This window comes from Paramisgurnus dabryanus, chromosome 7 (assembly GCF_030506205.2).
Source record: "Paramisgurnus dabryanus chromosome 7, PD_genome_1.1, whole genome shotgun sequence".
In the NCBI taxonomy this organism is placed as follows: Eukaryota; Metazoa; Chordata; class Actinopteri; order Cypriniformes; family Cobitidae; genus Paramisgurnus; species Paramisgurnus dabryanus.
Window position 1 is genome coordinate 41,409,781 of NC_133343.1, and position 144,179 is coordinate 41,553,959.

General features: G+C 39.9%; 1 long non-coding RNA gene across 1 annotated transcript; it reads left to right on the top strand.

The window, feature by feature from the left end:
* The first annotated feature begins 48,141 nt into the window (after nt 1-48,141).
* LOC135734366 (uncharacterized) lies at nt 48,142-50,731 on the top strand. The gene is made up of 5 exons (XR_010527303.2): nt 48,142-48,585; nt 48,786-48,870; nt 49,272-49,547; nt 49,975-50,032; nt 50,154-50,731. It is a non-coding gene; the product is annotated as an uncharacterized lncRNA (long non-coding RNA).
* The last annotated feature ends 93,448 nt before the right edge of the window (nt 50,732-144,179 follow it).

The window sequence follows — 144,179 nt, forward strand, 5'->3', positions numbered from 1 at the left end:
GATACTTCATTCCTGTCCCCAGTTATAGCCAATAATGTTCTAGTGCCTGCCCACAATTCAGACGTGTGGGCGTGGCATGTTGACCGTGAGTCGAAAGTTCAACTTTTTTTTGATAATTATTGATATTCAAACTCCAAGGAACATTTTAGCACTGGAATGATTCCGATCGGGCGAAAAACCTAGGACTAGTTCGTTTTTATTTTTTTCGACAAAATCGAAAATAGCGGAAAATTTTTCATGACGGAAATGAAAACGGAGATATACATTTTTTAAGTTTGGAGCCAGGGATTACAATGATATCAAACACTTGAGTGTATGATGGCCGGTTTAGGAGTTATGAGCCCAAACGCGTCGGGCATTGCTATAGCGCCACCTATGGGCCGATTTGGCTGGTTCACTGTATCTGAGTAGCCTGCTAATATACAACCAGTTGACCAAGTGGCAAGTTTCTACGACTTACGGTTTGTGCTGGGCGACGCGTTTTATGGCGGAAAAATAATAATAATAATAATAATAATAATAATAATAATAATAAAACAGACAAATACAATAGGTTTTCAGCACTTCGTGCTCGAAACCCTAAATATAGCTGCAAGCAGCAATTGCCGGGTTTCGAGCTTTAAGGCAACGTCAAAAACCTCACACTTCGCTTACCAGGCTGAGCAGTTAAACCCGAACACAGCCACAATGAATGTTAGACCACCTCGCTTCAGAAAATGAAAGAGATGGTCAAAAAAGGATCATACAGACTATGTATGCTTACACACAGGTGCACCTATAAGACAAACATGTAATGTCCTTAATGTGACGTTATGAGGATAATTTGTTAAGGAGAATTAGTTTTTCAGATTTATAACGTAACATACAATTCAGAAATGGCCGTGTTTAGTTGAACTACAAAGCCATTGAGTCGTGGTATGGTGCAATGGTGCAAACAGACTGCACAAGTGTACATAAGAAACAAACACAGCAGCGCAGCAGACCGCAAGGACCTACAGTGAACATCAAACACAGCTGGAAAGATAATGCTTGACTTATTTAATGTCCTCCTGAATTGTGTTATGATAACCCCAGGCAGGGCTGCCTTAACCTAATGTGAGGCCCCGGGGCTAAGAGGTTTTGTAGGCCCCCCTTCCCCTCGATTTATAGTCTAATTTTTTTTTAAGTGTAATATCTAGGTACATCACAAAATGCATTAGTTTCTTTCGAGACATACAACAGTGAGTTTTCCCTCTTTGAGCCAGAAAACACCATAATATTGTTATTAACATATCACTGAGCCCACTTGAGCATAAACACAAGACACTTTATTTAACAACCACACACAGCAACATGTGGTGATAATAAAACCAAAATGTGTGAAAGTATATATGTTTATAAGCTTTATATTTATATAGTTTTTGGAAAATACAAATTTGCAGAAAATTGCCACTCACAACTAAATGCTCACCACAGTTTTAAAAATATAATAAGTTAAAGTTAGTTTTAAAGTGAAAATGCATTAATGATAACAAAAGATAAGTCTTTATAGACAGAATCTTGTTAAATGCATTAATGATAACAAAAGATAAGTCTTTAGACAGAATCTTGTTTTTTAATCAGTTATTTATTTTGTAGGCTATTGAAGATATAGTATGCATTGTATTTAGTATTTATGCATACATAAGCATGTAAAACGACCAAGTATGAATATGCACAAGACAGACAGGGAACATACCTGTATATAAGATCTTAAGATAATGAGATTATAATGGTGCTATCAGGGGATGATCATTTGAGATGGTCTAGTCGCTCTTTACTTTCTTAGACTTGCACCTTTACCGTTGCGTCTCTTTCTCGTCTTTCTAAACCAACAGATGTGTGTACTGTGAGCTAACGTCGCGTCAAACATCGCTCCAGCTGCGCACGCGTCACTGATATAAACGCGAGTAAACTTAAACTTTATAACAATTAACAGCATTATGTGCGGGAACTCCTTTCTTAATTTAGCGGCACAGTTTCTTGTGCACGTTTGGAGAGACTTCTGCATGCCAGAGACTCAGACAGCTGCACGAGCACAGAGAGAGCAAACGAGCGAGCGTGCGCGCGAAAGAGAGAGAGACCTGCACCTCAGTGCTTATTATGAAATTTCAGAAATTACTCTTACATTTGTTGGTGGATTATTTCCCGTTTCTCTGTCACACTCAGTCTAACATGCAGGAATGTCAAGTTGACAACGCGCACTTAATTACATCACGCGGAATAAAAAATATGTTACGTCTAACATTTTATTTCACGTTAAGTTACAACGGACCAATCAGCAGCCATGTAACGTGCAATTAGAGTGATTGACAGAAAACCTGACAAGTTACAAAACAATATGACCTTTTCAGCTCATCATGAACGCAAACTTGGGAGGCCCTTGAACTTGGGAGGCCCCTGGGCTTCAGCCCAGGTAAGCCCGTGCATTAAGGCGGCCTTGACCCCAGGACTAAGCACAAGGCAAAACCGGGCATGTTTGGTATCGTTGGACTCTGCAACAATTCAGGACTCCTGTGAAAAAAGTCCCATGAAAATACGGTGACTGCAGCCAAAGTTGTAGGCATATAAAATATGCGTCCGAAACTGCAGGCTCCTTCAGGTCCTGACAGCCATCAGAATTACCGAGTACCATGTCATTACGCATACGTTTGGTGAAGATACAACCTTAAATACATTAGTTATCAGCAAGAAAACGGCTCTCATTCAGTGAAATCTCTCCGCTCTCTACTCACTTCTAAGTGAAAATAACAAATAACCACAGGGTGGCGCTACGACAAAATTGTGCATGCAACGTCAGGTCATACCTTTGTTACATCTAGCTAGTATCATGGCTAAACACTTCAGTTTAGTGAAAAAACTGTTGTAAGACCATTGGGCTCGCTCAATGTCAAAGGTTTTGTTCAATTATGAGGCCAACTAGTGGTGCAGGCATATTATTTTTTGGGTATTGCCTCAGACTCTGCTCAGACATCAGTGTATCAAATCTGGTGAAAAAATGTCATTTCGTTGCAGAGGTATAACCATTTATGTGTAAAAACGACAAATTTTGGGGTAATTTTTCGTTTTTTGTAATTTTCTGCCATTTCTGATGAAAATTTTAACATAACGCCAATAGACTTTTTTGTTCAGAAGGTAATGCAATGTTCTTCCTATGGTCGTTTCGAGTCGATCGGAATAACCCTCGCGGAGTTATTCACGCGTGTTTTTTAAGCGCTATTTTCCTGTGCAGAACTAACTGTAAGGCGAAACCTGGCATGCTTGGTATCGTAGGACTCGGAAACAATTCAGGATGCTAAAAAAAACAACTCCCATGAAAATCTCTTGACCACAGATAAAGTTATAGGCGTGAAAGTTGGAACCATTGCATAATCACAGTATTTAGTGCCATTTTCCCCGTTATAGCGCCATCTAGTGTCCGATCGGAGAGATTTTTATATCACGACCTTAGACCGATGGCCTACACATATGATTCAAGCCCTATGATGATATCTCAAACGCCTCTCGAGTTATGGCCGTTTAAATGTTTTAAGCTCCACCCAGTTCGGTTTTTGGCCACTCCTTGCATGTTTGAATACAAATTTCAACTTTTTTTCGATAATTATTTATATTCACACTCCACAGAATCAATCAGCCTTGGTTAGGTTCGGATCGGGCAAAAAACCTAGGACTAGTTCGCAAAAGTATATTTGAATGTTATCGTCAATAACTAACGAACCGTTTGATTGACAGCAATGCTTCAAGCGGCAAAGTTTTTCGTCATGAGCCGATCTATCATATGATGTCATGTTTGTGTGTGTATGTCAAACGTCACGTGATACAGGCACCGAAATACGGTATTACGCCCCCTAGTGGCCAAATTACACCACAAATCTTACAGGCCTTCAGGAGCAGTACACGAAGAAGCACAGTGCATTTCTTTCCGATCGACCTCCGTTAACCCTGTCAAATCAGTCCTCAACATTCATTGGCTGATGACGGCCATGTTTTTGGAGAAACACCAATGTCCTTCTAGACCCTCATGGTACATTGCACAAAGACACACCATACAAAATATTAAGTGTATCGGGCTAACGGTTGTGTAGTAATAGCCATTCCCGAGCTCAAGCCTGTTATAGCGCCACCTAGTGGCCAAAATCTGCATCTTTTTTACTGTGACCCCGGACTGAGCTAGTACACATGTGTACCAAACCTCGTTAAGATATCTCAAACCGTTCACCAGTTATAGCCATTTCATTGATGGTAGGCTACTTCCTGTATGGAGTTTTGGCGCCCCTTAGTGACCCTAAAGCGTAATTTCAAATTCTGTTCGATAATTATTTACCTACTCACTCCACAGATTTCTCCTGCATTGGAACGGTTCCGATCGGGCGAAAAACCTAGGACTAGTTCATTTTGGCTTGAAATGTATATTATGCAAATTAGCGGAAAAATTTGCATACCGGAAATGAAATCGGAGATATACATTTTTTAAGTTTGGAGCCAGGGATTACAATGAGACCAAACACTTGAGTGTATGATGTCCGGTTTAGGAGTTATGAGCCCCAACACGTCGAGCATTGCTATAGCGCCACCTATGGGCCGATTTGGCTGATTCACTGTATCTGAGTAGCCTGCTAATATACAACCAGTTGACCAAGTGGCAAGTTTCTACGACTTACGGTTTGGCCTGGGCAACGCGTTTTACGGTGGAAAAATAATAAATAATAATAATAATAAAACAGACAAATACAATAGGTTTTTAAGCACTTCGTGCTCAAAACCCTAATTAAAGCTGCAAGCAGCATTTACCGGGTTTCGAGCATTAAGGCACGTCAAAGACGTCACACGTCGTCGATTAGGCTGATCCAGCATCACACAAAAACGAAAGAGATGGTCAGAAACGGTTCATACAGACTATGTATGCTTAAACACACGTGCACCTATAGGACTATTTTGGTTTTTCACAATTTTCGGCCATTTCTGATGGAAATTTTAATATAACGCCAATATACTTTTTTGTTCAGAAGCTATTGCATTGTTCTTCCTATGGTGTTTTCGAATCGATAGGAGTTACGGTTACGAAGCTTTTAGTGATTGTTTTTATGTGGGAAAACGTAGTTCTGATCGAACCGTAATTCGAAACCTGACATGCTTGGTATCGTAGGATTCGAAAACAGTTCAGGATCATACAAAAGCAACTCCCATGGAAATTCGTTGATCACAGATAGAGTTATAGGCTTATAAAGTGTAACCGTTGGATAATCACAGTATTTAATGCAATCTTTCCCGGTATAGCGCCACCTATTGTCCGATCAGCAAGCTTTTTATATCACGACCTTAGACCGATGGCCTACACATATGATTCAAGCCCCATGATGATATCTCAAACGCTTCTCGAGTTATGGCCGTTTAAATGTTTTAAGCTCCGCCCAGTTCGGTTTTTGGCCACTCCTTGTGTGTTTGAATACAAATTTCAACTTTTTTTCGATAATTATTCATATTCCCACTCCACAGAATCAATCAGCTTTCGTTAGGTTCAAATCGGATGAAAAACCTAGGACTAGTTCGCAAAAGTAGGTTTGAACGTTATCGCCAATAACTAACGAACCGTTTGATTGACAGCAACGCTTCAAGAGGCAAAGTTTTTCGTCATGAACCGATCTATCATATGATGTCATGTTTGTGTATGTATGTCAAACGTCACGTGATACAGGCACCGAAATACGGTATTACGCCCCCTAGTGGCCAAATGACACCATAATTCTTACAGACCATATGGAGCAGTACACGAACAAGCACAGTGAGTGTCGTTCCGATCGACCTTCGTTAACCCTGTCAAATCAGCCCTTACACTTCATTGGCCGATGACGGCCATGTTTTTGCAGATACGCCAATGTCCTTCTAGACCCTCATGGTACATTGCACAAAGACACACCATACCAAATATGACGTGTATCGGGCTTACGGTTGTGTAGTGATAGCCATTTTCGACCCTCAAGCTTATTATAGCGCCACCTACTGGCCAAAATCCGCGTATTATTTCCTGTGACCCCGGAGTGAGCTGATACACATGTGTACCAAACCGCGTTAAGATATCTCTAACCGTTCACGAGTTATAGCCATTTACCTGGAGATAGTCTACTTCCGGTATTGAATTTTGGCGCCCCTTAGTGACACTGAAGCGAAATTACACATTCTGTTCGATAATTATTTACCTACTCACTCCACAGATTTCTCCTGCATTGGAACGATTCCGATCGGGCGAAAAACCTAGGACTAGTTCAGTTTGGCCTGAAATGCATATTATGCAAATTAGCGAAAAAATTTGCATACCGGAAATGAAATCGGAGATATACATTTTTTAAGTTTGGAGCCAGGGATTACAATGATACCAAACACTTGAGTGTAGGATGTCCGGTTTAGGAGTTATGAGCCCCAACGCGTGGGGCATTGCTATAGCGCCACCTATGGGCCGATTTGGCTGATTCACTGTATCTGAGTAGCCTGCTAATATACAACCAGTTGACCAAGTGGCAAGTTTCTACGACTTACGGTTTGTGCTGGGCGACGCGTTTTATGGCGGAAAAATAATAATAATAATAATAATAATAATAATAATAATAAAACAGACAAATACAATAGGTTTTCAGCACTTCGTGCTCGAAACCCTAATTAAAGCTGCAAGCAGCATTTACCGGGTTTCGAGCATTAAAGCACGTCAGAGACGTCAGACGTCGTCGACCAGGCTGATACACAACATCGCATGCAGAAAAACGAAAGAGATGGTCAGAAACGGTTCATACAGACTATGTATGCTTACACACAGGTGCACATATAGGACAAATATGTCACGTCCTTAATGTTAAGTCATTCAGATAATTTGTTAACGAGAATTAGTTTTTCAAATTTATACCGTAACATACAATTCAGAAATGGCCGTGTTTAGTTGAACTACAAGGCCATTGAGTCGTGGTATGGTGCAATGGTGTAAACAGACTGCAGACGTGCACATAAGGCACACACACAGCAGCGCAGCAAACCGCAAGGACCTACAGTGGACAGCAAACACAGCTGGAAAGATAATGCTTGACTTATTTAATGTCCTCCTTAATTGTGTTCTGATAACTCCAGGACTAAGCATAAGCCAAAACCTGGCATGTTTGGTATCGTTGGACTCTGCAACAATTCAGGACTCCTGTGAAAAAAGTCCGATGAAAATACGGTGACTGCAGCCAAAGATTTAGGTTTCTAAAATATGCTTCCGACCACTAGGTGTTGGTGCAACAAAACTGCAGGCTCCCTCAGGTCCTGACTGCCATCAGAATTACCAAGTACTGTGTCATTACGCATACGTTTGGCGAAGATACAACCTTAAATACATTAGCTATCAGCAAAAAAACAGCTCTCATTCAGTGAAATTTCTCTGCTCTCTACTCACTTTTAAGTGAAAATAACAAATAACCACAGGGTGGCGCTACGACAAAATTGTGCATGCAACGTCAGGTCATGACTTTGTTACATCTAGCTAGTATCATGGCTGAACACTTTAGTTTAGTGAAAAAAACAGTTGTAAGACCATTCGGCTCGCTCAATGTCAAAGGTTTTGTTCAATTATGAGGCCAACGAGTGGTGCAGGCATATTATTTTTTGGGTATTGCCTCAGACTCTGCTCAGCCATCAGCGTATCAAATCTGGTGAAAAAATGTCATTTCGTTGCGGAGGTATAACCATTTATGTGTAAAAAACACAAAATTTTGAGGTAATTTTTCGTTTTTTGCAATTTTCTGCCATTTCTGATAGAAATTTTAACATAACGCCAATAGACTTTTTTGTTCAGAAGGTAATGCAATGTTCTTCCTATGGTCGTTTAAAGTCGATCGGAATAATCCTCGCAGAGTTATTCGCGCATGTTTTGTAAGTGCTATTTTTGCTGTGCAGAACTAACCGTAAGGCGAAACCTGGCATGCTTGGTATCGTAGGACTCGGAAACAATTCAGGATGCTAAAAAAATAACTCCCATGAAAATCTCTTGACCACAGATAAAGTTATAGGCGTGAAAGTTGCAACCATTGCATAATCACAGTATTTAGTGCTATTTTCCCCGTTATAGCGCCATCTAGTGTCCAATCGGCGAGCTTTTTATATCACGACCTTAGACCGATGGCCTACACATATGATTCAAGCCCCATGATGATATCTCAAACGCCTCTCGAGTTATGGCCGTTTAAATGTTTTAAGCTCCGCCCAGATCGGTTTTTGGCCACTCCTTGCGTGTTTGAATACAAATTTCAACTTTTTTTCGATAATTATTCATATTCCCACTCCACAGAATCAATCAGCTTTCGTTAGGTTCAGATCGGATGAAAAACCTAGGACTAGTTCGCAAAAGTAGGTTTGAACGTTATCGCCAATAACTAACGAACCGTTTGATTGATAGCAACGCTTCAAGAGGCAAAGTTTTTCGTCATGAACCGATCTATCATATGATGTCATGTTTGTGTGTGTATGTCAAATGTCACGTGATACAGGCACCGAAATACGGTATTACGCCCCCTAGTGGCGAAATGACACCATACTTCTTACAGACCTTCTGGAGCAGTACACGAACAAGCACAGTGAGTGTCGTTCCGATCGACCTTCGTTAACCCTGTCAAATCAGCCCTCACACTTCATTGGCCGATGACGGCCATGTTTTTGCAGATACGCCAATGTCCTTCTAGACCCTCATGGTACATTGCACAAAGACACACCATACCAAATATGAAGTGTATCGGGCTTACGGTTGTGTAGTGATAGCCATTTTCGACCCTCAAGCTTATTATAGCGCCACCTAGTGGCCAAAATCCGCGTATTTTTTCCTGTGACCCCGGAGTGAGCTGATACACATGTGTACCAAACCGCGTTAAGATATCTCTAACCGTTCACGAGTTATAGCCATTTTCCTGGAGATAGTCTACTTCCGGTATTGAATTTTGGCGCCCCTTAGTGACACTGAAGCGAAATTACACATTCTGTTCGATAATTACTTACCTACTCACTCCACAGATTTCTCCTGCGTTGGAACGATTCCGATCGGGCGAAAAACCTAGGACTAGTTCAGTTTGGCTTGAAATGCATATTATGCAAATTAGCGAAAAAATTTGCATACAGGAAATGAAATCGGAGATATACATTTTTTAAGTTTGGAGCCAGGGATTACGATGATACCAAACACTTGAGTGTAGGATGTCCGGTTTAGGAGTTATGAGCCCCAACGCGTCGGGCATTGCTATAGCGCCACCTATGGGCCGATTTGGCTGATTCACCGTATCTGAGTAGCCTGCTAATATACAACCAGTTGACCAAGTGGCAAGTTTCTACGACTTACGGTTTGTGCTGGGCGACGCGTTTTATGGCGGAAAAATAATAATAATAATAATAATAATAATAATAATAAAACAGACAAATACAATAGGTTTTCAGCACTTCGTGCTCGAAACCCTAATAATAATAATAATAATAATAATAAAACAGACAAATACAATAGGTTTTCAGCACTTCGTGCTCGAAACCCTAATAATAAATATAGCTGCAAGCAGCAATTGCCGGGTTTCGAGCTTTAAGGCAACGTCAAAAACCTCACACGTCGCTTACCAGGCGGAGCAGTTACACCCGAACACAGCCAAAATGAATGATAGACCACCTCGCTCCAGAAAAATGAAAGAGATGGTCAAAAAAAGATCATACAGACTATGTACGCTTACACACAGGTGCACCTACAAGACAAACATGTGATGTCCTTAATGTGACGTTATGAGGATTATTTGTTAACTAGAATTAGTTTTTCAGATTTATAATGTAACATACAATTCAGAAATGGCCGTGTTTAGTTGAACTACAAGGCCATTGAGTCGTGGTATGTTGCAATGGTGCAAACAGACTGCAAACGTGTACATAAGACACAAACACAGCAGCGCAGCAGACCGCAAGGACCTACAGTGAACAGTAACCCCAGGACTAAGCATAAGGCAAAACTGGGCATGTTTGGTATCGTTGGACTCTACAACAATTCAGGACTCCTGTGAAAAAAGTCCCATGAAAATACGGTGACTGCAGCCAAAGTTGTAGGCGTGTAAAATATGCTTCCGAAACTGAAGGCTCCCTCAGGTCCTGACTGCCATCAGAATTACCACGTACCATGTCATTATGCATACGTTTGGTGAAGATACAACCTTAAATACATTAGTTATCAGCAAAAAACGGCTCTCATTCAGTGAAATCTCTCCATATAACCATTTATGTGTAAAAAACGACAAATTTTGAGGTAATTTTTCGTTTTTTGCAATTTTCGGCCATTTCTGATGGAAATTTTAACATAACGCCAATAGACTTTTTTGTTCAGAAGGTAATGCAATGTTCTTCCTATGGTCGTTTCGAGTCGATCGGAATAACTCTCGCGGAGTTATTCGCGCGTGTTTTTTAAGCGCTATTTTCCTGTGCAGAACTAACTGTAAGGCGAAATCTGGCATGCTTGGTATCGTAGGACTCGGAAACAATTCAGGATGCTAAAAAACTAACTCCCATGAAAATCTCTTGACCACAGATAAAGTTATAGGCGTGAAAGTTGCAACCATTGCATAATCACAGTATTTAGTGCTATTTTCCCCGTTATAGCGCCATCTAGTGTCCAATCGGCGAGCTTTTTATATCACGACCTTAGACCGATGGCCTACACATATGATTCAAGCCCCATGATGATATCTCAAACGCCTCTAGAGTTATGGCCGTTTAAATGTTTTAAGCTCCGCCCAGTTCGTTTTTTGGCCACTCCTTGCGTGTTTGAATACAAATTTCAACTTTTTTTCGATAATTATTCATATTCCCACTCCACAGAATCAATCAGCTTTCGTTAGGTTCAGATCGGATGAAAAACCTAGGACTAGTTCGCAAAAGTAGGTTTGAACGTTATCGCCAATAACTAACGAACCGTTTGATTGACAGCAACGCTTCAAGAGGCAAAGTTTTTCGTCATGAACCGATCTATCATATGATGTCATGTTTGTGTGTGTATGTCAAACGTCATGTGATACAGGCACCGAAATACGTTATTACGCCCCCTAGTGGCGAAATGACACCATAATTCTTACAGACCTTCTGGAGCAGTACACGAACAAGCGCAGTGAATGTCGTTCCGATCGACCTTCGTTAACCCTGTCAAATCAGCCCTCACACTTCATTGGCCGATGACGGCCATGTTTTTGCAGATACGCCAATGTCCTTCTAGACCCTCATGGTACATTGCACAAAGACACACCATACCAAATATGAAGTGTATCGGGCTTACGGTTGTGTAGTGATAGCCATTTTCGACCTCAAGCTTATTATAGCGCCACCTAGTGGCCAAAATCCGCGTATTTTTTCCTGTGACCCGGGAGTGAGCTGATACACATGTGTACCAAACCGCGTTAAGATATCTCTAACCGTTCACGAGTTATAGCCATTTTCCTGGAGATAGTCTACTTCCGGTATTGAATTTTGGCGCCCCTTAGTGACACTGAAGCGAAATTACACATTCTGTTCGATAATTATTTACCTACTCACTCCACAGATTTCTCCTGCGTTGGAACGATTCCGATCGGGCGAAAAACCTAGGACTAGTTCATTTTGGCTTGAAATGCATATTATGCAAATTAGCAAAAAAAATTGCATACCGGAAATGAAATCGGAGATATACATTTTTTAAGTTTGGAGCCAGGGATTACAATGATACCAAACACTTGAGTGTAGGATGTCCGGTTTAGGAGTTATTAGCCCCAACGCGTCGGGCATTGCTATAGCGCCACCTATGGGCCGATTTGGCTGATTCACTGTATCTGAGTAGCCTGCTAATATACAACCAGTTGACCAAGTGGCAAGTTTCTACGACTTACGGTTTGTGCTGGGCGACGCGTTTTATGGCGGAAAAATAATAATAATAATAATAATAATAATAAAACAGACAAATACAATAGGTTTTCAGCACTTCGTGCTCGAAACCCTAATAATAATAAAACAGACAAATACAATAGGTTTTCAGCACTTCGTGCTCGAAACCCTAATAATAATAATAATAATAATAATAATAAAACAGACAAATACAATAGGTTTTCAGCACTTCGTGCTCGAAACCCTAATAATAATAATAATAATAATAAAACAGACAAATACAATAGGTTTTCAGCACTTCGTGCTCGAAACCCTAATAATTAAAGCTGCAAGCAGCGTTTACCGGGTTTCGAGCATTAAAGCACATACAACATGTCAGATGTCGTCGACCAGGCTGATACACCACATCGCATCCAGAAAAACGTAAGAGATGGTCAGAAACGGTTCAGACAGACTATGTAGCTTACACACAGGTGCACCTATAGGACAAACATGTCACATCCTTAATGTTAAGTCATTCTGATAATTTGTTAACGAGAATTAGTTTTTCAGATTTATACCGTAAAATACAATTCAGAAATGGCCGTGTTTAGTTGAATTACAAGGCCATTGAGTCGGGTTCAAGCGATTTGGGACCTTAAGACCTTTAAGGGCATGCCTGTGTAGTTTTGCTGAATTGTACAAAATAAATTATAAAAAATAAGCTACCTCACACACCTGTTCAAAGTCATCAGCAAAAAAGGTGCTATCATTCAGTGAAATGTCTCCCTCTCTTCTCACGAAGCATTGACAAATAGAACACTGAAGGAAATGTTTGTGGTGCTTACAGTGGCAAAACTTGGGTCACAAAATGTTAAAATAGTGTAAAAAAGTCAAACGAGCCGAAACTCATATCTCTACGATGTTCTGATACAAAGATACAGCTCTTGCTAAATGGTTGCTAGGGTATTCTGATTGGTTGCTAGGGAGTGAATTGCAATCCACCAATGATTATACTCAAAGCCATGAAAGGCATAATCCACGATGACTCATGATTTTAGATATAAGGTTGCAGTATTTTTAAGTCAAAATAACAAATAACCACTAGGTGGCGCTATGAAAAACTTGTGCATGCAACGTCATGAATGTGTTACATCTAGCTAGTATCATGGCTATACACTTAAGTTTAGTGAAAAAAACTGTTGTATGACCATTGTGCTAGCTCAACGTCAAAGGTTTTGTTCAATTATGAGGCCAACTAGTGGTGCAGGCATACCATTTTTTTTTGTATTGCCTCAGACTCTGCTCAGACATCAGCGTATCAAATCTGGTAAAAAAATATCATTTCGTTGCGGAGTTATAACCATTTATGTGTAAAAAACACAAAATTTGGAGTAAATTTTTCGTTTTTTGCAATTTTCGGCCATTTCTGATGGAAATTTTAACATAATGCCAATAGAACTTTTTGTTCAGAAGGTAATACAATATTCTTCCTATGGTTGTTTCGAGTCGATCGGATGAACCCTCGCGGAGTTATTCGCGCATGTTTTTTAAGTGCTATTTTCCTGTGCAGAACCAACCGTAAAGCAAAACCTGGCATGCTTGGTATCATTGGACTCGGCAACAATTCAGGAGTCCAAGGAAAAACGTCGCATGAAAATACGTTAAACTCAGCCTAAGTTATAAGCATTATTCGATTCGTATGACCACTAGGTGGCGCTGTGACGAAACGATGCATGAAACCTCAGGCCATGACTCTCATCACAAGTACCAAGTGTCGTGTTGATACTTCATTCCTGTCCCCAGTTATAGCCAATAATGTTCTAGTGCCTGCCCACAATTCAGACGTGTGGGCGTGGCATGTTGACCGTGAGTCGAAAGTTCAACTTTTTTTTGATAATTATTGATATTCAAACTCCAAGGAACATTTTAGCACTGGAATGATTCCGATCGGGCGAAAAACCTAGGACTAGTTCGTTTTTATTTTTTTCGACAAAATCGAAAATAGCGGAAAATTTTTCATGACGGAAATAAAATCGGAGATATACATTTTTTAAGTTTGGAGCCAGGGATTACAATGATACCAAACACTTGAGTGTAGGATGTCCGGTTTAGGAGTTATGAGCCCCAACGCGTCGGGCATTGCTATAGCGCCACCTATGGGCCGATTTGGCTGATTCACTGTATCTGAGTAGCCTGCTAATATACAACCTGTTGACCAAGTGGCAAGTTTCTACGACTTACGGTTTGTGCTGGGCGACGCGTTTTATGGCGGAAAAATAATAATAATAAATATAGCTGCAAGCAGCAATTGCCGGGTTTCGAGCTTTAAGGCAACGTCAAAAACCTCAAACGTCGCTTACCAGGCGGAGCAGTTACACCCAAACACAGCCACAATGAATGATAGACCACCTCGCTCCAGAAAAATCAAAGAGATGGTCAAAAAAAGATCATACAGACTATGTATGCTTACACACAGGTGCACCTACAAGACAAACATGTGATGTCCTTAATGTGACGTTATGAGGATAATTTGTTAACTAGAATTAGATTTTCAGATTTATAACGTAACATACAATTCAGAAATGGCCGTGTTTAGTTGAACTACAAGGCCATTGAGTCGTGGTATGGTGCAATGGTGCAAACAGACTGCACACGTGTACATAAGACACAAACACAGCAGCGCAGCAGACCGCAAGGACCTACAGTGAACAGCAAACACAGCCGGAAAGATAATGCTTGTCTTATTTAATGTCTTCCTGAATTGTTATGATAACCCCAGGACTAAGCATAAGGCAAAACTGAGCATGTTTGGTATCGTTGGACTCTACAACAATTCAGGACTCCTGTGAAAAAAGTCCCATGAAAATACGGTGACTGCAGCCAAAGTTGTAGGCGTGTAAAATATGCTTCCGAAACTGCAGGCTCCCTCAGGTCCTGACTGCCATCAGAATTACCAAGTACCATGTCATTACGCATAAGTTTGGTAAAGATACAACCTTAAATACATTAGTTATCAGCAAAAAACGGCTCTCATTCAGTGAAATCTCTCCGTATAACCATTTATGTGTAAAAAACGACAAATTTTGAGGTCATTTTTCGTTTTTTGTAATTTTCGGCCATTTCTGATGGAAATTTTAACATAACGCCAATAGACTTTTTTGTTCAGAAAGTAATGCAATGTTCTTCCTATGGTCGTTTCGAGTCGATCGGAATAACCCTCGCGGAGTTATTCGCGCATGTTTTTAAGCGCTATATTCCTGTGCAGAACTAACTGTAAGGCGAAATCTGGCATGCTTGGTATCGTAGGACTCGGAAACAATTCAGGATGCTAAAAAAAGCAACTCCCATGAAAATCTCTTGACCACAGATAAAGTTATAGGCGTGAAAGTTGTAACCATTGCATAATCACAGTATTTAGTGCCATTTTCCCCGTTATAGCGCCATCTAGTGTCCGATCGGCGAGCTTTTTATATCACGACCTTAGACCGATGGCCTACACATATTATTCAAGCCCCATGATGATATCACAAACCCCTCTTGAGTTATGGCCGTTTAAATGTTCTAAGCTCCGCCCAGTTCGGTTTTTGGCCACTCCTCGCGTGTATGAATACAAATTTCAACTTTTTTTCGATAATTATTAATATTCCCACTCCACAGAATCAATCAGCTTTCGTTAGGTTCAGATCGGATGAAAAACCTAGGACTAGTTTGCAAAAGTAGGTTTGAACGTTATCGCCAATAACTAACGAACCGTTTGATTGACAGCAATGCTTCAAGAGGCAAAGTTTTTCGTCATGAACCGATCTATCATATGATGTCATGTTTGTGTGTGTATGTCAAACGTCACGTGATACAGGCACCGAAATACGGTATTACGCCCCCTAGTGGCCAAATGACACCATAATTCTTACAGACCTTCTGGAGCAGTACACGAACAAGCACAGTGAGTGTCGTTCCGATCGACCTTCGTTAACCCTGTCAAATCAGCCCTCACACTTCATTGGCCGATGACGGCCATGTTTTTGGAGATACGCCAATGTCCTTCTAGACCCTCATGGTACATTGCACAAAGACACACCATACCAAATATGAAGTGTATCGGGCTTACGGTTGTGTAGTGATAGCCATTTTCGACCTCAAGCTTATTATAGCGCCACCTAGTGGCCAAAATCCGCGTATTTTTTCCTGTGACCCCGGAGTGAGCTGATACACATGTGTACCAAACCGCGTTAAGATATCTCTAACCGTTCACGAGTTATAGCCATTTTCCTGGAGATAGTCTACTTCCGGTATTGAATTTTGGCGCCCCTTAGTGACACTGAAGCGAAATTACACATTCTGTTCGATAATTATTTACCTACTCACTCCACAGATTTCTCCTGCGTTGGAACGATTCCGATCGGGCGAAAAACCTAGGACTAGTTCATTTTGGCTTGAAATGCATATTATGCAAATTAGCGAAAAAATTTGCATACCGGAAATGAAATCGGAGATATACATTTTTTAAGTTTGGAGCCAGGGATTACAATGATACCAAACACTTGAGTGTAGGATGTCCGGTTTAGCATTTATGAGCCCCGACGCGTCGGGCATTGCTATAGCGCCACCTATGGGCCGATTTGGCTGATTCACTGTATCTGAGTAGCCTGCTAATATACAACCAGTTGACCAAGTGGCAAGTTTCTACGACTTACGGTTTGTGCTGGGCGACGCGTTTTATGGCGGAAAAATAATAATAATAATAATAATAATAATAATAATAATAAAACAGACAAATACAATAGGTTTTCAGCACTTCGTGCTCGAAACCCTAATAATAAATATAGCTGCTGGCAGCGATTATCGGGGTTCAAGCCATTTAGATCACAAGACGTTTAAAGACATGGCCATATAGATATTCTGCATTGTATATTGTACACACACACGTTTACCTGAGAAAGGAGAAACAAGACTGTTAAAGAACAAGACTTAATATTGACATGGTTATACACTCATTTGGTATGTAGTTTTTTTTTATAAAAAACAAAAAATATATAATTCTTACTGCAAATGTCGTGTAAGTGCCTCCAAAATTTTGTTCACGTTTCACAGCTATCATAAAATGACATGAGTGTTAAAACTGATAACTCAGAACAATTGAAGTGGTAGTCTTTCACTAAATGTGATTTTAATATTATAACAGTAAAATCATGAAGTTAAAGGTGCAGTGTGTACATTTTAGCGGCACCTAGTGGTGAGGTCACGAATTGCAACCAATGGCTTAGTCCACTGCTCACCCCTTGCTTTTGAAACACATAGAGAAGCTACAGTAGCCGCCACCAGACAAACATGTCATCGTCGGAAACAACTTAGTAAAAAAATTTGTCCGTTAAGGGCTTCTGTAGAAAAATGGCGGCACAAAATGGTGACTTCTATGTAAGGGGACCCTCAGTGTATGTAGATAAAAAGGTCTCGTTCTAAGGTAATAAACACATACCGGTTCATTATGAAAGGTCTTTATACACCCCTGATAATATAATTTTGTATATAATTTTGCATTTTCGTCAAGAGATCCTTCTAAAAATTACACACTGCACCTTTAAATGTGTACAGAGTTCTATTAATAGTAGACTTAGTTAAAGAGTAATCATCTTCTGGGTTTTCTGTGAGTGCAAATGTCAGCCAGTGATTGATCCTCTACAGCCATCTAGTGGTCATAACGGAAAATTGCACCTAAAAACCACAATAAGGAATTTGAGTATATTGCCTGATCTCAATAATACTTGTATGCTTTGTCATAAGCTTTAGGGGCCGTTCGTCAGGGCCGTTTTCAAAATGACTGTGTGATAGCTATACTTCTGCAAAGTTGTTTTTGTATTTGTATTATACAGTGTAGAGAAAATTGTACTGCACTGGCTTTACTGTTGTTGAGTGTAAGAACTGAAACAATTTAATAAAACAAAACCAGATACGTTATCTGAATGGTGGATGGTGTTATTAAATCGTGTCAATAACAAATATCATTTCATTTAGCAGATTCATGTTCATGTCCTTTAATCGAGTACCATGAAGGCTTTCTGTTTTCATTAGGTAAATAAAGTGAGGTATGCAAGTTATTAAACCGAATATATCTTTATGGACAAAAGGAACATATACACAAACATGCTCTGCACATTTTGTATGTTTCTCTCATCTGAAACAGTCATTTTAATTCATAGAGATCTAGGTCTTACTAAATGGTTGCTTGTTTAAATCTTTTAGACTATTTTTTTAAACAAAAGTAATTGTTCTTATAGAACATATATATTCTTTGACATAGATATGATGTGCAAACATACAAGTTTTTCAGATGACAGCCTCTGTCATATTATAGTAGGCCTAAAAATAGTACTAAAGCTGTACATTTTTTATATTTAACAACTGGCTATGTCCATACATAACTGATCCAGATGTGTTGTTTATATCAAATGGAGTTAATAACAAATATGATGTCATTAAGCAAATGTCAGTCAGATTTGCTATTAAGCACTTATTTGTAAATAGAAAATAGATTAGAATACTAACTTTTAAATCTAGATTAAAAACACATCTGTTTAACTCTGCATTTACTGAATGAGCACTGTGCTGCTTTACACTGACTGCACCTTTAACTCAAGCCACTATTACTCCTGTTTTATTCTGTTTAACATTTTAAACTGTTTTTATTAAAATCACATTCATTTTCTTTAATTGTTATTCAAAATTCTCATGTATCTTTTTTTATTGTGATTTTATTGTGTATCTATTATTTTTAAATTTTCTTTTTTCTCTTTTATATATTGTTTTCTCATTTCTATGTAAAGCACTTTGAATGACCTCTGTGTATGAAATGTGCTATACAAATAAACTTGCCTTGCCTTGCCTTGCCTTGTGTTCACACACGTGCTGTGCTAGAGTGAGTTTTCAGTAAACATTTATATTTAAAATAACCAAGTGTATCATAACATTACAATTTCATTGCAATAATTCTATAAACAATTATTGAAAACTTTATAAGACACAGCATGACGTGTTTATGTTATGGAAAATAGATTAGAATACTAAAGCTACTGATAACCAAATATTTATTCTCTTTATGTGTGATTATTAGTTATTATTTCTAATGTTGGCCTATTATTGTTCTTTAAGGATCCACATATTTACAGCAATCTTTTTCATACCTTTAAGGCCAGTTCACACTGGTCAGACAACTGCCAACTCCAACAGACACCAACAGACAACCACATTCTAAAGTCTCATTTACTTTGATCCAACAACTTCCAACAGGGGTTTCACACTGGTCAGACAGACTCCAACAGACGCGTCTGTTGGAGTCTGTCTGACCAGTGTGAAGTGACCTTTAGGATTTGAAGAATTCTAAGACAACATTTGAAGCTTTATAACTTCATAGGGTTGTTTCCCACAGGTTTAAATTGATGCATGACTAGCCATTAGTTATGTAAAAACATTTAGGTACTTTTTACAAACAAACCTTATAAAAAACATTACTGGTGTACATCTTAAGACAAAACTATGGCCCAGATATATTTAAAGGTAGGCCAGTGTAAGCTATTTTCAAGTAAGATAACTAAAACTTAAGCCTTAATTTTAGTCTGTAACTACACTTAAACCAATGGTCAGTAACATGAATCTCTAAGACTAGTATTCAAAGTTAGTCATACATTTTTGTCTTCATGATTAAACATAACTGCTTTAAGTATCATATGAAAAAAATATTTAAATTATTTAAATTATATTTAAATCCAAATAGTAAGACTGATTAGCCCTAACTAACTACTAGTTCTTCAGACTAGTCCTTAAAACACAGTCTTTACTTAATGGCTACTGTATGTTTATTCAACCAGCCCTAGTCTTGGAAAGACATATATTGTCTGATCTTAATAAAACTGTTAATATTTTGTCATAAGCTTCACATTACTAGTTAATTAGTTAGATATACTTAGTCTGGCCCATTTTGAAAATGTCACATTTCAAAATGCTTGAATTGATTACCTCAAGTCTTTTAGTTTTAATGAGGTAAATGACTGCAAATCATTAAATCTTATAATAATTTTCATGCAGATGCAAACCCATGGACAAAAGGAACATAACAGCAGCTACAAATGAAATAAAGAATACAGGTTACAAATGGTGCCCACCTCACTATGTGACATCACATCAAATCCAGTAATACAACGACAAAATTTTATTTTATGTTTCATATTGATATTTGCCCAGATAGTACAGCAAATTCATAAAATTGTTTTTCATATAAACATAAACATCTAGAGCAGTACTTTCAACTCAGTGAACCGCATTGGTTTCTCAAGACCCAATGCTCGGAACATTTTGTATGTTTCTCTCATCTGACACAATCAGTTCAGTTCATACAAATCTCTACTGATGATTAAAGTAGATTTGTTTAAAATAGAAGACTTTCGTATATGTGCAGAGCAGTGGGCCTCCAGGAATAATTTTGAGAACCATTGATCTAGGGCACAGTTAACGTAACTCCCGTTGTTCTAGATGCAAATATTTCCGGAATGATGAGCCAAAAATCATCAAAGACACTTGAGAACATAAGACAAACAGGCCCATCAGTTTAGTTGTAATGGCACACCATTACGCTGGACTCGTACATGGTTAATGCTGGCTGGCTGTTGGTCGGCATGTTTTCTAAGATATGTAATTATCCTAAAAGACCCTTATAAGAATCTGAAAGCAGATGTTATGTGCAAAATAAAAAGTAGGTCAGACAAATATTTATGTGTTGTATACATATGCTATAGTTATCGTTATTTTTTCTTAGGTTATAGCGCCACCTAGTGGACAATCTCTGCAATTTTTTGCGTGTGACCTTGGCCTGGGTCTATACATATGTGTACCAAGTTTCGTGTTGATATCTCATTCCTATCATAAATGATAGCCATTGTAGTATTTGTGGCACCGCCTCTTCGTACTTTTGACCGTGGTGTTGCGACAATGAGTGCAAAGTTCAACTTTTTTTTGATAGTTATTGATAATCAGTGTCTAAGGACTATTCCAGCACTGGATCGGTTCAGATCGGTAAAAAAACCTAGGACTAGTTCGCAAAAGTAGGTTTCAAAGAAAATGATGAATATCTAACAAACGATTCGACTGAGACAAGTGCTGCTTGAGGAAAAGTTGTTCATTTTAAGTACCTCTATTAAATGATATGAGGATCTTGTTGATATCTGAAACACTGCATAATACACAATCACTTAAACACTGAAAAAACGTGATAGCCCCCTCCGGAGTCCGAATTTTTTCTTACTCTGCACAGACCTTCATGGCCAAGAGACAAACAGGCCCACCGCGTTTCATTTCGATCGGGCTCCGTTAACCCTGTCTAATAGCTGCTTTTTCTTGATTGGCCGATGGCGACCATGTTTTTTGAGTTACGCAAAATTCCTTTTAAACATAGATAGTACCCCAGACCAGGAGCACACCTGTCAAATGTCAAGTTGATCGGTCCCATATTTCCGTAGTTACAGCCCTTCAAAGTTGAGGTGGTGTTATAGTGACAACTAGTGGTCAAGCGGCGCAATTTTTTGCACCTGACCTCAGAATAGTCCCCTGTATATGTGTACCAAATTTGGTGTCGATACCTCCTTCCCTTCCTAAGTTATAGCCGTTTAAGATCAAGAGGCTCCGCTCATTGGGGGCGTTTGGGCGTGGCTTGACGACGGCGAGTCGAAAGTTCAACTTTTTTTTGATAACTTTTGATATTCACACTCCAAGGAATATTACGGCACTGGAACGGTTCCGATCGGACGAAAAACCTAGGACGAGTTCGTTTTTATTTATTTTTACAAAATCGAAAATAGCGAAAAAATTTTCATGACGGAAATGAAATCGGAGATATACGTTTTGTTCGCCTTGACGCAAGGAATCCAGGGATATAAGACACTTGACATTTGGATAAGATTTGTGGAAGTTATGACCATCAACGCGTTTGTTATCGCTATAGCGCCACCTATGGGCCAATCGGGTTGATACTCTATCAACCTCTCCCCAAATTGGGTCCTACCATTTGGCCAAGTTTCAAGTCTCTAGGCCTTACGGTTTGGTCTGCACGTTCCGTTTTACGGCAGAATAATAATAACTAATAATAATAATAATAAAAACCTTGGCAATTACAATAGGGTTTCAGCACTTCGTGCTTGAACCCCTAATAATAATAATAATAATTAAAGCTGCAAGCAGCATTTACCGGGTTTCGAGCATTAAAGCACATCAGAGACGTCAGACGTCGTCGACCAGGCTGATACACCACATCGCATCCAGAAAAACGAAAGAGATGGTCAGAAACGGTTCATACAGACTATGTATGCTTACACACAGGTGCACCTATAGGACAAATAGGTCACATCCTTAATGTTAAGTCATTCCGATAATTTGTTAACGAGAAAAAGTTTTTCAGATTTATACCGTAACATACAATTCAGAAATGGCCGTGTTTAGTTGAACTACAAGGCCATTGAGTCGTGGTATGGTGCAATGGTGTAAACAGACTGCAGACGTGCACATAAGGCACACACACAGCAATGCAACAAACCGCAAGGACCTACAGTGGACAGCAAACACAGCTGGAAAGATAATGCTTGACTTATTTAATGTCCTCCTTGAATGTGTTCTGATAACTCCAGGACTAAGCATAAGGCAAAACCTGGCATGTTTGGTATCGTTGGACTCTGCAACAATTCAGGACTCCTGTGAAAAAAGTCCCATGAAAATACGGTAACTGCAGCCAAAGTTCTAGGCGTGTAAAATATGCGTCCGACCACTAGGTGGCGGTGCAACGAAACTGCAGGCTCCCTCAGGCCCTGACTGCCATCAGAATTACCAAGTACCGTGTCATTACGCATACGTTTGGCGAAGATACAACCTTAAATACATTAGTTATCAGCAAGAAAACGGCTCTCATTCAGTGAAATCTCTCCGCTCTCTACTCACTTTTAAGTGAAAATAACAAATAACCACAGGATGGCGCTATGACAAAATTGTGCATGCAACGTCAGGTCATGACTTTGTTACATCTAGCTAGTATCATGGCTGCACACTTTAGTTTAGTAAAAAACAGTTGTAAGACCATTGGGCTCGATCAACGTCAAAGGTTTTGTTCAATTATGAGGCCAACTAGTGGTGCAGGCATACCATTTTTTTTGTATTGCCCCAGACTCTTCTCAAACATCAGCGTATCAAATCTGGTGAAAAAAGTCATTTCGTTGCGGAGGTATAACCATTTATGTGTAAAAAACGACACATTTTGAGGTAATTTTTCGTTTTTTGTAATTTTCGGCCATTTCTGATGGAAATTTTAACATAATGCCAATAGACTTTTTTGTTCAGAAGGTAATGCAATGTTCTTCCTATGGTCGTTTCGAGTTGATCAGAATAACCCTCGCGGAGTTATTCGCGCGTGTTTTTTAAGCGCTATTTTCCTGTGCAGAACTAACTGTAAGGCGAAACCTGGCATGCTTGGTATCGTTGGACTCGGCAACAATTCAGGATGCTAAAAAAACAACTCCCATGAAAATCTCTTGACCACAGATAAAGTTATAGGCGTAAAAGTTGTAACTATTGCATAATCACAGTATTTAGTGCCATTTTCCCCGTTATAGCGCCATCTAGTGTCCGATCGGCGAGCTTTTTATATCACGACCTTAGACCGATGGCCTACACATATTATTCAAGCCCCATGATGATATCACAAACCCCTCTCGAGTTATGGCCGTTTAAATGTTCTAAGCTCCGCCCAGTTCGGTTTTTGGCCACTCCTCGCGTGTATGAATACAAATTTCAACTTTTTTTTGATAATTATTCATATTCACACTCCACAGAGTCAATCAGCCTTGGTTAGGTTCAGATCGGACGAAAAACCTAGGACTAGTTCGCAAAAGTAGGTTTGAACGTTATCGCCAATAACTAACGAACCGTTTGATTGACAGCAACGCTTCAAGAGGCAAAGTTTTTCGTCATGAGCCGATCTATCATATGATGTCATGTTTGTGTGTGTATGTCAAACGTCACGTGATACAGGCACCAAAATACGGTATTACGCCCCCTAGTGGCCAAATGACACCGTAATTCTTACAGGCCTTCAAGAGCAGTACACGAAGAAGCACAGTGCGTTTTGTTCCGATCGACTCTTGTTAACCCTTTCAAATCAGTCCTCAACCTTCATTGGCCGATGACGGCCATGTTTTTGGAGATACGCCAATGTCCTTCTAGACCCTCATGGTACATTGCACAAAGACACACAGAACAAAATATTAAGTGTATTGGGCTAACGGTTGTGTAGTAATAGCCATTTCCGTGCTCAAGCCTGTTATAGCGCCACCTAGTGGCCAAAATCCGCGTATTTTTTCCTGTGACCCCGGAGTGAGCTGATACACATGTGTACCAAACCGCGTTAAGATATCTCTAACCGTTCACGAGTTATAGCCATTTTCCTGGAGATAGTCTACTTCCGGTATTGAATTTTGGCGCCCCTTAGTGACACTGAAGCGAAATTACACATTCTGTTCGATAATTATTTACCTACTCACTCCACAGATTTCTCCTGCTTTGGAACGATTCCGATCGGGCGAAAAACCTAGGACTAGTTCATTTTGGCTTGAAATGCATATTATGCAAATTAGCGAAAAAATTTGCATACCGGAAATGAAATCGGAGATATACATTTTTTAAGTTTGGAGCCAGGGATTACAATGATACCAAACACTTGAGTGTAGGTTGTCCGGTTTAGGAGTTATGAGCCCCAACGCGTCGGGCATTGCTATAGCGCCACCTATGGGCCGATATGGCTGATTCACTGTATCTGAGTAGCCTGCTAATATACAACCAGTTGACCAAGTGGCAAGTTTCTACGACTTACGGTTTGTGCTGGGCGACGCGTTTTATGGCGGAAAAATAATAATAATAATAATAATTAAAGCTGCAAGCAGCGTTTACCGGGTTTCGAGCATTAAAGCACATACAACATGTCAGATGTCGTCGACCAGGCTGATACACCACATCGCATCCAGAAAAACGTAAGAGATGGTCAGAAACGGTTCAGACAGACTATGTAGCTTACACACAGGTGCACCTATAGGACAAACATGTCACATCCTTAATGTTAAGTCATTCTGATAATTTGTTAACGAGAATTAGTTTTTCAGATTTATACCGTAAAATACAATTCAGAAATGGCCGTGTTTAGTTGAATTACAAGGCCATTGAGTCGGGTTCAAGCGATTTGGGACCTTAAGACCTTTCAGGGCATGCCTGTGTAGTTTTGCTGAATTGTACAAAATAAATTATAAAAAATAAGCTACCTCACACACCTGTTCAAAGTCATCAGCAAAAAAGGTGCTATCATTCAGTGAAATGTCTCCCTCTCTTCTCACGAAGCATTGACAAATAGAACACTGAAGGAAATGTTTGTGGTGCTTACAGTGGCAAAACTTGGGTCACAAAATGTTAAAATAGTGTAAAAAAGTCAAACGAGCCGAACCCCATATCTCTACGATGTTCTGATACAAAGATACAGCTCTTGCTAAATGGTTGCTAGGGTATTCTGATTGGTTGCTAGGGAGTGAATTGCAATCCACCAATGATTATACTCAAAGCCATGAAAGGCATAATCCACGATGACTCATGATTTTAGATATAAGGTTGCAGTATTTTTAAGTCAAAATAACAAATAACCACTAGGTGGCGCTATGAAAAACTTGTGCATGCAACGTCATGAATGTGTTACATCTAGCTAGTATCATGGCTATACACTTAAGTTTAGTGAAAAAAACTGTTGTATGACCATTGTGCTAGCTCAACGTCAAAGGTTTTGTTCAATTATGAGGCCAACTAGTGGTGCAGGCATACCATTTTTTTTGTATTGCCTCAGACTCTGCTCAGACATCAGCGTATCAAATCTGGTAAAAAAAAATCATTTCGTTGCGGAGTTTTAACCATTTATGTGTAAAAAACACAATATTTGGAGTAAATTTTTCGTTTTTTGCAATTTTCGGCCATTTCTGATGGAAAATTTAACATAATGCCAATAGAACTTTTTGTTCAGAAGGTAATACAATATTCTTCCTATGGTTGTTTCGAGTCGATCGGATGAACCCTCGCGGAGTTATTCGCGCATGTTTTTTAAGTGCTATTTTGCTGTGCAGAACCAACCGTAAAGCAAAACCTGGCATGCTTGGTATCATTGGACTCGGCAACAATTCAGGAGTCCAAGGAAAAATGTCGCATGAAAATACGTTAAACTCAGCCTAAGTTATAAGCATTATTCGATTCGTATGACCACTAGGTGGCGCTGTGACGAAACGATGCATGAAACCTCAGGCCATGACTCTCATCACAAGTACCAAGTGTCGTGTTGATACTTCATTCCTGTCCCCAGTTATAGCCAATAATGTTCTAGTGCCTGCCCACAATTCAGACGTGTGGGCGTGGCATGTTGACCGTGAGTCGAAAGTTCAACTTTTTTTTGATAATTATTGATATTCAAACTCCAAGGAACATTTTAGCACTGGAATGATTCCGATCGGGCGAAAAACCTAGGACTAGTTCGTTTTTATTTTTTTCGACAAAATCGAAAATAGCGGAACATTTTTCATGACGGAAATGAAATCGGAGATATACATTTTTTAAGTTTGGAGCCAGGGATTACAATGATACCAAACACTTGAGTGTAGGATGTCCGGTTTAGGAGTTATGAGCCCCAACGCGTCGGGCATTGCTATAGCGCCACCTATGGGCCGATTTGGCTGATTCACTGTATCTGAGTAGCCTGCTAATATACAACCAGTTGACCAAGTGGCAAGTTTCTACGACTTACGGTTTGTGCTGGGCGACGCGTTTTATGGCGGAAAAATAATAATAATAATAATAATAAAACAGACAAATACAATAGGTTTTCAGCACTTCGTGCTCGAAACCCTAATTAAAGCTGCAAGCAGCGTTTACCGGGTTTCGAGCATTAAAGCACATACAACATGTCAGATGTCGTCGACCAGGCTGATACACCACATCGCATCCAGAAAAACGTAAGAGATGGTCAGAAACGGTTCAGACAGACTATGTAGCTTACACACAGGTGCACCTATAGGACAAACATGTCACATCCTTAATGTTAAGTCATTCTGATAATTTGTTAACGAGAATTAGTTTTTCAGATTTATACCGTAAAATACAATTCAGAAATGGCCGTGTTTAGTTGAATTACAAGGCCATTGAGTCGGGTTCAAGCGATTTGGGACCTTAAGACCTTTAAGGGCATGCCTGTGTAGTTTTGCTGAATTGTACAAAATAAATTATAAAAAATAAGCTACCTCACACACCTGTTCAAAGTCATCAGCAAAAAAGGTGCTATCATTCAGTGAAATGTCTCCCTCTCTTCTCACGAAGCATTGACAAATAGAACACTGAAGGAAATGTTTGTGGTGCTTACAGTGGCAAAACTTGGGTCACAAAATGTTAAAATAGTGTAAAAAAGTCAAACGAGCCGAACCCCATATCTCTACGATGTTCTGATACAAAGATACAGCTCTTGCTAAATGGTTGCTAGGGTATTCTGATTGGTTGCTAGGGAGTGAATTGCAATCCACCAATGATTATACTCAAAGCCATGAAAGGCATAATCCACGATGACTCATGATTTTAGATATAAGGTTGCAGTATTTTTAAGTCAAAATAACAAATAACCACTAGGTGGCGCTATGAAAAACTTGTGCATGCAACGTCATGAATGTGTTACATCTAGCTAGTATCATGGCTATACACTTAAGTTTAGTGAAAAAAACTGTTGTATGACCATTGTGCTAGCTCAACGTCAAAGGTTTTGTTCAATTATGAGGCCAACTAGTGGTGCAGGCATACCATTTTTTTTGTATTGCCTCAGACTCTGCTCAGACATCAGCGTATCAAATCTGGTAAAAAAATATCATTTCGTTGCGGAGTTATAACCATTTATGTGTAAAAAACACAAAATTTGGAGTAAATTTTTCGTTTTTTGCAATTTTCGGCCATTTCTGATGGAAATTTTAACATAATGCCAATAGAACTTTTTGTTCAGAAGGTAATACAATATTCTTCCTATGGTTGTTTCGAGTCGATCGGATGAACCCTCGCGGAGTTATTCGCGCATGTTTTTTAAGCGCTATTTTGCTGTGCAGAACCAACCGTAAAGCAAAACCTGGCATGCTTGGTATCATTGGACTCGGCAACAAATCAGGAGTCCAAGGAAAAACGTCGCATGAAAATACGTTAAACTCAGCCTAAGTTATAAGCATTATTCGATTCGTATGACCACTAGGTGGCGCTGTGACGAAACGATGCATGAAACCTCAGGCCATGACTCTCATCACAAGTACCAAGTGTCGTGTTGATACTTCATTCCTGTCCCCAGTTATAGCCAATAATGTTCTAGTGCCTGCCCACAATTCAGACGTGTGGGCGTGGCATGTTGACCGTGAGTCGAAAGTTCAACTTTTTTTTGATAATTATTGATATTCAAACTCCAAGGAACATTTTAGCACTGGAATGATTCCGATCGGGCGAAAAACCTAGGACTAGTTCGTTTTTATTTTTTTCGACAAAATCGAAAATAGCGGAACATTTTTCATGACGGAAATGAAATCGGAGATATACATTTTTTAAGTTTGGAGCCAGGGATTACAATGATACCAAACACTTGAGTGTAGGATGTCCGGTTTAGGAGTTATGAGCCCCAACGCGTCGGGCATTGCTATAGCGCCACCTATGGGCCGATTTGGCTGATTCACTGTATCTGAGTAGCCTGCTAATATACAACCAGTTGACCAAGTGGCAAGTTTCTACGACTTACGGTTTGTGCTGGGCGACGCGTTTTATGGCGGAAAAATAATAATAATAATAATAATAATAATAATAATAATAATAAAACAGACAAATACAATAGGTTTTCAGCACTTCGTGCTCGAAACCCTAAATATAGCTGCAAGCAGCAATTGCCGGGTTTCGAGCTTTAAGGCAACGTCAAAAACCTCACACTTCGCTTACCAGGCTGAGCAGTTAAACCCGAACACAGCCACAATGAATGTTAGACCACCTCGCTTCAGAAAATGAAAGAGATGGTCAAAAAAGGATCATACAGACTATGTATGCTTACACACAGGTGCACCTATAAGACAAACATGTAATGTCCTTAATGTGACGTTATGAGGATAATTTGTTAAGGAGAATTAGTTTTTCAGATTTATAACGTAACATACAATTCAGAAATGGCCGTGTTTAGTTGAACTACAAGGCCATTGAGTCGTGGTATGGTGCAATGGTGCAAACAGACTGCACAAGTGTACATAAGAAACAAACACAGCAGCGCAGCAGACCGCAAGGACCTACAGTGAACATCAAACACAGCTGGAAAGATAATGCTTGACTTATTTAATGTCCTCCTGAATTGTGTTATGATAACCCCAGGCAGGGCCGCCTTAACCTAATGTGAGGCCCCGGGGCTAAGAGGTTTTGTAGGCCCCCCTTCCCCTCGATTTATAGTCTAATTTTTTTTTTAAGTGTAATATCTAGGTACATCACAAAATGCATTAGTTTCTTTCGAGACATACAACAGTGAGTTTTCCCTCTTTGAGCCAGAAAACACCATAATATTGTTATTAACATATCACTGAGCCCACTTGAGCATAAACACAAGACACTTTATTTAACAACCACACACAGCAACATGTGGTGATAATAAAACCAAAATGTGTGAAAGTATATATGTTTATAAGCTTTATATTTATATAGTTTTTGGAAAATACAAATTTGCAGAAAATTGCCACTCACAACTAAATGCTCACCACAGTTTTAAAAATATAATAAGTTAAAGTTAGTTTTAAAGTGAAAATGCATTAATGATAACAAAAGATAAGTCTTTATAGACAGAATCTTGTTAAATGCATTAATGATAACAAAAGATAAGTCTTTAGACAGAATCTTGTTTTTTAATCAGTTATTTATTTTGTAGGCTATTGAAGATATAGTATGCATTGTATTTAGTATTTATGCATACATAAGCATGTAAAACGACCAAGTATGAATATGCACAAGACAGACAGGGAACATACCTGTATATAAGATCTTAAGATAATGAGATTATAATGGTGCTATCAGGGGATGATCATTTGAGATGGTCTAGTCGCTCTTTACTTTCTTAGACTTGCACCTTTACCGTTGCGTCTCTTTCTCGTCTTTCTAAACCAACAGATGTGTGTACTGTGAGCTAACGTCGCGTCAAACATCGCTCCAGCTGCGCACGCGTCACTGATATAAACGCGAGTAAACTTAAACTTTATAACAATTAACAGCATTATGTGCGGGAACTCCTTTCTTAATTTAGCGGCACAGTTTCTTGTGCACGTTTGGAGAGACTTCTGCATGCCAGAGACTCAGACAGCTGCACGAGCACAGAGAGAGCAAACAAGCGAGCGCGCGCGCGAAAGAGAGAGAGACCTGCACCTCAGTGCTTATTATGAAATTTCAGAAATTACTCTTTCATTTGTTGGTGGATTATTTCCCGTTTCTCTGTCACACTCAGTCTAACATGCAGGAATGTCAAGTTGACAACGCGCACTTAATTACATCACGCGGAATAAAAAATATGTTACGTCTAACATTTTATTTCACGTTAAGTTACAACGGACCAATCAGCAGCCATGTAACGTGCAATTAGAGTGATTGACAGAAAACCTGACAAGTTACAAAACAATATGACCTTTTCAGCTCATCATGAACGCAAACTTGGGAGGCCCTTGAACTTGGGAGGCCCCTGGGCTTCAGCCCAGGTAAGCCCGTGCATTAAGGCGGCCTTGACCCCAGGACTAAGCACAAGGCAAAACCGGGCATGTTTGGTATCGTTGGACTCTGCAACAATTCAGGACTCCTGTGAAAAAAGTCCCATGAAAATACGGTGACTGCAGCCAAAGTTGTAGGCATGTAAAATATGCGTCCGAAACTGCAGGCTCCCTCAGGTCCTGACTGCCATCAGAATTACCGAGTACAATGTCATTACGCATACGTTTGGTGAAGATACAACCTTAAATACATTAGTTATCAGCAAGAAAACGGCTCTCATTCAGTGAAATCTCTCCGCTCTCTACTCACTTCTAAGTGAAAATAACAAATAAGCACAGGGTGGCGCTACGACAAAATTGTGCATGCAACGTCAGGTCATACCTTTGTTACATCTAGCTAGTATCATGGCTAAACACTTCAGTTTAGTGAAAAAACTGTTGTAAGACCATTGGGCTCGCTCAATGTCAAAGGTTTTGTTCAATTATGAGGCCAACTAGTGGTGCAGGCATATTATTTTTTGGGTATTGCCTCAGACTCTGCTCAGACATCAGTGTATCAAATCTGGTGAAAAAATGTCATTTCGTTGCAGAGGTATAACCATTTATGTGTAAAAACGACAAATTTTGGGGTAATTTTTCGTTTTTTGTAATTTTCGGCCATTTCTGATAAAAATTTTAACATAACGCCAATAGACTTTTTTGTTCAGAAGGTAATGCAATGTTCTTCCTATGGTCGTTTCGAGTCGATCGGAATAACCCTCGCGGAGTTATTCACGCGTGTTTTTTAAGCGCTATTTTCCTGTGCAGAACTAACTGTAAGGCGAAACCTGGCATGCTTGGTATCATAGGACTCGGAAACAATTCAGGATGCTAAAAAAAACAACTCCCATGAAAATCTCTTGACCACAGATAAAGTTATAGGCGTGAAAGTTGGAACCATTGCATAATCACAGTATTTAGTGCCATTTTCCCCGTTATAGCGCCATCTAGTGTCCGATCGGCGAGATTTTTATATCACGACCTTAGACCGATGGCCTACACATATGATTCAAGCCCTATGATGATATCTCAAACGCCTCTCGAGTTATGGCCGTTTAAATGTTTTAAACTCCGCCCAGTTCGGTTTTTGGCCACTCCTTGCATGTTTGAATACAAATTTCAACTTTTTTTCGATAATTATTCATATTCACACTCCACAGAATCAATCAGCCTTGGTTAGGTTCGGATCGGGCAAAAAACCTAGGACTAGTTCGCAAAAGTATATTTGAATGTTATCGTCAATAACTAACGAACCGTTTGATTGACAGCAATGCTTCAAGAGGCAAAGTTTTTCGTCATGAGCCGATCTATCATATGATGTCATGTTTGTGTGTGTATGTCAAACGTCACGTGATACAGGCACCGAAATACGGTATTACGCCCCCTAGTGGCCAAGTTACACCACAAATCTTACAGGCCTTCAGGAGCAGTACACGAAGAAGCACAGTGCATTTCTTTCCGATCGACCTCCGTTAACCCTGTCAAATCAGTCCTCAACATTCATTGGCTGATGACGGCCATGTTTTTGGAGAAACACCAATGTCCTTCTAGACCCTCATGGTACATTGCACAAAGACACACCATACAAAATATTAAGTGTATCGGGCTAACGGTTGTGTAGTAATAGCCATTCCCGAGCTCAAGCCTGTTATAGCGCCACCTAGTGGCCAAAATCTGCATCTTTTTTACTGTGACCCCGGACTGAGCTAGTACACATGTGTACCAAACCTCGTTAAGATATCTCAAACCGTTCACCAGTTATAGCCATTTCATTGATGGTAGGCTACTTCCTGTATGGAGTTTTGGCGCCCCTTAGTGACCCTAAAGCGTAATTTCAAATTCTGTTCGATAATTATTTACCTACTCACTCCACAGATTTCTCCTGCATTGGAACGGTTCCGATCGGGCGAAAAACCTAGGACTAGTTCATTTTGGCTTGAAATGTATATTATGCAAATTAGCGGAAAAATTTGCATACCGGAAATGAAATCGGAGATATACATTTTTTAAGTTTGGAGCCAGGGATTACAATGAGACCAAACACTTGAGTGTATGATGTCCGGTTTAGGAGTTATGAGCCCCAACACGTCGAGCATTGCTATAGCGCCACCTATGGGCCGATTTGGCTGATTCACTGTATCTGAGTAGCCTGCTAATATACAACCAGTTGACCAAGTGGCAAGTTTCTACGACTTACGGTTTGGCCTGGGCAACGCGTTTTACAGTGGAAAAATAATAAATAATAATAATAAATATAGCTGCAAGCAGCGATTAGCGGGGTTCAAGCTATTTGGGATCACAAGACGTTTAAGGACATGGCCATATAGATATTCTGCATTGTATATTATACACATACACGTTTACCTGAGAAAGGAGAAACAAGACTGTTAAAGAACAAGACTTAATACTGACATGGTTACACACTCATTTTGTATGTAGTTTTTTTTTTATAAAAAACATAAAAATATAATTCTTACTGCAAATGTCGTGTAAGTGCCTCCAAAATTATGTTCACGTTTCACAGCTATCATAAAGTGACATGAGTGATAAAACTGACAACTCAGAACAATTGAAGTGGTAGTCTTTCACTAAATTTGATTTTAATATTATAACAGTAAAATCATGAAGTTAATTGTGCAGTGTGTACATTTTAGTGGCATCTAGTGGTGAGGTCACGAAATGCAACCAATGGCTTAGTCCACTGCTCACCCCTCGCTTTTGAAACACATAGAGAAGCTACGTAGCCGCCACCAGACAAACATGTCATCGTCGGAGACAACTTAGTAAAAAATTTGTCCGTTAGGGGCTTCTGTAGAAAAATGGCGCCACAAAATGTTGACTTCCATGTAAGGGGACCTTGGTGTTTGTAGATAAAAAGGTCTCGTTGTAAGCTAATAAACACATACCGGTTCATTATGAAAGGTCTTTATACACCCCTGATAATATAGTTTTGTATATCATTTTGCATTTCTGTCAAGAGATCCTTCTAAAAATTACACACTGCACCTTTAAATGTGAACAGATTTCTATTAATAGTAGAATTAGTTAAAGAGTAATCATCTTCTGTGTTTTCTGTGAGTTCAAATGTCAGCCAGTGATTGATCCTCTACAGCCATCTAGTGAACATAACGGAAAATTGCACCTAAAATCCACAAAAAGGAATTTGAGTATATTGCCTGATCTCAATAATACATTGTATGCTTTGTCTTAAGCTTTAGGGGCCGTTCGTCAGGGCCATTTTCAAAATGACTGTGTGATAGCTATACTTTTGCAAAGTTGTTTTTGTATTTGATATATATATATATATATATATATATATATATATATATATATATATATATACAGTGTAGAGAAAATTGTACTGCACTGGCTTTACTGTTGTTGAGTGTAAGAACTGAAACAATTTAATAAAACAAAACCAGATACGTTATCTGAATGGTGGATGGTGTTATTAAATTGTGTCAATAACAAATATCATTTCATTTAGTAGATTCATGTTCATGTCCTTTAATCGAATACCATGAAGGCTTTCTGTTTTAATTAGGTAAATAAAGTGAGGTATGCAAGTTATTAAACCGTATATATCTTTATGGACAAAAGGAACATATACACAAACATGCTCTGCACATTTTGTATGTTTCTCTCATCTGTAACAGTCATTTTAATTCATAGAGATCTAGGTCTTACTAAATGGTTGCTTGTTTAAATCTTTTAGACTATTTTTTTAAACAAAAGTAATTGTTCTTATAGAACATATATATTCTTTGACATAGATATTATGTGCAAACATACAAGTATTTCAGATGAGAGCCTCTGTCATATTATAGTAGGCCTAAAAATAGTACTAAAGCTGTACATTTTTTTATATTTAACAACTGGCTATGTCCATACATAACTGATCCAGATGTGTTGTTTATATCAAATGGAGTTAATAACAAATATGATGTCATTAAGCAAATGTCAGTCAGATTTGCTATTAAGCACTTATTTGTAAATAGAAAATAGAAAATAGATTAGAATACTAACTTTTAAATCTAGATTAAAAACACATCTGTTTAACTCTGCATTTACTGAATGAGCACTGTGCTGCTTCACACTGACTGCACCTTTAACTCAAGCCACTTTTACTCCTGTTTTATTCTTTTTAACATTTTAAACAGTTTTTATTAAAATCACATTCATTTTCTTTAATTGTTATTCTAAATTCTCATGTATCTTTTTTTATTGTAATTTTATTGTGTATCTATTATTTTTACATTTTCTTTTTTCTCTTTTATATATTGTTTTCTAATTTCTATGTAAAGCACTTTGAATGACCTCTGTGTATGAAATGTGCTATTCAAATAAACTTGCTTTGCCTTGCCTTGCCTCGTGTTCACACATGTGCTGTGCTAGAGTAAGTTTTCAGTAAATCATTTACATTTAAAATAACCAATTGTATCATAACATTACAATTTCATTGCAATTATTCTATAAACAATTATTAAAAACTTTATAAGACACAGCATGACGTGTTTATGTCATGGAAAATAGATTAGAATACTAAAGCTACTGATAACCAAATATATATTCTCTTTATGTGTGATTATTAGTTATTATTTCTAATGTTGGCCTATTATTGTTCTTTAAGGATCCACATATTTACAGCAATCTTGTTCATACCTTTAAGGCCAGTTCACACTGGTCAGACAACTACCAACTCCAACAGACACCAACAGACAACCACATTCTAAAGTGTCATTTACTTTGATCCAACAACTTCCAACAGGGGTTTCACACTGGTCAGACAGACTGTTGGAGTCTGTCTGACCAGTGTGAAGTGGCCTTTAGGATTTGAAGAATTCTAAGACAACATTTGAAGCTTTATAACTTCATAGGGTTGTTTCCCACAGGTTTAAATTGATGCATGACTAGCCATTAGTTATGTAAAAACATTTAGGTACTTTTTACAAACAAACCTTATAAAAAACATTACTGGTGTACATCTTAAGACAAAACTATGGCCAAGATATATTTAAAGGTAGGCCAGTGTAAGCTATTTTCAAGTAAGATAACTAACACTTAAGCCTTAATTTTGGTCTGTAACTACACTTAAACCAATGGTCAGTAACATTAATCTCTAAGACTAGTATTCAAAGTTAGTCATACATTTTTGTCTTCATGATTGAACATAACTGCTTTAAGTATCATGTGAAAAAATATTTAAATTATTTAAATTATATTTAAATCCAAATAGTAAGATTGATTAGCCCTAACTAACTACTAGTTCTTCAGACTAGTCCTTAAAACACAGTCTTAACTTAATGGCTACTGTATGTTTATTCAACCAGCCCTAGTCTTGGAAAGACATATATTGTCTGATCTTAATAAAACTGTTAATATTTTGTCATAAGCTTCACATTACTAGTTAATTAGTTAGATATACTTAGTCTGGCCCATTTTGAAAATGTCACATTTCAAAATGCTTGAATTGATTACCTCAAGTCTTTTAGTTTTAATGAGGTAAATGACTGCAAATCATTAAATCTTATAATAATTTTCATGCAGATGCAAACCCATGGACAAAAGGAACATAACAGCAGCTACAAATGAAATAAAGAATACAGGTTACAAATGGTGCCCACCTCACTATGTGACATCACATCAAATCCAGTAATACAACGGCAAAAGTTTATTTTATGTTTCATATTGATATTTGCCCAGATAGTACAGCAAATTCATAAAATTGTTTTTCATATAAACATAAACATCTAGAGCAGTACTTTCAACTCAGTGAACCGCAGTGGTTTCTCGAGACCCAATGCTCGGCACATTTTGTATGTTTCTCTTATCTGACACAATCAGTTCAGTTCATACAAATCTCTACTGATGATTAAAGTAGATTTGTTTAAAATAGAAGACTTTCGTATATGTGCAGAGCAGTGGGCCTCCAGGAATAATTTTGAGAACCATTGATCTAGGGCACAGTTAACGTAACTCCCGTTGTTCTAGATGCAAATATTTCCGGAATGATGAGCCAAAAATCATCAAAGACACTTGAGAACATAAGACAAACAGGCCCATCAGTTTAGTGGTAATCGCACACCATTACGCTGGACTCGTACATGGTTAATGCTGGCTGGCTGTTGGTCGGCATGTTTTCTAAGATATGTAATTATCCTAAAAGACCCTTATAAGAATCTGAAAGCAGATGTTATGTGCAAAATAACAAGTAGGTCAGACAAATATTTATGTGTTGTATACATATGCGATAGTCATCGTTCTTTGTTCTTAGGTTATAGCGCCACCTAGTGGACAATCACTGCAATTTTTTGCATGTGACCTCGGCCTAGGTCTATACATATGTGTACCAAGTTTCGTGTTAATATCTCATTCCTATCATAAATGATAGCCATTGCAGTATTTGTGGCACCGCCTCTTCGTACTTTTGACCGTAGTGTTGCGACGATGACTGCAATGTTCAACTTTTTTTTGATAGTTATTGATATTCAGTATCTAAGGAATATTCCAGCACTGAATCGGTTCAGATCGGTCAAAAAACCTAGGACTAGTTCGCAAAAGTAGGTTTAAAAGAAAATGATGAATATCTAACAAACGATTCGACTGAGACAAGTGCTGCTTGAGGAAAAGTTGTTCATTTTAAGTACCTCTATTAAATGATATGAGTATCTTGTTGATATCTGAAACACTGCATAATACACAATCACTTAAACACTGAAAAAACGTGATAGCGCCCCCCAGAGGCCGAATTTTTTCTTACTCTGTACAGACCTTCATGGCCAAGAGAAAAACAGGCCCACCACGTTTCATTTCGATCGGCCTCCGTTAACCCTGTCTAATAGCTGCTTTTTCTTGATTGGCCGATGGCGGCCATGTTTTTTGAGTTACGCAAAATTCCTTTTAAACATAGATAGTACCCCAGACCAGGAGCACACGTGCCAAATGTCAAGTTGATCGGTCCCATATTTCTGTAGTTACAGCCCTTCAAATTTGAGGTGGTGTTATAGCGCCAGCTAGTTGTCAAGCGGCGCAATTTTTCGCACCTGACCTCAGTCCCCTGTATATGTGTACCAAATTTGGTGTCAATACCTCCTTCCATTCCTAAGTTATAGCCATTTAATTCCAAGAGGCTCCGCCCATTGGGGGCGTTTGGGCGTGGCTTGACGACGGTGAGTCGAAAGTTCACATTTTTTTTGATAACTTTTGATATTCACACTCCAAGGAATATTATGGCACTGGAACGGTTCCGATCGGATGAAAAACCTAGGACGAGTTCGTTTTTATTTTTTTCGACAAAATCGAAAATAGCGAAAAAAATTTCATGACGGAAATAAAATCGGAGATATACGTTTTGTTCGTCTTGACGCAAGGATTCCATTGATATAAGACACTTGACATTTGGCTAAGATTTGTGGAAGTTATGAGCATCAACGCGTTTGTTATCGCTATAGCGCCACCTATAGGCCAATCGGGTTGATACTCTATCAACCTCTCCCCAAATTGGGTCCTACCATTTGGCCAAGTTTGAAGTCTCTAGGCCTTACGGTTTGGTCTGCACGTTCCGTTTTACGGCAAAATAATAATAATAACTAATAATAAAAATCTGAGCAATTACAATAGGGTTTCAGCCCTACGGGCTTGAACCCCTAATAAAACAGACAAATACAATAGGTTTTTAAGCACTTCGTGCTCAAAACCCTAATAATAATAATAATAATAAAACAGACAAATACAATAGGTTTTCAGCACTTCGTGCTCGAAACCCTAATAATAATAAAACAGACAAATACAATAGGTTTTCAGCACTTCGTGCTCGAAACCCTAATAATAAAACAGACAAATACAATAGGTTTTCAGCACTTCGTGCTCGAAACCCTAATTAAAGCTGCAAGCAGCGTTTACCGGGTTTCGAGCATTAAAGCACATACAACATGTCAGATGTCGTCGACCAGGCTGATACACCACATCGCATCCAGAAAACGTAAGAGATGGTCAGAAACGGTTCAGACAGACTATGTAGCTTACACACAGGTGCACCTATAGGACAAACATGTCACATCCTTAATGTTAAGTCATTCTGATAATTTGTTAACGAGAATTAGTTTTCAGATTTATACCGTAAAATACAATTCAGAAATGGCCGTGTTTAGTTGAATTACAAGGCCATTGAGTCGGGTTCAAGCGATTTGGGACCTTAAGACCTTTAAGGGCATGCCTGTGTAGTTTTGCTGAATTGTACAAAATGAATTATAAAAAATAAGCTACCTCACACACCTGTTCAAAGTCATCAGCAAAAAAGGTGCTATCATTCAGTGAAATGTCTCCCTCTCTTCTCACGAAGCATTGACAAATAGAATACTGAAGGAAATGTTTGTGGTGCTTACAGTGGCAAAACTTGGGTCACAAAATGTTAAAATAGTGTAAAAAAGTCAAACGAGGCGAACCCCATATCTCTACGATGTTCTGATACAAAGATAAAGCTCTTGCTAAATGGTTGCTAGGGTATTCTGATTGGTTGGGAGTGAATTGCAATCCACCAATGATTATACTCAAAGCCATGAAAGGCATAATCCACGATGACTCATGATTTTAGATATAAGGTTGCAGTATTTTTAAGTCAAAATAACAAATAACCACTAGGTGGCGCTATGAAAAACGTGTGCATGCAACGTCATGAATGTGTTACATCTAGCTAGTATCATGGCTATACACTTAAGTTTAGTGAAAAAAACTGTTGTATGACCATTGTGCTAGCTCAACGTCAAAGGTTTTGTTCAATTATGAGGCCAACTAGTGGTGCAGGCATACCATTTTTTTTTGTATTGCCTCAGACTCTGCTCAGACATCAGCGTATCAAATCTGGTAAAAAAAATATCATTTCGTTGCGGAGTTATAACCATTTATGTGTAAAAAACACAAAATTTGGAGTAAATTTTTCGTTTTTTGCAATTTTCGGCCATTTCTGATGGAAATTTTAACATAATGCCAATAAAACTTTTTGTTCAGAAGGTAATACAATATTCTTCCTATGGTTGTTTCGAGTCGATCGGATGAACCCTCGCGGAGTTATTCGCGCATGTTTTTTAAGTGCTATTTTCCTGTGCAGAACCAACCGTAAAGCAAAACCTGGCATGCTTGGTATCGTTGGACTCGGCAACAATTCAGGAGTCCAAGGAAAAACGTCGCATGAAAATACGTTAAACTCAGCCTAAGTTATAAGCATTATTCGATTCGTATGACCACTAGGTGGCGCTGTGACGAAACGATGCATGAAACCTCAGGCCATGACTCTCATCACAAGTACCAAGTGTCGTGTTGATACTTCATTCCTGTCCCCAGTTATAGCCAATAATGTTCTAGTGCCTGCCCACAATTCAGACGTGTGGGCGTGGCATGTTGACCGTGAGTCGAAAGTTCAACTTTTTTTTGATAATTATTGATATTCAAACTCCAAGGAACATTTTAGCACTGGAATGATTCCGATCGGGCGAAAAACCTAGGACTAGTTCGTTTTTATTTTTTTCGACAAAATCGAAAATAGCGGAAAATTTTTCATGACGGAAATGAAATCGAAGATATACATTTTTTAAGTTTGGAGCCAGGGATTACAATGATACCAAACACTTGAGTGTAGGATGTCCGGTTTAGGAGTTATGAGCCCCAACGCGTCGGGCATTGCTATAGCGCCACCTATGGGCCGATTTGGCTGATTCACTGTATCTGAGTAGCCTGCTAATATACAACCAGTTGACCAAGTGGCAAGTTTCTACGACTTACGGTTTGGCCTGGGCGACGCGTTTTAAGGCGGAAAAATAATAATAATAAAACAGACAAATACAATAGGTTTTCAGCACTTCGTGCTCGAAACCCTAAATATAGCTGCAAGCAGCAATTGCCGGGTTTCGAGCTTTAAGGCAACGTGAAAAACCTCACACGTCGCTTACCAGGCGGAGCAGTTACACCCGAACACAGCCACAATGAATGATAGACCACCTCGCTCCAGAAAATGAAAGAGATGGTCAAAAAAGGATCATACAGACTATGTATGCTTACACACAGGTGCACCTATAAGACAAACATGTAATGTCCTTAATGTGACGTTATGAGGATACTTTGTTAACGAGAATTAGTTTTTCAGATTTATAACGTAACATACAATTCAGAAATGGCCGTGTTTAGTTGAACTACAAGGCCATTGAGTCGTGGTATGGTGCAATGGTGCAAACAGACTGCACACGTGTACATAAGAAACAAACACAGCAGCGCAGCAGACCGCAAGGACCTACTGTGAACAGCAAACATAGCTGGAAATATAATGCTTGACTTATTTAATGTCCTCCTGAATTGTGTTATGATAACCCCAGGACTAAGCACAAGGCAAAACCGGGCATGTTTGGTATTGTTGGACTCTGCAACAATTCAGGACTCCTGTGAAAAAAGTCCCATGAAAATACGGTGACTGCAGCCAAAGTTGTAGGCGTGTAAAATATGCGTCCGAAACTGCAGGCTCCCTCAGGTCCTGACTGCCATCAGAATTACCGAGTACCATGTCATTACGCATACGTTTGGTGAAGATATAACCTTAAATACATTAGTTATCAGCAAAAAAACGGCTCTCATTCAGTGAAATCTCTCCGCTCTCTACTCACTTCTAAGTGAAAATAACAAATAAGCACAGGGTGGCGCTACGACAAAATTGTGCATGCAACGTCAGGTCATGACTTTGTTACATCTAGCTAGTATCATGGCTAAACATTTCAGTTTAGTGAAAAAACTGTTGTAAGACCATTGGGCTCGCTCAATGTCAAAGGTTTTGTTCAATTATGAGGCCAACTAGTGGTGCAGGCATATTATTTTTTTGGTATTGCCTCAGATTCTGCTCAGACATCAGTGTATCAAATCTGGTGAAAAAATGTCATTTCGTTGCGGAGGTATAACCATTTATGTGTAAAAACGACAAATTTTGGGGTAATTTTTCTTTTTTTGTAATTTTCGGCCATTTCTGATGAAAATTTTAACATAACGCCAATAGACTTTTTTGTTCAGAAGGTAATGCAATGTTCTTCCTATGGTCATTTCGAGTCGATCGGAATAACCCTCGCGGAGTTATTCGCGCGTGTTTTTTAAGCGCTATTTTCCTGTGCAGAACTAACTGTAAGGCGAAACCTGGCATGCTTGGTATTGTAGGACTCGGAAACAATTCAGGATGCTAAAAAAAAACTCCCATGAAAATCTCTTGACCACAGATAAAGTTATAGGCGTGAAAGTTGGAACCATTGCATAACCACAGTATTTAGTGCCATTTTCTCCGTTATAGCGCCATCTTGTGTCCGATCGGCGAGATTTTTATATCACGACCTTAGACCGATGGCCTACACATATGATTCAAGCCCTATGATGATATCTCAAACGCCTCTCGAGTTATGGCCGTTTAAATGTTTTAAGCTCCGCCCAGTTCAGTTTTTGGCCACTCCTTGCATGTTTGAATACAAATGTCAACTTTTTTTCGATAATTATTCACATTCACACTCCATAGAATCAATCAGCCTTGGTTAGGTTCGGATCGGGCGAAAAACCTAGGACTAGTTCGCAAAAGTATATTTGAATGTTATCGTCAATAATTAACGAACCGTTTGATTGACAGCAATGCTTCAAGAGGCAAAGTTTTTCGTCATGAGCCGATCTATCATATGATGTCATGTTTGTGTGTGTATGTCAAACGTCACGTGATACAGGCACCGAAATACGGTATTACGCCCCCTAGTGGCCAAATTACACCACAATTCTTACAGGCCTTCAGGAGCAGTACACGAAGAAGCACAGTGCGTTTCCTTCCGATCGACCTCCGTTAACCCTGTCAAATCAGTCCTCAACATTCATTGGCTGATGACGGCCATGTTTTTGGAGAAACGCCAATGTCCTTCTAGACCCTCATGGTACATTGCACAAAGACACACCATACAAAATATTAAGTGTATCGGGATAACGGTTGTGTAGTAATAGCCATTCCCGAGCTCAAGCCTGTTATAGCGCCACCTAGTGGCCAAAATCGGCATCTTTTTTACAGTCACCCCGGACTGAGCTAGTACACATCTGTACCAAACCTCGTTAAGATATCTCAAACCGTTCACCAGTTATAGCCATTTCAGTGATGGTAGGCTACTTCTTGTATGGAGTTTTGGCGCCCCTTAGTGACCCTAAAGCGAAATTTCAAATTCTGTTCGATAATTATTTACCTACTCACTCCACAGATTTCTCCTGCATTGGAACGGTTCCGATCGGGCGAAAAACCTAGGACTAGTTCATTTTGGCTTGAAATGTATATTATGCAAATTAGCGGAAAAATTTGCATACCGGAAATGAAATCGGAGATATACATTTTTTAAGTTTGGAGCCAGAGATTACAATGATACCAAACACTTGAGTGTATGATGTCCGGTTTAGGAGTTAAGAGCCCCAACACGTCGGGCATTGCTATAACGCCACCTATAGGCCGATTTGGCTGATTCACTGTATCTGAGTAGCCTGCTAATATACAACCAGTTGACCAAGTGGCAAGTTTCTACGACTTACCGTTTGGGCTGGGCAACGCGTTTTACCGTGGAAAAATAATAAATAATAATAATAATAAAACAGACAAATACAATAGGTTTTTAAGCACTTCGTGCTCAAAACCCTAATAATAATAAAACAGACAAATACAATAGGTTTTCAGCACTTCGTGCTCGAAACCCTAAATATAGCTGCAAGCAGCGATTACCGGGGTTCAAGCGATTTGGGACATTAAGACCATTAAGGGCATGGCTGTGTAGATTTGCTGCATTGTACAAAATAAATGATGAAAAATAAGATACCAGACACACGTGTTCAAAGTTATCAGCAAAAAAGTGTTATCGTTCAGTGAAATGTCTCCCTCTCTTCTCACGGAACATTGACAAATAGAACACTGAAGGAAATGTTTGTGGTGCTTGCATTGGCAAAACTCGGGTCACAAAATGTTAAAATAGGGTTAATGAGTCAAAAGAGCCGGACCCCATGTCTCTACGATGTTCTGATACAGAGATACAGCTCTTGCTAAATGGTTGCTAGGGTTTTCTCATTGGTTGCTAGGGAGTGACTTGCAATCCATCAATGATTATACTCAAAGCCATGAAAGGAATAATCCATGATGACTCATGATTTTAAATGTAAGGTTACAGTATTTTTAAGTGAAAATAACAAATTACCACTAGGTGGCGCTATGACAAACTCGTGCATGGAATCTCAGGTCATGACTGTGTTATATCTAGCTAGTATCATGGCTGTACACTTTAGTTTATTGAAAAAACAGTTGTATGACCATTGGGTTTGCTCAATGTCATAGGTTTTGTTAAATTATGAGGCCAACTAGTGGTGCAGGCATACCATTTTTTTTGTATTGCTTCAGACTGTGCTCAGACATCAGCGTATCAAATCTGGTGAAAAAATATCATTTCGTCGCGGAGTTATAACCATTTATTTGTAAAAACACAAAATTTTGAGGTAATTTTTCGTTTTTTGCAATTTTCGGCCATTTCTGATGGAAATTTTAACATAACGCCAATAGAACTTTTTGTTCAGAAGGTAATACAATGTTCTTCCTATGGTCGTTTCGAGTCGATCGGAATAACCCTTGCGGAGTTATTCGCGCGTGTTTTTTAAGCGCTATTTTCCTGTGCAGAACCAACCGTAAAGCAAAACCTGGCATGCTCGGTATCGTTGGACTCGGCAACAATTCAGGACTCCAAAGAAAAAGGTTGCATGAAAATACGTTAAACTCAGCCTAAGTTATAAGCGTTTAAATGATTCGTCTGACCACTAGGTGGCGCTGTGACGAAACGAGGCATGCCACCTCAGGCCATGACTGTCATCACAAGTGCCAAGTGTCGTGTTGATACTTCATTCCTGTCCGCAGTTATAGCCAATAAATCCCTAGTGGCTGCGAACACTTCAGACGTTTGGGCGTGGCATGTCGACCATGAGTCGAAAGTTCAACTTTTTTTCAATAATTATTGATATTCGAACTCCAAGGAACATTTTAGCACCGAAACGATTCCGATCGAGCGAAAAACCTAGGACTAGTTCGTTTTTATTTTTTTTGACAAAATCGAAAATAGCGGAAAATTTTTAATGACGAAAATGACATCGGAGATATACATTTTGTTCGTCTTGACGCAAGGAATCCAGTGATATAAGACACTTGACATTTGGACAAGAATTGTGGAAGTTATGAGCATCAACGCATTTGCCATCGCTGTAGCGCCCCCCATAGGCCGATTGGGATGACACTCTGTCAACTTCGCGCACGAATGAGACCTACCATTTGGCCAAGTCTCAAGTCTCTAGGCCTTACGGTTTGGTCTGCACGATCCGTTTTACGGCAGAAGAAAAATAATAAAAAGAATAATAAATATAGCTGCAAGCAGCAATTGCCGGGTTTCGAGCTTTAAGGCAACGTCAAACACCTCACACGTCGCTTAATTAGGAAATTAAACCCGAAATATTAAACCTTGATGACGTATGTGGTCGACCAATGCGACTTCCGTAGAACGAACTTGAAAACATGTTCGGGATGTGTCTGGCGGAACTGGCATGAATGGCCACCCTATGAGAGATACATACAAAATGCGCAGAGCAGTGGTCCTCCAGGAATGGAGTTGAGAGTCACTTATACAAAATACACAAAATAATGTTTTTTAGCAATAGGTGAAATAGGTGCTCTTTAAGTTTTGCAGGGCATTTAGTGTAGTAATTGCACAATTTTGACATGTAAATTAGGAAATTTACAATACAGAGTGGGCAAAGTATTACAGCTCCTGCAATTTATCAAAGTAATGCAACATTTGCATAGAAAGATATGAAAGTAAATTAGCAGGTTTCAGAAAATGTGTGTCTCTGTAGAAATTAACGTATGTACCATTTACACTCTGGTCACAAATACTCTTCAAAATTCAAAAAAGAAAACTCACATTTTGTGCAATTAACATTAGATAGCAGCTTTGGTGTTTATTATATGCACTCATCTGAATGTACAATCAGTGAATAAGGAAAGTACATCAATTGCTGCAGTTGAGCAAAAGAAGAAAAAAAATGCTACAATAGTTAAAGTGTTACAGCTCCTGGAATTTATCAAAGTAATGCAACATTTGCATAGAAAGAGATGAAAATAAATTAGCAGGTTTCAGAAAAGGTGTGTCTTTGTAGAAATTAAAGTATGTACCATTTACACTCTGGTCACAAATATTCTTTAAAAATCAAAAAAGAAAACTCACATTTTGTGCAATTAACATTGCATATGATAAACACCAAAGCTGATATCTACTCATCTGAATGTACAATCAATGAATAAGGAAAGTGCATCAATTGCTGCAGTTGAGGAAAAGAAAAAGCTACATCAGTAGTTAAAGTATTAAAGCTCCTGCAATTTATCAAAGAAATGCAACATTTGCATATAGGGTCATGAAAGTAAATTAGCAGGTTAAAGAAAAGGTGTGTCTCTGTAGAAATAAAAGTATGTACCATTTACACTGAGGTCACAAATATTCTTCAAAATTCAAAAAAGAAAATTCACATTTTGTGCAATTAACATTAGATATCAGCTTTGGTGTTTATCATATGTATTCATCTAAATGAACAATCAATGAATGAATAAGGAATGTGCATCAATTGCTGCAGTTGAGGAAAAGAAAAACAAATTCTACGATTATTAAAATATTACAGCTTCTGCAATTTATCAAAGTAATGCAACATTTGCATAGAAAGATATGAAAGTAAATTAGCAGGTTTCAGAAAAGGTGTGTCTTTGTAGAAATTAAAGTATTGTACCATTTACACTCTGGTCACAAATATTTGTATTAGGGCTGTCAAAAGATTAATCGCGATTAATCGCATCCAACATAAAAGTTTGTGTTTACATAGCATATGTGTGTGTACTGTGTATAAATATTATGTATATATAAATACACACACATTCATGTATATATTTAAGAAATATTTGCATTTAAATACTGTATATACATTTCTATAATTTATATTATATATAAATATAAATATTTTATATATAAATATAACAATTTTTTCTTAAATATATACATGATTGGGTGTGTTTTTATATATAAATAATAATTATACACAGTACACACACATATGTTATGTAAACACGAACTTTTATTTTGGATGCGATTAATCGCGATTAATCTTTTGACAGCCCTAATTTGTATACAACATACAATCAATAAATAAGGAAATTGCATCAATTGCTGCAGTTGAGGAAAATAAAAAATCTACATTAGTAGTTAAAGTATTACAGCTCCTGCAATTTAACAAAGTAATGCAACATTTGCATAGAAATACATGAAAGTAAATTAGCAGGTTTCAGAAAAGGTGTGTCTCTGTAGAAATTAAAGTATGTATTGTTTACACTCTGGTCATAGATATAAAAAAAAAAAAAAAAACTGTTCCCATGTGTTAAATAGAACAAAGAAAGAAATAACACAAAGTAAAACAAAAACACAGCACGTGATTTCTGTTATAGTGAGAAGTTTTTGAACATGGTTCTGTGGTGTGATTTAGTGTCAGTCTTTTGGTGGTCGTGGTTGCTTTGCTTGCATTTGTTCTTTAGCAGCATGCCTTTTTTGACGTGGCATCGTATCGGTGAATGAAGTTTGTGCAATTCCAGATGACATGTCATGTACTGAACTTAGTTTGTCATCAATGGCATGTGTTTCATTTGAAGTGTTTTGCTGAGGTCTGCAGGTTGGTGTACTCATGTTTGTGATCTGGTTCTCGTTTGTGTACCCAGGTCAAAAAGACGTAGTATTTAATGTATTAAAAATATACTTAAAATACAAATAGTATGTTTATAATACATTTGTATTTACAACATACTTATTTGAAGTGTATTAAAAATACGTTAAATTGCATTTAAACATATTTTTTAAAAGTATACTAGAAGTACACTGGTAATAAATATATACTTAATTACATTTTTAAGAAATATGCTAAACTTAAGAATATTTTTAATGTATTTATATTAAGTGTACTAGAAGTACATTGGTAATAAATATATACTTAATTACATTTTAAAGAAATATGCTAAACTTAAGAATATTTTTAATGTATTTGTATTAAGTGTACTAGAAGTACATTGGTAATAAATATATGCTTTATTACATTTTTAAGAAATATTCTAAACTTAAGAATATTTTTAATGTATTTATATTAAGTGTACTAAAAGTATGCTGGTAATAAATATATGCATAATTACATTTTTAAGAAATATGCTTAACATAAATGTACTTCTAGTGAAGTTTTAGTATATTTGGATAAAACATACTTTTTTCAAAACATGATTCATTAATTGTAATAAGCTAACATTGAACTTTCCTCAAACATTTCAACATTATATCATTCCGATTGCATAATAAACTATTTTTTCAAAGATTTGCTTAAAATCTTACGTTTGCTAGTGTTTATGTTCAAACAACACACGTGACACACGTGACTAAACCTGATTGGTTGTTGTCATAGTAACACGTCACGGTGCTATTTGAAAGCTGTAGTTGTTCAGTGAGTTCAGTTCACGAGGTGCATGTGGTTGCTTGCGTTAAACGTATAAACTGTTAAATTAGATGGCGACTCTGCATTAAACGTATTTATTTAATTAATCTGCGATCGTACTTCACCAGAGGACTAAGATAAAACAACTCGATTTAAAATATGAGCAGTTTTAGTGGATCTGACGTCGAGGGAAAAAGTATTTCGCTTTTTGTTTGGAGATGAACGAGACAACACGAGGGTAAGTGATGACAGATTTTCGCATTTCTTTATTAAGTTAACTATTAAATAAGTAAACATTAAATTACATTTAACCCAGCTTCTTTATGTAACGTTATGTCTGTGTTGCGTGTGGTAATTTGAACATCTTTATTTTCTGACTAACGTTAGGCATTTCTCTTAAGCATTTCAGTAATCATTAAAACCTTTCTTTTTTTTTAGCACAGCGACATAAATATGACCAACCAGATCCCAAGTAGACAGGAACAAATGAAGATACAGCGCATAGAAAGACTTATTCTTGGTGGTAAGTTTGTTGTTGCTATTTGTTTTCACGTTTAAGTTTTTCTAATGTTTCTATTGCAACGCTAACGTTAGTTTAAAATAAATGTTTGAGCTGTCTTACCTGAAAATACCATGATATGACCATATGGTTATTATAACTCTAGTATTGTTCAATGACTAATGATTATATCAGTTCAATCTTGACAACCTTATTGTCTTTTTGTTTATTTTTAAATGTATTTCTAATTACATATGGACACAAAAATGACATTGTGAGAAGGGATACTTTTATTAGAGATTGTAAAACTGCCGAGGCTGGGTTTGATTATATTATATTGTCTTAAATATATTGTACTCGGGGTAAATAATTCTTAAAACGAAAACAAATCATTAATCATCATTTACCTGCCTGTTGTTTTTCAGATCAACTGCTATTGACATTTTTGAATTGGGACAATTGTGGAGTGATTCGGAAGAAAAACGTTTGCAACACATCCATTCCAGGTGGCTAATTTCTGTCCTTTTGAATTATTCTTGTAAAAACCGTTTGTTTTTATTGTAAAGCTGTAAGGGACTTGGCCTAGTCATCCTTGCATATACCATTTGGCAGGGCACCAGACTAACTTTTTTTACTAGAAGCACAGTGGCCCCCAACTGAAAATTTTAGGGGCGCAACCAGAAAATTAAGGGGCACACACGGTAAAACAACATGCTAACCAAATATTCACATGTCTACTAATTTATACTGTATTACTAATAAATACTTTAATTATAGATTCAGAAAGTACAATGTACTTTTTCAAATTCAGTGTCATATCACAAAATAAAGGTCAAATTTGCTGGTCGCACATGTGCGACCGGATGTAAAATTCAGTGGCACACTCTCAAATTTTGGTGGCCACCATTTGATAGCAGTCTGGAGCCCTGTTTGGCATCATTTCTGATTTCCTTAAATGTCCTTAAACAGAGGTGAAGCTTAAGTTTGCAAGACCACAATAGACAAACAATGGAAAATGATCTAGGTTCAAATAAAACACAATTATCAATGTAAAACATATCCTGTAATACACACAGGTTGCTTTATTTCATGAGCCTGTTCTAATCCTATCTTCATTCCCACTTGTAGAGTGCTCTGACAGAAAAAACTGACACGCTTGATGAGGACACAGTCAAAGCTTTAAAAGGTAAACTGAGAAGTTAACAAAACTTCCATACATGCATATCTATGCCAATTTATTTTAAACATGGATAGCCAAATGTTCATTCATTATTGGTTAATTGGTATATTTTGTTTCCTTTTCACAGACCGTGTGATAAAGCAGTCTTCAATTACTACGGTGTCTGAATTGCAAGAAGTGACCCTCCACTTAAACATGTGACATCTAAACTGTTTTGTGTTTTAGTTCAGCTTTTTATAGGTTTATCTTAAGTTGGTTAAAGGCGGAGTGCACTATTTTTGAAAGCCAATGTTAACATTTGAAATTACCTAAACAAACATGCCTCTACCCCAATAGAATCGGGACCTTCTTTTGATAGAGCCACCACACACATACGCAACCCCGGCAAGGATGTCAGTTAGTAGACACGCCCCTTACTGCTGGTTGGCTACAAGTGTGTTTTGGTAGTCGGCCCAATTTCCTTTTCCAAAGCGTTTTTCAAACATTGTGCACTCAGTCTTTAAATTGCACTTAAAACTTTTTTTTTTCAGTAACTTTTTATGCAGAGAATTACATTATGATTATTATATAATCATTGCTTATGAATATTTAGTGATTGCATATTCATAGTGTACTTTTCATTAATACATTTAATGTTAATGTTGTACAATTTGATAGAAGTAGCTCTGTAATTGCATTTCTCTGATATTTGTTTTATATGTTTCTCTTTGGTCAAGAGATTGTGTATGTCTCTGTGCTTGATTAATTTACTTTATAGATATTTTTGTAATGTACACAACACAATATGAAGTATATTAAATTGTTCTGTATTCAAAATATGTGTATGTGTCTTAATATTTAATGATTTTAATATAACATTTTAAATATTAAAAACAGCTTTATAATAAAATAGTAGTGTAATGCTAATACATTTCTATTAATGTAATGCTAGTATATTTCTTATATGCTGAAGTACTATTAAAGTGTTCTTAAAGCACAGTTAAATTAAGCTTTAAATGTATTCTAACTGTATTTTTAAGTGTATGAGAAGTGCATTTCAAATGAATTTTAAAGAAGTACACTTAAATTGCACTAAATATATTTGAAGTTGTTCCAATTTAACACAATTTCAATATATAGAATATACTTTATGACTTTAAATATATCTTGAAATGCATTTAATATATTTGAAGTGGGTTCAATATAATACATTTAATATGCATTTAGTATAGTAGCTTTTAAATATATTAAGTATGTCCCAAAAAATACTATTTAAATATATTTCTTTTTCACCTGGGTACTCAACTGTAAGAGGACCAGATTCCAGTAAGAACTGTTCTATGTCATGTAATTCCAGGGAACTGCAGGCCTGGTTTGTTTTTATAAATTTTGAAAAAACCGAATTGGTAATCGCTAGTGTTAGCTCATTTTTGTCAACTAAGAAGACCAAGTAGCCATTGTATCTTGTGACGTAACTGGTCTTTCGGCGCATTATTTTGCACGTCTGGCACTTGTGAAAAGAGTCTGCTGTGTTAAAGTTTTTTTGTGGGGTGTGACATTTGGGGCATTGTTTATTAATGTTGATTGTTGCACCTTCAAGAGGTTGGGTAAGTGTGTGTGTTTCTGGTTGGTAATTGTTTGCGTCTGTTGTGGTGGGCAATGGAATTGAAGAATGGTGTTCTGTTATGGAGGTGCAGCTAGTGGTAGTTAAAGGTTGGTTTTTGAGTTAAACATTCTGGTTGAAAGATTGGTGAAAATGTATGTTCTTCCAAGTTCAACGCTGTCAATGTGAGGGTCCCATAGGGAAAGTTGAATTGTCCCTGTTAGGTCTCCAAGCTGGCAGGTCTTTACTTCAGTGTCAGTATCTTGAACGTTCACAGTGGTTGAAGTATCAAGGGAGGAAACTGCTGCTATCAGTTTGCAGACCTGTAAAAAATAAACAGTTAATAAAATGTATTTAAAGGAAAACAAGTGTTTCAAATATTTTACCAAGATCTTTTCTCAACTTAGATGAATTAATTCATCTCTTTTCTCAATGTGTGCACTTAATCTTTGTACAGCACATTAATTTAGCCGAGACCCAGTCATACATTAGGATTCAATCAGGGATGAATTTAAAAGTCATGAAACACTTCAATTTTCTCTCTATTTAAAGACTGTTACATGAGTAGCTACACGAGTAAATATGATGACACAAAATAAAATGTAGCGATTTTTGTGGATAAAAAGTGCTATATTGTATGGCAGGTGAACACTTAGGATAGGTTGCAGCAACAATGATTAAATTAAGCAGAGTTTAGAGCTAATCTAGGGTTTGTTGATCTCAGTTTAATTTTAATTTGTGTTGCACCACTTAAATGTAAACACAGATTAGCAAATCTTAGATTAAACTTTAAACTGTATTAAACCCTTCATCTGATAGGGGAGAAGCACATATGAGCATCGGTAGCTGTCACTGGTGCTGTTAATAATCTTTTTGAGCTGCGAAACTCACTTTGTTGAGATGTTATAATGAAAGCATCTTTAAATAGCACCACCACGCTTGCGGTATGTGTCTCTAATCATTTAGCCAGACATTAAATTGTAAAAAATAACATTTAAACCTCTGCATATGCAAGTTTAAAGTTAAATCACTCACTGAGATTTAAAACAGTTTAAAGTAATGGAGCAACAGGATTGAAGATAATCTAGGATTGAAGATAATCTGTTTATTGTAAAATTTAACCTTGGATCAAAATGGCAGTTTAACCCTCGTGTGGTGTTCATATTTCTGTTACTTAGACAATGTTTGTGGGTCTAGTGGACCCACTGCATTATCCGTATCTTAAAACAATGCAGTCATACAAACTTATGTATAACTGTTTACAGATGTTTACTTTAGCCTTATTGCAAGTTATATAGACAGAATTTATGGTTAATATTTGTCATTTACCACTAGTAGAGGACTATTTATAGATTAAAGTGCTAATCGTTTTTGTGATAATATGAAATAAGAGAAGAAAATTCTATTCTCCCCCAGATATTGGGGAAAAACATGTTTATCTTAAATAAGTATTTATCACTTTTTCATCTCAAATAAGTTTTTCATCACTTTGATGATTAATTCTTTGAACATAGTTTGAAATTGTACAAATTGTTGCGAGTTTACATAGCACAAGCCCCATCTGAAAAGATGCGGTATCATAACACATCATCCACATTGAACACATAAACTGTTCATGCAAGCCTACACAACACATAAGAAGAAGATTTTTACTGTGTAGTTGTGTTGCATATGCATTTCTTACATTTTATAGACATACTGTGTTTTCCTGTCCATCTTATGTCCACACACACTGCAGTACAATGTGTTGCTATTGGCTACAACCCTAAAATGATGAAAATGCTTGGATATAAAATTTTACTTTCTCTATTTACTTTCTCTCTCTCACGCACTCATACACACACACACACACATGTGCGTGCACACAACATAGGTTTTGTGGTAAACCCATGGTTTTACAAATGGTAATCAATACACCAATTTACCATGATTACTACACTTTTACTATAATACAACCATTCTTATTTTTTGTAAGGGAGATAACGAGAAAATGTAGAATGGTTCCTGTTAGACAGAAGGTAAAGTGTTTGGGACAGTGGGGGGCAGACAAGTGTTCATGCACGGCATATAACATGTTGTATCCTTGCGCTACTACAGCAAGTGCAGAAGGACAAAACTCTGACATGCATCCATCACCTATGTACAGACAAATATACAATCACACTCATGCACTCACAGGAGTCCCAGATAGGAGAAAAACTGAGTAAAGTTACATAGCACATTCAATTTTTACACTCTCATTAACCCCGGGTCCAGTGGACCCGAACACCACATATGTAATATAAATGTGTAGGGGGGGTGTACAGTGTACAGTCATTATCAAGTTGTTTATTTTTATGTTCTTTATAGAAAATGAGCCAAGGCCAATGAATCTGAGGTTGAAACAACAATTAATTGCATAATTTTTCTTTTAGTAAACATTAAAAACGGGTCCCACAGACCCGAACACCACACAAGGGTTAAATGAAAACCTGATTCTTTTTAAACAGGTTTAAAGTTTGATGCAACAGAATTATTAAACAAGGTTTGATTTAAACCAGATTTAGGCCTAATCCTTGTTGGTGCAACCCACCCTTGAGGTGCGTTACATTCGACAGGGTCCCTACGGAGTGTTCACTGTTTCCTACTCCCTGAGCATGGTATATCAGTTGAAGTGGACTTCATTGACAATCACCGCTCATTTGGAACACCCTGCAAACGTCATGAACGAAAGTGAATGACGGGCGAGAGACGCATGTTTATTATACACTCTAATAGACCATTGCTGCAATTACTTGACTGTTAACAGAATTGTCATGTAAATATAAAAATAAATTTATATTCCGTTAACTATGTGCATGTTTTTTTCATATGGTCATATAATGGCATGGCGGTCTGACCGTTCTGACTGGTGATCATGTGGTGTGCGCAATGACAGTTGGGTAATTATCACTCTCCACTTCCTGTGAAGTGATGTATCAATGTTTTCTAATTCCCTGTGCTGTGTGCAGTGCCTTTTGAACTGAACATGTTCGCTCTCTTCGGATTGGAATCTCAGTTAAGATGGCGGAATACCCTGTGAAGTCCACTTTGCAGGATGCACCTTTAATTTGCAGCAGTCCTCTGGTGCAATAACATCACCCGCTTAGAAAATCGCCATTTTTAATTTTGTGAAATAACATTTTAATATCAAATATCCTGTAAGCACAATGAAACATGAGAATACAAATCTAAAATAGTAAATTAACATTTATTTTCTTAAGGTAATAGTTTAGTTTTGTTGTAGTTTTAGTTGTAGTTTTGTTCAAACAAAGGTAAGAAACGAACAAACAATATCAAAAAGTAGTATCATATGTGGAAAGAGAATACAAAGTCAAAACAAATAAACTATCACAGGGTATGAGAAGTACTGATTACCTTGTAAATAAACATTTAAAACTATCCTCTCAAAATATGCATTCGTTTTTCTTTTGTTACTGTAGTTCCATCCCTGCACTTATGCTTTGAAACTCTCTTTTACAACATCATAAGAGATTAATTTTATTAAAGATGCAATTTGTATTTATGCGCCGCTAGATGGTGCCAGATCAAACGATAACAAATGATGTTGTTTACTGAGGCTCTGAAGCAGCGTGGAATTATGGGATTTGTAGTCTTTAACTGAACCGCTGATGGCCATCAATCAGATGAGAACGAGAAATGACGTTGACGGATAAGGTAATCAAGTCTTATAAAATGTTGCCTTTGATGACATCGTTTATTTCATTATGTAAGTTTATATGTCGTTATATTATGGCGTAATAGTACTTATGGGAGTACTTCGACTCGGTGCAGTAACACCCTCCCTCTCCCATTATGAGAGGGAGAAGGGGAGCGGACTTTTCAGGCGAGTCGAAGTACTCCCAAAAGTGCTATTACACCATAAAATATAGTTCCTCTTTTAAATCCGCTTAGAAAAGCGCTACGTTTTATTTTGTACCACCAAACTTGCTCGTATAACTTCTCGTCTTAATTAGGAAAAACGTTGATGTGTTTGTTCACTTCTAACTTTATCTCTAAATGGTACCATTGAATGAATGGGGCTAGGCTAAATGCTATGGAAGCGTCGCAGCGCGCTCCAGCGCTTACGTGCACGCACACAGATGATAGAGGGATGTATCAACAATTCTTAGTTAAGGTAATAACATATTTTAATTAGGGCTGTCAAAAGATTAATCGCGATTAATCGCATCCAAAATAAAAGTTTATGTTTACATAAAATATGTGTGTGTACTGTGTGTAAATATTATGTATATATAAATATACACAAATTCATGTATATATTTAACAAATATTTGCATTTATATACTGTATATACATTTATATAATTTATATTATATAGAAATATAAATATTTTATATAGAAATATAATTTTTTTTTCTTAAATATACACATGATTGTGTGTCTATTTATATATTCATAATATTTACACACAGTACACACACATATGTTATGTAAACACAAACTTTTATTTTGGATGTGATTAATCGCGATTAATCTTTTGACAGCCCTAATTTTAATATTGAAAATGAGTAGACTATTCCTTTAAATATAGAAACTTCGCGACCATCAGCGTTTGCCTATATGTAAAAACAACAAAATACGGACCGTGGATATGAATGATGTGGATTGTTTACAAATACAACACTAAGCTCGCCGCGGGCCACAGGTAGGTACCTAATATTGCTTTTTCAGAGTTTGTTGGTATTTTGTTACTGATGTGTGGATGATGTCTGTACTGGTGAAAAAAAGGAACGTCACTGCGTGTGTGAATAGCGTATTTGTGAATTTACTGGTAGGCCTAAATTCATTCTGGTAAATCCATAATTTAACGTAATTAATGTGTGAAGGAGGCTATCATAATCCTAGACAAGTACCTAGACTGTGCATTGCCTGCTGGACCGTGTACAGCACCACCATATTAAATGTGGCAACTTATCCATTACTGTAATTAGAACTACAGAAACAATACCACTACAATACCCTACTATGGCTGTGTGTGTGGTGCGTGTGTGTTATAATTTTAGTATTTGATTTATACAAACAAAGTATATTTAGGCAACTGTAAAGTAAACATTTATGTACTAAACACATATGAAAAATAATTAAAGTTGGATGAGAAAGGGAAAACGCAACAGGGGAACAAAGCGCGTGTGAAGTGTTGCTATCTTCAGTTATTTAAGGAGACAGGCAATCGTCTTTTACTTGACTTTATTAACACAACTTCTACACGTGAATCTGCTTCCCACGTCACCTGCGTATATTTGCGTGCAGGCGTATATGACGTATATCCTATCACAGAACATAACCAGTTCACGTGACATCTCCCCCTCTTTAATCTGGGGATTCATACAGTATTAAACAAAACAACTGTCTCTTGGAAACATACTCTGAAATTACCTTTTCATATGAAAACACAATATTTTCCATATTCTTTTTTTTTTTTTTTTTTTAAGGAACCCTTGTACCAAATAAACACTATATGTCTTATTCTATTTATCAATATTATTATTTTAAACTTACTGTTTAGGTAGACATTAACAAAACACTTGTAACGAGGCTTGATTATTGCAATTCTTTATATGTGGGTGTCTGTCAAAAGGCATTAAACCGTTTGCAAGCAGTCCAGAACGCTGCCGCTAGGCTGCTGACGGGAACTTGCAAACGTGACCATATCTCACCAATTTTGTTATCTCTAGGCTGGTTGCCTGTCCAGTACAGGATCGACTATAAATTATTAATGTTTGTTTTTAAATCCTTGAATATGACAGCCCCATCGTATTTGTCAGAGCTAATAGTAAGACATAGCCCGATCAGAAACCTAAGGTCTGCAGATCAACAACTTTTAGCTGTCCAGAAAACTAGGTACAAACGAAAGGGTGATCGGGCATTTGCAGTGGCAGCTCCAAAGAGGTGGAATAATTTGCCTTTGCATATTAGAGCATCACGTACGATAACAATTTTTAAAAGCCGACTGAAGGCTCATTTTTTACATCTTGCCTTTCAGCCGGAAGTGTGTTGAGCTGCCCGTTGTATGTTATGATTATGTGTCTATATGGTGATATCGATTTTTAGTTTTTTACTAATTTATTATCTCGGCTCATGCTGTTTTTCTTTTCTTTTCTCCTGTTTTTTATGTATATTGTACAGCACCTTGGTCAACATACCCTGTTGTTTTAATAGTGCTTTATAAATAAATGAATGAATGAATGAATGAATGAAAACACAACCGAACTAGCATGTATAAACAAACATTTTCTGCTCAGACCATCCCCCATTTCCTTCACCATAACTGGTCTGTACTTATTTGTGAATATCACTAATTAACTAATTTCTTCTGACTAGTAAGTCAACTTGACAGCGGGTTTCACAACACGTCCAGAGCGTGTTCTCAAAACTCTGGGTGACGATGTTATGCTACTAGTCTCTGAGTTAATTTGGGTTGGAGTAGTGGCAGATGCCATGCTACCCGGCGGGGTGGAGACTTTTGGTAATTGAGTTGGAGAGTCGTTTCTTTCTTGGTTTATAATCTGCAGGTGCCTTCGGTTTCGTCTAGTGGTGTCTCCTTGGGGCATTTTTACCACAAAGGAACGGGGAGTAGAACACGAAGCCTGGATCACCCCGGTCTCTCTCCATGCTTTTTCCGAGTCTGTTTTCAGTCGCACTCTGTCTCCGACCTCTAAGGCGGTTAGCGGCTTAGCTGAGTATCTCCTGTTGTAGGTGTTTTTGTAGGCCTGCTTGGCTTTGGCATCTGTCTGCCTGACTGTAGACAGATTTGGCCATGCTGGTCTCAACTGATGGTGGAGCCTCGGGACTGTGGTTCGCAGTCTCCTTCCCATGAGGAGTCTTGCCGGGCTTTCTTTTGTTGGCTCCGTAGCGGTGTCCCTGTAGATCAGGAGAGCTAGCTGGGGATCTTGTTGTCTTAATATGCTTTTGGCGGTCTTGACAGCCCGCTCCGCCATCCCATTAGCTTGGGGATAGTATGGGCTTGACGTATTATGCTGGATGTCATACTTGGATGTGAAGGCCTGGAACTGTCGTGAGGTGAACTATGGTCCGTTATCTGTAATCAGCTCTTCAGGTATCCCGAACCGTGTGAATATGCTCATCATCTTATTTATGACTGCTTCACTTGTGGTCTGGGTGAGATTCAATATTTCAAGCCATCTAGAATAATAGTCAATGATAACCAGAAAGTTTTTTCCTTTAAACTCACAAAGATCTGCAGCGAGTTTTTGCCATGGGAGCTTCGGCAAAGGCGTTGTTATGAGTGGTTCTCTGCTTTGGCTTGGTTTGTGCTCATTGCAGTGTGGGCATGAGGAGACATTCTCCTTTACTGCATGGCTAATCTTTGGCCACCAGATGGCATCATTGTATCTCTCCCTTGATTTATTTAGGCCTTGATGTCCATGGTGGATTCTCTCCAGCATCTCAGTTCTCATTGTTTGTGGGATTACTATCTGGTTTCCCCTCTTTACCAGCCCATTATGCTCACTAAGACAACTTCTCTCTACAAAATAGTCTAAAGCAGGTCTTGCGACATCCTTTCTGTACCGTGGCCATCCAGACTTAATGTATTGTCTGACTTTCTGCATGGTTTCGTCTTTTTCGGTCTCTGCCTTTATGCGCTCCAGCACTGTTTTAGGTCTTTCCAGCTCTTCGACAGCGTCCACGTACGCCTGTATGTCCTCACTCAGTTTGGTGTCGTCCACTTTTAACTCTGGGTGTCTTGACAGCACGTCAGGTATTATTAGGTTTTTTCCTGGGATGTACTCTGCGACAGGGTTAAACTTCATTAAGCGGATCAGAAGTCGCTGACACCTCAGTGGAGTTTTGTCTAGGTCTCTTTGGTTGATGAGCGTCACCAGTGGTTTATGGTCAGTTAGTAATTTGTAGCTTTCCAAACCACATAGATAGAGATAGAACTTTTCTGAAGCCCATACACTAGCGAGACACTCCTTCTCTATTTGTGCGTACTTCTTTTCTGCTTCATTTAGTGTACGAGAGCAGTAGGCTACTGGTTTAAGTGTGCCTCCATGATTTTGCAGCAGCACTCCTCCTAATCCATAGCTGGATGCATCAGCACCTACTACGGTGGGCAGTTTTGGATCAAAGTACTGAAGAACTGGTGCAGAGGATATCAGTGTTTTTACCTTCTGGAAGGCTGCTTCTTGCTGCGAATCCCAAACCCATGCTACAGCACTCTTTAACAGCTCGTTAAGGGGATGAAGGATTTGTGACAAGTTGGGTATGTATCTACCAACATAATTCACCATGCCAAGTACTCGTTTTAACTCGCTCACATTTGTAGGCGTCTCTAGAGCAGTGATGGCGGAGACTCTTTCTGGGCTTGGCGTCACGCCCTCTTGACTAATGACCTGGCCCAGGAAGTGAAGGGAGGTCTGTCTGAACTTACACTTTTGGCGGTTGAGTTTTAAGCCAGATGCGCGGATTGTCTCCATCACCCTTTTCAGGCGGCTGTTATGCTCTTCCAGAGTGGCTCCGAACACAAGTATATCGTCCATATAAACTACTGTGCCCTCATGATCATGCAGTAGTTCTTGCATCTTCCTTTGGAATACTTCTGGTGCTGATGTGATCCCGAATGGGAGCCGTTTAAAACAGTACCGACCATTTGGTGTTATGAAGGTTGTTAATTTTGAACTTTCTTCGTCCAGAGCCATCTGCCAAAATCCACTGGCAGCATCCAGAGTTGTATACACCTTACTTCCGTCAAGTTTGTGCAAGATGCTGTCTGTGGTCGGTAAGATGAATTTTTCCCTTTTCACATTCTCATTCAATTTAGTGAGACCTACACAAATTCGTAATTTTCCGTTCGGCTTTATTACAGGCACCATAGGCGCTACCCATTCTGTAGGCTCTGTTACGCGCTCTATTATGCCATTTTCCTCCATTCGTTTTAGCTCCTCTTCTACTTTAGGTAGCAGCGGAATGGGTATACGACGAGGGGCTGCAACGCTGTATGGCTTAGCATTTTCTTTTAAGACTATTTTTATGGGGTCCCCTTTAAGCAGTCCTAATTCCCCAAACACACTGACTTCTCCTATATGTTGTATTAAACCCAGGCGAACACCGACGGATCTACTCAGTAAATTATCACAAGCAGACTTTGCCACTATTACTCTAAAGTAACAGTCTACTGTTTTTCTTCCTCTTGTCTCTTGTGTCTTAGCTAGGAATTGCCCGAAATGAACCACTTTTCCTCCTGGGCTTTCCAGTTTAGAGGTAACTGGACTAAGTTTCGGCTTGACACGGAGGTTGCTATATGTAGCCTCATTTATTATTGTTGTGTCAGCACCAGAATCTATCTTGAAGCTGACTGGAGTGCGGCATATCACTAGAGTTGTGCGCCATGGTGGCTCTGTATCAGTGATGACTTCATCCACTGTAGCCTCATCCTTAATCATAGTCTCATTTATCGAGCCTAAGAATATGCTGTCAACTTCTTCAGTCACTTCTTGTATCATTCTGGTTTTGCATTTCTTTGCAAAATGACCAATTTTGTGGCATTTGTTACATTCTTTGTCTTTAGCTGGGCATTTGTCTCTTGCATGCCTTCTACCACATCTCCCACAGCTTTTTCTTTCATTTTCTTTTCGTCCGCCTGCTGTCTCATACTGTGTTTTCTTCCACTTATTTTTATAAACTTTTGATTTCACTTCATCAACATGCCCTGTTGCACCAGCCTCGCTGTTCTGTTGCTTCACTAGCTCAGAATGCCTGGCCATATCGACTGCTTTTTTTAGAGTGAGATCACTTGTCATTTGCAGCTTCAATGAAAGATCTTTGTCTTTAATCCCTATGACGAGTCTATCTCTTATTTCCTCCTCCTTCTCATGAAAGTCACAGTGAGCTGCGAGTTCATACAGGTGCCTTATATACTGTTCAACGGACTCACCCGCCTCTTGCGTCCGCGAGTGGAAACGTGCTCTCTCGAAAATAACATTTCTTTTTGGCACGAAATGCTCGTCAAACAGCTTCAGTACATGATCAAAATCTTCTTCCTCTTCCTCGTCCTCCGGCAAGACGAATGAATTGTACACTTGCTCTGCCTCCGGGCCCATAGAATAAATCAGTGCACTGACCTGGACATCCGCTGGCTCTTTGTTAAGCTTCGTTGCTATTCGGTACCTGGAAAAACGTTGTTTCCAATCGGGCCAATCCTCCGGTTTAGCGAAGTTAAGCTGCTCCGGCGCCGAAAACTTTGCCATTCTGGACGGTTCTCTCCAGTTAAGCTTATTATTTTAGTCAGCGTGCTGTGTCGTTCGCACTTCTGACACCATGTGAAGTGTTGCTATCTTCAGTTATTTAAGGAGACAGGCAATCGTCTTTTATATGACTTTATTAACACAACTTCTACACGTGAATCTGCTTCCCACGTCACCTGCGTATATTTGCGTGCAGGCGTATATGACGTATATCCTATCACAGAACATAACCAGTTCACGTGACAGCGCGGTTAGGTATTCTTTTAATGTCTTTGGTAATAGCTAAGCTGTAAACTTAGATGTTGTTAAACAAGGGCAATATAACCACACGGAACAGCTGTTTCCTATGTTTTTGTATTTGAATATAGCCGCGTTAGCGAGAAGTAGGCGTTTTCGGGCGCAGGTTCAGAAAGAGGTTGCCTCTCATTATGCTTCCTACATTCTACGAGTCGGAAACCGATCGAGCTTTGCCAACTTGAATGACATCTAAATTCTTTAATTGTACCACCGGCGAGGAACGATGAGTTAGGAGGATTTATGAGGAGAGAAGAACTGTTTTAACAAATAAGCTAATGCACATATAAATATCCTCCCTCTTCACATCGTCGCATCTTTATATACGCATAAATGTTGGTGTTAATCATTAAATAACTCTAAATGTAGACTTTCAGACAGTATATGTTCAATATTCATATATGGATCACTGATCTATAAGTGTTAGACACATTAATTTTACAGCAATTTTAAGAATGTCCTTATTTTAATATGAGCTCTAATTCAAGTGTGTATTTAACTATTTTTCTTGTTAAATATTTTTGGTTTTTAATGTACTTGATTATTTGATAACAGAGAATTAACTTTATACAAAGAGTGAGGAAAGAAGATATGCCATTTCACTTAATGCTTCGTCACCTCAGTCCTTGCGAGGAAAGGAAGCTAGAAAAGGAAACGAGTATGTATGCACATATGAATTTAATCAGATTGATTAGAGTTGCAACTAGACTCAGCTGGATCAAACTTGCAAACCCCTAAGAAAATTAATTGTACGTCCCCACACGGCAAATAATAAAATTTATCTGACCAGAAATAGATTTTAAATATATGCTAAAGATATTTTGTAGAAAGTAATGCTGAAATGAATAAATTTTTTGAATTTGGAAATATATTTTCGTTTAAACCTTCATACATCAACATATATTTTAAAATGTATTTCAAAAGCAAGCAAATCCATTTCAAATTTTACACGTGGCATATGGCAAAAAAAAAGTATTCTTTGTCAAAATATATTTTAAATATATGCGAAATACAATTAATAATTAATTTTAATGTTTTTAAAACTTATGTTTACAGGTTCATAACAAACAAAATAGATATAGTAGGCTACAGTAGATATATTTGTAATTCTTTAAAATGTATTTATTTTTATGATATATTTAAAAAAAAAAGTTTCAAAATATAATGGTGAAATATTTTTGTAACACATATTCCAAAATATTTTTAGCAAATATATTTTTTGGCCATTTTTTGTACATTTTGAAATATATTTAAAAATATATTTAAAAATATATTTTTTGCCGTATGGGTCACAACTATACAAAAGTTTTATAAAGCGTTGTTGAGATCATAGCACAAAAACAATTGCATATTTGGACATGTAAACGGAATTACATCATCACTTAAGCAAATACCAATATTTTAATAGTTACTTACAAATTGGTGAGTTGCCATGTTACCGATTTCAGCTATGGTTAGCTGATTCGGATCTTCGGGTGGTTTGTTCGGAAAGTTGATCTCGGTGGTGACTTCGACAGATGTGCTTCTGTTACACTGTATGTCATACATTTGCTGGTTTTTATAACCTGAAAAGCAGCATATGTATTAGTGCATGCATTTTTGGAAATAATAAGATTTGGGAATAATACATTTTGTTAATGTATTCCTTGTGGAATGGCATTTTAAGCATGAAATTGTAATGTGAACTTTTGCTACATTTCAGCGTACAGTTTGCAGTGCATCATTAAATAAGATATCGAAACTCTAACGTTACACTGTAGAAAATGTGATGCATTTGTCAAATCAACATTTTGTAACTTTAAAACAAAGTAAACAACATGATTTTATAAATTAAGTCAACTTATCACAAGCCAAAACATAAAATAGTAGGTTGAACTGACTTGCATAACCACTGTAGCAAATGGCTCAGAGTCAGATCGGGGCCATTTGGCATCTGGATTTCAACAGCCCTAAAATTGTGATAATTAGATAACCCTGTCTCCTCTATCACCTATCAAGGCTGTAAAGTGGGCGACAATTAAAACAAATGCCGTCGTAAAAGGAGGTTCAAAGGAGTTCCATCAGAGCCGGTCGAATGACGACCGCCAGAGACACAGCAGGGGGCACAGACTATATGTCTGTGATGAAACCACATTTAAAGATCACAATGAGCTGTTTAAATGTATATATATTTTATATCCCTTTACTGCATGATCGTGTATGTGTGATGTAACTGTGTGTTAACACTTTAGTTAGATTTTGTTCACTGTAGCATGGTTCATATCTTAGGTATGAAATTATTATTCAACGTGATCTTAAACCCATGTCTTGTCTAGTATCAAATTAATCTACTTTCTATTTCCTAATCATTGCTATGTATCATATTACCATAAGCCGCATCAATGTCATTTAATATCGATTTGAAGAGTTATGGAAACAAACTTTTATCATTATGCAATTACGCAAATGTGATGTCTGAAAGAACAAAGGCTTGTTTCCCGCGCGATCGAACACTTTGCACATTGGTCATTCACCTAAATGGGCTGGGCGCGTGAAAGGTCAAAACGGCCTATCGTCCAAGCCATCATTGCTCAGCGCTCAGTAGCTCAATCAATCAGGAGCGCTCAGTCGCTCGGTTACTCAGGTAACCCGTCAGCTCAGTTTGGAAACTCGCTGAGACTCACCCAGAGTCCCTCGGATTCATCATCTTTTCACTGAGCCCTGTCCTACTCTTCGGGACAGTAATTTCCTGGCTTGCACTTTGCACTTCGAGTTCGGACACTTTACGCGGAACAACCCGCCATACGGAACAACCAAACGGACTTACGAACACACCTAGATTCTCTCTCTCTCTCCCTGCTCGCACCCGCGCGCACCAGAAACTTCGTACTACATCACAAAGAGCCAAATGCAAGTATTAACCTTGTTCTACTCGCTGATGTTTAAGCTTTACCCCTTATGAAAATTAAGGCGATCCTTAGAGATTTTCTGATGGTTTGTGCAGATGTTAAGCAATAGTGCTATTGCCAATCTTTTACTCTCTCTCTAGCTTTTCAGTCCTTTCTTTCTCATCTATGTTTTATGTTATTGTATATGTGTATGTTTAGTTAGTCGTTGTGTGTACTTCGTTTTGTAGTCAATAAACCGGTTTTGCATTTTCACAATTGAATTGTTTCTGTGTTCAATGCTCACGAAATTAAAGTCACTATTTCTGCCTTTTGATCCAGCTACACGCTGTGAGTAGCACTGTATGTCAGTAAGAAGATAAATTTTAAAGGCCATGAAATTAACATTTCTTAGATGTTAATACGATTATGGATATATGTCTTCGGTGGACGAACATATTCATTAATTGTTATTATTAATTCTGCTACGCCAGGTAAAACCTGATAAACTTGTATAATTAATTACAGTTAGTTATACATAATATTCCCTTTTGAGCTAAAATCTAAGATTCCCTTGGGAATCCCCGTAGTATTTTGGTCGGAGGTTTATAGTGTTTCAAATAACCTTATTCCCCTCCTCCCGCTGAATCGCTACATATTAATGGTGGAGAACGCGTGGGCAGATTTAAACATTATTTTCTGAGCAAACCAGTTACAAATCAAATGTGTTTTTGAATTGTGTGAATGAAAAATAACTATCAGCTATAACTGATTTCGTTCTTTATTTGTATGAATGAAAATGTAATTTCCTGTATCATTTTCAGGACGTAACAGACTCGCGCCCCTGTTATGTATAGTTAACTGCAGTCTTTAAGGTAACCGTATTAAAAACCCTTTGATACGCTGCATTACCGTCTGATCCGCCTAATAAAGAGTAGAATTCCTTTATTTAGAGCGAAGCGGTGGTCGAGTGAGTACTCCCATCTGATAAGGCCTTTTTGTTTAATCTTCAGGAAATGATTTACAATTAGAGAAGCTGTCTGTTGTATTTTTCCATTTTATTCACGTACGTGGATTTTTTTAAAATTGTAAGCACCGAGGGACTTCAATTTTTTAAGAAGATGAAAACTTGATCAAGTATTTATAGTCACAACGTACGATAAAGCACGTTGGACTCTTTGTTTATTGCATGTCCCGGTAACTAAGCCAAAATTAAAATAGGCAGCGCAAACATGAGCAAATTACATCCGTCGTCTTAGCAACGGAGCGGCCGCCGATGTAATTGTTGAATAGAAGCGAATCTTTGTCAGTTTAAAGCGTACTACCTAGTTCTAACACTAGATGTCAGTCTTGAGTGTCTAACACTTCTCCTTCTCCTTTACTTTACGCCTGACTTCCGCTTTCTTTGTTTGTTGGGCGAAATATCGCCATCTGGTGGGGAAAGTTTGTTTGGCCCTCTCATAAACTCTTTTGGGAAGTGTATGACAGGAGTCAAACTTGGAATTTTGACCTTACTTCAATAACTAGGTTATTCTACTACTTTGTAGTTTTATTTCCTACATATTGAAGGTTATGGTCTTAAATGATAAATAATAATTAATATTGCTGTGGCTTTATTAATTTATTATTTCTTTATTTAATTTTTTATTTTATTTTGATTTATTTTATTTTTATCTTATTTCATTTTTTTTTTGCTGTTCTATCTCGCCCCTTACTTTCCTGTTCTCTTTTCTATTGTAGAGATTGTATTTTAATTAAGTTTAAATTTAAATTTAATGCAGTTTGATTTATTTTAAATTTTAATTGAATCAATTCTTTACTCTGAATAGAATTCAGCCCCATAAGTCCCATTCTCAGTGAATTCATTTATGTTTTTAACTGGTGCAATAGGATAAGCCCCTGGGCATCTTTTTAAAGCTAACACTTGATAGATGAATCAGGACTTCGCCAGCGGTGAGTTCTACAAGAGACCGGTCCCGCTGAACTGACTCGAGTGTGTACAGTCGGGGTGCTGCGGTAGCTCCCTGCTTTTAGCACCTTAGGCAGCAAGACACAGTGCAACCTCTGCCACCGGGCACTCCAATCGCTAACCTTGCCAGCTGACACACAAAAGCCCTAGCGGCAGTGCCAGTTGGTGGGTGACACCTTTGAGTGCGGCCCGGCGGTGTGAAGGGTGTGACTGTTGAGTGGTCGAGGTGGGGAGGGCAGAAGGCCCGGCACTCTTGGCTGCGTGCTCAGGGAAGCGCCTTGTCTCTGTGTTCCACCCTGGGTTGTCTTAAATAGTCAACGAGTGTTGGTGTAAAAGAGATGCACTCTTCTCTAGGTCAGTCTCCTCGGAGCGGGTGTTTTCGGCGGCGGCTGGACTGACGGTCACCATGGGTTGCGGTCGCGTCTGATCCCAAAACATGCTTTTATTTCTCAAAAAAAAAATCAGTAGACTGGTGCAGAAGTTTTATGCCAGTTACTTAAGTTAGTTACGAGGCTTTAAGTAGCCTAATTTGTTATACCCTAATGTTAGGAAGGCTAATATCTTGCACTTTCTTCTGGCTTGAATAATTTTGAGTTACATATTGACAAAACCTTTCAGATCTAAGTATTATGTGTTTTGTTTTGTTTTGTTTAATTTAATGTTAAACATGAATCTGTTTTTTTATTTATTTTGGAACTAATGAGGTCTCTGTTTAAGAACGCTGGCTCGCAGCTGCAGGTTCCGCTGCTTTAGAGCACCGCACATGCACGCACATATATGTTTGAAACATAGTTTAACTGTCTGCCACAAGTTGATCTTGTAATAAAGGTCTCATCGAGGAAAAACACGCTGTATATTTGTATTCATTGCATTTTTTAAGTATAAAAGTTAAATAACAAATTTTATTATAAAAATATTAATGATTAATCGATAGTCGATCGTTAATTCTCCCGACGATCGACAAAGAAAACTTCATCGAATGCCCATCCCTAGTAATCACTAGTGGATGCCATTTTTTTCCCTAGCAACCAAATACAGTACCCTAGCAACGGAATAAACAAAGCCTTATATTTCCGCTTCAGAACATCTTAGAGACACGGGGGTTGGACCGTTTTACTTGTGGCTTGAAGGGTGATCATTATGGGATGACAGTTTTCTCCCTAGCAACCAAACTTAGTACCATAGAAACTGAATAAATGTTAGCTTCATGCTAGCTTCATGCTAATCATGTTAGCTTCATGCTAATCATGCTAACATCATGTTGGCTTCATGCTAATCATGCTAGCTTCATGCTAATCATGCTAGCATCATGCTAGCTTCATGCTTATCATGCTAGCATCATGCTAGCTTCATGCTAATCATGCTAGCATCATGCTAGCTTCATGCTTATCATGCTAGCATCATGCTAGCTTCATGCTAATCATGCTAACATCATGTTAACTTCATGCTAATCTTGCTAACATCATGTTAGCTTCATGTTAATCATGTTAGCATCATGCTAGCTTCATGCTAATCATATTAGCATCATGCTAGCTTCATGCTAATCATGCTAGCATCATGCTAGCTTCATGCTAATCATGCTAGCTTCATGCTAGCTTCATTCTAATCATGCTACCTTCATACTTAAACATACTAACAGCCAGATAGCCTACTAAACTAAACTTATGTCAAACCTTTTTAAACGTTCAGGCTACGCTTTCTCAAGCCAACATAAAGTTTGTCGTCAAACTTTACTATCCAGTTAAGTTGGCTTGTGAAAGCCAACTTACTGAAATGCTATTTAAACTTATTATTATTATTATTATTATTATGTTGGCTTGAGAAAGCCAACATACTGTTGTTGTACATAAACTTTTTATTAGTGGTGCTTGCATTTATGCAAAGCATCACTATTATTATTGCTAAGGGATATTATTATTATTATTATTATTAGTGGTGCTTGCATTTATGCAAGGCATCACTATTATTATCTTGCATACTTATTATTATTATTAGTGGTGCTTGCATTTATGCAAGGCATCACTATTACTATTCCTCAGGGATATTATTATTAGTGGTGCTTGCATTTATGCAAAGCATCACTATTATTATTGCTCAGGGATATTATTATTATTATTAGTGGTGCTTGCATTTATGCAAGGCATCACTATTATTATTGCTCAGGGATATTATTATTATTATTAGTGGTGCTTGCATTTATGCAAAGCATCACTATTACTATCTTGCATACTTATTATTATTATTATTAGTGGTGCTTGCATTTATGCAAAGCATCACTATTACTATCTTGCATACTTATTATTATGTTGGCTTTGAAAAAGCCAATATATGAAGAGTTTGGTTCCAAAACGCAATAAATCCATTTTGATAAATTTCGGTAAAAACATGTTTTCTATACCAAGAAAGTGACAAGATGAAAACCACTATTTTCTGTTACAAACTTTCACATAGCATCTTTAGGTTATAAAAACATAAAAAGTTCAAATCCATAACTTGATTTTCAAAGATTTATTATAAAAACTGATTATTTTTTCCACAAAATGCAATAAATCCATGACAAGTTTTTTTCAAAATGCTATAAATCTATTGAATCAATAGCCTATATAATTGTGCATTCATCTTTGCCATGTTATATTCATTTAGTTGACTACACACTGATAAAAAAAAACATTAATGGCATTAATCAAAACACTTACTTTGTCATATTAAGAACACTGTCATTGCTGCTGTTACACTTGGGACGTCGTGGCTGAACTTTTTTGACAGCGATCAGCTGTAAAATGTTTTGGTCCTGCTCGATTTTCGTTGACTTTGAGTAAAATTATGGAAAGTTTCGCGTAAATTATTAGATGTTGATGGCTTACGTTTCTTTCCCATTACAGAAAACCATCACAGGTTTATCAATGCCATTAAAATAATATTTTGTTTTTGTTTGTCTGCTGATCATGAAGTACAAAGTAGATGAGGAAAACTAGGATTCCGTGTACTCAACGCGCCGCCATTGTTTGTTTACATTCCGTGGAATGATGCGCTGTAATGTGTGGAGCGGATTTATTGCATTCTGTGGAAAAGGAGGAGTGGCGTTTATTGCGTTTTGGGAAAAAAGGGAGAAAAGATGACAGAATAACATGGCGGATATTGGATTTTGCGTAAAATTAAGAATTTACTTTTAAATACTGACCTGATATAATACTGATTCTGGCAGTAACTCATTTTTTTTCAAAAATGGTGTTTATTGCGTTTTGGAACTAAACTCTTCATATTGTTATTGCTTTTAAACTTATTAGTGGTGCTTGCATTTATGCAAGGCATCACTATTACTATTGCTCATATTTATTATTATTATGTTGGCTTTGAAAAAGCCAATATATTGTTATTGCTATTAAACTTATTATTATGTTGGCTTGAGAAAGCCAACATACTGTTGTTGCACTTAAACTTATTAGTGGTGCTTGCATTTATGCAAGGCATCACTATTATTATTGCTCATACTTATTATTAGTGGTGCTTGCATTTATGCAAGGCATCACTATTACTATTCCTCAGGGATATTATTAGTGGTGCTTGCATTTATGCAAAGCATCACTATTACTATCTTGCATACTTATTATTATTAGTGGTGCTTGCATTTATGCAAGGCATCACTATTATTATTGCTTTCGGTTATTATTATGTTGGCTTGACAAAGCCAACATACTGATATTGTATTTAAACTTATTAGTGGTGCTTGCATTTATGCAAAGCATCACTATTACTATCTTGCATACTTATTATTAGTGGTGCTTGCATTTATGCAAAGCATCACTATTACTATCTTGCATACTTATTATTATTAGTGGTGCTTGCATTTATGCAAAGCATCACTATTATTATTGCAAAAATTATTATTATTATTATATTTTATTCTTACATCTGCACGTTTTTTCGGCACCTAACTCGTCCCGCACGGTTTGTCGTAGACCCATGAAAGAGGGCTCAAATCGACCGACTTATTGAGGAGAGGTGTGCTATGACTTTTATAAGCGATCGGGTGCAGGATTTCCGAAAGGGGGGCGAAAAACCACCCGAAAAATCCCATTGACTTAACATTGCGCCCAACTTTGACGAGTCATAGCTCCGCTCGAGGATTTTGTAGAAACATGTGCGTTACAACATTTGAAGAGGGTGGTAGGCTCTGTAAGAACATACATCACATTGGGGTGTAAGTTGTACCCCGGGGGTGTAAGAGGCGCCCAAAAGTGCCCCAATGAAAAGTCAATGGGGGAAAATCCCATAGACTTAACATTGTAAAATCTTTGACGGGTCATAGGTCCGAGCGAGGATTTCGTAGAAACATGTGGGTCACTAAATTTGAAGAGGGTGCTAGACTCTGTCAGGACGTCCCCCACAATGGGGTGTAAGGTTACCCTAGCAACCATTTTGGGCACCCTAGCAACCTATCCCATAGACTGCCATTATAAAATGCCCAGATGGATATCTTTGCACCACAGTGTCATAGAGACATGGGGGTGGGCTCATTTTACTCAGGCATCCAATCAGTCTCTCAGGATCCTTAAAGACTTACTAAGCCACGCCCCTAGCAACCACTTTTGAGCACCCTAGCAACATAAAATACAAACAGTTATATCTCGGCATCAGAACATCGTAGAGACACGGGGGTTGGACCGTTTTACTTGTGACTAGGGGTGTAACAATTGGGCACATCATTGGCCACTCCCAAGCCACGCCCCTAGCAACCAAATTTGAGCACCCTAGCAACCGAATAAACAAAGCCTTATATCTCCGCATCAGAACATCGTAGAGACACGGGGGTTGGACCGTTTTACTTGTGACTAGGGGTGTAACAATTGGGCACATCATTGGCCACTCCCAAGCCACGCCCCTAGCAACCAAATACAGTACCCTAGCAACAGAGTAAACAAAGCCTTATATCTCCACATCAGAACATCGTAGAGACACGGGGGTTGGACCGTTTTACTTGTGACTCGGAGTGTAATCACTGGGCACATAATTGGCCACTCCCAAGCCACGCCCCTAGCAACCAAATACAGTACCCTAGCAACAGAGTAAACAAAGCCTTATATCTCCGCATCAGAACATCGTAGAGACACGGGGGTTGGACCGTTTTACTTGTGACTCGGAGTGTAATCACTGGGCACATCATTGGCCACTCCCAAGCCACGCCCCTAGCAACCAAATACAGTACCCTAGCAACAGAGTAAACAAAGCCTTATATCTCCGCATCAGAACATCGTAGAGACATGGGGTTTGGACCGTTTGACTCGTGACTCGGAGGGTAATCACTAGTGGATGCCATTTTTTTCCCTAGCAACCAAATACAGTACCCTAGCAACAGAGTAAACAAAGCCTTATATCTCCGCATCAGAACATCGTAGAGACACGGGGGTTGGACCGTTTGACTCATGACTCGGAGGTTAATCACTAGTGGATGCAATTTTTTTCCCTAGCAACCAAATACAGTACCCTAGCAACAGAGTAAACAAAGCCTTATATCTCCGCATCAGAACATCGTAGAGACATGGGGGTTGGACCGTTTGACTCGTGACTCGGAGGGTAATCACTAGTGGATGCCATTTTTTTCCCTAGCAACCAAATACAGTACCCTAGCAACAGAGTAAACAAAGCCTTATATCTCCGCATCAGAACATTGTAGAGACACGGGGTTTGGACCGTTTGACTCGTGACTCGGAGTGTAATCACTAGTGGATGCCATTTTTTTCCCTAGCAACCAAATACAGTACCCTAGCAACAGAGTAAACAAAGCCTTATATCTCCGCATCAGAACATCGTAGAGACACGGGGGTTGGATCGTTTGACTTGTGACTCGGAGGGTAATCACTAGTGGATGCCATTTTTTTCCTTAGCAACCAAATACAGTACCCTAGCAACAGAGTAAACAAAGCCTTATATCTCCGCATCAGAACATCGTAGAGACACGGGGGTTGGACCGTTTGACTCATGACTCGGAGGGTAATCACTAGTGGATGCCATTTTTTCCCTAGCAACCAAATACAGTACCCTAGCAACAGAGTAAACAAACCCTTATATCTCCGCATCAGAACATCGTAGAGACACAGGGTTTGGACCGTTTGACTCGTGACTCGGAGTGTAATCACTAGTGGATGCCAATTTTCTCCCTAGCAACCAAATACATTACCCTAGCAACAGAGTAAACAAAGCCTTTTATCTCCACATCAGAACATCGCAGAGACACAGGGGTTGGACCGTTTGACTCGTATCTCGGAGTGTAATCACTAGTGGATGCCAATTTTCTCCCTAGCAACCAAATACAGTACCCTAGCAACCGAATAAACAAAGCCTTATATCTTCGCATCAGAATATCGTAGAGACATGTGGGTTGAATTGTTTTACTTTTGGCTTGGAGTATAATCATATATTGTCCCCCGAAATTTGCCATGGCAAGCACCACTTCACATTTTCTTCAGGAAATGTACCTATCTAGTTATTCTTCTTCTTATATCTGGACACTTTTTCGGCACCTAACTTGTCCCGCACGGTTTGCCGTAGTCCCATGAAAGAGGGCTCAAATCGACCGGATTATTGAGGAGAGGTGTGCTATGACTTTTATAAGGGATCGGGTGCAGGATTTTCGAAAGGGGGGCGTAAAACCACCCCAAAAATCCCATTGACTTAACATTGGGCCCAACTTTGATGGGTCATAGCTCCGCTCGTGGATTTTGTAGAAACATGTGGGTTACAACATTTGAAGAGGGTGGTAGGCTCTGTAAAAACATAGATCACAATGGGGTGTAAGTTGTACCCCTGGGGTGTAAGAGGTGCCCAAAAGTGTCCCAATGAAAAGTCAATGGGGCAAAATCCCATAGACTTACCATTGCAAAAATTTTGACGGGTCATAGGAGGCGAGCCAGGATTTCATAGAAACATGTGGGTAACTAAATTTGAAAAGGGTGCTAGACTCTGTCAGGACGTACCCCACAATGGGGTGTAAGGTTACCATAGCAACCATTTTGGGCACCCTAGCAACCTATACCATTGACTGCCATTATAAAATGCCTAGATGGATATCTTCGCACCACAGTGTCATAGAGACATGGGGGTGGGCTCATTTTACTTAGGCATCCAATCAGTCTCTCAGGATCCTTACAGACTTACTAAGCCACGCCCCTAGCAACCACTTTTGAGCACCCTAGCAACATAAAATACAAACAGTTATATCTCGGCATCAGAACATCTTAGAGACACGGGGGTTGGACCGTTTTACTTGTGACTAGGGGTGTAACAATTGGGCACATCATTGGCCACTCCCAAGCCACGCCCCTAGCAACCAAATTTGAGCACCCTAGCAACCGAATAAACAAAGCCTTATATCTCCGCATCAGAACATCGTAGAGACACGGGGTTTGGACCGTTTTACTTGTGACTCGGAGTGTAATCACTGGGCACATCATTGGCCACTCCCAAGCCACGCCCCTAGCAACCAAATACAGTACCCTAGCAACAGAGTAAACAAAGCCTTATATCTCCGCATCAGAACATCGTAGAGACACGGGGGTTGGACCGTTTTACTTGTGACTCGGAGTGTAATCACTGGGCACATCATTGGCCACTCCCAAGCCACGCCCCTAGCAACCAAATACAGTACCCTAGCAACAGAGTAAACAAAGCCTTATATCTCCACATCAGAACATCGTAGAGACATGGGGGTTGGACCGTTTGACTCATGACTCGGAGGGTAATCACTAGTGGATGCCATTTTTTTCCCTAGCAACCAAATACAGTACCCTAGCAACAGAGTAAACAAAGCCTTATATCTCCGCATCAGAACATCGTAGAGACATGGGGTTTGGACTGTTTGACTCGTGACTCGGAGGGTAATCACTAGTGGATGCCATTTTTTTCCCTAGCAACCAAATACAGTACCCTAGCAACAGAGTAAACAAAGCCTTATATCTCTGCATCAGAACATCGTAGAGACACCGGGGTTGGACCGTTTGACTCGTGACTCGGAGGGTAATCACTAGTGGATGCAATTTTTTTCCCTAGCAACCAAATACAGTACCCTAGCAACAGAGTAAACAAAGCCTTATATCTCCGCATCAGAACATCGTAGAGACACGGGGGTTGGACCGTTTGACTCGTTACTCGGAGGGTAATCACTAGTGGATGCCATTTTTTTCCCTAGCAACCAAATACAGTACCCTAGCAACAGAGTAAACAAAGCCTTATATCTCTGCATCAGAACATCGTAGAGACACGGGGGTTGGACCGTTTGACTCGTGACTCAGAGGGTAATCACTAGTGGATGCAATTTTTTTCCCTAGCAACCAAATACAGTACCCTAGCAACAGAGTAAACAAAGCCTTATATCTCTGCATCAGAACATCGTAGAGACACAGGGGTTGGACCGTTTTACTTTTGGCTTGGAGTATAATCATAAATTGTCCCCCGAAATTTGCCACGGCAAGCACCACTCACATTTTCTTCAGGAAATGTACCTATCTAGTTATTATTATTATGTTGGCTTTGAAAAAGCCAATATATTGTTATTGCTATTAAACTTATTATGTTGGCTTGAAAAAGCCAACATATTGTTATTGCTTTTAAACTTATTATTAGTGGTGCTTGCATTTATGCAAAGCATCACTATTATTATTGCAAAAATTATTATTAGTGGTGCTTGCATTTATGCAAGGCATCACTATTATTATTGCTCATACTTATTAGTGGTGCTTGCATTTATGCAAAGCATCACTATTACTATCTTGCATACTTATTATTATTATTATTATTATTATGTTGGCTTGACAAAGCCAACATACTGTTCTTCGATCTAAGCTTATTATTATTATTCTTCTGTTCACACTTTTTTCTAACAGTAACTCCTCCTAGAGCTTTCAAGCTACACCCACAAAACTTTACAAAACTTTTAAGACTGGTACGTAGATTTATGCTATATCTTTTCTAACTGATGGGACCTACCGAATTCCTAAACGGGGCGCTCAAACACCCCAAATTTTCCATTGACTTAACATTACGACCAACTTTGACGGGTCATAGCTGCAAGCGAGGAATTTGTAGAAACTTGTGGGTTACCACATTTGAAGAGGCTGGCAGGCTCTGTAAGAACATACATCATATTGGGATGTAAGTTTCACCCCTGGGGTGTAAGAGGCACCCAAATTTCCCCATTGACTTATAATGGGGCAGGGAACATGCCCATATAAGGGAATAAAAGCGTCCCAGATGGAATATCTTCACTTTAGAGTGTCGTAGAGACATGGGGGTGGGCTCATTTTACTCAGGCATCCAATCAGTCTCTCAGGATCGTCCCATAGCTATTAAGCCACGCCCCTAGCAACCATTTTTGGGCACCCTAGCAACATCTTCCATAGACTGCCATTATAAAATGCCCAGATGGATATCTTTGCAGCAAAGTGTCACAGAGACATGGGGGTGGGCTCATTTTACTCAGGCATCCAATCAGTCTCTGAGGATTCTTATTGAGGTATTAAGCCACGCCCCTAGCAACCAAATATGAGCACCCTAGCAACATAATAAACAAAGCCTTATATCTCTGTATCCGAAATTCATAGAGGCATGGCGGTTGGGTCTTTTGGTCATGTTAGCCTTATGCTAGCTTCATGCTAAGTCATACTAGCTTCATGCTAGTTTCATGCTAGCTTTTATGCTAATTTCATAACAAATCTTGCTAACTTCATGCTAAATCATGCTAACTTCATGCTAGCTTCATGCTAATTCATGTTAACATCATGCTAGCTTCATGCTAATTCATGTTAGCATTATGCTAACTTGTTAATTCATTTAAGCATCATGCTAGCTTCATGCTAAATCATGTTAGCATCATGCTAGCTTCATGCTAATTCATGCTAGCTTCATGCTAATTCATGTTAGCATCATGCTAGCTTCATGCTAATTCATGTTAGCATCATGCTAGCTTCATGCTAATTCATGTTAGCATCATGCTAGCTTCATGCTAATTCGTGTTAGCATCATGCTAGCTTCATGCTAATTCGTGTTAACATCATGTTAGCTTCATGCTAATTCGTGTTAGCTTCATGCTAGCTTCATGCTAATTCGTGTTAGCTTCATGCTAGCTTCATGCTAATTCGTGTTAGCTTCATGCTAGCTTCATGCTAATTCATGTTAGCTTCATGTTAGCTTAATGCTAATTCATGTTAGCGTCGTGCTAGCTTCATGCTAATTCATGTTAGCATCATGCTAGCTTCATGCTAATTCATATTAGCATCATGCTAGCTTCATGCTAATTCATGTTAGCATCATGCTAGCTTCATGCTTATTCATGTTAGCATCATGCTAGCATCATGCTAATTCATGTTAGCATCATGCTAGCTTCATGCTAATTCATGTTAGCATCATGCTAGCTTCATGCTAATTCATGTTAGCATCATGCTAACTTCATGCTAATTCATGTTAGCATCATGCTAGCTTCATGCTAATTCATGTTAGCATCATGCTAGCTTCATGCTAATTCATGTTAGCATCATGCTAGCTTTATGCTAATTCATGTTAGCACAATGCTAATTCATGTTAGCATCATGCTAGCTTCATGCTAATTCATGTTAGCATCATGTTAGCTTCATGCTAATTCATGTTAGCATCATGCTAGCTTCATGCTAATTCATGTTAGCATCATGCTAGCTTCATGCTAATTCATGTTAGCATCATGCTAGCTTCATGCTAATTCATGTTAGCATCATGCTAGCTTCATGCTAATTCATGTTAGCTTCATGCTAATTCATGTTAGCATCATGCTAGCTTCATGCAAATTCATGCTAGCTTCATGCTAATTCATGTTAGCATCATGCTAACTTAGTGCTAAACATGCTAACATGGTAACTTTTGGTATCATGTTTACGGAAAGTTATAATCCTAAACTAAACTTGTTTTAAATTTCTTTCAATCTGTTTTAAACGTTCAGGCTAGGCTTTGTCAAGCCAACATAAAGTTTGTCTTCAAACTTTTCTATCTAGTTATTATTATTCTTTTTCTGGACACTTTTTCGGCGCGTAACTCGTCCCGCACGCTTTGTCGTAGACCCATAAATTAGGGCTCAAATCGACCGGCTTATTGAGGAGAGGTGTGCTATGACTTTTATAAGCGATCGGGTGCAGGATTTCCGAAAGGGGGGCGAAAAACCACCCAAAAAATCCCATTGACTTAACATTGCGCCCAACTTTGACGAGTCATAGCTCCGCTCGAGGATTTTGTAGAAACATGTGGGTTACAACATTTGAAGAGGGTGGTAGGCTCTGTAAGAACATGGATCACAATGGGGTGTAAGTTGTACCCCTGGGGTGTAAGAGGTGCCCAAAAGTGCCCCAATGAAAAGTCAATGGGGCAAAATCCCATAGACTTACCATTGCAAAAATTTTGACGGGTCATAGGTCCGAGCCAGGATTTCATAGAAACATGTGGGTTACTAATTTTGAAGAGGGTGCTAGACTCTGTCAGGACGTCCCCCACAATGGTACCCTAGCAACAGAGTAAACAAAGCCTTATATCTCCACATCAGAACATCGTAGAGACACGGGGGTTGGACCGTTTTACTTGTGACTCGGAGTGTGATCACTGGGCACATAATTGGCCACTCCCAAGCCACGCCCCTAGCAACCAAATACAGTACCCTAGCAACAGAGTAAACAAAGCCTTATATCTCCGCATCAGAACATCGTAGAGACACGGGGGTTGGACCGTTTTACTTGTGACTCGGAGTGTAATCACTGGGCACATAATTGGCCACTCCGAAGGCACGCCCCTAGCAACCAAATACAGTACCCTAGCAACAGAGTAAACAAAGCCTTATATCTCGGCATCAGAACATCGTAGAGACACGGGGGTTGGACCGTTTTACTTGTGACTCGGAGTGTAATCACTGGGCACATCATTGGCCACTCCCAAGCCACGCCCCTAGCAACCAAATACAGTACCCTAGCAACAGAGTAAACAAAGCCTTATATCTCCACATCAGAACATCGTAGAGACACGGGGGTTGGACCGTTTGACTCATGACTCGGAGGGTAATCACTAGTGGATGCCATTTTTTTCCCTAGCAACCAAATACAGTACCCTAGCAACAGAGTAAACAAAGCCTTATATCTCCACATTAGAACATCGTAGAGACATGGGGTTTGGACCGTTTGACTCGTGACTCGAAGGGTAATCACTAGTGGATGCCATTTTTTACCCTAGCAACCAAATACAGTACCCTAGCAACAGAGTAAACAAAGCCTTATATCTCCGCATCAGAACATCGTAGAGACACAGGAGTTGGATCGTTTTACTTTTGGCTTGGAGTATAATCATATATGTTCCCCAGAATTTTGCCACGGCAAGCACCACTCACATTTTCTTCAGGAAATGTACCTATCTAGTTATTATATCTTATTATTCTTATGTCTGCACACTTTTTCGGCGCGTAACTCGTCCCGCACGGTTTGCCACAGTCCCATGAAAGAGGGCTCAAATCGACCGGATTATTAAGGAGAGGTGTGCTATGACTTTTATAAGCGATCGGGTGCAGGATTTTCGAAAGGGGGGCAAAAAACCACCCGAAAAATCCCATTGACTTAACATTGGGCCGAACTTTGACGGGTCATAGCTCCGCTTGAGGATTTTGTAGAAACATGTAGGTTACAACATTTGAAGAGGGTGATAGGCTCTGTAAGAACATACATCACATTGGGGTGTAAGCTGTACCCCTGGGGTGTAAGAGGCACCCGAAAATTCCCATTGACTTATAATGGGGCAGGAAACATGCCCATATAAGGGAATAAAAAAGTTCCAGATGGGATATCTTCGCTTTACAATATCGTAGAGACATGGGGGTGGGCTCATTTTACTCAGACATCCAATCAATTTACCAGGATAGTCCCAGAGCTATTAAGCCACGCCCCTAGCAACCACTTTTAAGTACCCTAGCAACATAAAATTCAAACAGTTATATCTTGACATCAGAACATCGTAGAATCATGGGGGTTGGACCGTTTTACTCATGACTCGGAGGGTAATCACTGGCCGCATCATTGGCCACGCCCAAGCCACGCCCCTAGCAACCAAATTGGAGCACCCTAGCAACCGAATAAACAAATCCTTATTTCTCCGCATCAGAACATCATAGAGACACGGGGGTTGGACCATTTTACTTGTGACTCAGAGCATAATAACTTGCGACATCATTGGCCACTCCCACGCCACGCCCCTAGCAACCAAATTGGAGCACCCTAGCAACAGAATAAACAAATCCTTATTTCTCCGCATCAGAACATCGTAGAGACACGGGGGTTGGACCATTTTACTTGTGACTCAGAGCGTAATAACTTGCGACATCATTGGCCACTCTCAAGCCACGCCCCTAGCAACCAAATATGAGCACCCTAGCAACCGAATAAACAAAGCCTTATATCTCTGCATCAGAACATCATAGAATCACGGGGGTTGGACCGTTTTACTCGTGACTCGGAGGGTAATCACTGGCCGCATCATTGGCCACTCCCAAGCCACGCCCCTAGCAACCAAATTGGAGCACCCTAGCAACCGAATAAACAAATCCTTATTTCTCTGCATCAGAACATCGTAGAGACACGGGGGTTGGACCATTTTACTTGTGACTCAGAGCGTAATAACTTGCGACATCATTGGCCACTCCCAAGCCACGCCCCTAGCAACCAAATATAGTACCCTAGCAACAGAGTAAACAAAGCCTTATATCTCCGCATCAGAACATCGTAGAGACACGGGGTTTGGACCGTTTGACTCGTGACTCGGAGGGTAATCACTAGTGGATGCCATTTTTTTCCCTAGCAACCAAATACAGTACCCTAGCAACAGAGTAAACAAAGCCTTATATCTCCACATCAGAACATCATAGAGACACAGGGTTTGGACCGTTTGACTCGTGACTTGGAGGGTAATTACTAGTGGATGCCATTTTTTCCCCTAGCAACCAAATACAGTACCCTAGCAACAGAGTTAACAAATCCTTATATCTCTGCTTCAGAACATCGTAGAGACACGGGGGTTGGACCATTTTACTTTTGGCTTGGAGTATAATCATAAATTGTCCCCTGAAATTTGCCACGGCAAGCACCACTCACATTTTCTTCAGGAAATGTACCTATCTAGTTATATTTTATTCTTACATCTGCACGTTTTTTCGGCACCTAACTCGTCCCGCACGGTTTGTCGTAGACCCATGAAAGAGGGCTCAAATCGACCTGCTTATTGAGGAGAGGTGTGCTATGACTTTTATAAGCGATCGGGTGCAGGATTTCCGAAAGGGGGGCGAAAAACCACCCGAAAAATCCCATTGACTTAACATTGCGCCCAACTTTGACGAGTCATAGCTCCGCTCGAGGATTTTGTAGAAACATGTGGGTTACAACATTTGAAGAGGGTGGTAGACTCTGTAAGAACATACATCACATTGGGGTGTAACTTGTACCCCTGGGGTGTAAGAGGCGCCCAAAAGTGCCCCAATGAAAAGTCAATGGGGGAAAATCCCATAGACTTAACATTGCAAAAACTTTGACGGGTCATAGGTACGAGCAAGGATTTTGTAAAAACATGTGGGTTACATTATTTGAAGAGGGTGGTAGACTCTGTAAGAACATGGATCACAATGGGGTGTAAGCTGTACCCCTGGGGTGTAAGAGGCACCCGAATGTTCCCATTGACTTATAATGGGGCAGGAAACATGCCCATATAAGGGAATATAAAAGTTCCAGATGGGATATCTTTGGTTTACAATGTCGTAAAGACAAGGGGGTGGGCTCATTTTACTCAGACATCCAATCAGTCTATCAGGATATTCCCAAAGCTTTTAAGCCACGCCCCTAGCAACCACTTTTGAGCACCCTAGCAACATAAAATTCAAACAGTTATATCTCTGCATCAGAACATCATAGAGACACGGGGGTTGGACCGTTTGACTCGTGACTCAGAGTGTAATCATTATGGGATGCCAATTTTTTCCCTAGCAACCAAATACAGTACCCTAGCAACAGAGTAAACAAAGCCTTATATGGGCCATTCTACCGAATTCGTGCAAATTGCTGTCCCGGAACCAAAAAACTAATTTAAAAAGCATTAACGTAGGAAAATTTTTGATAATAAAAAAATATAAGCAAATAGCAATCAAAACCCAAAGTAATATTTGAGGTAGCTGCAGGCTTTATATATAAAATATCATCATTTATATAGTGGTTTCAATTGAGAGGTGGTTGTCCCAAACCCCAAGGTCTGAATTTCACCATAGAAAAAAAAATATGAAATAATTTTTTAATATTTTTTTATAATTTTTTAAAGAAGTATCATTTTGAAAACTTTTGTTAATTAAAACCAAAAATATATTTATTGGATATTTTCAGTAAAAATCATGAATAATTATGTAAAAAAACACTGTCCCACATTTTCACGTCACTACCGAAACATTGCATAGTTCGGTCAATAATATAGTACTGCTTTAAGCCACTCCCCTCAATTTTGAATCAGAAACTTTGTCTGTGCCTCACTCCCTCGTGGTGGCATGGTGATTAGATCAGTCCCATGGTTTTGAAGTAAATGTGATCAAAAGTTTGGAAATCAGTGTGTGACATTTATCAATGTCACTACCGATCACACATTTTTAATGATTAATTAATTTTTTAAAATTTTTTCTATTGGTCATTAAGGTTTTACTCATGTTTCAATGTCGAGAACTGTGCTGGCTAACTACGTACTAATTAGCTTCTTAGCAGTAGGATCAAAGTTAGCTTAAATTGTCACTACCGAAACAGTCACAACCGAAACATTTGTTGACTTTTCGGTTGTGACGTGATTGTTTCGGTAGTGACAAAATGACACTTGTTTCTTTATTTTAATAAATAAATAGAAACTTTCAAGTGCACATATATTCTTTTTCAGTACAAATAATTTGTCAGTCATATTTCTGTAATGTTGTATGTGATTTGACTAGGACTACAAACTAGGCCAGATTAATTTAATTAATTCATAGTAGCTTGACTCATTATTGAGATAAATGAAGGCTATATGATTCTACCTCTGGTGTCATGGAAAACTTTCTGCGCTAATTTAGCGTGACTTTGACTGATTGCTTCATATAATTTATATAACAGATAGCACATCTGGTATCATAGTAAATTGACATGTCATTGTTAAGTGTAGACAGGGCAGGCTCACACTAATAATGTAAATGTAAATATCTTTGGTTAATTTGTAGAGATAGCTACAGAGAGAGAGGAATTGCCAATATGCATAGACGGAAAGATGAAAGTAGAGCGGACAGACTGAGAAAATACAGACAAAGATCGAGGGAGGACCCAGAAAGGTACCAACAGGGCTCCAGACTGCCACCAATTGGTGGTATTTTGCCACCAAAATTTGAGAGTGTGCCACTGAATTTTACATCCATTCGCACATGTGCGACTAGTAAATTTGACTTTTTTTCTGATGTGACAGTGAATTTGAAACAGCACATTGTACTTTCTGCATCTATCATCAAAGTATGTATTAGTAATACAGTGGAATTTTGTAGAAATGTGATTATTTGGTTAGCATGTTGATTTACGGTGTGTGCCCCTAATTTTTTTGGTTGCGCCCCTAAAATTTTCAGTTGGGGGCCACTTTGCTCCTAGTAAAAAAAGTTAGTCTGGAGCCCTGACCAAGAATACTTAAAAAAGCAAAGAGAACGAAATCAAAAACGCAGGGAAGAAGGGATGCTGAAAAGTATCAAAGAATTATCTGACAGGGAGCAAAGAAATGTCAGAAAAGAATGGAGAAAAAGACAGGACAAACACAGGAAGATGGTTAAAAGACAGTTCTGTGTGTATAGTTCTTTTTAGAGATTGACCCATATGGATTTTTTTGTGCCAATGCCGATACCGATTTTTGTTTCATTAGCCTTAGCCGATACAGGCTGCCTATTTTCTTGAGCCGATACTTGGAGCCGATACTGCTTTTGCTCACTCAGTTTACATTATAAATGTCTCAATTTAAAAAAGTAACATTTATTGAACTTAAAAAAAAACTATATTTAACAAATAGTAAAAAAAGGTGATGGTTCTATGGAACCATGAACTGCACTCTCCACAATGATGAGGAACTATCAGCAAAGGATATTGATTTCTAGCACTTTATTACTACAAATATATATAAATAAAAAAATTATATAGAAATAAAAACCCGCTTTGTCCAGTTATGATCAGCTGTTAGGCCGAGCTTTCAATGTTGTCACGGAAAGGTTGTTTGTTTTTAGTCACATGACCTGCAATCGCTTGTGGCTTCCAGCACTTTGTCTGTAAATAATGCCAGTGATAATGTCGGTGAACACAGCAGCCACATATTGGCCAATATACACATAAACACATAAAATATACACGATACACATAAAACTCGTAAAAATCGGCTATCTTGCATCCCTTTAAGGTCTGAACTATCCGTCATCAGCGTAATGTCAGTGCAAAGTGCTTTTATGTGGTGTTGCTTTAGATATTTTTTGTGCTGTATGTTTTGACTGCATAATGCCAATCATTTTTGACTAACTATTTACTTTTTTTAAACAAAATATGGACAATCCAATATTGATGTCACTACCGAAACATTACTGTCACGACCGAAACAAATAATGTTCTAGAAAAATAAAATAGGTTTTGTTGTCAGAAAAGATGACATAATTTTATTTAGTTAGATAAAAATTTAAACTAATGAATCCTTGAATTTCAAATCTGTATCAGTGCATGTATGGCAATTACAGAGAAATAATGCTTTCAAAATGCATTTCATTTGATAAACCACTCTTATAGTTTTGTTAAAATTATATTTCTAATCGATATAACAATGAAACTGTATTTAAAAAAATTTAAAAAATATATTTAGAAGGTTAATGTAAAGAAAATCAGAATAGGCTATTAAAAACCTAATTTTTATATCAAATGTTGTTGTGTTTCGGTAGTGACACATTTTGGGAGAGAGAAAACATTTCGAAACTGTATAAAAACACGCTAGGAAACTAAAGTGTCCAATCAGTAGATTAGTGTTCCTTAGATGTTCTACTATGTTTATGACTACAAAGCTTGCAGGAAAAAACACACTTTTTTCAAGAAGTTTTGAAGTGTCAATTTGCACCAATTCGGTAGAATGACCCATATCTCCGCACCAGAACATCGTAGAGACACGGGGGTTGGACCGTTTGACTAGTGACTCACAGTGTAATCATTATGGGATGCCAATTTTTTCCCTAGCAACCAAATACAGTACCCTAGCAACAGAGTAAACAAAGCCTTATATCTCCGCACCAGAACATCGTAGAGACACGGGGGTTGGACCGTTTGACTAGTGACTCAGAGTGTAATCATTATGGGATGCCAATTTTTTCCCTAGCAACCAAATACAGTACCCTAGCAACAGAGTAAACAAAGCCTTATATCTCTGCATCAGAACATCGTAGAGACACGGGGGTTGGACCGTTTGACTAGTGACTCAGAGTGTAATCATTATGGGATGCCAATTTTTTCCCTAGCAACCAAATACAGTACCCTAGCAACAGAGTAAACAAAGCCTTATATCTCCGCACCAGAACATCGTAGAGACACGGGGGTTGGACCGTTTGACTAGTGACTCAGAGTGTAATCATTATGGGATGCCAATTTTTTTTCCTAGCAACCAAATACAGTACCCTAGCAACAGAGTAAACAAAGCCTTATATCTCTGCATCAGAACATCGTAGAGACACGGGGGTTGGACCGTTTGACTAGTGACTCAGAGTGTAATCCTTATGGGATGCCAATTTTTTCCCTAGCAACCAAATACAGTACCCCAGCAACAGAGTAAACAAAGCCTTATATCTCCGCATCAGAACATCGTAGAGAAACGGGGGTTGGACCATTTTACTTTTGGCTTGGAGTATAATCATAAATTGTCCCCCGAAACTTGCCACGGCAAGCACCACTCACATTTTCTTCAGGAAATGTACCTATCTAGTTATTATTATTATTATTATATCTTATTATTCTTATGTCTGCACACTTTTTCGGCGCGTAACTCGTCCCACACGGTTTGTCGTAGACCCATAAATTAGGGCTCAAATCGACCGGCTTATTGAGGAGAGGTGTGCTATGACTTTTATAAGCGATCGGGTGCAGGATTTCCGAAAGGGGGGCGAAAAACCACCCAAAAAATCCCATTGACTTAACATTGCGCCCAACTATGACGAGTCATAGCTCCGCTCGAGGATTTTGTAGAAACATGTGGATTACAACATTTGAAGAGGGTGGTAGGCTCTGTAAGAACATGGATCACAATGGGGTGTAAGTTGTACCCCTGGGGTGTAAGAGGTGCCCAAAAGTGCCCCAATGAAAAGTCAATGGGGCAAAATCCCATAGACTTACCATTGCAAAAATTTTGACGGGTCATAGGTCCGAGACAGGATTTCATAGAAACATGTGGGTTACTAAATTTGAAGAGGGTGCTAGACTCTGTCAGGACGTCCCCCACAATGGGGTGTAAGGTTACCATAGCAACCATTTTGGGCACCCTAGCAAACTATACCATAGACTGCCATTATAAAATGCACGGATGGATATCTTTGCACCACAGTGTCATAGAGACATGGGGGTGGGCTCATTTTACTCAGGCATCCAATCAGTCTCTCAGGATCCTTACAGACTTACTAAGCCACGCCCCTAGCAACCACTTTTGAGCACCCTAGCAACATAAAATACAAACAGTTATATCTCGGCATCAGAACATCGTAGAGACACGGGGGTTGGACCGTTTTACTTGTGACTAGGGGTGTAACAATTGGGCACATCATTGGCCACTCCCAAGCCACGCCCCTAGCAACCAAATTTGAGCACCCTAGCAACCGAATAAACAAAGCCTTATATCTCCACATCAGAACATCGTAGAGACACGGGGTTTGGACCGTTTTACTTGTGACTCGGAGTGTAATCACTGGGCACATCATTGGCCACTCCCAAGCCACGCCCCTAGCAACCAAATACAGTACCCTAGCAACAGAGTAAACAAAGCCTTATATCTCCGCATCAGAACATCGTAGAGACACGGGGGTTGGACCGTTTTACTTGTGACTCGGAGTGTAATCACTGGGCACATCATTGGCCACTCCCAAGCCACGCCCCTAGCAACCAAATACAGTACCCTAGCAACAGAGTAAACAAAGCCTTATATCTCCGCATCAGAACATCGTAGAGACACGGGGGTTGGACCGTTTGACTCATGACTCGGAGGGTAATCACTAGTGGATGCCATTTTTTCCCTAGCAACCAAATACAGTACCCTAGCAACAGAGTAAACAAACCCTTATATCTCCGCATCAGAACATCGTAGAGACACGGGGTTTGGACCGTTTGACTCGTGACTCGGAGTGTAATCACTAGTGGATGCCAATTTTCTCCCTAGCAACCAAATACATTACCCTAGCAACAGAGTAAACAAAGCCTTTTATCTCCGCATCAGAACATCGCAGAGACACGGGGGTTGGACCGTTTGACTCGTATCTCGGAGTGTAATCACTAGTGGATGCCAATTTTTTCCCTAGCAACCAAATACAGTACCCTAGCAACAGAGTAAACAAAGCCTTATATCTCCGCATCAGAACATCGTAGAGACACGGGGGTTTGACCGTTTGACTCGTGACTCGGAGTGTAATCACTAGTGGATGCCAATTTTCTCCCTAGCAACCAAATACAGTACCCTAGCAACCGAATAAACAAAGCCTTATATCTTCGCATCAGAATATCGTAGAGACATGTGGGTTGAATTGTTTTACTTTTGGCTTGGAGTATAATCATATATTGTCCCCCGAAATTTGCCACGGCAAGCACCACTTCACATTTTCTTCAGGAAATGTACCTATCTAGTTAGTGGTGCTTGCATTTATGCAAGGCATCACTATTATTATTGCTCATACTTATTATTAGTGGTGCTTGCATTTATGCAAAGCATCACTATTATTATTGCTTTCGGTTATTATTATTCTTCTTCTTATATCTGGACACTTTTTCGGCACCTAACTTGTCCCGCACGGTTTGCCGTAGTCCCATGAAAGAGGGCTCAAATTGACCGGTTTATTGAGGAGAGGTGTGCTATGACTTTTATAAGGGATCGGGTGCATGATTTTCGAAAGGGGGGCGAAAAACCACCCGAAAAATCCCATTGACTTAACATTGCGCCCAACTTTGACGGGTCATAGCTCCGTTCGAGGATTTTGTAAAAACATGTAGGTTACAACATTTGAAGAGGGTGGTAGACTCTGTAAGAACATACATCACATTGGGGTGTAAGTTGTACCCCTGGGGTGTAAGAGGCACCCGAAATTCCCCATTGACTTATAATGGGGCAGGGAACACGCCCATATAAGGGAATAAAATCGTTCCTGATGGGATATCTTTGCTTTACAGTGTCGTAGAGATAAGTGGGTGGGCTCATTTTACTCGGGCATCCAATCAGTCTCTCAGGATCATCCCAGAGCTATTAAGCCACGCCCCTAGCAACAATTTTGGGCACCCTAGCAACATCTCCCATAGACTGCCATTATAAAATGCCCAGATGGATATCTTTGCACCACAGTGTCATAGAGACATGGGGGTGGGCTCATTTTACTCAGGCATCCAATCAGTCTCTCAGGATACTTACATAGATATAAGCCACGCCCCTAGCAACCACTTTTGAGCACCCTAGCAACATAAAATTCAAACAGTTATATCTCGGCATCCGAACATCGTAGAGACACGGGGGTTGGACCGTTTGACTCATGACTCAGAGTGTAATCATTATGGGATGCCAATTTTTTCCCTAGCAACCAAATACAGTACCCTAGCAACAGAGTAAACAAAGCCTTATATCTCCGCATCAGAACATCGTAGAGACACGGGGGTTGGACCGTTTGACTCGTGACTCAGAGTGTAATCACTATGGGATGCCAATTTTTTCCCTAGCAACCAAATACAGTACCCTAGCAACAGAGTAAACAAAGCCTTATATCTCAGCATCAGAACATCGTAGAGACACGGGGGTTGGACCGTTTGACTCGTGACTCGGCGTGTAATCACTATGGGATGCCAATTTTTTCCCTAGCAACCAAATACAGTACCCTAGCAACAGAGTAAACAAAGCCTTATATCTCCGCATCAGAACATCGTAGAGACACGGGGGTTGGACCGTTTGACTCGTGACTCGGCGTGTAATCACTATGGGATGCCACATTTTTCCCTAGCAACCAAATACAGTACCGTAGCAACAGAATAAACAAAGCCTTATATCTCCTCATCAGAACATCGTAGAGACACGGGGGTTGGACCGTTTGACTCGTGACTCAGAGTGTAATCACTATGGGATGCCAATTTTTCCCCTAGCAACCAAATACAGTACCCTAGCAACAGAGTAAACAAAGCCTTATATCTCCGCATCAGAACATCGTAGAGACACGGGGGTTGGACCGTTTGACTCGTGACTCAGTGTGTAATCACTATGGGATGCCAAATTTTTCCCTAGCAACCAAATACAGTACCGCAGCAACAGAGTAAACAAAGCCTTATATCTCCTCATCAGAACATCGTAGAGACACGGGGGTTGGACCGTTTGACTCGTGACTCAGAGTGTAATCACTATGGGATGCCAATTTTTTCCCTAGCAACCAAATACAGTACCCTAGCAACAGAGTAAACAAAGCCTTATATCTCCGCATCAGAACATCGTAGAGACACGGGGGTTGGACCGTTTCACTCGTGACTCGGCGTGTAATCACTATGGGATGCCATTTTTTTCCCTAGCAACCAAATACAGTACCCTAGCAACAGAGTAAACAAAGCCTTATATCTCCGCATCAGAACATCGTAGAGACACGGGGGTTGGACCGTTTGACTCGTGACTCAGTGTGTAATCACTATGGGATGCCAAATTTTTCCCTAGCAACCAAATACAGTACCGTAGCAACAGAGTAAACAAAGCCTTATATCTCTGCATCAGAAAATTGTAGAGACACAGGGGTTTGATCATTTTACTTTTGACTGCGTGTAAACTCACTATTAGAATATTTTGTCCCCCGAAATTTGCCACGGCAAGCACCACTTCACATTTTCTTCAGGAAATGTACCTATCTAGTTATTATTATTATTATATCTTATTATTCTTATGTCTGCACACTTTTTCGGCGCGTAACTCGTCCCACACGGTTTGTCGTAGACCCATAAATTAGGGCTCAAATCGACCGGCTTATTGAGGAGAGGTGTGCTATGACTTTTATAAGCGATCGGGTGCAGGATTTCCGAAAGGGGGGCGAAAAACCACCCAAAAAATCCCATTGACTTAACATTGCGCCCAACTTTGACGAGTCATAGCTCCGCTCGAGGATTTTGTAGAAACATGTGGGTTACAACATTTGAAGAGGGTGGTAGGCTCTGTAAGAACATGGATCACAATGGGGTGTAAGTTGTACCCCTGGGGTGTAAGAGGTGCCCAAAAGTGCCCCAATGAAAGTCAATGGGGCAAAATCCCATAGACTTAACATTGCAAAAACTTTGACGGGTCATAGGTACGAGCGAGGATTTCATAGAAACATGTGGGTTACTAAATTTGAAGAGGGTGCTAGACTCTGTCAGGACGTCCCCCACAATGGGGTGTAAGGTTACCATAGCAACCATTTTGGGCACCCTAGCAACCTATACCATAGACTGCCATTATAAAATGCCCGGATGGATATCTTTGCACCACAGTGTCATAGAGACATGGGGGTGGGCTCATTTTACTCAGGCATCCAATCAGTCTCTCAGGATCCTTACAGACTTACTAAGCCACGCCCCTAGCAACCAAATACAGTACCCTAGCAACCGAATAAACAAAGCCTTATATCTCCGCATCAGAACATCGTAGAGACACGGGGGTTGGACCATTTTACTTGTGACTCGGAGTGTAATCACTGGGCACATAATTGGCCACTCCCAAGCCACGCCCCTAGCAACCAAATACAGTACCCTAGCAACAGAGTAAACAAAGCCTTATATCTCCACATCAGAACATCGTAGAGACATGGGGGTTGGACCGTTTGACTCATGACTCGGACGGTAATCACTAGTGGATGCCATTTTTTTCCCTAGCAACCAAATACAGTACCCTAGCAACAGAGTAAACAAAGCCTTATATCTCCGCATCAGAACATCGTAGAGACATGGGGTTTGGACCGTTTGACTCGTGACTCGGAGGGTAATCACTAGTGGATGCCTTTTTTTCCCTAGCAACCAAATACAGTACCCTAGCAACAGAGTAAACAAAGCCTTATATCTCCGCATCAGAACATCGTAGAGACATGGGGGTTGGACCGTTTGACTCATGACTCGGAGGGTAATCACTAGTGGATGCAATTTTTTTCCCTAGCAACCAAATACAGTACCCTAGCAACAGAGTAAACAAAGCCTTATATCTCCGCATCAGAACATCGTAGAGACACGGGGGTTGGACCGTTTGACTCGTGACTCGGAGGGTAATCACTAGTGGATGCCATTTTTTTCCCTAGCAACCAAATACAGTACCCTAGCAACAGAGTAAACAAAGCCTTATAACTCCGCATCAGAACATCGTAGAGACACGGGGGTTGGACCGTTTGACTCGTGACTCGGAGGGTAATCACTAGTGGATGCCATTTTTTTCCCTAGCAACCAAATACAGTACCCTAGCAACAGAGTAAACAAAGCCTTATATCTCCGCATCAGAACATCGTAGAGACACGGGGGTTGGATCGTTTGACTCGTGACTCGGAGGGTAATCACTAGTGGATGCCATTTTTTTCCTTAGCAACCAAATACAGTACCCTAGCAACAGAGTAAACAAAGCCTTATATCTCCGCATCAGAACATCGAAGAGACACGGGGGTTGGACCGTTTGACTCATGACTCGGAGGGTAATCACTAGTGGATGCCATTTTTTCCCTAGCAACCAAATACAGTACCCTAGCAACAGAGTAAACAAACCCTTATATCTCCGCATCAGAACATCGTAGAGACACGGGGTTTGGACCGTTTGACTCGTGACTCGGAGTGTAATCACTAGTGGATGCCAATTTTCTCCCTAGCAACCAAATACATTACCCTAGCAACAGAGTAAACAAAGCCTTTTATCTCCACATCAGAACATCGCAGAGACACGGGGGTTGGACCGTTTGACTCGTATCTCGGAGTGTAATCACTAGTGGATGCCAATTTTTTCCCTAGCAACCAAATACAGTACCCTAGCAACAGAGTAAACAAAGCCTTATATCTCCGCATCAGAACATTGTAGAGACACGGGGGTTTGACCGTTTGACTCGTGACTCGGAGTGTAATCACTAGTGGATGCCAATTTTCTCCCTAGCCCTCATGTGTTGTTGGGGATGTTTTCATCCACTACAGAGTTTTTTTTACTCTTAATTTGGCCGTAACTTTCTCTCTGTTTTAGCAAATTGAATGATTTTTGGTGACAAATCTTATATTTACATATATTTTAAGAAAATGCTTTGAATTTTTTTTAAAACTCAACGATATACCGTGGGCAAATTTACTACCCTTTCGTGTTGTTAGTGGATGAAAACATCCACTAAATTCAACGGCTGTAAAAATTTATCAGATGAATATTTTTTCCAAATTTTTTTTCATAAATCTGTTAATCAACCTCAGTACTGATCAAAACTACCAAATCTTCACAAAAATTCCATGATTTTAACCCTTTAATTGCCAAGTTTATAAGGTGTGTCACTGATTTGGGGAAAAAACACACACAAAATGACAGATTTTCAATATAAAAAGTGATTGTAAACTGGATTTTTGTTTACCTTTTTCATAGTCTTGAACATGTCTAAGATTGGTAAAAACATTGGCTTTGAAACATTTTTAGTTTTTGTGTAGCATCAGTTTTAATTTTTTTCTCCCTCATTTATTGTTAGTGGCTGTTTTTGCCCCATTGACTTCCATTATAACCACATTTTTTGATTGCAGAGCTATGACACCTTTTTATCATGCATTTTTGAATGTTGGATTTTTTTCCTTTTGCTAAGAGGTCAAATTTGTAATTTTTACAGTTTATCACCATGTGGCACTATTAACCCTTTAGTAGCCCTGTGCAAAAACAAAGCTTAATTTCTGACTTGTACATTGAGTTATATGGAGTATAACTCCATAATAAAAGCATATTATTGTGTGTGTGCGTGTGTGTGTGTGTGTGTGTGTGTGTGTGTGTACCTGGTAATTATCACGTTGTGGGGACCAATTGTCCCCACAAAGATAGGAATACCAGTGTCTTTGTGACCTTGTGGGGACATTTTGATGTCCCCATGAGGAAACAAGTTTATAAATCAAACAAAATGATGTTTCCTGAAAATGTGAAGTAGGAGAAGGGTTTTTGTGATGGTTGGGGTTAGGGAAATTTTCTGTAAAAATCTTCTCTGCATCGTATTTATGAACATAATTTATTATGAACACAAAAACAACTTCAAATAAATTGAACAATGAAGCAAGAGTAGAGGATGGATGGAGAACTAAACAATCAAACTAACTTTTAGTGTGTATGTGTGCCGGGGGTGCGTTCAGTATTTCCAGCAGGACTTGCAGCATTTCACTTGGCGCTCTCTGCAAGTGTGTCCACCACAACAGATGCAAGTGCTGACATGTTTGTTCTTTGCACCAATTGCATGTTCCCCTCTTCACTCCTGAGCTGCTGGTGCCTGTGGATTTGTGTCTGAAGAGACAGCTGCAGGAGACTGAATCTCTCTCACCAGTGCAGTAGCAACTGGTGTGCGAGGGTGATGCTCTCTCCTCAATATTGCTGCAGAGATTTTCCCAGGTCTTCTAGCAAAGACTTCTCCTAAACAGCTTTTCACCTCCCTCGTGCATGAGTTGCTGTCCCTCCAGACAAACTTGCAGAGAGCACCAAGTGATATGCTGCAAGTCCTGTTGGAATGACTAAACACTTATGTGTTCATAATAATGATGTTCATAAATCTAATGTCTAATGCAGAGAAGATTTTTACAGAATATCTTTTTTTCATGCACATACACACACATACGCACACATACGCACGCACGCACACACACACACACACACACACACACACACACACACACACACACACACGCACACATACGCGCGCACGCACACACACACACACACACACACACACACACACACACACACACACACACACTCTGGTTTCCATGTTTAGTGGGGACATTCCATAGACGTAATGCATTTTATACCATACAAACTGTATATTCTATTCCCCTTACCTGCCCCATTCCCTAACCCCAACCATCACAAAAACCTTTCTTGTACCTTAGATTTTCAATAAACATCATCTTGTTTGATTTATAAGCTTGTTTCCTCATGGGGACATCAAAATGTCCCCACAAGGTCACAAAAACACTGGTATTCCTATCTTTGTGGGGACAATTGGTCCCCACAACGTGATAATTACCAGGTACACACACACACACACACACACACACACACAAATATGCTTTTATTATGGAGTTATACTCCATAAAACACAATGTACAAGCCAGAAATTAAGCTTTGTTTTTGCACAGGGCTACTAAAGGGTTAATAGTGCCACATGGTGATCAACAGTAAAAATGACTAATTTGACCTCTTAGCAAAAGGAAAAAAACAACAACATTCAAAAATGCATGATAAAAAGGTGTCATAGCTCTGCAATCAAAAAATGTGGTTATAATGGAAGTCAATGGGGCAAAAACAGCCAATAACAATAAATGAGGGAGAAAATTTTTTTAACTGATGCTGCACAAAAACTAAAAATGCTTCAAAGCCAATGTTTTTACCAATCTTTGGCATGCCCAAGACTGTGAAAAAGGTTTAAAAAAATCCAGTTTACAATCACATTTTATATTGAAAATCGGTCATTTTGTGTGTGTTTTTTCCCCAAATCAGTGACACCACTTATAAACTTGGCAATTAAAGAGTTAAAATCATTAAATTTTTGTGAAGATTTGGTAGTTTTGATCAGTACTGAGGTTGATTAACAGATTTATGTAAAAAAATTTGGAAAAAATATTCATCCGATACATTTTTATAGCCGTTGAATGTAGTGGATGTTTTCATCCACTAACAACACGAAAGGGTAGTAAATTTGAACAATGCACAAGGGCTAGCAACCAAATACAGTACCCTAGCAACCGAATAAACAAAGCCTTATATCTTCGCATCAGAATATCGTAGAGACATGTGGGTTGAATTGTTTTACTTTTGGCTTGGAGTATAATCATATATTGTCCCCCGAAATTTGCCACGGCAAGCACCACTTCACATTTTCTTCAGGAAATGTACCTATCTAGTTAGTGGTGCTTGCATTTATGCAAAGCATCACTATTACTATCTTGCATACTTATTATTATTATTATTATTATTAGTGGTGCTTGCATTTATGCAAAGCATCACTATTACTATTGCTCAGGGATATTATTATTATTATATTTTATTCTTACATCCGGACACTTTTTTCGGCGATTAACTCGTCCCGCACGCTTTGTTGTAGACCCATGAAAGAGGGCTCAAATCGACCGGATTATTGAGGAGAGGTGTGCTATGACTTTTATAAGGGATCGGGTGCAGGATTTCCGAAAGGGGGGCGTAAAACCACCCCAAAAATCCCATTGACTTAACATTGGGCCCAACTTTGATGGGTCATAGCTACGCTCGTGGATTTTGTAGAAACATATGGGTTACAACATTTGAAGAGGGTGGTAGGCTCTGTAAAAACATAGATCACAATGGGGTGTAAGTTGTACCCCTGGGGTGTAAGAGGTGCCCAAAAGTGCCCCAATGAAAAGTCAATGGGGCAAAATCCCATAGACTTACCATTGCAAAAATTTTGACGGGTCATAGGTCCGAGCCAGGATTTCATAGAAACATGTGGGTTACTAAATTTGAAGAGGGTGCTAGACTCTGTCAGGACGTCCCCCACAATGGGGTGTAAGGTTACCATAGCAACCATTTTGGGCACCCTAGCAACCTATACCATAGACTGCCATTATAAAATGCCCGGATGGATATCTTTGCACCACAGTGTCATAGAGACATGGGGGTGGGCTCATTTTACTCAGGCATCCAATCAGTCTCTCAGGATCCTTACAGACTTACTAAGCCACGCCCCTAGCAACCACTTTTGAGCACCCTAGCAACATAAAATACAAACAGTTATATCTCGGCATCAGAACATCGTAGAGACACGGGGGTTGGACCATTTTACTTGTGACTAGGGGTGTAACAATTGGGCACATCATTGGCCACTCCGAAGCCACGCCCCTAGCAACCAAATTTGAGCACCCTAGCAACCGAATAAACAAAGCCTTATATCTCCGCATCAGAACATCGTAGAGACACGGGGTTTGGACCGTTTTACTTGTGACTCGGAGTGTAATCACTGGGCACATCATTGGCCACTCCCAAGCCACGCCCCTAGCAACCAAATACAGTACCCTAGCAACAGAGTAAACAAAGCCTTATATCTCCGCATCAGAACATCGTAGAGACACGGGGGTTGGACCGTTTTACTTGTGACTCGGAGTGTAATCACTGGGCACATCATTGGCTACTCCCAAGCCACGCCCCTAGCAACCAAATACAGTACCCTAGCAACAGAGTAAACAAAGCCTTATATCTCCGCATCAGAACATCGTAGAGACACGGGGTTTGGACCGTTTTACTTGTGACTCGGAGTGTAATCACTGGGCACATCATTGGCCACTCCCAAGCCACGCCCCTAGCAACCAAATACAGTACCCTAGCAACAGAGTAAACAAAGCCTTATATCTCCGCATCAGAACATCGTAGAGACACGGGGTTTGGACCGTTTTACTTGTGACTCGGAGTGTAATCACTGGGCACATCATTGGCCACTCCCAAGCCACGCCCCTAGCAACCAAATACAGTACCCTAGCAACAGAGTAAACAAAGCCTTATATCTCCGCATCAGAACATCGTAGAGACACGGGGGTTGGACCGTTTTACTTGTGACTCGGAGTGTAATCACTGGGCACATAATTGGCTACTCCCAAGCCACCCCCCTAGCAACCAAATACAGTACCCTAGCAACAGAGTAAACAAAGCCTTATATCTCCGCATCAGAACATCGTAGAGACACGGGGGTTGGACCGTTTTACTTGTGACTCGGAGTGTAATCACTGGGCACATCATTGGCCACTCCCAAGCCACGCCCCTAGCAACCAAATACAGTACCCTAGCAACAGAGTAAACAAAGCCTTATATCTCCGCATCAGAACATCGTAGAGACATGGGGGTTGGACCGTTTGACTCGTGACTCAGAGTGTAATCATTATGGGATGCCAATTTTTCCCTAGCAACCAAATACAGTACCCTAGCAACAGAGTAAACAAAGCCTTATATCTCCGCATCAGAACATCGTAGAGACACGGGGGTTGGACCGTTTGACTCGTGACTCGGCGGGTAATCACTATGAGATGCCAATTTTTTCCCTAGCAACCAAATACAGTACCCTAGCAACAGAGTAAACAAAGCCTTATATCTCCGCATCAGAACATCGTAGAGACATGGGGGTTGGACCGTTTGACTCGTGACTCAGGGTGTAATCATTATGGTCTGCCAATTTTTTCCCTAGCAACCAAATATAGTACCCTAGCAACAGAGTAAACAAAGCCTTATATCTCAGCATCAGAACATCGTAGAGACACGGGGGTTGGACCGTTTGACTCGTGACTCAGATTGTAATCATTATGGGATGCCAATTTTTTCCCTAGCAACCAAATATAGTACCCTAGCAACAGAGTAAACAAAGCCTTATATCTCAGCATCAGAACATCGTAGAGACATGGGGGTTGGACCGTTTGACTCGTGACTCAGAGTGTAATCATTATGGGATGCCAATTTTTTCCCTAGCAACCAAATACAGTACCCTAGCAACAGGGTAAACAAAGCCTTATATCTCCGCATCAGAACATCGTAGAGACATGGGGGTTGGACCGTTTGACTCGTGACTCAGAGTGTAATCATTATGGGATGCCAATTTTTTCCCTAGCAACCAAATACAGTACCCTAGCAACAGAGTAAACAAAGCCTTATATCTCCGCATCAGAACATCGTAGAGACACGGGGGTTGGACCGTTTGACTCGTGACTCAGAGTGTAATCATTATGGGATGTCAAAATTTTCCCTAGCAACCAAATACAGTACCCTAGCAACCGAATAAACAAAGCCTTATATCTCTGCACCAGAACATCGTTGAGACACGGGGGTTGGACCGTATGACTCGTGACTCAGAGTGTAATCATTATGGGATGCCAAATTTTTCCCTAGCAACCAAATACAGTACCCTAGCAACCGGATAAACACAGCCTTATATCTCCACATCAGAACATCGTACAGACACGGGAGTTGGATCGTTTAACTTTTGGCTTGGAGTATAATCATATATGGTCCCCAGAATTTTGCCACGGCAAGCACCACTCACATTTTCTTCAGGAAATGTACCTATCTAGTTATTATTATTATTCTTTTTCTGGACACTTTTTCGGCGCGTAACTCGTCCCGCATGCTTTGTCGTAGACCCGTAAAGTAGGGCTCAAATCGACCGGCTTATTGAGGAGAGGTGTGCTATGACTTTTATAAGCGATCGGGTGCAGGATTTCCGAAAGGGGGGCGAAAAACCACCCAAAAAATCCCATTGACTTAACATTGCGCCCAACTTTGACGAGTCATAGCTCCGCTCGAGGATTTTGTAGAAACATGTGGGTTACAACATTTGAAGAGGGTGGTAGGCTCTGTAAGAACATGGATCACAATGGGGTGTAAGTTGTACCCCTGGGGTGTAAGAGGTGCCCAAAAGTGCCCCAATGAAAAGTCAATGGGGCAAAATCCCATAGACTTACCATTGCAAAAATTTTGACGGGTCATAGGTCCGAGCCAGGATTTCATAGAAACATGTGGGTTACTAAATTTGAAGAGGGTGCTAGACTCTGTCAGGACGTCCCCCACAATGGGGTGTAAGGTTACCATAGCAACCATTTTGGGCACCTTAGCAACCTATACCATAGACTGCCATTATAAAATGCCCGGATGGATATCTTTGCACCACAGTGTCATAGAGACATGGGGGTGGGCTCATTTTACTCAGGCATCCAATCAGTCTCTCAGGATCCTTACAGACTTACTAAGCCACGCCCCTAGCAACCACTTTTGAGCACCCTAGCAACATAAAATACAAACAGTTATATCTCGGCATCAGAACATCGTAGAGACACGGGGGTTGGACCGTTTTACTTGTGACTAGGGGTGTAACAATTGGGCACATCATTGGCCACTCCCAAGCCACGCCCCTAGCAACCAAATTTGAGCACCCTAGCAACCGAATAAACAAAGCCTTATATCTCCGCATCAGAACATCGTAGAGACACGGGGTTTGGACCGTTTTACTTGTGACTCGGAGTGTAATCACTGGGCACATCATTGACCACTCCCAAGCCACGCCCCTAGCAACCAAATAGAGCAGCCTAGCAACAGAGTAAACAAAGCCTTATATCTCCGCATCAGAACATCGTAGAGACACGGGGGTTGGACCGTTTTACTTGTGACTCGGAGTGTAATCACTGGGCACATAATTGGCCACTCCCAAGCCACGCCCCTAGCAACCAAATACAGTACCCTAGCAACAGAGTAAACAAAGCCTTATATCTCCGCATCAGAACATCGTAGAGACACGGGGGTTGGACCGTTTTACTTGTGACTCGGAGTGTAATCACTGGGCACATCATTGGCCACTCCCAAGCCACGCCCCTAGCAACCAAATACAGTACCCTAGCAACAGAGTAAACAAAGCCTTATATCTCCACATCAGAACATCGTAGAGACATGGGGGTTGGACCGTTTGACTCATGACTCGGTGGGCAATCACTAGTGGGTGCCATTTTTTTCCCTAGCAACCAAATACAGTACCCTAGCAACAGAGTAAACAAAGCCTTATATCTCCGCATCAGAACATCGTAGAGACATGGGGTTTGGACCGTTTGACTCGTGACTCGGAGGGTAATCACTAGTGGATGCCATTTTTTTCCCTAGCAACCAAATACAGTACCCTAGCAACAGAGTAAACAAAGCCTTATATCTCCGCATCAGAACATCGTAGAGACACGGGGGTTGGACCGTTTGACTCATGACTCGGAGGGTAATCACTAGTGGATGCCATTTTTTCCTTAGCAACCAAATACAGTACCATAGCAACAGAGTAAACAAACCCTTATATCTCTGCATCAGAACATCGTAGAGACACGGGGTTTGGACCGTTTGACTCGTGACTCGGAGTGTAATCACTAGTGGATGCCAATTTTCTCCCTAGCAACCAAATACATTACCCTAGCAACAGAGTAAACAAAGCCTTTTATCTCCACATCAGAACATCGCAGAGACACGGGGGTTGGACCGTTTGACTCGTATCTCGGAGTGTAATCACTAGTGGATGCCAATTTTTTCCCTAGCAACCAAATACAGTACCCTAGCAACAGAGTAAACAAAGCCTTATATCTCCGCATCAGAACATCGTAGAGACACGGGGGTTTGACCGTTTGACTCGTGACTCGGAGTGTAATCACTAGTGGATGCCAATTTTCTCCCTAGCAACCAAATACAGTACCCTAGCAACCGAATAAACAAAGCCTTATATCTTCGCATCAGAATATCGTAGAGACATGTGGGTTGAATTGTTTTACTTTTGGCTTGGAGTATAATCATATATTGTCCCCCGAAATTTGCCACGGCAAGCACCACTTCACATTTTCTTCAGGAAATGTACCTATCTAGTTAGTGGTGCTTGCATTTATGCAAAGCATCACTATTATTATTGCTCAAAGATATTATTTTTATTCTTCTTTTTCTGGACACTTTTTCGGCGCGTAACTCGTCCCGCACGCTTTGTCGTAGACCCATAAATTAGGGCTCAAATCGACCGGCTTATTGAGGAGAGGTGTGCTATGACTTTTATAAGCGATCGGGTGCAGGATTTCCGAAAGGGGGGCGAAAAACCACCCAAAAAATCCCATTGACTTAACATTGCGCCCAACTTTGACGAGTCATAGCTCCGCTCGAGGATTTTGTAGAAACATGTGGGTTACAACATTTGAAGAGGGTGGTAGGCTCTGTAAGAACATGGATCACAATGGGGTGTAAGTTGTACCCCTGGGGTGTAAGAGGTGCCCAAAAGTGCCCCAATGAAAAGTCAATGGGGCAAAATCCCATAGACTTACATTGCAAAAATTTTGACGGGTCATAGGTCCGAGCCAGGATTTCATAGAAACATGTGGGTTACTAAATTTGAAGAGGGTGCTAGACTCTGTCAGGACGTCCCCCACAATGGGGTGTAAGGTTACCATAGCAACCATTTTGGGCACCCTAGCAACCTATACCATAGACTGCCATTATAAAATGCCCGGATGGATATCTTTGCACCACAGTGTCATAGAGACATGGGGGTGGGCTCATTTTACTCAGGCATCCAATCAGTCTCTCAGGATCCTTACAGACTTACTAAGCCACGCCCCTAGCAACCACTTTTGAGCACCCTAGCAACATAAAATACAAACAGTTATATCTCGGCATCAGAACATCGTAGAGACACGGGGGTTGGACCGTTTTACTTGTGACTAGGGGTGTAACAATTGGGCACATCATTGGCCACTCCCAAGCCACGCCCCTAGCAACCAAATTTGAGCACCCTAGCAACCGAATAAACAAAGCCTTATATCTCCGCATCAGAACATCGTAGAGACACGGGGTTTGGACCGTTTTACTTGTGACTCGGAGTGTAATCACTGGGCACATAATTGGCCACTCCCAAGCCACGCCCCTAGCAACCAAATACAGTACCCTAGCAACAGAGTAAACAAAGCCTTATATCTCCGCATCAGAACATCGTAGAGACACGGGGGTTGGACCGTTTTACTTGTGACTCGGAGTGTAATCACTGGGCACATCATTGGCCACTCCCAAGCCACGCCCCTAGCAACCAAATACAGTACCTTAGCAACAGAGTAAACAAAGCCTTATATCTCCACATCAGAACATCGTAGAGACACGGGGGTTGGACCGTTTCACTCATGACTCGGAGGGTAATCACTAGTGGATGCAATTTTTTTCCCTAGCAACCAAATACAGTACCCTAGCAACAGAGTAAACAAAGCCTTATATCTCCGCATCAGAACATCGTAGAGACACGGGGGTTGGACCGTTTGACTCGTGACTCGGAGGGTAATCACTAGTGGATGCCATTTTTTTCCCTAGCAACCAAATACAGTACCCTAGCAACAGAGTAAACAAAGCCTTATATCTCCGCATCAGAACATCGTAGAGACACGGGGTTTGGACCGTTTGACTCGTGACTCGGAGGGTAATCACTAGTGGATGCCATTTTTTTCCCTAGCAACCAAATACAGTACCCTAGCAACAGAGTAAACAAAGCCTTATATCTCCGCATCAGAACATCGTAGAGACACGGGGTTTGGACCGTTTGACTCGTGACTCGGAGGGTAATCACTAGTGGATGCCATTGTTTCCCCTAGCAACCAAATACAGTACCCTAGCAACAGAGTAAACAAAGCCTTATATCTCCGCATCAGAACATCGTAGAGACACGGGGTTTGGACCGTTTGACTCGTGACTCAAAGGGTAATCACTAGTGGATGCCATTTTTTTCCCTAGCAACCAAATACAGTACCCTAGCAACAGAGTAAACAAAGCCTTATATCTCTGCATCAGAACATCGTAGAGACATGGGGGTTGGACCGTTTGACTCGTGACTGGAAGTGTAATCACTAGTGGATGCCAATTTTTTCCCTAGCAACCATATACAGTACCCTAGCAACAGAGTAAACAAAGCCTTATATCTCCGCATCAGAACATCGTAGAGACACGGGGGTTGGATCGTTTGACTTTTGGCTTGGAGTATAATCATAAATTGTCCCTTGAAACATGCCACGGCAAGCACCACTCACATTTTCTTCAGGAAATGTACCTATCTAGTTATATCTTATTCTTATGTCTGCACATTTTTCGGCGCGTAACTCGTCCCGCACGGTTTGCCACAGTCCCATGAAAGAGGGCTCAAATCGACCGGATTATTAAGGAGAGGTGTGCTATGACTTTTATAAGCGATCGGGTGAAGGATTTTCGAAAGGGGGGCGAAAAACCACCCGAAAAATCCCATTGACTTAACATTGGGCCCAACTTTGACGGGTCATAGCTCCGCTTGAGGATTTTGTAGAAACATGTAGGTTACAACATTTGAAGAGGGTGATAGACTCTGTAAGAACATACATCACATAGGGGTGTAAGCTGTACCCCTGGGGTGTAAGAGGCACCCGAAAATGCCCATTGACTTATAATGGGGCAGGAAACATGCCCATATAAGGGAATAAAAAAGTTCCAGATGGGATATCTTCGCTTTACAATGTCGTAGAGACACGGGGGTTGGACCGTTTTACTCATGACTCAGAGTGTAATCATTATGGGATGCCAATTTTTTCCCTAGCAACCAAATACAGTACCCTAGCAACAGAGTAAACAAAGCCTTATATCTCCGCACCAGAACATCGTAGAGAAACGGGGGTTGGACCTTTTGACTTCTGACTCGGAGTGTAATCATTATGGGATGCCATTTTTTTCCCTAGCAACCAAATACAGTACCCTAGCAACAGAGTAAACAAAGCCTTATATCTCCGCACCAGAACATCGTAGAGACACGGGGGTTGGACCGTTTGACTAGTGACTCAGAGTGTAATCATTATGGGATGCCAATTTTTTCCCTAGCAACCAAATACAGTACCCTAGCAACAGAGTAAACAAAGCCTTATATCTCCGCATCAGAACATCGTAGAGACACGGGGGTTGGACCGTTTGACTCGTGACTCGGAGTGTAATCATTATGGGATGCCATTTTTTTCCCTAGCAACCAAATACAGTACCCTAGCAACAGAGTAAACAAAACCTTATATCTCCGCATCAGAACATCGTAGAGACACGGGGGTTGGACCGTTTGACTCGTGACTCGGAGTGTAATCATTATGGGATGCCATTTTTTTCCCTAGCAACCAAATACAGTACCCTAGCAACAGAGTAAACAAAACCTTATATCTCCGCATCAGAACATCGTAGAGACACGGGGGTTGGACCGTTTGACTCGTGACTCAGAGTGTAATCATTATGGGATGCCAATTTTTTCCCTAGCAACCAAATACAGTACCCTAGCAACAGAGTAAACAAAGCCTTATATCTCCGCATCAGAACATCGTAGAGACACGGGGGTTGGACCGTTTGACTTGTGACTCAGAGTGTAATCATTATGGGATGCCAATTTTTTCCCTAGCAACCAAATACAGTACCCTAGCAACAGAGTAAACAAAACCTTATATCTCCGCATCAGAACATCGTAGAGACACGGGGGTTGGACCGTTTGACTCGTGACTCAGAGTGTAATCATTATGGGATGCCAATTTTTTCCCTAGCAACCAAATACAGTACCCTAGCAACAGAGTAAACAAAGCCTTATAACTCCGCATCAGAACATCGTAGAGACACGGGGGTTGGACCGTTTGACTCGTGACTCGGAGGGTAATCACTAGTGGATGCAATATTTTACCCTAGCAACCAAATACAGTACCCTAGCAACAGAGTAAACAAAGCCTTATATCTCCTCATCAGAACATCGTAGAGACACGGGGGTTGGACCGTTTTACTCATGACTCAGAGTGTAATCATTATGGGATGCCAATTTTTTCCCTAGCAACCAAATACAGTACCCTAGCAACAGAGTAAACAAAGCCTTATATCTCCGCACCAGAACATCGTAGAGAAACGGGGGTTGGACCTTTTGACTTCTGACTCGGAGTGTAATCATTATGGGATGCCATTTTTTTCCCTAGCAACCAAATACAGTACCCTAGCAACAGAGTAAACAAAGCCTTATATCTCCGCACCAGAACATCGTAGAGACACGGGGGTTGGACCGTTTGACTAGTGACTCAGAGTGTAATCATTATGGGATGCCAATTTTTTCCCTAGCAACCAAATACAGTACCCTAGCAACAGAGTAAACAAAGCCTTATATCTCCGCATCAGAACATCGTAGAGACACGGGGGTTGGACCGTTTGACTCGTGACTCGGAGTGTAATCATTATGGGATGCCATTTATTTCCCTAGCAACCAAATACAGTACCCTAGCAACAGAGTAAACAAAACCTTATATCTCCGCATCAGAACATCGTAGAGACACGGGGGTTGGACCGTTTGACTCGTGACTCAGAGTGTAATCATTATGGGATGCCAATTTTTTCCCTAGCAACCAAATACAGTACCCTAGCAACAGAGTAAACAAAGCCTTATATCTCCGCATCAGAACATCGTAGAGACACGGGGGTTGGACCGTTTGACTTGTGACTCAGAGTGTAATCATTATGGGATGCCAATTTTTTCCCTAGCAACCAAATACAGTACCCTAGCAACAGAGTAAACAAAACCTTATATCTCCGCATCAGAACATCGTAGAGACACGGGGGTTGGACCGTTTGACTCGTGACTCAGAGTGTAATCATTATGGGATGCCAATTTTTTCCCTAGCAACCAAATACAGTACCCTAGCAACAGAGTAAACAAAGCCTTATAACTCCGCATCAGAACATCGTAGAGACACGGGGGTTGGACCGTTTGACTCGTGACTCGGAGGGTAATCACTAGTGGATGCAATATTTTACCCTAGCAACCAAATACAGTACCCTAGCAACAGAGTAAACAAAGCCTCATATCTCCTCATCAGAACATCGTAGAGACACGGGGGTTGGACCGTTTGACTCGTGACTCGGAGGGTAATCACTAGAGGATGCCATTTTTTCCCCTAGCAACCAAATACAGTACCCTAGCAACAGAGTAAACAAAGCCTTATATCTCTGCATCAGAACATCATAGAGACACGGGGGTTGGATCATTTTACTTTAAGCTTGGAGTATAATCATATATGGTCACCAGAATTTGCCACGGCAAGCACCACTTCACATTTTCTTCAGGAAATGTACCTATCTAGTTATATCTTATTCTTATGTCTGCACATTTTTCGGCGCGTAACTCGTCCCGCACGGTTTGCCACAGTCCCATGAAAGAGGGCTCAAATCGACCGGATTATTAAGGAGAGGTGTGCTATGACTTTTATAAGCGATCGGGTGAAGGATTTTCGAAAGGGGGGCGAAAAACCACCCGAAAAATCCCATTGACTTAACATTGGGCCCAACTTTGACGGGTCATAGCTCCGCTTGAGGATTTTTTAGAAACATGTAGGTTACAACATTTGAAGAGGGTGATAGACTCTGTAAGAACATACATCACATAGGGGTGTAAGCTGTACCCCTGGGGTGTAAGAGGCACCCGAAAATGCCCATTGACTTATAATGGGGCAGGAAACATGCCCATATAAGGGAATAAAAAAGTTCCAGATGGGATATCTTCGCTTTACAATGTCGTAGAGACACGGGGGTTGGACCGTTTTACTCATGACTCAGAGTGTAATCATTATGGGATGCCAATTTTTTCCCTAGCAACCAAATACAGTACCCTAGCAACAGAGTAAACAAAGCCTTATATCTCCGCACCAGAACATCGTAGAGAAACGGGGGTTGGACCTTTTGACTTCTGACTCGGAGTGTAATCATTATGGGATGCCATTTTTTTCCCTAGCAACCAAATACAGTACCCTAGCAACAGAGTAAACAAAGCCTTATATCTCCGCACCAGAACATCGTAGAGACACGGGGGTTGGACCGTTTGACTAGTGACTCAGAGTGTAATCATTATGGGATGCCAATTTTTTCCCTAGCAACCAAATACAGTACCCTAGCAACAGAGTAAACAAAGCCTTATATCTCCGCATCAGAACATCGTAGAGACACGGGGGTTGGACCGTTTGACTCGTGACTCGGAGTGTAATCATTATGGGATGCCATTTTTTTCCCTAGCAACCAAATACAGTACCCTAGCAACAGAGTAAACAAAACCTTATATCTCCGCATCAGAACATCGTAGAGACACGGGGGTTGGACCGTTTGACTCGTGACTCGGAGTGTAATCATTATGGGATGCCATTTTTTTCCCTAGCAACCAAATACAGTACCCTAGCAACAGAGTAAACAAAACCTTATATCTCCGCATCAGAACATCGTAGAGACACGGGGGTTGGACCGTTTGACTCGTGACTCAGAGTGTAATCATTATGGGATGCCAATTTTTTCCCTAGCAACCAAATACAGTACCCTAGCAACAGAGTAAACAAAGCCTTATATCTCCGCATCAGAACATCGTAGAGACACGGGGGTTGGACCGTTTGACTTGTGACTCAGAGTGTAATCATTATGGGATGCCAATTTTTTCCCTAGCAACCAAATACAGTACCCTAGCAACAGAGTAAACAAAACCTTATATCTCCGCATCAGAACATCGTAGAGACACGGGGGTTGGACCGTTTGACTCGTGACTCAGAGTGTAATCATTATGGGATGCCAATTTTTTCCCTAGCAACCAAATACAGTACCCTAGCAACAGAGTAAACAAAGCCTTATAACTCCGCATCAGAACATCGTAGAGACACGGGGGTTGGACCGTTTGACTCGTGACTCGGAGGGTAATCACTAGTGGATGCAATATTTTACCCTAGCAACCAAATACAGTACCCTAGCAACAGAGTAAACAAAGCCTTATATCTCCTCATCAGAACATCGTAGAGACACGGGGGTTGGACCGTTTTACTCATGACTCAGAGTGTAATCATTATGGGATGCCAATTTTTTCCCTAGCAACCAAATACAGTACCCTAGCAACAGAGTAAACAAAGCCTTATATCTCCGCACCAGAACATCGTAGAGAAACGGGGGTTGGACCTTTTGACTTCTGACTCGGAGTGTAATCATTATGGGATGCCATTTTTTTCCCTAGCAACCAAATACAGTACCCTAGCAACAGAGTAAACAAAGCCTTATATCTCCGCACCAGAACATCGTAGAGACACGGGGGTTGGACCGTTTGACTAGTGACTCAGAGTGTAATCATTATGGGATGCCAATTTTTTCCCTAGCAACCAAATACAGTACCCTAGCAACAGAGTAAACAAAGCCTTATATCTCCGCATCAGAACATCGTAGAGACACGGGGGTTGGACCGTTTGACTCGTGACTCGGAGTGTAATCATTATGGGATGCCATTTATTTCCCTAGCAACCAAATACAGTACCCTAGCAACAGAGTAAACAAAACCTTATATCTCCGCATCAGAACATCGTAGAGACACGGGGGTTGGACCGTTTGACTCGTGACTCAGAGTGTAATCATTATGGGATGCCAATTTTTTCCCTAGCAACCAAATACAGTACCCTAGCAACAGAGTAAACAAAGCCTTATATCTCCGCATCAGAACATCGTAGAGACACGGGGGTTGGACCGTTTGACTTGTGACTCAGAGTGTAATCATTATGGGATGCCAATTTTTTCCCTAGCAACCAAATACAGTACCCTAGCAACAGAGTAAACAAAACCTTATATCTCCGCATCAGAACATCGTAGAGACACGGGGGTTGGACCGTTTGACTCGTGACTCAGAGTGTAATCATTATGGGATGCCAATTTTTTCCCTAGCAACCAAATACAGTACCCTAGCAACAGAGTAAACAAAGCCTTATAACTCCGCATCAGAACATCGTAGAGACACGGGGGTTGGACCGTTTGACTCGTGACTCGGAGGGTAATCACTAGTGGATGCAATATTTTACCCTAGCAACCAAATACAGTACCCTAGCAACAGAGTAAACAAAGCCTTATATCTCCTCATCAGAACATCGTAGAGACACGGGGGTTGGACCGTTTGACTCGTGACTCGGAGGGTAATCACTAGAGGATGCCATTTTTCCCCTAGCAACCAAATACAGTACCCTAGCAACAGAGTAAACAAAGCCTTATATCTCTGCATCAGAACATCATAGAGACACGGGGGTTGGATCATTTTACTTTAAGCTTGGAGTATAATCATATATGGTCACCAGAATTTGCCACGGCAAGCACCACTTCACATTTTCTTCAGGAAATGTACCTATCTAGTTATTATTATTCTTCTGATCCCCAAAATTTTTGACTGTAACTCCTCCTAGAGCTTTCAAGCTACATTCACCAAACTTTCCAAAAGTCTTCAGACTGGTCTGACTTAGCGTGCTATGACTTTTCTAACTGATGGGACCTACCGAATTCCTAAACGGGGCGCTCAAACACCCCAAATTTTCCATTGACTTAACATTGCGACAAACTTTGACGGGTCATAGCTGCGAGCGAGAAATTTGTAGAAACTTCTGGGTTACCACATTTGAAGAGGCTGGCAGGCTCTGTAAGAACATGCCTCACATTGGGGTGTAAGTTTCACCCCTGGGGTGTAAGGGGCACCCAAATTTCCCCATTGACTTATAATGGGGCAGGGAACATGTCCATATAAGGGAATAAAAGAGTCCCAGATGGAATATCTTCACTTTAGAGTGTCGTAGAGACATGGGGGTGGGCTCAATTTAGTCAGGCATCCAATCAGTCTCTCAGGATCGCCCCATAGCTATTAAGCCACGCCCCTAGCAACCATTTTTGGGCACCCTAGCAACATATCCCATAGACTGCCATTATAAAATGCCCAGATGGATATCTTTGCAGCACAGTGTCACAGAGACATAGGGGTGGGCTCATTTTACTCAGGCATCCAATCAGTCTCGGAGGATTCTTATTGAGGTATTAGGCCACGCCCCTAGCAACCAAATATGAGCACCCTAGCAACATAACAAACAAAGCCTTATATCTCTGGATCCGAACATCATAGAGACATGGGGGTTGGGTCTTTTGGTCATGTTAGCCTTATGCTAGCTCCATGCTAAGTCATACTAGCTTCATGCTAGTTTCGTGCTAGCTTTATGCTAATTTCATAATAAATCTTGCTAACTTCATGCTAATCATGTTAGCATCATGCTAGCTTCATACTAATTCATGTTAGCATCATGCTAACTTCATGCTAATTCATGTTAGCTTCATGCTAGCTTCATGCTAATTTATGTTAGCATAGTGCTAGCTTCATGCTAATTCATATTAACATCGTGCTAGCTTCATGCTAATTCATGTTAGCATCGTGCTAGCTTCATGCTAATTCATGTTAGCATCGTGCTAGCTTCATGCTAATTCATGTTAGCATCGTGCTAGCTTTATGCTTATTCATGTTAGCATCGTGCTAGCTTCATGCTAATTCATGTTAGCATCGTGCTAGCTTCATGCTAATTCATGTTAGCATTGTGCTAGCTTCATGCTAATTCATGTTAGCATCGTGCTAGCTTCATGCTAATTCTTGTTAACATCGTGCTAGCTTCATGCTAATTCATGTTAGCATCGTGTTAGCCTTATGCTAGCTCCATGCTAAGTCATACTAGCTTCATGCTAGTTTCGTGCTAGCTTTATGCTAATTTCATAATAAATCTTGCTAACTTCATGCTAATCATGTTAGCATCATGCTAGCTTCATACTAATTCATGTTAGCATCATGCTAACTTCATGCTAATTCATGTTAGCTTCATGCTAGCTTCATGCTAATTTATGTTAGCATAGTGCTAGCTTCATGCTAATTCATGTTAGCATCGTGCTAGCTTCATGCTAATTCATGTTAGCATCGTGCTAGCTTCATGCTAATTCATGTTAGCATCGTGCTAGCTTCATGCTAATTCATGTTAGCATCGTGCTAGCTTCATGCTAATTCATGTTAGCATCGTGCTAGCTTCATGCTAATTCATGTTAGCATCGTGCTAGCTTCATGCTAATTCATGTTAGCATCGTGCTAGCTTCATGCTAATTCATGTTAGCATCGTGCTAGCTTCATGCTAATTCATGTTAGCATTGTGCTAGCTTCATGCTAATTCTTGTTAGCATCGTGCTAGCTTCATGCTAATTCATGTTAGCATCGTGCTAGCTTCATGCTAATTTATGTTAGCTTCGTGCTAGCTTCATGCTAATTCATGTTAGCATCGTGCTAGCTTCATGCTAATTCATGTTAGCATCATGCTAGCTTCATGCTAATTCATGTTAGCATCGTGCTAGCTTCATGCTAATTCATGTTAGCTTCATGCTAATCATGCTAACATCATGCTAGCTTCCTGCTAATCATGCTAGCATCATGCTAGCTTCATGCTAATCATGCTAGCATCATGCTAGCTTCATGTTAATTCATGTTAGCATCATGCTAGCTTCATGCTAATTCATGTTAGCATCATGCTAGCTTCATGCTAATTCATGTTAGCATCATGCTAGCTTCATGCTAATTCATGTTAGCATCATGCTAGCTTCATGTTAATTCATGTTAGCATCATGCTAGCTTCATGTTAATTCATGTTAGCATCATGTTAGCTTCATGCTAATTCATGTTAGCTTCATGCTAATTCAAGTTAGCATCATGCTAGCTTCATGCTAATTCATGTTAGCATCATGCTAGCTTCATATTAATTCATGTTAGCATCATGCTAGCTTCATGCTAATTCATGTTAGCATCATGTTAGCTTCATGCTAATTCATGTTAGCTTTATGCTAATTCATGTTAGCATCATGCTAGCTTCATGCTAATTCATGTTAGCATCATGCTAGCTTCATGCTAATTCATGTTAGCATCATGTTAGCTTCATGCTAATTCATGTTAGCGTCATGCTAATTTATGTTAGCATCATGCTAGCTTCATGCTAATTCATGTTAACATCATGCTAGCTTCATGCTAATTCATGTTAACATCATGCTAACTTAGTGCTAAACATGCTAACATGGTAACTTTTGGTATCATGTTTACGGAAAGTTATAATACTAAACTAAACTTGTTTTAAATTTCTCTCAATCTGTTTTAAACGTTCAGGCTAGGCTTTGTCAAGCCAACATAAAGTTTGTCTTCAAACTTTTCTATCTAGTTATTATTATTAGTGGTGCTTGCATTTATGCAAAGCATCACTATTATTATTGCTCAGGGATATTATTATTATTATTATTATTATTCTTATGTCTGCACGTTTTTTCGGCGCGTAACTCGTCCCGCACGGTTTGCCGTAGTCCCATGAAGGAGGGCTCAATCGACCGGTATATTGAAGAGATGGTGGCTATGACTTTTATAAGCGATCGGGTGCAGGATTTCTGAAAGGGGGTCAAAAAACCACCCGAAAAATCCCATTGACTTAACATTGCGCCCAACTTTGACGAGTCATAGCTCCGCTCGAGGATTTTGTAGAAACATGTGGGTTACAACATTTGAAGAGGGTGGTAGGCTCTGTAAGAACATGGATAACAATGGGGTGTAAGTTGTACCCCTGGGGTGTAAGAGGTGCCCAAAAATGCCCAATGAAAAGTCAATGGGGCAAAATCCCATAGACTTACCATTGCAAAAATTTTGACGGGTCATAGGTACGAGTGAGGATTTTGTAGAAACATGTGGGTTACTAAATTTAAAGAGGGTGGTAGGCTATGTAAGAACATACATGACATTGGGGTTTAAGTTGTACCCCTGGGGTGTAAGAGGCACCCGAAAATTCCCATTGAGGAAACATGCCCATATAAGGGAATAAAACAGTTCCAGATGGGATATCTTTGCTTTACAGTGTCGTAGAGATAAGTGGGTGGGCTCATTTCACTCAGGCATCCAATCAGTCTCTCAGGATCATCCCAGAGCTATTAAGCCACGCCCCTAGCAACCACTTTTGGGCACCCTAGCAACATCTTCCATAGACTGCCATTATAAAATGCCGAGATGGATATCTTTGCACCACAGTGTCATAGAGACATGGGGGTGGGCTCATTTTATTCAGGCATCCAATCAGTCTCTCAGGATCCTTACATAGGTATTAAGCCACGCCCCTAGCAACCACTTTTGAGAACCCTAGCAACATAAAATTCAAACAGTTATATCTCGGCATCCGAACATCGTAGAGACCCGGGGGTTGGACCATTTGACTCGTGACTCAGAGTGTAATCATTATGGGATGCCAATTTTTTCCCTAGCAACCAAATACAGTACCCTAGCAACAGAGTAAACAAAGCCTTTTATCTCCGCATCAGAACATCGTAGAGACACGAGGGTTCGACCGTTTGACTTGTGACTCGGAGTGTAATCATTATGGGATGCCAATTTTTTCCCTAGCAACCAAATACATTACCCTAGCAACAGAGTAAACAAAGCCTTATATCTCCGCATCAGAACATCGTAGAGACACGGGGGTTGGACCGTTTGATTCGTGACTCAGCGTGTAATCATTATGGGTTGTCAAATTTTTCCCTAGCAACCAAATACATTACCCTAGCAACAGAGTAAACAAAGCCTTATATCTCCGCATCAGAACATCGTAGAGACATGGGGGTTGGACCGTTTGATTCTTGACTCAGCGTGTAATCATTATGGGATGCCGATTTTTTCCCTAGCAACCAAATACAGTACCCTAGCAACAGAGTAAACAAAGCCTTATATCTCCGCATCAGAACATCGTAGAGACACGGGGGTTGGACCGTTTGACTTGTGACTCGGAGTGTAATCATTATGGGATGCCGATTTTTTCCCTAGCAACCAAATACATTACCCTAGCAACAGAGTAAACAAAGCCTTATATCTCCGCATCAGAACATCGTAGAGACACGGGGGTTGGACCGTTTGACTTGTGACTCGGAGTGTAATCATTATGGGATGCCAATTTTTTTCCCTAGCAACCAAATACATTACCCTAGCAACAGAGTAAACAAAGCCTTATATCTCCGCATCAGAACATCGTAGAGACACGGGGGTTGGACCGTTTGACTCGTGACTCAGCGTGTAATCATTATGGGATGCCAATATTTTCCCTAGCAACCAAATACAGTACCCTAGCAACACAGTAAACAAAGCCTTATATCTTCGCATCAGAACATCGTAGAGACACAGGGGTTGGACCGTTTGACTCGTGACTCAGAGTGTAATCACTATGGGATGCCAATTTTTTCCCCTAGCAACCAAATACAGTACCCTAGCAACAGAGTAAACAAAGCCTTATATCTCCGCATCAGAACATCCTAGAAACACGGGGGTTGGACCATTTTACTTGTGACTCGGCATGTAATCACTAGTGGATGGCAATTTTTTCCCTAGCAACCAAAACAGTACCCTAGCAACAGAGTAAACAAAGCCTTATATCTCCGAATCAGAACATCGTACAGACATGGGGGTTAGACCGTTTGACTTGTGAGTTGGAGTGTAATCACTAGTAGATGCAAATTTTCTCCCTAGCAACCAAATACAGTACCCTAGCAACCGGATAAACAAAGCCTTATATCTCCGCATCAGAACATCGCAGAGACACGAGAGTTGGATTGTTTTACTTTTGGCTTGGAGTATAATCATATATTGTCGCGAGAATTTTGCCACGGCAAGCACCACTCACATTTTCTTCAGGAAATGTACCTATCTAGTTATTAGTGGTGCTTGCATTTATGCAAGGCATCACTATTATTATTGCTCATACTTATTAGTGGTGCTTGCATTTATGCAAAGCATCACTATTACTATTGCTCAGGGATATTATTATTATTTTTATTCTTATTTCTGGACAAAATTTCGGCGCGTAACTCGTCCCGCACGGTTTGTCGTAGACCCATGAAAGAGAGCTCAAATCAACCGGCTTATTGAGGAGATGGTGGCTATATCTTTTATAAGCGATCGGGTGCAGGGTTTCCGAAAGGGGGGCGAAAAACCACCCGAAAAAACCCATTGACTTAACATTGGGCCCAACTTTGACAACTCATAGCTCCGCTCGAGGATTGTGGAGAAACATGTGGGTTACAACATTTGAAGAGGGTGGTAGGCTCTGTAAGAACATACATGACATTGGGGTGTAAGTTGTACCCCTGGGGTGTAAGAGGCCCCCGAAATTCCCCATTGACTTATAATGGGGCAGGGAACACGCCCATATAAGGGAATAAAACCGTTCCAGATGGGATATCTTTGCTTTACAGTGTCGTAGAGATTAGTGGGTGGGCTCATTTTACTCGGGCATCCAATCAGTCTCTCAGGATCATCCCAGAGCTATTAAGCCACGCCCCTAGCAACAATTTTGGGCACCCTAGCAACATCTCCCATAGACTGCCATTATAAAATGCCCAGATGGATATCTTTGCACCACAGTGTCATAGAGACATGGGGGTGGGCTCATTTTACTCAGGCATCCAATCAGTCTCTCAGGATCCTTACATAGGTATTAAGCCACGCCCCTAGCAACCACTTTTGAGCACCCTAGCAACATAAAATTCAAACAGTTATATCTCCGCATCAGAACATCGTAGAGACACAGGGGTTGGACCGTTTGACTCGTGACTCAGAGTGTAATCATTATGGGATGCCAATTTTTTCCCTAGCAACCAAATACACTACCCTAGCAACAGAGTAAACAAAGCCTTATATCTCTGCATCAGAACATCATAGAGACACGGGGGTTGGACCGTTTGACTCGTGACTCAGAGTGTAATCATTATGGGATGCCAATTTTATCCCTAGCAACCAAATACAGTACCCTAGCAACAGAGTAAACAAAGCCTTATATCTCCGCATCAGAACATCGTAGAGACACGGGGGTTGGACCGTTTGACTCGTGACTCAGAGTGTAATCATTATGGGATGCCAATTTTTTCCCTAGCAACCAAATACAGTACCCTAGCAACAGAGTAAACAAAGCCTTATATCTCCGCATCAGAACATCGTAGAGACACGGGGGTTGGACCGTTTGACTCGTGACTCAGAGTGTAATCATTATGGGATGCCAATTTTTTCCCTAGCAACCAAATACAGTACCCTAGCAACAGAGTAAACAAAGCCTTATATCTCCGCATCAGAACATCGTAGAGACACGGGGGTTGGACCGTTTGACTCGTGACTCAGAGTGTAATCATTATGGGATGCCAATTTTTTCCCTAGCAACCAAATACAGTACCCTAGCAACAGAGTAAACACAGCCTTATATCTCCGCATCAGAACATCGTAGAGACACGGGGGTTGGACCGTTTGACTCGTGACTCAGAGTGTAATCATTATGGGATGCCAATTTTTTCCCTAGCAACCAAATACAGTACCCTAGCAACAGAGTAAACAAAGCCTTATATCTCCGCATCAGAACATCGTAGAGACACGGGGGTTGGACCGTTTGACTCGTGACTCAGAGTGTAATCATTATGGGATGCCAATTTTTTCCCTAGCAACCAAATACAGTACCCTAGCAACAGAGTAAACAAAGCCTTATATCTCCGCATCAGAACATCGTAGAGACACGGGGGTTGGACCGTTTGACTCGTGACTCAGAGTGTAATCATTATGGGATGCCAATTTTATCCCTAGCAACCAAATACAGTACCCTAGCAACAGAGTAAACAAAGCCTTATATCTCCGCATCAGACCATCGTAGAGACACGGGGGTTGGACCGTTTGACTCGTGACTCAGAGTGTAATCATTATGGGATGCCATTTTTTTCCCTAGCAACCAAATACAGTACCCTAGCAACAGAGTAAACAAAGCCTTATATCTCCGCATCAGAACATCATAGAGACATGGGGGTTGGACCGTTTGACTCGTGACTTAAAGTGTAATCATTATGGGATGCCAATTTTTTCCCTAGCAACCAAATACAGTACCCTAGCAACAGAGTAAACAAAGCCTTATATCTACGCATCAGAACATCGTAGAGACACGGGGGTTGGACCGTTTGACTCGTGACTCAGAGTGTAATCATTATGGGATGCCAATTTTTTCCCTAGCAACCAAATACAGTACCCTAGCAACAGAGTAAACAAAGCCTTATATCTACGCATCAGAACATCGTAGAGACACGGGGGTTGGACCGTTTGACTCGTGACTCAGAGTGTAATCATTATGGGATGCCAATTTTTTCCCTAGCAACCAAATACAGTACCCTAGCAACAGAGTAAACAAAGCCTTATATCTCCGCATCAGAACATCGTAGAGACACGGGGGTTGGACCGTTTGACTCGTGACTCAGAGTGTAATCATTATGGGATGCCAATTTTTTCCCTAGCAACCAAATACAGTACCCTAGCAACAGAGTAAACAAAGCCTTATATCTACGCATCAGAACATCGTAGAGACACGGGGGTTGGACCGTTTGACTCGTGACTCGGCAGGTAATCACTATGGGATGTCAAATTTTTCCCTAGCAACCAAATACAGTACCCTAGCAACAGAGTAAACAAAGCCTTATATCTCAGCATCAGAACATCGTAGAGACACGGGGGTTGGACCGTTTGACTCGTGACTCGGCGGGTAATCACTATGGGATGTCAAACTTTTCCCTAGCAACCAAATACATTACCCTAGCAACCGAATAAACAAAGCCTTATATCTCTGCATCAGAACATCGTAGAGACACGGGGATTGGACCGTATGACTCGTGACTCAGAGTGTAATCATTATGGGATGCCAAATTTTTCCCTAGCAACCAAATACAGTACCCTAGCAACCGGATAAACACAGCCTTATATCTCCACATCAGAACATCGTAGACACAAGGGGGTTGGACCGTTTTACTTTTGGGTTGGAGTATAATCATATATTGTCCCGGGAATTTTGCTACGGCAAGCACCACTTCACATTTTCTTCAGGAAATGTACCTATCTAGTTATTATTATTATTATTATATCTTATTATTCTTATGTCTGCACACTTTTTCGGCGCGTAACTCGTCCCACACGGTTGGTCGTAGACACACGAAAGAGGGCTCAAATTGACCGGATTATTGAGGAGAGGTGTGCTATGACTTTTATAAGAGATCGGGTGCAGGATTTCCGAAAGGGGGGCGAAAAACCACCCGAAAAATCCCATTGACTTAACATTGGGCCAAACTTTGACGGGTCATAGCTCCGCTCGAGGATTTGGTAGAAGCATGTGGGTTATAACATTTGAAGAGGGTGGTAGGCTCTGTAAGAGCATACATCACAATGGGGTGTAAGCTGTACCCCTGGGGTGTAAGAAGCACCCGAAATTTCCCATTGACTTATAATGGGGCAGGGAACACGCCCATATAAGGGAATAAAATCATTCCAAATGGGATATCTTTGCTTTACAGTGTCGTAGAGATAAGTGGGTGGGCTCATTTTACTCGGGCATCCAATCAGTCTCTCAGGATCATCTCAGAGCTATTAAGCCACGCCCCTAGCAACCACTTTTGAGCACCCTAGCAACCTATCCCATAGACTGCCATTATAAAATGCCCAGATGGATATCTTTGCACCACAGTGTCATAGAGACATGGGGGTTGGCTCATTTTACTCAGGCATCCAATCAGTCTCTCAGGATCCTTACAGAGTTACTAAGCCACGCCCCTAGCAACCACTTTTGAGCACCCTAGCAACATAAAATACAAACAGTTATATCTCGGCATCGGAACATCGTAGAGACACGGGGGTTGGACCGTTTTACTTGTGACTAGGGGTGTAACAATTGGGCACATCATTGGCCACTCCCAAGCCACGCCCCTAGCAACCAAATTTGAGCACCCTAGCAACCGAATAAACAAAGCCTTATATCTCCGCATCAGAACATCATAGAGACACGGGGTTTGGACCGTTTTACTTGTGACTCGGAGTGTAATCACTGGGCACATCATTGGCCACTCCCATGCCACGCCCCTAGCAACCAAATACAGTACCCTAGCAACAGAGTAAACAAAGCCTTATATCTCCGCATCAGAACATCGTAAAGACACGGGGGTTGGACCGTTTTACTTGTGACTCGGAGTGTAATCACTGGGCTCATCATTGGCCACTCCCAAGCCACGCCCCTAGCAACCAAATACAGTACCCTAGCAACAGAGTAAACAAAGCCTTATATCTCCGCATCAGAACATCGTAGAGACATGGGGGTTGGACCGTTTGACTCATGACTCGGAGGGTAATCACTAGTGGATGCCATTTTTTCCCTAGCAACCAAATACAGTACCCTAGCAACAGAGTAAACAAAGCCTTATATCTCAGCATCAGAACATCGTAGAGACACGGGGGTTGGACCGTTTGACTCGTGACTCGGAGGGTAATCACTAGTGGATGCCATTTTTTCCCCTAGCAACCAAATACAGTACCCTAGCAACAGAGTAAACAAAGCCTTATATCTCAGCATCAGAACATCGTAGAGACACGGGGGTTGGATCGTTTGACTCGTGACTCGGAGGGTAATCACTAGTGGATGCCATTTTTTTCCTTAGCAACCAAATACAGTACCCTAGCAACAGAGTAAACAAAGCCTTATATCTCCGCATCAGAACATCGTAGAGACACGGGGGTTGGACCGTTTGACTCGTGACTCAGAGTGTAATCATTATGGGATGCCATTTTTTTCCCTAGCAACCAAATACAGTACCCTAGCAACAGAGTAAACAAAGCCTTATATCTCCGCATCAGAACATCGTAGAGACACGGGGGTTGGACCGTTTGACTCGTGACTCAGAGTGTAATCATTATGGGATGCCATTTTTTCCCCTAGCAACCAAATACAGTACCCTAGCAACAGAGTAAACAAAGCCTTATATCTCAGCATCAGAACATCATAGAGACACGGGGGTTGGACCGTTTGACTCGTGACTCAGAGTGTAATCACTATGGGATACCAATTTTTTCCATAGCAACCAAATACAGTACCCTAGCAACCGAATAAACAAAGCCTTTTATCTCCGCATCAGAACATCGTAGAGACACGGGGGTTGGACCGTTTGACTCGTGACTTGAAGTGTAATCAGCAGTGGATGCCAATTTTCTCCCTAGCAACCAAATACAGTACCCTAGCAACCGAATAAACAAACCCTTATATCTCCGCATCAGAACATCGTAGAGACACGGGGGCTGCACCGTTTGACTCGTGACTCGGAGTGTAATCACTACTGGATGCCAATTTTTTCCCTAGCAACCAAATCCAGTACCCTAGCAACCGTATAAACAAAGCCTTATATCTCAGAATCAGAACATCGTAGGGACACGGGGGTTGGACCGTTTGACTCGTGACTCAGAGTGTAATCATTATGGGATGCCAATTTTTTCCCTAGCAACCAAATACAGTACCCTAGCAACAGAGTAAACAAAGCCTTATATCTCCGCACCAGAACATCGTAGAGACACGGGGGTTGGACCGTTTGACTCGTGACTCAGAGTGTAATCATTATGGGATGCCAATTTTTTTCCCTAGCAACCAAATACAGTACCCTAGCAACAGAGTAAACAAAGCCTTATATCTCCGCATCAGAACATCGTAGAGACACGGGGGTTGGACCGTTTGACTTGTGACTCGGAGTGTAATCATTATGGGATGCCAATTTTTTTCCCTAGCAACCAAATACAGTACCCTAGCAACAGAGTAAACAAAGCCTTATATCTCCGCATCAGAACATCGTAGAGACACGGGGGTTGGACCGTTTGACTCGTGACTCGGAGTGTAATCATTATGGGATGCCAATTTTTTCCCTAGCAACCAAATACAGTACCCTAGCAACAGAGTAAACAAAACCTTATATCTCCGCATCAGAACATCGTAAAGACACGGGGGTTGGACCGTTTGACTCGTGACTCAGAGTGTAATCATTATGGGATGCCAATTTTTTCCCTAGCAACCAAATACAGTACCCTAGCAACAGAGTAAACAAAGCCTTATATCTCCGCATCAGAACATCGTAGAGACACGGGGGTTGGACCGTTTGACTCGTGACTCAGAGTGTAATCATTATGGGATGGATTTTTTTCCCTAGCAACCAAATACAGTACCCTAGCAACAGAGTAAACAAAGCCTTATATCTCCGCATCAGAACATCGTAGAGACACGGGGGTTGGACCGTTTTACCCGTGACTCGGCATGTAATCACTAGTGGATGCCAATTTTTTCCCTAGCAACCAAATACATTACCCTAGCAACAGAGTAAACAAAGCCTTTTATCTCCACATCAGAACATCGCAGAGACACGGGGGTTGGACCGTTTGACTCGTATCTCGGAGTGTAATCACTAGTGGATGCCAATTTTTTCCCTAGCAACCAAATACAGTACCCTAGCAACAGAGTAAACAAAGCCTTATATCTCCGCATCAGAACATCGTAGAGACACGGGGGTTTGACCGTTTGACTCGTGACTCGGAGTGTAATCACTAGTGGATGCCAATTTTCTCCCTAGCAACCAAATACAGTACCCTAGCAACCGAATAAACAAAGCCTTATATCTTCGCATCAGAATATCGTAGAGACATGTGGGTTGAATTGTTTTACTTTTGGCTTGGAGTATAATCATATATTGTCCCCCGAAATTTGCCACGGCAAGCACCACTTCACATTTTCTTCAGGAAATGTACCTATCTAGTTATTATTATTCTTCTTCTTTTTCTGGACACTTTTTCGGCGCGTAACTCGTCCCGCACGCTTTGTCGTAGACCCATAAATTAGGGCTCAAATCGACCGGCTTATTGAGGAGAGGTGTGCTATGACTTTTATAAGCGATCGGGTGCAGGATTTCCGAAAGGGGGGCGAAAAACCACCCAAAAAATCCCATTGACTTAACATTGCGCCCAACTTTGACGAGTCATAGCTCCGCTCGAGGATTTTGTAGAAACATGTGGGTTACAACATTTGAAGAGGGTGGTAGGCTCTGTAAGAACATGGATCACAATGGGGTGTTAGTTGTACCCCTGGGGTGTAAGAGGTGCCCAAAAGTGCCCCAATGAAAAGTCAATGGGGCAAAATCCCATAGACTTACCATTGCAAAAATTTTGACGGGTCATAGGTCCGAGCCAGGATTTCATAGAAACATGTGGGTTACTAAATTTGAAGAGGGTGCTAGACTCTGTCAGGACGTCCCCCACAATGGGGTGTAAGGTTACCATAGCAACCATTTTGGGCACCCTAGCAACCTATACCATAGACTGCCATTATAAAATGCCCGGATGGATATCTTTGCACCACAGTGTCATAGAGACATGGGGGTGGGCTCATTTTACTCAGGCATCCAATCAGTATCTCAGGATCCTTACAGACTTACTAAGCCACGCCCCTAGCAACCACTTTTGAGCACCCTAGCAACATAAAATACAAACAGTTATATCTCGGCATCAGAACATCGTAGAGACACGGGGGTTGGACCGTTTTACTTGTGACTAGGGGTGTAACAATTGGGCACATCATTGGCCACTCCCAAGCCACGCCCCTAGCAACCAAATTTGAGCACCCTAGCAACCGAATAAACAAAGCCTTATATCTCCGCATCAGAACATCGTAGAGACACGGGGTTTGGACCGTTTTACTTGTGACTCGGAGTGTAATCACTGGGCACATCATTGGCCACTCCCAAGCCACGCCCCTAGCAACCAAATACAGTACCCTAGCAACAGAGTAAACAAAGCCTTATATCTCCGCATCAGAACATCGTAGAGACACGGTGGTTGGACCGTTTTACTTGTGTCTCGGAGTGTAATCACTGGGCACATCATTGGCCACTCCCAAGCCACGCCCCTAGCAACCAAATACAGTACCCTAGCAACAGAGTAAACAAAGCCTTATATCTCCACATCAGAACATCGTAGAGACATGGGGGTTGGACCGTTTGACTCGTATCTCGGAGTGTAATCACTAGTGGATGCCAATTTTTTCCCTAGCAACCAAATACAGTACCCTAGCAACAGGGTAAACAAAGCCTTATATCTCTGCTTCAGAACATCGTAGAGACACGGGGGTTGGACCATTTTACTTTTGGCTTGGAGTGTAATCACTAGTGGATGCCAATTTTCTCCCTAGCAACCAAATACAGTACCCTAGCAACCGAATAAACAAAGCCTTATATCTTCACATCAGAATATCGTAGAGACATGTGGGCTGAATTGTTTTACTTTTGGCTTGGAGTATAATCATATATTGTCCCCCGAAATTTGCCACTGCAAGCACCACTTCACATTTTCTTCAGGAAATGTACCTATCTAGTTATTATTATGTTGGCTTGACAAAGCCAACATACTGTTGTTGTATCTAAACTTATTATTATTAGTGGTGCTTGCATTTATGCAAAGCATCACTATTACTATCTTGCATACTTATTATTAGTGGTGCTTGCATTTATGCAAAGCATCACTATTACTATCTTGCATACTTATTATTATTATTATTATTATTATTATTCTTTTTCTGGACACTTTTTCGGCGCGTAACTCGTCCCGCACGCTTTGTCGTAGACCCATAAATTAGGGCTCAAATCGACCGGCTTATTGAGGAGAGGTGTGCTATGACTTTTATAAGCGATCGGGTGCAGGATTTACGAAAGGGGGGCGAAAAACCACCCAAAAAATCCCATTGACTTAACATTGCGCCCAACTTTGACGAGTCATAGCTCCGCTCGAGGATTTTGTAGAAACATGTGGGTTACAACATTTGAAGAGGGTGGTAGGCTCTGTAAGAACATGGATCACAATGGGGTGTAAGTTGTACCCCTGGGGTGTAAGAGGTGCCCAAAAGTGCCCCAATGAAAAGTCAATGGGGCAAAATCCCATAGACTTACCATTGCAAAAATTTTGACGGGTCATAGGTCCGAGCCAGGATGTCATAGAAACATGTGGGTTACTAAATTTGAAGAGGGTGCTAAACTCTGTCAGGACGTCCCCCACAATGGGGTGTAAGGTTACCATAGCAACCATTTTGGGCACCCTAGCAACCTATACCATAGACTGCCATTATAAAATGCCCGGATGGATATCTTTGCACCACAGTGTCATAGAGACATGGGGGTGGGCTCATTTTACTCAGGCATCCAATCAGTCTCTCAGGATCCTTACAGACTTACTAAGCCACGCCCCTAGCAACCACTTTTGAGCACCCTAGCAACATAAAATACAAACAGTTATATCTCGGCATCAGAACATCGTAGAGACACGGGGGTTGGACCATTTTACTTGTGACTTGGGGTGTAACAATTGGGCACATCATTGGCTACTCCCAAGCCACGCCCCTAGCAACCAAATTTGAGCACCTCAGCAACCGAATAAACAAAGCCTTATATCTCCGCATCAGAACATCGTAGAGACACAGGGTTTGGACCGTTTTACTTGTGACTCGGAGTGTAATCACTGGGCACATCATTGGCCACTCCCAAGCCACGCCCCTAGCAACCAAATACAGTACCCTAGCAACAGAGTAAACAAAGCCTTATATCTCCGCATCAGAACATCGTAGAGACACGGGGGTTGGACGGTTTTACTTGTGACTCGGAGTGTAATCACTGGGCACATAATTGGCCACTCCCAAGCCACGCCCCTAGCAACCAAATACAGTACCCTAGCAACAGAGTAAACAAAGCCTTATATCTCCGCATCAGAACATCGTAGAGACACGGGGGTTGGACCGTTTTACTTGTGACTCGGAGTGTAATCACTGGGCACATAATTGGCCACTCCCAAGCCACGCCCCTAGCAACCAAATACAGTACCCTAGCAACAGAGTAAACAAAGCCTTATATCTCCGCATCAGAACATCGTAGAGACACGGGGGTTGGACCGTTTTACTTGTGACTCGGAGTGTAATCACTGGGCACATCATTGGCCACTCCCAAGCCACGCCCCTAGCAACCAAATACAGTACCCTAGCAACAGAGTAAACAAAGCCTTATATCTCCACATCAGAACATCGTAGAGACATGGGGGTTGGACCGTTTGACTCATGACTCGGATGGTAATCACTAGTGGATGCCATTTTTTCCCTAGCAACCAAATACAGTACCCTAGCAACAGAGTAAACAAACCCTTATATCTCCGCATCAGAACATCGTAGAGACACGGGGTTTGGACCGTTTGACTCGTGACTCGGAGTGTAATCACTAGTGGATGCCAATTTTCTCCCTAGCAACCAAATACTTACCCTAGCAACAGAGTAAACAAAGCCTTTTATCTCCACATCAGAACATCGCAGAGACACGGGGGTTGGACCGTTTGACTCGTATCTCGGAGTGTAATCACTAGTGGATGCCAATTTTTTCCCTAGCAACCAAATACAGTACCCTAGCAACAGAGTAAACAAAGCCTTATATCTCCGCATCAGTACATCGTAGAGACACGGGGGTTTGACCGTTTGACTCGTGACTCGGAGTGTAATCACTAGTGGATGCCAATTCTTTCCCTAGCAACCAAATACAGTACCCTAGCAACAGAGTAAACAAAGCCTTATATCTCCGAATCAGAACATCGTAGAGACACGGGGTTTGAATCGTTTTACTTGTGACTGGGTATATAATCATTCTTAAAAGATTTTGTCCCCTGAAATTTGCCACGGCAAGCACCGCTTCACATTTTCTTCAGGAAATGTACCTATCTAGTTATTATTATTCTCCGTGTTTTCTGAGACGAAATTTCTAACTCTAACTCGTCCTAGAGCTTTCAAGCTACAGCCATTAAACTTTGGACATACCTTCGGTCTGATCTGACTCGAGTTGCTATATCTTTTCTAACTGATGGGACCTTCCGAATTCCTAAACGGGGCGCTGAAACACCCCAAAATTTCCATTGACTTAACATTGAGACAAACTTTGACGGGTCATAGCTGCGAGTGAGAAACTTGTAGAAACTTGTGGCTTACCACATTTAAGGAGGCTGACAGGCTGTGTAAGAACATACCTCACAATGGGGTGTAAGCTGTACCCCTGGGGTGTAAGGGGCCCCAAAAATTTCCCATTGACTTATAATGGGGCAGGAAACATGCCCATAAAAGGGAATAAAAGCGTCCCAGATGGAATATCTTCACTTTAGAGTGTCTTAGAGACATGGGGGTGGGCTAATTTTACTCAAGCATCCAATCAGTCTCTTAGGATCACCCCAGAGCTATTAAGCCACGCCCCTAGCAACAATTTTGGGTACCCTAGCAACATCTCCCATAGACTACCATTATAAAAAGCCCAGATGGATATCTTTGCACCAGAGTGTCATAGAGACATAGGGGTGGGCTCATTTTACTCAGGCATCCAATCAGTCTCTTGGGATTCTTATTGAGGTATTAAGCCACGCCCCTAGCAACAAAATATGAAGACCCTAGCAACATAATAAACAAAGCCTTATATCTCTGGATCTGAACATCGTAGAGACACAGGGGTTGGACCGTTTTACTTGTGGCTTGAAGTGTAATCATTATGGGATACCAATTTTCTCCCTAGCAACCAAACTTAGTACCCTAGCAACGGAATAAACAAAGCCTTATATCTCCGCTTCAGAACATCATAGAGACACGGGGGTTGGACCGTTTTACTTGTGGCTTGAAAGGTGATCATTATGGGATGCCAATTTTCTCCCTAGCAACCAAACTTAGTACCCTAGCAACGCAATAAATGTTAGCTTCATGCTAGCTCCCTGCTAATCATGCTAGCTTCATGCTAGCTTCATGCTAATCATGCTAGCATCATGCTAGCTTCATGCTAATCATTAGGGGTGGCACGGTTCACAAAACCCTCGGTTCGGTTCGTATCACGGTTCTATGGTCACGGTTCACGGTTCAGTACGGTTCTTGTTGTTATTTTTTCTTTAAATTTTTAACACTCCAGAAATGTATTATCTTATTAATGTATTAATTATCCATAATTTAGGATACAGTATTAAAAAAAGTTATATCATGTAATCATGCACAAACTGAATTTGACTTTAAGCACATTGGACCATCTCTGAGGAAAGCCAGATGAGATTTTGATAGAGCAAGAGGGAAGACATTGATGATTTCAACATGCTTTTCATTTAATTGGCAAAAAAGAGAATGTGTATTGCCATCTACATAAACTTTATGTGCATTTTTAGCACACAAAGATAACTTGCATTTATTAAAATGCCAACTTCAGTGTAGCTCTTAGATTTATCACTGAGAGGTTGCTTTAATACTGAGAGTTTATGTGGACGAGAGAGAAACATAACCTTTGCACCTGTAATATTAAAATCTCTTTAAGTCTCTTTTGTCCACTTTTGACCACTTCTGATTACTTTGAGGGGCAATTTCTGAAATAAGATCGCGCAACTTTCACACGCTAGCAAAATGAAACTACGCGGAAATCAGCCGCTTTAATTCTATCAATGAAAGGCTAAAAATAGCGCTGAATATGAAAAGACGTAAAACATTGTTGTCAGTACCTCAGATTAGATAAATGGTCGGAGAGAAGGCGATCTCCTGTGGCTGTTGGAGCATATTCAACCCATAGACTGCAGTTCTATCTATTGTTTTATTTCCGCTGTCATCATAAGTAACATGAAATAAAAATATGTTTCCACACACCAAACTTTTACGACGCTGGCGCATCCTCCAACTGCGGGCAGACTTCCTTTTCTCTCCCACTAGCCATTTATACACGTAACATAACCCGCAGTACTTATACTCCAAACCAGTCACCTCTTCTTTCGCGCGAAAGGGAAACACGCTCTGAGGTCACATACAGGGCATGAGACTACATTGCGCATGCCATGGACCGTTGAACCGTGCGGTACACACGCGCTCCGAACCGAGACAAGCGAACCGAACGGTTCGGATTTTTTTCATGGACCGTGCCACCCCTACTAATCATGCTAGCTTCATGCTAGCTTCATGCTAATCATGCTAACATCATGCTAACTTCATGCTAATCATGCTTACATCATGCTAGCTTCATGCTAATCATGCTAGCATCATGCTAGCTTCATGCTAATCATGCTAGCTTCATGCTAGCTTCATGCTAATCATGCTAACATCATGCTAACTTCATGCTAATCATGCTTACATCATGCTAGCTTCATGCTAATCATGCTAGCATTATGCTAGCTTTATGCTAATTATGCTATCATCATGCTAGCCTCATGTTAAATTATGCTAGCTTCATGCTAAATCATGCTAGCTTCATGCTAAATCATGTTCGCTTCATGTTAAATCATGCTAGCTTTATCTTAAATCATGATAGCTTCATGCTAAGTTGTCAAACTCTACTCTCAGACTAGGCTTTCTCAAGCCAACATAAAGTTTGTTCCGACGATCTAGTGATTATTATTATTCCGATCCAAAATGTTCTGACTCTAACTCCTCCTAGAGCTTTAACTCTACATACGCCAAACTCAGGTCAGACCTTCAGTCTTATCTGACTCGAGTTGCTATATCTTTTCTAAGGGATCAGACTTACGGAATTCCTAAAAATTGGGATTAAACTTCCCAAAATTCCCATTGACTTAACATTGCAACACACTTTGAAAGGTCATAACTCTGAGTCTTGATTTCGTAGAAATGTGTGGACTTCCACATTTGAAGAAGCTGGCAGGCTGTCTAAGAACATACCTCACAATGGGGTGTAAGCTGTACCCCTGGGGTGTAAGAGGCCCCCAAAATTTCCCATTGACTTATAATGGGGCAGGAAACATGCCCTTATAAGGGAATAAAAGCATCCCAGATGGAATATCTTCACTTTAGAGTGTCTTGGAGACATGGGGGTGGGCTCATTTTACTTAGTCATCCAATCACTCTCTTAGGATCACCCCAGAGCTATTAAGCCACGCCCCTAGCAACAATTTTGGGTACCCTAGCAACATCTCCCATAGACTACCATTATAAAAATCCCAGATGGATATCTTTGCACCAGAGTGTCATAGAGACATGGGTGTGAGCTCATTTTACTCAGGCATCCAATCAGTCTTTGAGGATTCTTATCATGGTATTAAGCCACACCCCTAGCAACCAAATATGAGCACCCTAGCAACATAATAAACAAAGCCTTATATCTCTGCATCTGAACATCATAGAGACATGGGGGGTTGGGTCTTTGGGTCATGTTAGCATAATGCTAGCTTCATGCTAAGTCATACTAGCTTCATGCTAGTTTCATGCTAGCTTTATGCTAATTTCATAATAAATCTTGCTAACTTAATGCTAAATCATGCTAGCTTCATGTTAAATCTTGTAAGCTTCACGTTAAATCATGCTAGCTTCATGCTAATCATGCTAACATCATGTTAATCATTTAAGCATCATGTTAATCATGCTAACATCATGCTAATAATGCTAGGATCATGCCAATTTTATGCTAAATTTATGTTAACTTCATGGTAATCATACTAACATCATGCTAGCTTCATGCAAATTATGCTAGCTTCATGCTAATCATGCTAGCTTCATGCTAAACATGTTAGCATCATGCTAGCTTCATGTTAATCATTCTAACATCATGCTAACTTCATGTTAATCATGCTTACATCATGCTAGCTTCATGCTAATTATGCTCATTTTACTCAGGTATCCAATCAGTCCCTTAGGAACCTTTTTGAGCTATTAAGCCACGCCCCTAGCAACCATTTTGGACACCCTAGCAACATTTCCCATAAACTGCCATTATAAAATGCCCAGATGGATATCTTTGCAGCACAGTGTCATAGAGACATGGGGGTGGGCTCATTTTACTCAGACATCCAATCAGTCTCTCATCATCCTTATTGAGGTATTAAGCCACGCCCCTAGCAGCCAAATATGAGCAGCCTAGCAACATAATAAACAAAGCCTTATATCTCTGGATCCGAACATCATAGAGACATGGGGGTTGGGTCTTTGGGTCATGTTAGCTTCATGCTAAGTCATACTAGTGTCATTCTAGTTTCATGCTAGCTTTATGCTTATTTCATAATAAATCTAGCTAACTTCATGCTAAATCATGCTAGTTTCATGTTAAATCTTGTTAGCTTCACGCTAAATCATGCTAGTTTCATGCTAATCATGCTAGAATCGTGCTAATTTCATGCTAACTTCATGCTAATCATATGAACATCATGCTTGCTTCATGCTAATCATGCTTCCATCATGTTAGCTTCATGCTAATCATGCTAACTTCATGCTAAATAACATCATGCTAACTTCATGCTAATTATGCTAACATCATGTTAATCATACTAGAATCATGTTAGCTTCATGTTAATCATGCTAGCATCATGCTAGCTCCATGCTAATCATGCTAACATCATGCTAGCTCCATGCTAATAATGCTAGCATCATGCTAGCTCTATGCTAATCATGCTAACATCATGCTAGCTCCATGTTAATCATGCTAACATCATGCTAACTTCATGTTAAATAATGTTAGCTTCATGGTAAATCATGTTAGCTTCATGGTAAATCATGCTAACATAATGCTAGCTTCATGGTAAATCATGCTAACATCATGCTAGCTTCATGCTAATCATGCTAGCATCATGATAACTTCATGTTAAATCTTACTAGCTTCATGCTAAATCATGCTAGCTTCATGCTAAACCATGCTAACATCATGGTAAATCATGCTAGCTTCATGTTAAATCATGTTAGCTTCATGTTAAATCATGCTAACCTCATGCTAAATCATGCTACCTTCATGTTAGCTTCATACTAAATCATGTTAGCCTCATGGTAAATCATGCTAACTTCATGCTAAATCTTACTAGCTTTATGTTAGATTCATGCTAAATCATGCTAAATCATGCTAGCTTTATGCTAAATCATGCTAGCTTCATGTTTAATCATGCTAGCTTCATGTTAAATCATGCTAGTTTCATGTTAAATCATGCTACCTTCATGCTAGCTTCATACTAAATCATGTTAGCTTCATGGTAAAATCATGCTAACTTCATGTTAAATCTTACTAGCTTTATGTTAGCTTCATGTTACATCATGCTAACATCATGTTAAATCATGCTAGCTTTATGCTAAATCATGCTAGTGGCATGCTATCTTCGTGCTAAATCATGCTAGCTTCATGTTAAATCATGTTAGCTTCATGTTAAATCATGCTAGCTTCATGCTAAATCATGCTAACGTCATGCTAAATCATGCTAGTTTCATGCTACATCATGCTACCTTCATACTAAATCATGTTAGCTTCATGGTAAATCATGTTAGCTTCATGTTAAATCATGCTAGCTTCATGCTAAATCATGCTAACGTCATGCTAAATCATGCTAGCTTCATGCTAAATCATGCTACCTTCATACTAAATCATGTTAGCTTCATGGTAAATCATGTTAACTTCATGCTAAATCTTACTAGCTTTATGTTAGATTCATGCTAAATCATGCTAACATCATGTTAAATCATGCTAGCTTCATGGTAAATCATGTTAGCTTCATGGTAAATCATGCTAACTTCATGTTAAATCTTACTAGCTTTATGTTAGCTTCATGCTAAATCATGCTAACATCATGTAAAATCATGCTAGCTTCATGCTAAATCATGCTAGTGGCATGCTAGCTTCATGCTAAATCATGCTAGCTTCATGTTAAATCATGCTAGCTTGATGTTAAATCATGCTAGCTTCATTCTAAATCATGCTAGTGGCATGTTAGCTTCATGATAGATCATGCTAGCTTTATGTTAAATCATGCTAGCGTCATGCTAAATCATGCTAGCTTCAGGCTAAATCATGTTAACTCATGCTAGCTTCATATTTCATCATGATAACTTTTTTAAATCATGCTAGCTTCAAACATGTCAACAGCCAGGTAAACGACTAAATTTCTTTTACATTTCTGTCAATCAACTTTTTTACATTTTCATGCAGTGGTAATTCCTTGGGAATTGCATTTCTAGTTTATTTTATCATTTTGTCCAAGTAATTTGAAAAAAGTTTTAAATTAAAATTTAGTTCTCAATTGAAATAAATGTATATGTTGAGACTATATTTTTGTCCACAAACGTAACTGAATCATATACCTTAAAGGTACAGTGTGTAATTTTTAGAAAGATGTCTTGACAGAAATGCAAGATAATATACAAAACTATATTATCAGGGGTGTATAAAGACCTTTTTATACTGAACCATTATGCTTTTATAACCTTGGAATGAGACATTTTTATCTACATACACGAGGGTTCCCTTATGTGGAAGTCGCCATTTTGTGCCGCCGTTTTTCTACAGAAGCCCTTAACGGACAAACTTTTTTCCTAAGTTGTCTCTGATAATGACATGTTTTTTCCGGTGGCGGCTACCATAGCTTCTCTATGCGTTTCAAAAGTGAGGGGTAAGCAGTGGAGTGAGCCCTTGGTTGCAATTCACAACCTCACCACTAGATGCCACTAAAATTTACACACTGCACCTTTAAGAGTATATTATTTTGAAGGGTATAAGAAATATTTTAGTTAAGTGTTTCAAAACGTTTACACAGTAGTATAGCAGTGTATAATAGTTACAGAATATGTAATTTATGTGTGACACATCTAAATATTCTGTTACTGATTTATCCAAGTTGTTTGTGTGTTATATTTGTCAAATGAATAAATTTGCAACGGTTATTGACAATGGTGTACTTGTTTTTAGTTATTATTGCACAGAAGCACATTATTCTGAATAAGTGTGAATAAATAAAGGTTTAAATTAATAAATAAATGCACGGTAAAACCCATGCAGAGCGGTTGAAATTGCATCGTTTAAACATCGGCCCGAGGGCATTTGCGACGAGATGCCGACATCTAGACGACATCTTCCCAATTACCAAACGCTCCCTGAGCGACATCTTGCCGATGGAACTTTGTAAGTCGGCACAACGTCGGCCAGATGTATGCATGCTGTCTGGGTAGTCGAGGACAACCCTAGTAATTAGACGAGTGACTACATACTTCAGTCCTTAACACGTTTCTAGTCTTCTATTAAGTTTTCTCGACGTGGGCACCATTCTTACCTCTCTCTCTCTCTCTCTCTCTCTCTCTATCTCTTTCTCACACACACACACCTCTACAATGTCAAATGATCCTGCGTGCGCGTTCTTGAAGTTTTGAGTTTTTGTTGAGCTGCATATTTTCAACTTGTGCAAAGATGCGTTTAAAGGGAAAAGCCCGTGTTCTGCAGCAATTGCACCGCCCAATTCGTGTCATTTGCGAGGAAGCGTCTGATTGCGTCTTTGAATTGACTTTGTGTGTAATCTACTTGCGCAAATCGTATGTCTCATAATAAATGGAAACACATTATTCCCTTCACGTCAGTGTGTGTGTGTGTGTGTGTGTGTGAGAGAGAGTGAGAGAGAGAGAGAGAGCAGGAAAAGTAAATGCAGCTAAACGAATACAATGCGTGTTTTAAAGTAAAAAATAAATAAATAAATAACGAAACGCAATATGTGGAGGCCGGTGTTGAATTTGTCTGACTAGAAGTAGTCTAACTTATGTGTGGGAAACACTGTATGATTTGAAAAATATCTTACGTGAGCCTGTGGCTAAAGTATAAAAGTGGAACTCTTTAACAAATGTCATAATACCATCAATTCAAATATTATAATTCACTTACTGTTAGCAAAAATGAGCCTTGGTTTGTGCTCTCTGGAAGAGAAAAGCCCACTTGCATGTCGTTGTTCAGGTCATCTTTTTTGGTCTGTAAGTTACAAAAAATTACGTTAAAAAGATTACGTTGCTGTGCACGAAACAGCATCTCGAATGCACAACAAAACCTTTGAACCGGCGAGCTGCCTTGTTTGTTAGCATTGCTGGAGGATGTTGCATTGCGTGCTTTAAAAAAACGGTGCTGTACTAAAAGGTAGATTATAGTTAAATTTTTTATTTGTGTATTTATTTAATGTGTATTATATATTCCCCAAGCTCAAAAAATAAATTTGGGTCACACATAAATTGACAGGGTCGGTCGGAAACCGGAATTTTTTTTATGCCTAACCAATAGTGTGTTGCTTATGGCACAGTCCAGCAAAGCCATATTTGACAGCTTGTGAGTGCACAGTTGTATTAAAATAAAGTCTAAAAAAAATCCCAATGTAGATATAAAACGGTTACTGCATCATAAAAACAATTATAGCATTGATATGCAACCTGTATTTGTGTGTATGCAGTGATGTCTGTCTTCTCTTCTGCTCATCAGTGCTGTTTATAATGTTGAGCCTGTCTAACCATTTGTGACGTTTGATCTCCTCCACACTGTTTTTGGCGCAGATTTGTGCCTATGATCTACTCTGTGCAATCGTAATGGACCGTAAAGCACCCCTTATGTGTGTATTGTAGTGGCTTGAGTGACAGTGATGTCATATCAGACTTCATTCACCCCATGGAAAGTATATTTACACTGTATGGATAATTTCTTATCCTTGTCACGACAGGTATAAGAGATAGGAGGCAAATGCAGGTGAAAGGTAAACAGTTTATTAAATGAGAATGACACAGATGATATGATGGCAGTCCAATGACAGACAAAGGCTACGGTGGCAGATCCAGGGGCTTGTGGGTGAATGCTGTGTGACGGAGACAAAACCGGATACACAAACGGGCATTAATCCACACGAAGACAGAGCGGCTAGAACAGGCTTGTAGTACAATCATCTGGCAGTGAGAGGAGAGAATGGATGAGTATATATGCTGGCTGGGTAACTACCGCCAGCTGGAGCAAAGCAATCACACACACCTGCACTCACTCAGGTAATCAGCCTTCAGACACGCACACACTCATGCTTCAGTCACACAGACAAACAAAACACAGAAAGTCACGATAGACTTATCCTACTAAACAATATATATGATTATGTTATTAAGTTTATTAAAGAATGTGAATTAAATAAGAGAATAGGCCTATAGAGTTTTTTTTTTAAGTATGTATATCTTGATCCACACTCCAGTCCAGTCGGTGGCGGTAATGCTCCTATAAGTTGGTTGCCAACCGCCAGTTAAACTCTAAAGAAGAAGATGAAGAAGACTTATCCTACTGTGACAATCCTCCCACATAGTGCACTATGTGCCATTCTCCACACAAGAACTGGTAAATGTATTAACTCTCATTTCAAGTGTGTTTGATTTTAGGCGCATGTGAAGTTTCCTCAATGTGGGTAGCAGGTAGTGGTGGGCAGAGCGAGGCTTCGTGAAGCACTGAAACAGTTGAATCAATTGTGCCGTATGTTTCGAGGCTTCGAAACTTCAATCCGAAACCGCCTCCACAGTGACACATAGCGGTCGTTTGCATGTCTTTACATGAAGCAGCCTTGACAAGATTTTAGACGAGGGCTGACAAATTGTATCCCACATGTTGTTTGATTGACACACAAGTGATAGAATGGGAGAGTGGATAGTGCTCTCGACTCTCATGCGTAGATCTTAGGATCGAACCTGGGAAATGCTTGCGCTACGTCATTATAAAAAAATGGTTTTTGTTGTTGTTTTAACATCTGTTTGACAACTACATGAGCTTTTAGGCTCACAATTGTCGATAACTATAGGCTATTCGGGTTTATTTAATGAAAAAAAAATAGAATAGAGATATACCAAATAAATAAAAAGAGATTCATAAAATATATCAAGCCATAATATGCCACATTGTTTACATATAAAGATCTTTATTCAAATATATAAATTGTTCTGTGTTGATAAACTCAACCAGCTACTTTTTTACATATAATTTCTCAAGCCTTTGAAAACATTCTCACACAAGGGACACTTGTTGCTGGCATGCATTTTATTTGTAAGTAGCCTAAGTGTTACATACCTATGAGGAAAAATTACTTCTTTTCAGTAATTTATAGTATTTGATCTTGCCAAAACGCATCTATGAGGTATTGTCAGTTTTGTTTCCTACCCTGTCAGTTTAAGATTCGAAGCAGATTCGACAGGTACGCCACCTTTCGAAATACTTGTGAAATGCACCGCTTGGTGTTTCGAATCACTTCATCACGTGACATGGGTGTTTCCAATCACATTTCGGAGCAGTGTTTCGAAACATTTACGCTTCGGGATCTCGACACAGTGTCGAAACGTCAGTTTCGCGGGAGCCATCCCTAGTAGCAGGGCAATTCAGTGTCTAGAGAACATTTGAGTGGACAGGACATTTGATGAGAAGCTGAAGTATTAGATGACGTCATAGAAATTCTATATAATTCAAGATATTTCAGCATTATGGGCCATACCAGGTTATATACAGTATTGTGCAAAAGTCTTAGGCCACCACCACCAGTTTTAATGTCCATCCATATTTAGTTTTCACTTAATTAAAGAGGCCCTTCCACATAAAACCGTTTTTACTTGTATTTTTTGATATGTGTTAGGTCCATATGTGTTTGTGTTGTGTCGTGAATGTGAAAAATAACTTCCACCTCCTCTGTCAGCTCTAGCCACTGAAAAGAAATAAGCGGAGAAATCAGGTCAGTTAGAAAAGCTTATCAGTGTGACGTGGAACTGATCGAGGTGATTACTATTCATGAGCTCTCCAACTTGAGACCGCGCCCACATATTACGTGTATTTGAGTTAGTTTTCATAACAAGTTACAGCAAGGATGGCTAAACGTCAACCGTACCGTATTCGCGCCATTGTTTTTCGTCAAGACATCATTTCTATTAAACGAGGGAATCATAACAGTTGCTACATGTTTGGATGTTCAGAAGAACGCTGGATTTGAAGAGAGACTGCGATTAAAAAGCAATGCTCCTCTATCAATATTGGATCCGGACAGAATGGCGCAGCTTATGTGAGTAAAACACTTAGTCTTATGTGTCACTGTGGCGGCTGGTGTTTTCTCTTCCGAGGGACGCGAATTCATGTTGCACACACGTTGAAAGGGTTTATGATAAAAGACACGCGTGTGAGTAAAACACTTTAGTACTATATGTGTCACTGTGGCGGCCTGTGTTTTCTCTTCCGAGGGACGCGAATTCATGCTGCACACGCTTTGAAAGGGTTTATGATAAAAGACACGCGTGCTTGTGTGAGTAAAACACTTTAGTACTATGTGTTATCAGTTGCGGCCGGGATTTCTCTTCAGAGGGACGCGATTCACGCGAATTCATGATGCACGCATCGAATGTGATAAAAGACACATGTGTGTGTTTGTGCGTTCGTTACACGCGCGTCGAAGGTTTTATGTAAAAGACGCTTGTGTGTGTGTGTGTGTTTGTGTGTGTGTTTTTGTGCGTGGGTTTACGATAAAAGACACGCGTGTGTGTGTGTGTGTGTCAAAAGGGTTTATGATAAAATATGCGTGTGTAAGAAAGACAATGTGTCTTAAGACACTCACTTAACATTAAACTGATTACACATAAGATTAAATTGAAAGTTAGTTTGAACGAAAAACTGTTATCCAATCATAGCAGTGGGCGTTTACTTCCAAGTCGTCAATGCAGCCCGCCCATTAAAACGGATAATTTCTCTAACCAGCCTCAAAATCAGGGTACAAAATGGCCTATTACTTATTGCTTTTGATGTTTTTGGATGTAAAAACCATGCAAACGTCATGAGTAGACCTCAGACAACAGTATAAAGCAATAAAAACGACAGAGGAAGGGCACCTTCAAGATACAAACAGATAACACAGAAAATGTGTACAAACAATTAAAAACAAAACAATTTTCAGAACTGTGTGAACTCTCTTGGCACTAAACACATTGAGCATTTTTGAGGAGACTGGAGTCCTGAAGTGATTAGATTAGAATTAGAAATTAGGATTTTATTTCATTTAGGTTTAAGAGATCCTGCATTGCCTGCTATTGCTCAAGTGGAAGGGAAGTTTACCCTAAATACTTCACACTTCAGCTTATACTTTTATACTGTTTTTAATACTACATACAAATTTTCTGCATTTTCTGGTTGTTTTCTAATAAAGAGACTAAAAAATAATTATATATGATCACTATACAATTGCAGAAACAACAAATGTAAATTTGGTTGACAGATGGAGCTCCTTCAATATCCACCTTTTCTCATACTCTACCACCTGCTATGCTGCTTTCAACAGTAACCGCATGAACTTGTGTGAGCGCCAGTTCAAACCATAACAGTCATCAGAGGAAATCTCTGACAACTCAGAATAAAAGTCCCATAAGCGTCATGCTTTGATTACCTTTCTAGCCAACTGTTGGCTGATTGGCCTTTTATCCAAGCCTTATCCCAGCAGCAGCTCTAGGGGGGCCTCACCATTGCTGTTGTCTGATTCAGACGAGGCCTGTGTGAGTAAGCACATTTAGGGGCACCCTTCTGTTTTCTGACGGGTGTCTGATTGAAGCTCACTGGGAGGTGGTAACACCTCAGGGATAGTGTCTGTCCCGGGCAGAGGGTACATGACTTTGTTGTGGACGCTGGGCTCGTCTGAGGTAGTGTGAAGCAGCTCTATTAACAAGTGCTCTATAAAACAATAAGTTGTTTCTGCTGGGGCAAAAGACAAATGGGTTCAGCTGGACTTCATTTAATGGGTTTTGGTGACTATCCAAGAGTAGGGGCTCTAGTGGGTAGGGACTTTGGATGCAAAGTGTTGTTGTTGTTTTTGTTGGGGAGAAGATGTGCCCGTCAGATCTTTAGTGTCAAATGTGGAAAATAACACACTTTGTAAAAAGATACCATCAGTTTCACTTCACCATTAGTTGTACTATTTCTGCTAACTTCTGTAATTGTCAAATTCTGTAACATCCTGTAAATATTACTATATAGATTATATATTACAAATTATAATAATGTTATCTACACTAATCTACTACATGCATATATTCTGTATTCCTCTCTATTTAATCTTTAAATATACACAGTCAGTAACACTTTTTATGGCCCTTAAAATGTATCATGTAAGTTTTTTAAAAATAAAACTTTTCAGCCCGTAATATGTATCATGTAAGTATTTTATAACTACAGGGTACCTATTGAAATATTTAGGGATGCACCGATCCGATATTCTGTTATCGGTATTGTGCCCGATCCGGGCTTTTTGCTGGATCGGATATTGAACTAAGAGGACCGATTCAATGCAGATACTGTGCATTACCCATGTTTGTTATTGACAAGCTATTAAAAGGACAAAGTATTATACTGCCCTACAAAGGCAAAAGGCAGTAACTTCGTTTCAGGTCGAAAATTAGTTATTGATATTTTTGGGACATTCAAGACCTTCTTTATCATGTGGATAAGTATCATGAATCAATTTTTTTTTTTTTTTTTTTGAGAAAATAAAAATCAAGAAAATAACTGACAACTAAAGTCACTGAAAAGTCTAAACTTTAAAGTCATTTTTCTCAGTTCTACACTCTAGCGAGTTAAGGTCTTTTGCCTTTGTAGAGCAGTATAAAACACCATAAACATTTTCATGCATTATATTAATAGTCTTCTTAATACACCCATTTAAAGATAATTAAGTTCACGGAAGCTCTGTACTCCCAACAGGGTTAATCCACTGGTAAACCGGACAGATGAAACGTGTCATTCACACACACAATAACTGTAGGTTATTTAAAAAATCTGGTTTTATAAAGTCTCGTATGAAGCCCATAAACGTAGCGTACAGGATGATATAGGTGCATCAATTCTGCACACAGGATGTGCATAAAAGTGTCCAGTCCATCTGCACACTAAAGCTTTTTTACTGTGACAGTTTTGCGCAATTGAGGAAAATATATTTAGCATACTTATTTGATCAAACAAACTTATTATATGTTCTCCTAAACACTGCCAGTATTACCATGCCGGAAAAAAAGCAATAAAACCATTATTGGGAATTTTATAGGTTGTACAAAATGTACAGAATTAAATTAGATCAGAATTTACGTTTATAATAAAAAATCTTTTAATAAAATAAGGTCAGAAGTAACAAAGGTGCAGAACAAATAGTGCAATATGCCTGAAGTTAAGCCAAATAGTTAAATAATCCAGAGTGATTATAAATAAAATAAAGAAATTATTAAAAGAATGAAAGTATAGCCAGAATTGCCAGGTTTGTCTTTTAAATGTAGAAACAAAGAGGCAATGGTTTATTAACATAGAAACCTCTTCTGGACGTGTAACCTGGTCACAGGGGTTGTTGGATTTATTTACGCTTTTTAAAAATATTTATTGAAAGCTACATCTTCACATATTATTTGCAGCATTATAATAATATGCTGTATATTAATATATTGAGAGAAAGCTGTTATATGTGAAATCAGATAATGTGCACCCATATATGGCCAAAATTGAATGATTCACATTTCATAACACATCTGCGACGATTCGACGGTGAGATTGGTAGTCGAATCAGGCTTCTCCTATCGATGCATCGAATCTTCGACTATTCGGGGTCACGCCTAATGGTATGTATTGGTTCTATTGGTTCTATGTATTGGTTCTAGTGGAATATGGCCCAAAACACACTACAGTGTAGTGGTTTTAATGGTAAAAGCTAATGGTTCCCCATACAAAAATGTAATATATGGCCATATACAGTGGCGGTTCTACACGGGGGCCGAGGGTGGCCCGTGCCTCTGTAGATATGTCCCTGGCCACCCCTGTGACCACCCCATGCTGACCAAATAAAAAATATATTAATTTATTTTGATTTTACACGCGAGCGCCAAAAGCGGAACTAATGCGACGCAACGTTATACACGGGCAAATTAGAGCGGCGCGCCCAACCACTGTATCCCTGCGGCTGCTGCTCTGCAAGTGCCTAAATTCATTCAAGCTCCCGAGGTTGTGAATGTGTATGCAGGTTCGGGCACTGGTAAGGAGTCTAGCTCACTTGGGACACTGTTCACTTATTCTCCTGTGACGTGGTTGCGATCATTCACAGCTGTTACTCATCAACGACCGGCAAATCCAACATCTCGCTGACTTTTTTTAAACGGAACATTGTGAAAAGTGCTGTAATTATTATGTTCTTACTAGGGCCGGGACTTTAACGCGTTAATTAAGATTAATTAATTACACAAAAATAACGCGTTAAAATTTTTTAACGCATTTTAATCGCACTTATTTTTGCACCGCGGAACATTTCTCATGAGTTTCGGCGGACCGATTATACTGGAGCACCAACTAGCGTTCATGACTTCACAACAAACCACAGTGAACATGAACCAAGAGGCTGATGAGATCGCTTTGGTTGGCCCCGTGGATGGGAATTTTTTTATAAAAAACGAACGGATGTAAGCGTCGATAAAAGCATGGTTGTGTGTAAGCTATGCAACAAGGAATTCACATATCACCGCAGCACATCGAGCATCTCAATGCAAAACATACAGCAGCTAGCGTGGACATTAGCCCGACTCCGGGCACAACGACTTATTCGGACGGGATTAGTTTTACATAGGGATGTGGGGTAAAGCAAGTTTTTATCAGAGCTTCTCGGTGATTTTAGTCCAGTCCGAATGCTCCATGTCAGTAATCATTACGGACAATGTCAGTAAAGATTACGGCGTCTTTTACCTTCTGTAAAAAGGTCCGGAGAAATTACCTCAGGTAATACAAATCCAGTGCGAATAGACCAGCTGTAAATATACACGTAAATCGCGTCATTTCCTTTTAATTTGCGGGTTTCTTTTAAATATAAAAGCGCTTAAAGAAGCGTTTACTTGCGTTCTAGACGGAGAAACAAGTCAGTTACAAGTCAGTTTCTGAATAAAACACGACACAAACTTTAAAAAAAAAGTCAAATTTACTTCTCAGAGGCATGGAACTGTTTATGAAACTGACGTTCTCCCCAAACTGAAATTAAACACAGTGTTTCGCGTTTTCCTTGTCTGTGTCATGTTGTTTGCACATCTGGGGGCGTATTACAGAAACTTTCTATCTTAGGTCTTAACTTAAGATATGATGTGTTAAGTTAAGATTTTTCACAAATTCAAATTACAGAAGCAAATCTTAAATTGATTTAGGATTCTCATCTTATTTCACCAAATCTTATCTCATCTCTAGTTAGGAAATCCCAAATCGCTTAATCATGTTCGGCTATCAACTGTCATGTCTGTTACCAAGCAACCAGCAATGCGTGAGCTGCTGCTACAGTAAACAAAAGAATTGTCCTTTTAATTTCAATGGACCAGAAAAATACATTTTATTAAGTTCATAGTAATCATAGTCTGTGTCTTTCTGTATTAGTGTTTTTGCACATCATCTATCAGTTACCATTCAATTTAAACATTTAGCAAATGTGACTTACAAAAATTAAAAAAAATATTCTTCCTAAGTGCTAGGATACTATTGTACATTTCAACATTTGATAGAGACATGACAAGAAATAGATGCTGAGTCAAGTGTGTACTGTATTCTCCCGCAGCTCTATCATAATGTGATTGTTTCAGCTGGCTCTCATTAAAGTTTTAAGTTAGGACACCTATGAGGTTACCCTAAAGTTAAGACTGTTTTTAGGATGTTTTGTCAAGTTAGGATGCTTCTGTAATACCACTTTCCTATCTGCAGTTAAGATAAGATAATGCATTTAGGAACATCATTCTGTAATAGCTTTTGTCTTAAATGAGGTCCTAACTGAAATTACCATGGTTACCAAACAGTTAAGATAAGATTTTAAAGTTAGGACTTTTCTGTAATACGCCCCCTGATATCTGGAAGCAAGGTAACGTGCACGTGAAGACGAGAGGTGACGCGCTGCGCCAACGAGTTACCCCTCCCACTTCTGAATGTTTTACAGAGATTTCTAATCCCGTCCGAATTGACCATTAATATTACCGACGTCCTGTGGTAAAATTACATTACGCCATCTACCCCTGTAAAACCAATCCTGTCCGAATAGGGCTCAATAAACAATATTTTGTTGCTTAAGCTTATGTATTCAGTCATTATTCATACTAAAATCCATGTAAAAAATTACTTCTTAATGTTCTCAGGTCAAATATTTATATGCGATTAAAATGCGATTAATTTAGATTAATTAATTACAAAGCCTCTAATTAATTAGATTAATTTTTTTAATCGAGTCCCGGCCCTAGTTCTTACATATACGTACATAAAATTGGAGGAATATTATTAAATGTTACATAATTGTAAATATTTACAATTTAAAATAAATATTATTTTATTATTATAAAGTAATTCATTCAATAATTTAAATATTATTAATATTAAGCCCTTAAATGGCAGACTCCCTAATCAGTGCCCTGACTACTGAACAAGGGAGCTGATGAGAGATCAGCTATTTTGCTCCTGCACTCACTCTTGTAAAAAAATTAATGTTTATATGATTGTAAACTAAAAGAAAGTTAAGGGGCAGTTTCCCGGACAGGGGTTAGACTAGTCCTAGACTAAAATAAATGTAAGAGCTGTCCAAACTGAAAACAACTTGCACTGACATATCTTAAAATGCGCTTTGTTTTGCTTCAAAATGCACACAATTAATGTTTTTAGTAAGGCATGTTTGTTAAAACTAGTTATATTTCCTAATTAAACTAAGGCCTAGCCCTGGCTTAAACTAATCCCTGTAACCACCCCTATAATCTTTAAATATCATTTGTTGCCCTTTTTTAATGTGCCCCTCTTGTTAAACACTGGCCCCTCCTTGGCCCCCCTAGTGAAATTTGTCTAGAACCGCCACTGGCCATATATGTACTTATATTTTACATAGTATGACATATATCTATACATATATTTGACTTATCTGAGAACACAATATATGCCTGCAACATATATGTACACTTATATGTCCAAACATGTAAAAAAATATTTGGTTTCATCAATATATGATACCATATATCTGCATATATTACAGTATAGTATTGGTTTCTCGCATATATGGACAATATTAATTATAAATATGTGACATACATATTTCTTTTTCACATATCTATACATATATTTGACTTATCTGAGAACACAATATATGCCTGCAACATATATGAACATTTATATGTCCAAACATGTGAAAAAAAATATTTGGTGTCATCAATATATGATACCATATATCTGCATATATTACAGTATAGTATTGGTTTCTCGCATATATGGACAACATTAATTATAAATATGTGACATACATATTTGTTTTCCACATATCTATACATATATTTGACATATCTGAGAACACAATATATGCCTGCAACATATATGAACATTTATATGTGCAAACATGTGAAAAAAATATTTGGTGTCATCAATATATGATACCATATATCGGCATATATTACAGTATAGTATTGGTTTCTCGCATATATGGACAACATTAATTATAAATATGTGACATAAATATTTGTTTTCCACATATTTAATAAATGTATGTAAACATACATGCATGTGATACTGATGCATTTTTAAAGCTGTGGCATATATGGTTATGGTACTTTGTGGATGTATTTGTCAAAAATGACAAAGAAAACACTGCATTATTGTATTAAAAATACTATATTATGAAGTCCTGTTAGTTTTGTGACCTAAA